Source organism: Haliotis rubra, unplaced genomic scaffold, assembly GCF_003918875.1.
Source record: "Haliotis rubra isolate DU_JTF1 unplaced genomic scaffold, ASM391887v1 Scf24, whole genome shotgun sequence".
NCBI classification, from domain to species: Eukaryota; Metazoa; Mollusca; class Gastropoda; order Lepetellida; family Haliotidae; genus Haliotis; species Haliotis rubra.
Genome location: NW_025766447.1, coordinates 546,400 through 670,488, shown reverse-complemented (window position 1 = coordinate 670,488; position 124,089 = coordinate 546,400). Strand labels below are relative to the sequence as shown.

At 42.6% G+C, this 124,089-nt stretch overlaps 1 protein-coding gene and 1 non-coding gene across 2 annotated transcripts; both read left to right on the top strand.

The window, feature by feature from the left end:
* Positions 1-18,392: 18,392 nt before the first annotated feature.
* On the top strand, positions 18,393-113,077 carry LOC124278580 (unconventional myosin-Ib-like). The gene is given in 29 exon segments (XM_046714326.1): positions 18,393-18,566; positions 52,296-52,455; positions 55,408-55,523; positions 83,030-83,124; positions 84,598-84,627; positions 84,630-84,704; positions 85,389-85,435; positions 86,166-86,229; positions 91,821-91,834; positions 92,079-92,163; positions 92,296-92,402; positions 93,174-93,321; positions 94,094-94,212; positions 94,822-94,908; positions 95,146-95,211; positions 95,512-95,616; positions 96,524-96,586; positions 103,581-103,736; positions 103,738-103,776; positions 104,299-104,413; positions 104,814-104,869; positions 105,071-105,136; positions 105,300-105,367; positions 106,220-106,436; positions 106,828-106,977; positions 107,831-107,899; positions 109,837-109,923; positions 111,201-111,287; positions 112,917-113,077. Coding segments are annotated over 28 exon segments (2,481 nt in total). The 5' UTR covers positions 18,393-18,566; positions 52,296-52,320; the 3' UTR covers positions 112,932-113,077.
* On the top strand, positions 23,725-23,861 carry LOC124278685. The gene has a single exon (XR_006899149.1). It is a non-coding gene; the product is annotated as a small nucleolar RNA snR85 (small nucleolar RNA).
* Positions 113,078-124,089: the final 11,012 nt, after the last annotated feature.

Here is a 124,089-nt window from a genome sequence, read left to right as displayed (position 1 = left end):
AGTGGCAGTGCACTCAAAACAGTGCTGCTTGTGGTCTGTAGGTGGCAGTGCACTCATCAAACAGTGTTGCTGCTTGTGGTCTGTAAGTGGCAGTGCACTCATCAAACAGTGCTGCTTGTGGTCTGTAGGTGGCAGTGCACTCATCAAACAGTGCTGCTTTCTGTGGTCTGTAGGTGGCAGTGCACTCATCAAACAGTGCTGCTTGTGGTCTGTAAGTGGCAGTGCACTCATCAAACAGTGCTGCTTGTGGTCTGTAAGTGGCAGTGCACTCATCAAACAGTGCTGCTTGTGGTCTGTAGGTGGCAGTGCACTCATCAAACAGTGCTGCTTGTGGTCTGTAGGTGGCAGTGCACTCATCAAACAGTGCTGCTGCTTGTGGTCTGTAAGTGGCAGTGCACTCATCAAACAGTGCTGCTTATGGTCTGTAGGTGGCAGTGCACTCATCAAACAGTGCTGCTTGTGGTCTGTAAGTGGCAGTGCACTCATCAAACAGTGCTGCTTGTGGTCTGTAAGGTGGCAGTGCACTCATCAAACAGTGCTGCTTGTGGTCTGTAGGTGGCAGTGCACTCATCAAACAGTGCTGCTTATGGTCTGTAGGTGGCAGTGCACTCATCAAACAGTGCTGCTTATGGTCTGTAAGTGGCAGTGCACTCATCAAACAGTGCTGCTTATGGTCTGTAGGTGGCAGTGCACTCATCAAACAGTGCTGCTTGTGGTCTGTAAACAGTGGCAGTGCACTCATCAAACAGTGCTGCTTGTGGTCTGTAGGTGGCAGTGCACTCATCAAACAGTGCTGCTTGTGGTCTGTAAGTGGCAGTGCACTCATCAAACAGTGCTGCTTGTGGTCTGTAAGTGGCAGTGCACTCATCAAACAGTGCTGCTTGTGGTCTGTAGGTGGCAGTGCACTCATCAAACAGTGCTGCTTCTGTGGTCTGTAGGTGGCAGTGCACTCATCAAACAGTGCTGCTTGTGGTCTGTAGGTGGCAGTGCACTCATCAAACAGTGCTGCTTGTGGTCTGTAAGTGGCAGTGCACTCATCAAACAGTGCTGCTTGTGGTCTGTTGGTGGCAGGTGGCAGTGCACTCATCAAACAGTGCTGCTTGTGGTCTGTAAGGTGGCAGTGCACTCATCAAACAGTGCTGCTTGTGGTCTGTAAGTGGCAGTGCACTCATCAAACAGTGCTGCTTGTGGTCTGTAGGTGGCAGTGCACTCATCAAACAGTGCTGCTTATGGTCTGTAAGTGGCAGTGCACTCATCAAACAGTGCTGCTTGTGGTCTGTAAGTGGCAGTGCACTCATCAAACAGTGCTGCTTGTGGTCTGTAGGTGGCAGTGCACTCATCAAACAGTGCTGCTTGTGGTCTGTAAGTGGCAGTGCACTCATCAAACAGTGCTGCTTGTGGTCTGTAGGCGGCAGCACTCATCATCAAACAGTGCTGGCTTGTGCTGTCTGTAGGTGGCAGTGCACTCATCAAACAGTGCTGCTTGTGGTCTGTAGGTGGCAGTGCACTCATCAAACAGTGCTGCTTATGGTCTGTAGGTGGCAGTGCACTCATCAAACAGTGCTGCTTATGGTCTGTAAGTGGCAGTGCACTCATCAAACAGTGCTGCTTGTGTGCTCTTGTAAGTCTGTAGGGCAGTGCACTCATCAAACAGTGCTGCTTGTGGTCTGTAGGTGGCAGTGCACTCATCAAACAGTGCTGCTTGTGGTCTGTAAGTGGCAGTGCACTCATCAAACAGTGCTGCTTGTGGTCTGTAAGTGGCAGTGCACTCATCAAACAGTGCTGCTTGTGGTCTGTAAGTGGCAGTGCACTCATCAAACAGTGCTGCTTGTGGTCTGTAGGTGGCAGTGTCAAACAGTGCTGGCTTGTGCTGTACAGTGCACTCATCAAACAGTGCTGCTTGTGGTCTGTAAGTGCACTCATCAAACAGTGCAGCTTTGTGGTCTGTACAGTGCACTCATCAAACAGTGCTGCTTGTGGTCTGTAAGTGGCAGTGCACTCATCAAACAGTGCTGCTTGTGGTCTGTAGGTGGCAGTGCACTCATCAAACAGTGCTGCTTGTGGTCTGTAAGTGGCAGTGCACTCATCAAACAGTGCTGCTTGTGGTCTGTAAGTGGCAGTGCACTCATCAAACAGTGCTGCTTGTGGTCTGTAAGTGGCAGTGCACTCATCAAACAGTGCTGCTTGTGGTCTGTAAGTGGCAGTGCACTCATCAAACAGTGCTGCTTATGGTCTGGTGGCGGAGTGCACTCATCAAACAGTGTGGCAGTCTCATCAAACAGTGCTGCTTGTGGTCAGTGCAGTGCACTCCATCAAACAGTGCTGCTTATGGTCTGTAAGTGGCAGTGCACTCATCAAACAGTGCTGCTTGTGGTCTGTAAGTGGCAGTGCACTCATCAAACAGTGCTGCTTATGGTCTGTAAGTGGCAGTGCACTCATCAAACAGTGCTGCTTAGTGGTCTGTAGGTGGCAGTGCACTCATCAAACAGTGCTGCTTGTGGTCGCTAAGGTGTATCTGCCATAATATAATGCCAACTTTATTCTGAGTAGGGCGATAGAATCCGATCCTATTTATTCCATAATTTATGAGTGTTATGGGAGTTTTGTGTTTTGGTGTTTACAGACACAGTAGTTGTTTATTGCTTTAATTCAGGCATGTCAGTATACTGTTATATCCGTGTCACTTATTAATCGGAGCATAGTTGATTATATTTATACATCAGTGCACTAACTCTTCCAGAAATGAATCGTTGTATCTTTATTCATGTTTCCTTTTTGAAGAATCTACTTTCATGTTTGGCAGGTCAACATCTAGTCATATCCTAGTCCGCCAGCTGTTCTGGACAGATGTCATCACATCAATGCTTTGGCAATGGAACCTGTTTACATTAAACTTACCATGCTCAAAATCAAAAGGCAGTCAAAAGATGCTAACGACAGGTGTCAGTATATATAGAGACAGGTGTCATGATATACAAGTTGTCAGTTATAATGAATTATGTCTCACTGTGTATGTATGTTTGCCTCGGTGTGCATGACATGTCATGTCTCACCACCATGCCTGCCTCATGACTCATGAGACTGAGCTTCAAACCACTGTCCTACAAACATACTTCTAAACTCAATGCATATTCATTGCCTGTTTTCTGTGTTCTGATTGGATAACAATCAACATGACAGTGCCCTTTGGAGTCGCCAGATTGTTGAAAGCTGCTATGAATATGTGAGTCACTGAAACTATTGGCTGCATCAAGTATAGATGATGGATATCTGGTATTAGTATCTGCATTTATTGACACATGTGATGTGTGTGACGTCATAATAATTAGTAACTATACCAGTGTGGACATTCATTATTACATTTGTACATGTATGTGATATAGCAGTTATCCTGGCTGTTCAAATCTTGTTCATCCACAATCATCACTGCCACCTGTAATTTGCTTAACACATCACTTTCAAGTGGATGTGTTCCAGATTCATTCAAGAAGGCCATAATCCCACCTGTTCCAAAGAAAACAAACATTCATCCATCAGACCTCAAAAACTTTCGGCCAGTTTCTAATTTGATGTTCATCTCTAACGTCTTGGAGAAAGTTGTTTCCTTTCAATTACAGTCTCACATCACCGATCACAATTTGTCAGAAGTGTACCAGTCTGCCTATCAGAAAGGTCATTCAACTTAAACAGCATTAGTTCACAACGATATACTAAGAGCTATGGATAAACAAGAAGTGGCCTTAAGATGGCTGGAATCCTGTTTGAAGGGCAGGTCAATGTGTGTATGTGTTGACGGTTCTGCATCAAGATAAATATCAATCCAACATGGCGTCCCACAAGGATCTGTTTTGGGCCCAGTATTGTTTTCAGTATATATTCAGCCTCTAGGAGATATAATCAGGAGTCACTCACTGCTGTTTCATGGTTATGCTGATGATCAGCAGTTGTATGTAACCATAAAACCGACAGATGTGTCAAGTGCCGTCACAACGATGGAACACTGCATCACTGATGTCCAAAAACTGATGTGTGCAAATTGCTTGAAATTGAATGGTGACAAGACAGACCTCATCGTTTTTGGTACTCAGAAACAGTTATCAAAACTCCCTCCTGTGAGCATTAAAGTGGATTCAGTCCTTGTCCATCCATCATCACGGGTCAAGTACCCAGGAGTAATCATGGACTGCTTGATGCCCAGTAAAGCTCAGGCACTCAAAACCGCTCAAACGGCAAATTACCATCTCAGCAAAATAGGCAGAATCCGCAAGTACATTGATACGGACACTTGCAAAACTCTCGTGAATTCCTTTGTCACATCAAGATTATATTATGGTAACTCCCTCTTGTCTGGATCAACTGTCATCTCGCACCTTCAACGAATCCAAAACAAAGCAGCGCGAATAACCACCCATACTCGCCCAACTGAACACATCTCACCCATCATACGCAACTCCACTGGCTTCCTGTTAAGCATCGTATCACATTCAAACGCCTTCTTCTCACGTACTCCACACTTAATGTGGACTCCTCACCACAGTATCTCAAAGACCTTCTTAATCTGTACCAGCCCGCAAGAACTCTCAGATCTTCAACCAAGCAGCAACTCTCCATCCCATCAACGTCTACTCAACTCGCTGAAAATGCCTTCTCTGTATATGCTTCTCGACTCTGGAACTCGATCCCAATAGACATCAAATCTGTGGACTCTGTTCAATCCTTCAAGAAGTCTCTAAAACATTTTTGTTTAGCCATTACTCTTTTCCACTGCTTTCCTCAAAAGCGTCGTTGAGCAGGCCTAGCCTGGAAATTAGGTTCTATACAAGTGAATTATTCTAATGATAATAATAATAATATCACCTGTACTGGAGATGATTGGTGGACTGTGATCAGCTAGTCTCGACATGTAATGAGATACAATAACAGTGTGGTCTCTTTAAGGGTATGTCTATTCTCAACATGTAGTAAGATCTAATACCAGTGTGGTCTCTTTAATGGTATGTCTCATCTCAACAGGTAGTGAGATGTAATACGAGTGTATAATTAAGTTATGCTTAATCTCAACATGTTATGAGAGAAAATACCAATGTGGTATAATTAATAGTATGCCTAATAAGGCATGTTATGAGACATAATACCAGTGTGGTCTCCTCAACTGTGTATCTAATCTCAAGATGTTACAAGATATAAAACAAGTTTGGTCTCTCCAACGGTATGCCTAATTACAACATGTTATGAGATATGATAGTATTGTGGTCTCCTCAACAATGTATCTAGTCTACCAAAGAGATTCAATAAACACTGTTCAATTGTTTTTTTCCCTGGGATGATCGATCTTTCTCGCCGCACATGGATTTCCTCTTCTTGGTCCTTCTGCGCTCATCCATTTTCCTCCCTATTTCATCCAGCAGTTCTTCCACACATCAGGGGTGTTAATTTATTATTGATGAAACCCTTTCTGGTACGTGCTCTATCTCACGTATCAGCCTGCGTTGGTGTTGATCCCAGACTCATGAGTCCTATTCCAGTGACTACCGGATCATGGTTAGGTACACCACAACTTGGATCATGGTTAGGTACACCACAACTTGGATCATGGTTAGGTACACCACAACTTGGATCATGGTTAGGTACACCACAACTTGGATCATGGTTAGGTACGCCACAACTTGGATCATGGTTAGGTACACCACAACTTGGATCGTGGTTAGGTACACCACAACTTGGATCATGGTTAGGTACACCACAACTTGGATCATGGTTAGGTACACCACAACTTGGATCATGGTTAGGTACACCACAACTTGGATCATGGTTAGGTACGCCACAACTTGGATCATGGTTAGGTACACCACAACTTGGATCATGGTTAGGTACACCACAACTTGGATCATGGTTAGGTACGCCACAACTTGGATCATGGTTAGGTACGCCACAACTTGGATCATGGTTAGGTACGCCACAACTTGGATCATGGTTAGGTACACCACAACTTGGATCATGGTTAGGTACTCCACAACTTGGATCATGGTTAGGTACACCACAACTTGGATCATGGTTAGGTACACCACAACTTGGATCATGGCTAGGTACACCACAACTTGGATCATGGTTAGGTACACCACAACTTGGATCATGGTTAGGTACACCACAACTTGGATCATGGTTAGGTACACCACAACTTGGATCATGGTTAGGTACACCACAACTTGGATCATGGTTAGGTACACCACAACTTGGATCATGGTTAGGTACACCACAACTTGGATCATGGTTAGGTACACCACAACTTTAATCGCTGGTGTACACCCTGTCCTGCTACGGAGCTGATGTCCTCAGTGTCTTTCCGGTCAGCTGGTATATATTTACATCCACACTGGTGGGGATTTGGGGGTATGTGCTGCAGCAGACTGCCCCCGGTGTGTCCATGCAGAGTGTATGGTGTGTCTACTGGCATTGTCTTGATTGTGCACATACCTGGATGGAAATGTCATATTTTTCTCCCTAATCTTTGCCGCACTCTCAGATCATTTTGACCATTGTCCATCGTTAGAGTCGGTTTGTTACTGATAAGACATAGAGACATGCCATAATAGTTCCAGTGCCCAAACCAGGTAAAGATCCCTCGCATCTTGCATCATATAGATCAGTTGCTCTCGCTTCTAATTTATGTAACATCATGGAGGACATAGTACCTAATCGCCTGAACTATTGAAACGAAATGAACTTCTTAGATCATCATGTTCGTCTGGAAACAGAAGCGCAGAAAGCTATACGCAACCATGCATAGGCGGATCCAGAAATTTTCAAAGAGGGGGGTTCAGGGGGTCCGAACCCCCTGAACCCCATCTTGGCTCTGCCATTGCAAAACATTAACTTCAATGTGGTCTTTAGTCATTTTCAAAGATGTGTGTGGTTGGAAGCCCCTGAAACACACACACACACACACACACACACACACACACTGGATCCGCCACTGCCATGGGTACATGGCAGAAGAAGTTGTCATCCATAAAGTAGTAACTCACCAACTTCTAAAATGCCAGTCAAACAGAACTCGGTTTAATTCAAATTAATTGTGAATACGAAATTGGACCAAAACATAATAAAAGTAATAGCTCAAGACTTTTTGTCTTATTTCACACTTTTATACACTGATGCATCAAAACAACCATCTAATGATCTTACTGCTGGGGCTTTACGGATAGCCGATTTCTCGATTGCTAAGGTGTTCAGATTCCCTTATTACCTTTCGGTTTTTGCAGCTGAACGTTTGTCCATTTTGCAAGCATTGAGATGGTAGATGAACATGACCATGAAGCAGTTATCTTTACAGATTCCATCCCAGCAATTAAAGCTAAAGAAGCTGGTGCAAATGATCCTGAGATGACATTGTTCATGAGATATTAAAGTTGGATACATTTCTAAACACTAAGTACATTGCATGCGACATTGTTTGGGTCCCAGCACATGCTGGAATACATGGGAATGAGATCGCAGATAATTTGGCCAAATCCGGATTACAATATCCTGAAGTTGATAAATTAAAATTTCAACCAAGCCCTAAAGATTTTTAAAATGTTTATCGACATCTGTTACAAGGAGTTGGCAACAGTTGTGGGATACAGGTACTACCGGCCGACATATGTACAAACTTAGACCATCTTTAAAATCTGGTCATAAAATATTATTTGTCGTTGAAAAAAGGCGTGATGAGGTCATTCTGACACGTCTCCGACTTGAACACGGTGAGCTATATACTTACAGGAGTATTATAGATAAGACGGTCTCTTCTAAATGTGGCCATTGCAATTTGGAGACGCCTGATAATATTGAACACTATCTAATTACATGCCCTGGGCATAACAACATAAGACAAAATCTCAGAAGTGCTGTACTTGAAGTTGATGATATATATTCTGTAGTAACAGTTTTGGGCCCCAGTATCATGTACGGGTCCGCGCAACGGGCAGTTTTAGATTTTATCTCACCTGGAAAATATTATATAATTTAGACAGGCTCTCGAATGGCTTGGACAGATATAGTTATGTGGTTTTAAAGCATTTTAACGCTCTGTCATCTTGACCTACTCCTCTTTTATTGAATTAGTATTTTATGTTTCAGAAATGGAAGTGATTACTGAAGGTTCTAAACGAAGCAGAGGTTATTCGTATACTTGTATTCGAATGAATATTAATGATGATGTCGTCTCTTTTATGTTATCTAAACGATACCTTTTGGCGATATGATAACTTATGATTTATATTAAGTCAAGTCAATGTGTTGGGCTCAAATAGGACTCGTATTAGCCCACGTCGCCCTAAAACTATAAAACCATCCAACCAACCAAACACAGCCAATAATCTAGAATTATATCAAGACATGCTTCTCTGGAGTGTACACATACATACATGGATGCAGTCTGTAAAAAATATATCTATTTAGAAACTATCTTAATCAACCTGACCTTTGGGACATGTAGAAAGACAGACGGGCGTGATGGTTTTGTCGGGAAGCTCCCACACGTCAGTGGACGTTCAAAGACGTACAACATTAGGTGTGGCGCTGAGCTTATATAACTGTGTGTATGTAAACGTAAGATGTAACGTAAAGGCTGCAGTGATGTAACATAGCTGTTAAACATGCCATAGGCCAACAATACGGAGACCAATCGGAGGCATTGATTTACACTAACACATTGTTACATGACCTTTGACGGTCTTTAACATCTAGTAGTACAAGTACCATTCATCTGCTCGAGGCACAATGACAGTGTCATCTTCTTGTAGTCGTCCTTCCGTCCGCCTGTACACTCTGAACCTCAGTGAACAGTATCATGTACACCCCAGCAACCGGCCTTCTCATCACTTTGGGGATATTGTTCAGAGATATTAAATCACGCGCGTGGTCATGTCAATGAAGAAAGGACAGTTTTAGAACACCCGTTATATATATATTTATTGGGTACACTGAGAAAGTGCCGCTGTACCCCTCTCACGGGGAACTGGAGGGGAATGTCATGCATAATGGTTAAACAAAATGTTAACCTCGATAGAAAGCTGACTCAACAGTTTTTTAAAAAAGGGGTTAAACTACAAAGATATTAATTCTTAAGTCAGAGTAGCTGGGCATGTGTCTGAATCTGGATGTGGTTCATTTACAGTATGCGAAGTTTTTGTCTCTCTGACTGGCCGGGGAACACCTCCGTCCCCATTCTTAGATAAAGCAGGTCGCGTTGTGACTCTGTCATCCAAACAGAAACAGTACTGACAAATTGAAAACTGAGAAAGTATGAAAGTATGTGATATTCAGTATATCAACTAAAAGAATTATATCATCGAGTTTGTACCGCGTTAGATAACACAGAAACTGGTGGAGCATGTATATATTACACTATCTCAGTAAAGATTCTAGTACTTTTGTTAGGTTGAGTTCCATCCGCGACTCGAACCCTCACTCACAGAGTCAAGCACCTAATCTCCACCACGCAAAGTTTGAGATCTAACCCACATGCATTGTATTGTGGTCGCGAACAGCAGTGTAGACTTGTGTATAAACTACAGAGGTATAATATAAAGGGTCAGTTATCACAATAGTTTATTAGCTACATACATAACTATAGATATACCTATACCAAGGGACATACAATGACAACAGTGTATTGGAGTGAGTGAGTGAGCTTAGTTTTACGCCGCTTTTAGCAATATTCCAGCAATATCACAGCGGGGAACACCAGAAATGGGCTTCACACATTGCACCCATGTGGGGAATCCAACCCGGGTCTTCGGCGTTACAAGCGAACGCTTTAACCATTACGCTACCCCTACCGCCCCAACAGTGTATAGGAACGCTGCAAAAGAAATACATCAACTAGCTTAAGTGAATGGCCGAAACTTGGGCTGATAACTTCCAATTAAAAAAGAATCAATATTTTGTATTGTCTCCCAAAGCCTACACTAAAACTTGGCAACCATATGTCAGCAGAAAAAAAATCAGCTCGGTAAAGCCATGAGCACTTGGGTGTTATATCTTAAGCCAGTGGCAATTGACTTCTCATATAGATAGCATGATAAAATCAACTTTCTCAAGCATCTACTTCACATAAATATTATCGACATAATAAATATATATCCACACACAAAAAATAATGACACAACATTCATTCTCCCCCTACGCGTGGTAACTTGTTGATGAAACTGGACGAAGTTGAATCGCGTTGGAAGGAAATTAATGTTGTGTCATTATGTAGTGGGTTTCTTTACATATTATAAGCTATTGTAAAGACGGTGGTCACGCTCGACAGGTTTGACTAAATAGTGCATAGGCGTTATTCTATATATTGTTTATGTTTGTATTTAAACTAAACGCAACAGCAGATCATGCATTATTGTACATACGATGTGACTGGATGTAAGTTAATAACACAATTAAGATCAGGTAATATGTTGTTGTTAAGATGTGGCACTGCATGGATAAAGCGTTGCTTCAGGTTTTAAAATAACCGCATTGTTATAACGAATCGCTATCGATCAGTACAGTGGATTTAACAATCAAATGATGTTTACATTTGTTTGACAGCATGTTTACACGGATGGGTTGCAGCAATCCTATTGTGTGATCCTAGACGTGGTCTGGGTTCTCCTGCACTCGGATAAACGACGTTGAAGTCGGACGGTAGCTGGAATCTGGTGACTGGTGACTGAGTTAGTGAGTACGTTTTCACACCACTTTTAGCAATATGCCAGTATTATCACAGCAGGGGACACCAAAAATGGTCTTTACGCAATGCAGTCATGTGGGGAGTCGAACCCAGGCATTAGACATCACGAGGCAACACACAGTGTAATATAGACAGTGGGTAAATGCATAACCAAGGAGCTTGGATTTGAAGTATTCTTGCATATTAATCAAATGGAGCCCGGGAGCAGAAATATTGAAAGAGTCTCTCGTAAAATATCCACATGTTGGGCGCGCGATCCAGGGATTCTTGCGGGATTCCTATATACTGTCTCTGTCTGTCGTGTGTTTTCGCACGCAACGATATTCCAGCTTCAATATGTTGCTTAATTTATTTGTCTTTTCTGCTAAGGCTGTGATGACGTATGTCAGTACTTGATGTTGAAGGTGTGATGTGGTACTTGATGTTGAAGGTGTGATGTGGTCACGTGTGTCAGTATTTCGTGTAGAGGGTGTGTTGTAGTCACGTGTGTCAGTACTTGGTGTTGAAGGTGTGATGTGGTACTTGATGTTGAAGGTGTGATGTGGTCACGTGTGTCAGTACTTCGTGTAGAGGGTGTGATGTAGTCACGTGTGTCAGTACTTGGTGTTGAAGGTGTGATGTAGTCACGTGTGTCCCTACTTGATGTTGAAGGTGTGATGTAGTCACGTGTGTCACTACTTGGTGTTGAAGGTGTGATGTAGTCACGTGTCTCAGTACTTGGTGTTGAAGGTGTGATGTAGTCACGTGTGTCCCTACTTGATGTTGAAGGTGTGATGTAGTCACGTGTGTCAGCACTTGGTGTTGAAGGTGTGATGTAGTCACGTGTGTCAGTACTTGTTGTTGAAGGTGTGATGTAGTCACGTGTGTCAGTACTTGGTGTTGAAGGTGTGATGTAGTCACGTGTGTCAGTACTTGGTGTAGAAGGTGTGATGTAGTCACGTGTGTCAGTACTTGGTGTAGAAGGTGTGATGTAGTCACGTGTGTCAGTACTTGGTGTAGAAGGTGTGATGTAGTCACGTGTGTCAGTACTTGGTGTAGAGGGTGTGATGTAGTCACGTGTCAGTACTTGGTGTTGAAGGTGTGATGTAGTCACGTGTGTCAGTACTTGGTGTAGAAGGTGTGATGTAGTCACGTGTCAGTACTTGGTGTAGAGGGTGTGATGTAGTCACGTGTCTCAGTACTTGGTGTAGAGGGTGTGATGTAGTCACGTGTGTCAGTACTTGTTGTAGAGGGTGTGATGTAGTCACGTGTGTCAGTACTTGGTGTTGAAGGTGTGATGTAGTCACGTGTCTCAGTACTTGTTGTAGAGGGTGTGATGTAGTCATGTCAGTCACGAAGGTGTGATGTAGTCACGTGTCTCAGTACTTGGTGTTGAAGGTGTGATGTAGTCACGTGTGTCAGTACTTGGTGTAGAAGCTGTGATGTAGTCACGTGTGTCAGTACTTGGTGTAGAGGGCGTGATGTAGTCACGTATGTCAGTACTTGGTGTAAAGGGTGTGATGTAGTCACGTGTGTCAGTACTTGGTGTAGAGGGCGTGATGTAGTCACGTATGTCAGTACTTGGTGTAAAGGGTGTGATGTAGTCATGTAAGTCAGTACCTGGTGTAGAAGGTGTGATGAAGTCACGTCTCTCAGTACTTGGTGTAGAGGCAGTGATGTAGTCACGTGTCTCAGTACTTGGTGTAGAGGGTGTGGTGGAGTCACGTCTCTCAGTACTTGTTGTAGTGGGTGTGATGTAGTATCTGGGTCAAAGTCAAACTGAAAGATGTTTATTGTACAAAAGGCACTCGGCCCATATTCACTGGAGTTATACATATACAGTATACATATGTTGCAATGTGTAGCAATGAGTGATCTGAACAGCGAATCATGTTACAGGCAGTAAAGTACGTACAAGTAGTGAAATACGATGGGTCTACAAAACGTTATCTCAGATTGTTATGTTTAATAAGAGCATAATTAATATAGTACGACAGCTTAATTATTACATGCTGGTCACTTGATAAAAGAAGTAGTTTAAAAGCTGATGAAGGTGGCTTACATAGATAATATTCAGCTATATATTTCGTACACAAATGTTTATTAAAAGGACATACAAGTAAAAAATGAATTTCATTTTCCACACCTAAATTACACAGCGGGCACATTCTTTTGCATCGTTGAATATAAAAACGTCTTCCTTTGTTTACCATTATGCTGATCAAGCCTAACCTAAAACGTATAAATGGATATCTTAATTTCTTTGATGTTAAAAACGATAGATATTTCTCCGGCTGGAGTAATGATTTGTATATTCAATAATTGTCATACCGTGAACTATTATCTATTACTGAATGCCATTCTTGATTAAACATATAAAGACTTCTTTCTCAAAACTGAGTTAAAAACAAACTTGCATCACCAACTGACTGGCTTAACCATACAAAACCATAACCATGTGAAAACAGAAGTTTTCTCGGGGTTACTATAGAAGGAGTTACTTATTCAGTCTAAACTCGGTATATTGGGCGCCTGTATCAAACGTATGGATGTTAAAGGTCACATGCAACGTAAAACACAACTTTGCAGATTCTGATACCTTTCGGTATGGACTTACAGATACAAATCTTCAAAAATGCATATTCAACTTATAAAGCTGAAAAATAACGCGATGAAAAAAAACCCCTCGGAGTTCAAACGATTCATTAAATTCACCCCAGCGCTTGGGGGTGAAAGTGGTTTCAACAGCTGTGCTGCGCTCATAGCACATGCGCAGTGAAATAGGTTCGCGCAGCTTGGAAGCGGGATGTCCGGATTATAAGGTCGTGAGCAGGAGTAGTCTAATCAAAACAAATAGTAAATAATCTACTCATTACATAAAAGAACCTTGTTAGGATCTAGATCTACTCAGCTATGTGTCAACCAGTGAGGCGTTCAACATTTCAAGACGGAAAACCTTCGCTGGCGGTGAATACTCGGTGAAGGCTTTGATGTTAGCTATTTTTCTAATGTTTTGTTGACATTTCACAGGCGCAAGCTTTTTATATGTTATGACAGTAGATTACCGATTCAACTGTTTATATAAGTTCAATTTGAACTTAACACCTATCAGGCTATACACCATAAACAAAACGCATTGATTTATGGCCCGAGTTTGGTCTCTGTCACATTATGTAATTACACAGACAGGCAGGTGTGATACTTGTACACATGACATGTTATGATGTCTGGTGATTGCAAAATGTAATACACAAAAAATGAGCATGTATTTACAAAACCCAACATCTCTATATACAAACACACAATGAGCCGTGAGGGAATCTGCACATGAACCAGCCGTTACACTTGAGTGCACACCCACCCGCTCTGACTGGGTTCGGTATCCCGGGTGCTTCGTTTCGATGGAAGTAAACCCAAGTACAAAATATTGCACTTTTGATTTGCGATTGTACGCTTATAATTTTGTTTATATGTTTTTTCATAATCAGCAGTGTATATTATGTGTCATGAATAAGTGATAATTGTGTTTTAATTGTTTGATTTTTCGGTTGCATGTGACCTCCAAAGATGTGCTGACAGCAACGAAATATCTACTGTTAAGTTGCCATGGTGACGGATACGAATGCGTGTCATCCAGATTGATCCACGTAACAAAATCAGCAGAGTATGTGTTGGCCTGTCAGCGGACATGGACAATAGCCGCCTTTGTTTATGAAGCGGCAATATTAGCCATAGTAGCCAAGTCAGCGTGTGACAGTCGAACATTAGGCCACCTTCGCCCGCCGCACCCGACATACAAACCAGCCATTTCATATATGGATACATTTGTGGACGTAAAGCTCTGCTACAATCAGAATTGATATCTCGGTATACTCAATCTTTCAGAAATCCTTACTGAATCCTTAGCTTTCACAGGAAAATCAATAATCAGAGAGCGAAATGCTGTAAATATGGATTTTCGAAACAAGCCTTGACGTACAGAGCCTGGAGAGGATACAACACCAAGCGGCCTAGAAAGGTCTCCCTCGGGTTGCACCTCTCTCTCAGTGTCAACTGCCAGGGAGTGGGCTGATTGGACCCCGTCTGAACGGGTTTGATGGTGCCGTCATGGCATATCGGCCTCGTGTCTGGGACACGTGGAAGTGACACAGTTATGGAGGTTATTCTGTCATAGCCCACGAACACGGGTATGGTGCTTGCAGTACAGTGATGGTAACAGCGGCGATGATTCGAACCCAGAAGTTACCCCCCTTTCTAAGTTTTCACGTTACCTTATCTCCCCTATGCTCTATTTATATATATATTAGTATATTCTGTTTTATCACAGCAATATCCCGGTGTTATCACAGTAATACCCCAGTTATATCACAGCAATATGCCCGCTTACATTCCAACAATATACTCTAGCTATATCCCAGCAATAACCCCGTGTTATCCCATCAATACCCCGGTGTTATCCCAGTAATACCCCAGTTATTTCACAGCAATATGGCTTACATTCCAGCAATATATTCTAGCTATATCCCAGCAATACCCCGGTGTTATCACAGCAATATGCCCGCTTACATTCAAGCAATATATTCTAGCTATATCCCAGCAATACTCCGGTGTTATCCCAACATAATATCCCAGCAATACCCCAGTTATATCACTGCAACATGCCCGCTTACATTCCAACAGTATATTCTAGTGATATCCCAGCAATACTCCAGCTATAGCCCAGCATCATAGGGGAAGAGAGTGGGGGGTCACACATATCATGAAGGTTAGGGGAATGATGTTTTACGTCACGCACAGGCAGCTGTCCCGGTCCCTTAGCGGGGTATCTACAGAGATTGAAATACAATATACAGAGACAGTCACAGTGTTGCCAGGCGACGTATACAACAGTAAGCCAGCCACTACATCACTGAGATGCAGCGACCGTAGTTAGTACACACACTGTTGCAGCTAGAGTACATTCCTGAGGAATAAAAGACGAGGCTATATAATGAAATGTATAACATTGGTTTTGCGGAAAGTGACGACACACTTCCGTCAGATCGATATTGTCGCCGGCGGCTGGGGAGAGGCTTCTGATGGTATGGCCCAGTTCGGGCTCACTTGTGACATCTGATATTGGAAAGTTCAGGCACCTAATGTTTGACTTGGTGTAAAGTTTGGTGTGCGCTGTTTGCGTTTCTTTGTTGAGTTTGATGACATAAACATTAATACCGGGATTTTAAACACGGTTTAGTACAGTTAGCTAAACCCCGTCCAGCATAGTAATATAAAACCCCTGTACAGTAAGGCAAACCCCATAGAGCCGTATTGTACAGTGTTGTGATGCCTGTACAGTACTTTTCAACTCCATCAATTCGGAGGGTTTGGACCCGTGAAGGTCCGGGTTAGATAATGACCTTCAGTAACCCATGCTTGTCGTAAGAGGCGACTAACGGGATCGGGTGGTCAGGCTCGCTGACTTGGTTGACACATGTCATCAGTTTCCAATTGCGCAGATCTATGCTCATGCTGTTGATCACTGGATTGTCTGGTACAGACTCGATTATTTACAGACCGCCGCCATATAGCTGGAATATTGCTGAGTGCGGCGTAAAACTAAACTCACTCACTCGGAGGGATTGACTGACTGATTGTTGCTTAACGCCGCACTTAGCAATGTTCCAGCTATACTGCGGCGGTCTGTAAATAATCAAGTTTGGACCAGACAATCAATCCGAATGGAACTATTCCCTGTAGAAACGTACGGATAAACATACTGCCGGTTGACCGCCTCCGAGGTTTAGTGGATAGAGCGTCTGCTCAGACAGCCGTAGGTCGGTGTTCGATCCCCGGCCGCGTCATACTAAATACCGCGGCAGGCATTAATAGTATGAAACACTGAGTTCTCGGCACAGTCAGTTAGACTTCCAGAAGTCTATTAGGTAATAATTAATAGTTTAAAGAAAATTTCTTATAAAATATAAAAAACAGTTAGAGTAGGCCTAATGACCGCCTATCTAGACTTGCATCTATAAAGGATGGAAAAAATATACATCCAATGTCTTAACATTTAGTACCGCCTTGGAGCAAGGCTAAGAGTCAGTACACTGAGTGGGGTATCCATGTGAAACAGACGCATTGTGCCTCAGTGGGCTTGCACTATAAACCCAGTATTTGTCCTTTACACACACACACACATATATACGCACACACGCAAGCATGCCGCTATATAAAGGCAATAATCTTTTTTACTCAACGTAGACGTTCTAACGGGAACCACGGGGAATTACTATCGGAATAACAGGATCCGTACTGACAGGGTTTCACTGTAGAGAGACAAGTAAGTGTACTTATTGTTGAAGCCTGTGATTTGTTCGATAAGTTTATACCCTTCTACGCACAACCTAGTGTTTGGTTCGTGTTGCATGTTTTATTGACGAGGTCGCTCACCCGCGGTCTATGCAGGGCTGAGATAGATCGTGCAATACACTGGGACGAGGTCAAGGGGTATATATTAATACTCGATATAACTCTTTTCGATACACCTCACCTACTTACACGAATAAAGATTGTATCAAGGATTTCAACTTTGAAGTCTTTATTAAACGATATCTACAGAATGTATATCCACATGGATTGACAGCGACATTCTGCGCAGAGGCAGGAGAGTGTCTCCGATTATCAGGAGCGCCGGGACAGTGTCGTTCGTTAACGCAGATTTAATCGGGCCAGAGTCACGCCAAGTTGAGTTGAAATTACTTCCCTGTTATTGGAAGCCATGTAACTGTATAAGGTGGCCGTATAACGTTGGTGGTCCTATAACGCTGCCGACATCACATGGTCTGGAAGTTGACGTGCAGTGCAGGTGACTTCAGGGACTATTTGGGAGGTACTTGGTGGATATAACCAGCTGTCTAGCAGGTAGGCTCAACGGATTTCGCCTGATAAAAAGATATGTTCAGAAACACGATTCTCAAACTACTCACAGATAAGGCTTTTTGGTCTCTATTTCGAACGGCGTGTTTAGTTTGTTTTCAGTGCAATGATTTAACAGAATCGTTGTAAAAAGAATTGTCCCTAACGGTTCCAATTCTGTCAGTCGAACACGTGCACCAGAGTACATGTGCGTGTGAATGACACTGGGTGTACACATTTTAAAGACTGCGTGGTTTGCAAGGTAATTACTCCCAGGTATATAGCTAACGTATTAGGTAACACGGAGCAGACGACCCCTGTCTACACCAGACCTTTAAAACCCCGTTGACGCTGCCCTGTCAGTAGACGAACTAACACACCTATAGACAAGCGTTGTCTGTTCAAGATAGCGCAATTAAAAGTCAGGATACCACATTTTGCAAAGAATACACGCAAATAAAGTTTCCATTTGTATATGATAATGTTGACATAACTAAATGGACCCTTACCAAGACGTTTTTTCTCTATCGTGAATCCTATCAACATTTCAATATCACATCTGTCATTCAGAAGTCTTCGCAGACGAAGATTCTGATATAACGTAGATGTTCGTAAACTGTGAGAAATTATAGCTATATATAATCACCATATGTAGGCTGTTCTTGCCTTAACCCAAAAGGAAGATGTTAGTTTTGGGGAAAAGGTTACAAGTTATACATGCTTAGGGTCAAGCCTTATAATGAGGTGATGAAACTTCCTGCACTGTGAGAAAAGACGCATGCGCGAGACCTATAGCATGCTGAACTCATGGTTTGAGTCAGAACAGATTCGCGGCGTCGAAAATGGATAAATTTGGAGGAATTTCTTTGTGAGAAGAAAATCATTGCGTGGAATTAAATGGGAAATAATTTGCTGGATCTTTAGCGAGTACAGAAATACGTCGCTGTTTGGATTACCCGACGTGAGAGAAAAGGTAGGAAGAATTCAGAGAGGGTGCACCGTATGTTTTGGCAATGTGAGATAGCCCATTATATTCCAGCCGTGCAAGCCGGCATGTCACATGAATTTGTGTAGAAGCCGAAGTGTTCTGGTTGAATAGTTTCTCTGCAGTTTCTGTGTATTTATTGTCATTTGCAATTAACTGTCTGTTTTTGGATGTCGGGGGTTACCCTTGCTGTCAGTTCTTTATTCCGCCGCGATTGCGTCGGCGGTGAATATTTTGGTAAATTTATAGTACACCGTCAGTGGTGCTCCCGTGGTTATATAAAGGTCCGTGTCGGCGTTATGACGAAAATCTCCTTTGTTCCAATTTTCGTGTTTCCATACGATCAATAAATACTGCTATCAAATTACGATTCATTACACACACACGTTTCTGTTTCTGGGCCTTTGTCTGTTGCGTCTCTTTGGCGTCATTGTTTCTCCACCTCGTCCAACATCGAGTAATACCCTACGGCGACACCGCAACAGCAGAGCTATCAATGTGATGAGCAATGGACAAGAAAATTTACATTTTTTCTAAACTGGAGATAGCATTAATATTTGATACAGTTTGAACGTAAACGCAACATTGAACTGGAGGGAACCATGAATCAGATATAGTTTCGACGTCATCGTCGACTAGCTGTCAACTCAAGACATCGAGTCAGCTGTTGAGATTTTTGTTTGGATGCGATCCAGTAATTCTGTAAGTGCTAGGAGTATACCTATTTTTAAAATGGATATTTATGAACCTGTTTATCATTTTAGATGAAAAATGATAATTGACAGATGTATGTCTAGTTTTCAAAAGCAGCGATGGGGACCTGCATCCACTACTCGGCTCTGTAATACACACAAGTTAAAACACATACCAGAGCCATAGTCAGTAGCACATGACAGCAGCTCTCCTTAAGTTTGTATATTTACACTTTGATGAAGGATGTTTCACAGTCACTCAGCAGTCACTGAAGCGTTTCGTTGTTCAGTGTTTGATAATATTGAGAAGAGCAGCCCGGGGCAAGCCATTACACACACGCACACACACGCATTAAGCTGGCATTGACAACTTAGTTGTCTCGCAGGATATGGCTGTTGAGGTGTGCTGCCAAGATTGTGAGCAGGGTTACAGCTGGAGAACCTTGTCATGTAAATAATAGTTGTCAACAGCAGTGGAAGGTCCTTTAATTGGGCAAGAGGCAAGGGATGGGAATGTTTAAGAATATATTTGTTGTTAGGTAGATAGATCTGACAGGATTATCTATGTCTGCAACAAATCTCTGTTGAACTTCCCAAGTTGTACCTGAATATCTCTCCAGTTGACCATCTTACAGTGGTAGCTAGTAAACACATTGAAGAGGAAGGCTCTATGGCCTACTGTTACATTATTGCAAGGAATGCAATGTAGAAAATACATTATTAACATACCTCTGAAGTTAAGGAAAACTCAACCCAATTTTGAATAAAGTTAATGCTTTTCTAGTTTGTCTGCCAGGTGCACTTTGTTTGCAGGAGTGGAAATAACCCATTGCCCGACGTCCGAGTCCAGTGTGTTTTTTGTGTCGGGCAAGCAAATTTGTATATCACACTGTACCGCTGTCCAGTTGACTTTCCAATGTTAATTATGTTGTTTATTTAAAAAATCAGCAAGAAAACGGTCGGTATAGTGGGAAAATTATCAGGGCAAGTGACTTTACATGTGCCACTGTACCGGAGTACACTATCAATTTTAAAGTTATTTCCACCCCTGGTTTGGAATCATGGATACATCCTGGAAGACGTTGGAGTCTTCTGTAATGCTGAGCACATTGGTTCAGAAATGAGATCTCTCGGTTCCTGTTTCTATGCAGGATATCATTTTAGTACTTTGGCAAGTGTAGGGTTTTACTTCCAGAAGAAAAACTGTTTATTGATCGTGGTCTGTGTGTACTGAATACGAGGAAGTTTGCTGCAGTAGTGAGCTGCTTCCTTCTCCAGCTGACATGACATCCTCTCCATCTCCAGTTGTACACAGTTGAACCACGAACCCTAACCCCACCCTACCATACCATGCCCCGGCGGAAACATCCCGGTCACACCTTCCGTCACCCCACCCTACCATGCCATGCCTCGACTGAAACACTCCAGTCACACCTTCCGACACCCCACCCTGCCATGCCATGCCCCGGCTGAAACACCCTGGTCCCACCTTCCATCACCCCACCCTGCCATGCCATGCCCGGCTGAAACACCCTGCCCCGGCTGAAACACCCCGGTCACACCTTCCATCACCCCACCCTGCCATGCCATGTGACGGCTGAAACACCCCGGTCCAATCTTCTATCACCCCACCCTACCATGCCATGCCCCGGCTGAAACACCCCAGTCCCACCTTCCATCACCCCACCCTGCCATGCCATGTCCTGTACGAAACACCCCAGTCCCACCTTCCATCACCCAAGCCTACCATGCCATGCCCCGGCTGAAACACCCTGGTCCCACCTTCCATCACCCCACCCTACCATGCCATGCCCCGGCTGAAACACCCCAGTCACACCTTCCATCACCCCACCCTGCAATAGCATGCCCCGGCTGAAACACCCCAGTCCCACCTTCCATCACCCCACCCTACCATGCCATGCCCCGGCTGAAACACCCCGGTCACACCTTCCATCACCCCACCCTGCCATGCCATGCGACGGCTGAAACACCCCGGTCCAATCTTCTATCACCCCACCCTACCATGCCATGCCCCGGCTGAAACACCCCAGTCCCACCTTCCATCACCCCACCCTGCCATGCCATGTCCTGTATGAAACACCCCAGTCCCACCTTCCATCACCCAAGCCTACCATGCCATGCCCCGGCTGAAACACCCTGGTCCCACCTTCCATCACCCCACCCTACCATGCCATGCCCCGGCTGAAACACCCCAGTCACACCTTCCATCACCCCACCCTGCAATAGCATGCCCCGGCTGAAACACCCCAGTCCCACCTTCCATCACCCCACCCTACCATGCCATGCCCCGGCTGAAACACCCCGGTCACACCTTCCATCACCCCACCCTGCAATAGCATGCCCCGGCTGAAACACCCCAGTCACACCTTCCATCACCCCATCCTGCCATGCCATGGGACGGCTGAAACACCCCGGTCCCACCTTCCATCACCCCACCCTACCATGCCATGCCCCGGCTGAAACACCCCAGTCACACCTTCCATCATCCCACCCTACCATGCCATGCCCCGGCTGAAACACCCCAGTCCAACCTTCCATCACCCCACCCTGCCATGCCATGCCCTGGCTGAAACACCCTAGTCCCACCTTCCATCACCCCATCCTCCCATCCCATGCCTGGCTGAAACACCCCAGTCACACCTTCCATCATCCCACCCCGCCATGAAACACCCCTACCCCACCCTACCATGCCATGTCCCGGCTGAAACACCCAAGTCACACCTTCCATCACCCTATCCCGCCATGAAACACCCCTACCACACCCTGCCATGTCCCAGTTGAAACACCCCTACCCAACTGTCTGACAAGTTTCCAGGGGTAGAATGACTTAGTGTCCTCTAGGTAGGTAGGTAGGTGAGGAGGAACTGTGTCCTGTCTGCCCTCCAGCTGAGACTGGAGTTTCTCCACTGATGCACTGTGGCCAGGTTACAGATATATCCATGCAGGTTGGGAGATATATCCACCTGGTTTGTGACAAGCATATTCTCCACCTCCTTCCAACCACACCAGAGATGCAAGACATTCTGTATTTATCCACCCTGATTCAGGACAAACTGTACTGGTATATATCCTTTCCATGACACAGGGCATACTATACATATCTCCATGCCCACAATCCCATCCCTATATATCCACCCAGATACAGGACGTTCTGTATATATCCACCCTGATACAGGACATGCTGTATATATCCACTCTGATACAGGACATGCTGTATATATCCACCCTGATACAAGACATACTGTATATATCCACCCTGATACAAGACATACTGTATATATCCACCCTGATACAGGACATGCTGTATATATCCACTCTGATACAGGACATGCTGTATATATCCACCCTGATACAGGACATGCTGTATATATCCACCCTGATACAGAACATACTGTATATATCCACCCTGATACAGGACATGCTGTATATATCCACCCTGATACAAGACATGCTGTATATCACCCTGATACAGGACATGCTGTATATATCCACCCTGATACAGGACATACTGTATATATCAACCCTGATACAGGACATATTTTGTTATATCCACCCTGATACAAGACATGCTGTATATATATCCACCCTGATACAGAACATACTGTGTATATCCACCCTGATACAGGACATACTGTATATATCCACCCTGATACAGGACATACTGTATATATCCACCCTGATACAAGACATGCTGTATATATATCCACCCTGATACAGAACATACTGTATATATCCACCCTGATACAGGACATACTGTATATATCCACCCTGATACAGGACATACTGTATATATCCACCCTGATACAGGACATACTGTATATATCAACCCTGATACAGGACATATTGTTATATCCACCCTGATACAGAACATACTGTATATATCAACCCTGATACAGAACATACTGTATATATCAACCCTGATACAGGACATATTGTTATATCCACCCTGATACAGAACATACTGTATATATCCACCCTGATACAGGACATACTGTATATATCCACCCTGATACAGGACATACTGTATATATCCACCCTGATACAGGACATACTGTATATATCAACCCTGATACAGAACATACTGTATATATCCACCCTGATACAGGACATGCTGTATATATCCACCCTGATACAGGACATGCTGTATATATCCACCCTGATACAGGACATACTGTATATATCAACCCTGATACAGAACATATTGTTATATCCACCCTGATACAGAACATACTGTATATATCCACCCTGATACAGGACATACTGTATATATCCACCCTGATACAGGACATATTGTTATATCCACCCTGATACAAGACATACTGTATATATCCACCCTGATACAGAACATACTGTATATATCCACCCTGATACAGGACATACTGTATATATCCACCCTGATACAGGACATACTGTATATATCCACCCTGATACAGGACATACTGTATATATCAACCCTGATACAGGACATATTTTTATATCCACCCTGATACAGAACATACTGTATATATCAACCCTGATACAGAACATACTGTATATATCAACCCTGATACAGGACATACTGTATATATCCACCCTGATACAGAACATACTGTATATATCCACCCTGATACAGGACATATTGTTATATCCACCCTGATACAGAACATACTGTATATATCAACCCTGATACAGAACATACTGTATATATCAACCCTGATACAGGACATACTGTATATATCAACCCTGATACAGAACATACTGTATATATCAACCCTGATACAGGACATATTGTTATATCCACCCTGATACAGGACATATTGTTATATCCACCCTGATACAGAACATACTGTATATATCCACCCTGATACAGGACATGCTGTATATATCCACCCTGGTACAGGACATACTGTATATATCCACCCTGATACAGGACATACTGTATATATCCACCCTGATACAGGACATGCTGTATATTCACCCTGATACAGGACATATTGTTATATCCACCCTGATACAGGACATGCTGTATATATCCACCCTGATACAGAACATACTGTATATATCCACCCTGATACAGGAAATACTGTATATATCAACCTTGATACAGGACATATTGTTATATCCACCCTGATACAAGACATGTTGTATATATATACACCCTGATAAAGGACATGCTGTATACATCCACCCTGATACAGGACATATTGTATATATCCACCCTGATACAGGACATATTGTTATATCCACCCTGATACAAGACATGCTGTATATATATACACCCTGATAAAGGACATGCTGTATATATCCACCCTGATACAAGACATGCTGTATTTATCCACCATGATACAGAAAATAAAGTATATATCCACCCTGATACAGGACATATTGTTATATATCCACCCTGATACAAGACATGCTGTATATATATACACCCTGATAAAGGACATGCTGTATATATCCACCCAGATACAGGACATACTGTATATATCAACCCTGATACAGGACATACTGTATATATCCACCCTGATACAGGTCATAATGTATATATCCACCCTGATACAGGACATACTGTACATATCCACCCTGATACAGGGCATACTGTATATATCCACCCTGATACAGGACATACTGTATATATCCACCCTGATACAGGACATACTGTATATATCCACCCTGATACAGGACATACTGTATATATCCACCCTGATACAAGACATACTGTACATATCCACCCTGATACAGGGCATACTGTATATATCCACCCTGATACAGAACATACTGTATATATCCACCCTGATACAGAACATACTGTATATATCTCCCAAGTTACAAGACATAGTGTGTATATAGCCCATCAGGTTACAGAACATGTCAAGAACCTATGCTATTCCCATCTGTCCATGTCATATTGTCAGGACTACCTTGGACTAACATCTTGTCCCTGAAATGAACACATTCTCGACTTGCATAGGCTGCATTGGGTATATCTGTTACAGGGTCTGTATAACCGACTAGGACTGCGATGCTGCTGCAGGATAAAAGCACACATCAATACAGACACAGGATACAGAAATATATTTTTATCAAACAGGATGCTATATAGATAATATACTTTGTTCTAAAACAGCAAAGTAAAACCACATGTGAATAAATAAGAGTTTTCTTCCTCAGGAAATATTCAGTAGAATCAGTATTGGTCCCATTTATATGTTTACCCATCCACTCGAACAAGGACAGACTGAATAGGACAATTTTGTTCCTCATATGTAAAGAGAAGTGTTAAAGAAGAGATATGATGTGTATGTGGTTGTTTTGAGATTACTGTGTTGTTTTTACGCCTTTATTAAATTAAGTTGAACAAAACGTATACCATCCTATGTTTATCTTCATACAGTGCCCATGTCTGGTACTTTCTGGAACACAGTATATTGTATGATATATAGATAGTCCTGCAGCTGTAGGATCTGTCAAAGTGGTAAACATTACGTATACTATATCTAGTTGGTGGATAATACTGTGTTGAGGTGTGAGGTGTGAGGACATATATCATGTAGTACCATCTCAGGTGTGTGGATATCCCTGTGTTGAGGTGTGAGGACATATATCATGTAGTACCATCTCAGGTGTGTGGATATCCCTGTGTTGAGGTGTGAGGACATATATCATGTAGTACCATCTTGAGGTGTGTGGATATCCCTGTGTTGAGGTGTGAGGACATATATCATGTAGTACCATCTCAGGTGTGTGGATATCCCTGTGTTGAGGTGTGAGGACATATATCATGTAGTACCATCTCAGGTGTGTGGATATCCCTGTGTTGAGGTGTGAGGACATATATCATGTAGTACCATCTCAGGTGTGTGGATATCCCTGTGTTGAGGTGTGAGGACATATCCATGTAGTACCATCTCAGGTGTGTGGATATCCCTGTGTTGAGGTGTGAGGACATATATCATGTAGTACCATCTCAGGTGTGTGGATATCCCTGTGTTGAGGTGTGAGGACATATATCATGTAGTACCATCTCAGGTGTGTGGATATCCCTGTGTTGAGGTGTGAGGACATATATCATGTAGTACCATCTCAGGTGTGTGGATATCCCTGTGTTGAGCTGTGAGGACATATATCATGTAGTACCAGGTGTGTGGATATCCCTGTGTTGAGGTGTGAGGACATATATCATGTAGTACCATCTCAGGTGTGTGGATATCCCTGTGTTGAGGTGTGAGGACATATATCATGTAGTACCATCTCAGGTGTGTGGAGATATCCCTGTGTTGAGCTGTGAGGACATATATCATGTAGTACCAGGTGTGTGGATATCCCTGTGTTGAGCTGTGAGGACACGGTAGTATACAGTTTCAGCTTATCACTGTTTCCTCTAGGCTTGCCAAAGGCAATAACTAACTTCTATAGCTCATTGCTTTTATCTGATAAAGGCTTTCATTCTGCAATGGTATATTGTATGGCTGGAGTTTTTGTTCAGTGTAGGATTATTACTGTGAATGGAATTGTTGTGATACACAATTGACATTACAACCACTGTGTCTGGGTTGGCCTGGATACTGTCAGATTTACTGAAATTGTTCTTGCCGGTTACCTAGCTTTTTGAATTGATGTCGTAATTTCAACGATGGTTACAGCATCTCTTGTTGGTGGATGTCATGCCCACTGACTTGATAAATTGGGTTTATTTACTCAGTTGAAGTGGTCAGAGAATTACACAATATCAATCATTTCTAAAATACTACTGTTTGATCCTTTGCCCTTGTAAACTAGTTATCACTCTAATGGCATGTGTAACATTGAGGTTAATGGTTCTGTGCATGCATCTGACACATAAAGTTCATGATGGGTCTGTAATGAATCTTTTGTAATATGTAGGCCATGCAGACACATGGGGGGAATGGAAGGGTAGCCTAGTGCTTAATACGTTCATGGATCCAGGATTTGGTGCCCCACATGGATACAATTAGACTAACGTTTAGTCCCTGAATACATAGAATTGTGATAGTAGCAAATAAACCCATTTAAATTGAAAAGGAGCCCCAGTGAGACCAGAGATTCAGGAACCTGAGAAAATCTAGACTTGCTTTATTTAGGGCTTTAGCACTGCAGAGAGGGTTTGGCAGTAGGGAAAATAATATGGTTCAGGGACTGTGAGACAGACTAGGATACAATGTGTTCAGCTCATTTCTGGTGTCCCCATCTATGATGTTTCTGAAATAATGGCATATCACCTCACTCACTCATAGTACGTGTATATCAAGGGTTATCCAGTGTAGGTTATATACCAGTCATACAGTCGTTATTATCCCCCGCAACGCGTTTTGCGGGGGGTATTAAAATGGACTCTGTCCGTCCGTCCGTGCACATTTGTCTTTTCCGGGAGCAGAACTCTAAAACTGTTCAATATTTCTTAACCAAACTTGGCACATAGATAGATCTGGTGGAGTACTGGTGCCTTCTGGTAGTGTTGGAATTCTGAATAAAATATTCTTGGCGTTTCCGTGGTAACAAGTTTTGACTTAGCCTGAAATTGGTGGTAGTACACTTTTCCGGAGCTGAACTCTAAAACCGTTCACTATTTCTTTACCAAACTTGGCACATAGATTGGTCTGGTGGTGTACTGGTGCCTTTTGGTAGTTTTGGAATTCTGAATAAAATATTTCTGGCATTTCCATGGCAACAAGTTCGACTTAGAATGAAATTAGTGGTAGTGCTCTTTTCCGGAGCTGAACTTTAAAAACCTTTCACTACTCTCCTTCCACTTTTCTATATACACACCTAAATATTTGACATAATCATAAATCGTAGACATAATCATGAAGAGTATTTTGCCATTGCGGGGGATATTGATGACTTTGTCTTCTTGTTAAGTATGAAATACTCTAAATAATGGCATATCACCTCACTCACTCATAGTATGTGTATATCAAGGGTTATCCAGTGTAGGTTATATACCAGTCATACAGTCGTTATTAAGTATGAAATACTCTAAATAATGGCATATCACCTCACTCACTCATAGTACGTGTATATCAAGGGTTATCCAGTGTAGGTTATATACCAGTCATACAGTCGTTATTAAGTATGAAATACTCTAAATAATGGCATATCACCTCACTCACTCATAGTATGTGTATATCAAGGGTTATCCAGTGTAGGTTATATACCAGTGATACAGTCGTTATTAAGTATGAAATACTCTAAATAATGGCATATCACCTCACTCACTCATAGTATGTGTATATCAAGGGTTATCCAGTGTAGGTTATATACCAGTGATACAGTCGTTATTAAGTATGAAATACTCTAAATAAGAACACATGATTTGCATGTGCTGTTGTGGATTATTAGGTTGTGTCAAGAAGTACAGACAAGCCAAACATCAGTTGTTCTGTTCTCATGAAGATAACAATAGATTTATGTAGGCCATGTGTGATATGAATGTATACAGTTTAAGACTCAGTCTGTATTTTTATTCCATTTTAGCAAAATAAAGTGAGATATGTTTATGGCATGCCTGCCCAGCATCGGTTGTGTGGTGTCCATCATAAACATCTTAGAAACCACATAACCAGTGAAGCTGAACATGCTTGTTTCTGCCTAGCACACCACCACAATCTGTATTTCGTACTGCGTAAATGTCTCCTCAGCAGATGCTCCTTGTCCACTCTGAAAATAACAGGCTTGTCTTCAAATATGAGGAAAAAAACAGTTTTAATAAGAGGTTCAGTTCTGATCTGCCACTGCAGCCATATTGAAACATGTATTTATAGCAATTTTTTCCCTTTTTTTGTTCAAAATGTATGAGATTTGTCATTTGTTTTGTTTCAAAACAGTATATTGGAGTTTGATCTTGTTTTGACTAGGAACTTAAATTATCTCAAAAGACATATTTGGCTCTGTAGATTGTTCCATGCAAAATGACAAGCAGGAAGGACTTAGTCTGTCACACAGACCATGAAACAATTATATCCAAGAAAGCCCATACAAGTCTAGAATATGTGGCCAGTCTAGATTTCCACAGTTTCAGAAAATGAAGAATGTCTCTGTGCTTTTCCTTATACTTTATGATTATTTTTTCTGAACAGTTTTTTTCAGTGAAATATATTCATTTCAGAGACTAGATGTTAGTCTAGAGGGAGCTGGACTTTGGCATGTGTGTTTTTCATTACGATGACATTATTTTTTCCCAAATCATTTGATTTTAAAGACAGTGTTTGTTGTTTAGACCACAGTATATATGTAGATATGTATGCCTTTGTAAATGTTGTTGTTGACTACACATCTAGATTTGGTGACAGCGCAGTAGAACTGTCTCTAACGTATACAGTGGATGTTTCTGTTACCTAGTGTTTGATCCATTTGGTGGACACCACTTGGGTGTCATGTGGCAATAGGAGTGCCTTCTTTGATAAGAAGACTGTTTGTTCGGCTAATACCATCTATGTTCAGCACGGAAGATGGCGAGTGCGTGTTTGGGAAGAGGGCAGAACTTCCTCTGATTCAGTAGGACTGAGGGAATGATCGGTATCCACAGATAACCGGCTTTTAGGTATCAACCTAGGTTCTTCATTTCTAAATTTGAACATGCCTGACATTTACAATATCATGTATAATCATGTACATTACACAGCAAACCATTGGCAACAACACCCTACATCTACAGCTACCTTGATTTTACTTCCTGTACCCTACAGAACTTCATACCCCTCACCCCAGCCTTGCATACACTCCTTACTCCAAGCATTACTTACGCTCCTTACCCAAGCCTCCCATACGCTCCTTACCCAAGCATTACTTATGCTCCTTACCCAAGCCTCACTTAGGCTCCTTACCCAAGCATTACTTACACTCCTTACCCCAAGCCTCACTTACGCTCCTTACCCAAGTCTCAATTACGCTCCTTACCCAAGGCTCACTTACGCTCTTTACCCAAGCCTCACTTACGCTCCTGACTCCAAGCCTCATTTAGGCTCCTTACTCCAAGCCTCACTTAGGCTCCTTACTCCAAGCCTCACTTACGCTCCTTTCCCAAGCCTCACTTAAGCTCCTTACCCAAGCCTCACATACACACCTTACCCAAGCATTACTTATGCTCCTTACCCAAGCCTCCCATACGCTCCCAAGCGTTACCCAAGCATTACTTACGCTCCTTACCCAAGCCTCACTTACGTTCCTTACCCAAGCATTACTTACACTCCTTACCCCAAGCCTCACTTACACTCCTTACCCAAGTCTTACTTAGGCTCCTTACTCCAATCCTCACTTACGTTCCTTACCCAAGTCTCACTTACGTTCCTTACCCAAGTCTCACTTACGTTCCTTACCCAAGTCTCAATTATGCTCCTTACCCAAGGCTCACTTACGCTCTTTACCAAAGCCTCACTTACGCTCCTGACTCCAAGCCTCATTTAGGCTCCTTACTCCAAGCCTCACTTAAGCTCCTTACCCAAGCCTCACTTAGGCTCCTTACCCAAGCATTACTTACACTCCTTACCCCAAGCCTCACTTACGCTCCTTACCCAAGTCTTACTTAGGCTCCTTACTCCAATCCTCACTTACGTTCCTTACCCAAGTCTCACTTACGTTCCTTACCCAAGTCTCACTTAAGTTCCTTACCCAAGTCTCAATTACGCTCCTTACCCAAGGCTCACTTACGCTCTTTACCAAAGCCTCACTTACGCTTCTGACTCCAAGCCTCATTTAGGCTCCTTACTCCAAGCCTCACTTAGGCTCCTTACTCCAAGCCTCACATACACACCTTACCCAAGCATTACTTATGCTCCTTACCCAAGCCTCACTTAGGCTCCTTACCCAAGCATTACTTACGCTCCTTACCCCAAGCCTCACTTACGCTCCTTACCCAAGTCTCAATTACGCTCCTTACCCAAGGCTCACTTACGCTCTTTACCCAAGCCTCACTTACGCTCCTGACTCCAAGCCTCATTTAGGCTCCTTACTCTAAGCCTCACTTAGGCTCCTTACTCCAAGCCTCACTTACGCTCCTTTCCCAAGCCTCACTTAAGCTCCTTACCCAAGCCTCACATACACACCTTACCCAAGCATTACTTATGCTCCTTACCCAAGCCTCCCATACGCTCCTTACCCAAGTATTACTTACGCTCCTTACCCAAGCCTCACTTAAGCTCCTTACCCAAGCATCGCTTAGGCTCCTTACCCAAGCATTACTTACACTCCTTACCCCAAACCTCACTTACGCTCCTTACCCAAGTCTCACTTAGGCTCCTTACTCCAAGCCTCACTTACGCTCCTTTCCCAAGCCTCACTTAAGCTCCTTACCCAAGCCTCACATACACACCTTACCCAAGCATTACTTATGCTCCTTACCCAAGCCTCACTTAGGCTCCTTACCCAAGCATTACTTACGCTCCTTACCCAAGCATTACTTACGCTCCTTACCCAAGCATTACTTACACTTCTTACCCAAGCCTCACTTAAGCTCCTTACCCAAGCCTCACTTAGGCTCCTTACCCAAGCATTACTTACACTCCTTACCCAAGCCTCACTTAGGCTCCTTACCCAAGCATTACTTACACTCCTTACCCAAGTCTCACTTAGGCTCCTTACTCCAAGCCTCACTTACGCTCCTTTCCCAAGCCTCACTTAAGCTCCTTACCCAAGCCTCACATACACACCTTACCCAAGCATTACTTATGCTCCTTACCCAAGCCTCACTTAGGCTCCTTACCCAAGCATTACTTACGCTCCTTACTCAAGCATTACTTACGCTCCTTACCCAAGCATTACTTACGCTCCTTACCTAAGCATTACTTACACTTCTTACCCAAGCCTCCCATACGCTCCTTACCCAAGCATTACTTACGCTCCTTACCCAAGCATTACTTACACTTCTTACCCAAGCCTCCCATACGCCTCCTTACCCAAGCATTACTTACACTTCTTACCTAAGCCTCCCATACGCTCCTTACCCAAGCATTACTTACGCTCCTTACCCAAGCATTACTTACGCTCCTTACCCAAGCATTACTTATGCTCCTTACTCCAAGCCTCCCATACGCTCCTTACCCCAAGCCTCACATACACCACTACTATGCTGTTTCCTCCGGCACCACCAAACCACTTACACTCTCTACCCCACACCACTTCAACCTTTACATAAATACGTTGTTTGTCACCTTATACCTGATATTGTGTTAATCCAATCTTGGAGTTTTACTCACCTGCTCACTGTTACAATATTTAAGGTGATGAATTCTCCTTGTCAGCTCTGTACGTGTATGTCATGGTACATGTTGAGTTGATGTATTTCTTGGCCATGTGATGAGTTCTGCCATAGCTGAGAGAAGTGGACAGACATGAAACCATCCATCTGATACTTGGTGGTGACAGTGGCAAGTAGGCTTCCTGCCAGGTGCTCTTGACCCTGATGAATAGATCTGTTTAACTTGTAGGGGACACTAGAACACATGATGTATTACCTTACTTAATAACACAATGGATGACATCATTACTCCACCATGACCAGTGACTCAATTTTGAAGGGGGTGGGGTGGGGTTTTTTTTCAGGGTTCAGGGGTTTCGACACCCATTGGCTCCGCTAACGCAAAAAAAATCTTCAATGTGGTCGAAGCCCCTGAACCCCCCCTCTAGATCCGCCAATGCTGATGACTGACAAGAGGTGGCATATAATCGGAGATAGTGATAATTTGCTGGGGTAACTTTCAGAAGTCAGTTTTCCACACCATGGATAATGAATTATGAAGCAGTTAAGCATTGGTCTATGTACTTGCATTTTAAGATATATTTTGTTGACATGTATTTTAAATAGATAACTTTATTCATAGAACTATTATGTAATGTATGCTATGTGCACATATGTACCACACATTAGGTATCATACGTTTGTGTATATTATGTTGGTTGTTGTTTGATGATCAGCCTATGTCTAGAAAAATGACAACCTGTAAATAATGGACCAGACAATCCAGTGACTGCATCATGAGCATCAATCTGTGCATTTGGGATGCAAGGACATTGAAACAGCCATGTGACTGACTACCAAGTTGCTAATGACCCATGCTCTCACCTGGAGTTCCAGTGGTTCTGTGTGAGTGAGTGAGTGGGTTTAGTGTTCCACAGCGCTCAGCAATATTCCAGCTCTATGGCGGCGGTCTGTAAATATTCGAGTCTGGACCAGACAATCTGTTATCAACAGTATGGGCATCGATCTACGCTATTGGGATACGATGACATGTGCCAACCAAGTCAGCGAGCCTGACCACCCAATCCATTAGTCGCCTCTTACAAGCATGGGTTACTGAAGATCGATTCTATGAACCAATAATGTACAAGAACATCGGCCAACATATCTTTACAAATAGTGTATGTAAAGACCAAATTTGGACTGATTTTTAAACAATCTATTCAGTAATAAGGTAAAAAGTTTATACTACTTAGTGCTTCAAAATGACTCTCCCACTTGATGACCCTGACTAACAGTTTGCCCATGTCGGTGGTCGTGATAGATAGAGTATTATGTGCTATGCTATAATAGTGTTATACCCTGTCATACATGCCACACTGTACAATTATCTTCTACTTTGTATTCATGTGATACAAAGATGAAGGCATGTTGCAGTCTGTGTAATACAGTGTTGTACTGTCTTGTACTGTGTTACGCAGTGTCAGCAACTTCACAGTTGGCTGAACATGCCCAGGCTGCCCCCACTCACTGCACGGAAGGCAGTCACTGATGCACGTCCAACCTGCCTCAACCTTTGTGTCTGGTGTACCTGCTGGGCACGTGCTGCACCCTCACATAGACAATTACACCTGTCGGCTATTACCTGTCTCGGCTGCCCTACCTGCCTCTTCAGTTGTACCACAAGTCAGTGTGTTTTGTCACCTGGGATGTAATTAGTCTGCATTGTCTCCTGCAATAAGTGCATTGTCACCTGTGGCATGTTTGGATTTATTAATCAGGTAATTTCTCTACCTTGCATACAGGTGTGTTCAGCATGATGAAGTCGTTTAAGAAGGAAGTGCTAAATACAGTTAGTATTAACATAAACCAAAGAAGTGTAAAAATATGAATTAAATAATCAAATTTTCCTTTCTTTTGCAAATATGTAAACAAGATCCATCAACTTAGTTTAATGCCTCTGTGCGTAAGTTCTGTGTTGAGGATAAAGATGTTGTTGGACAGATGACACCAGGATATTGTACTCTACTTCATGTTATGTAAATAGGAACAGGGCCTGTGTAGCCTAGGGAGGAAGGTATCTATCTCAACGGGATGGGGTGAGTGTAGCCCCCTCAGTGTACACCAGTCCTCTGTACAGGAACAGACAGGTAATGTGGAATACTTGGTGATATTCTGTGTAAGTGTCAGTAATGTGACCACGACCTTGCATGGCTCAGATGTTGACATGAAGTCTTATTTGAAAGTTATATCTCCGTCCCAGTTTCAGTATAGAACATGTCTGTTTTGGAGTTGCTCCGGTAATATAACTGTGTTTTTAAAAATGCTGTCCTACATCGTCATATGCATTGAGAGCTATACAGGTATCTGTCCTGTGTTATGTTGACTGATCTCCCCATCTGTCTAGCAGATGAGAGGACATTATGGAAGATGTAAGTTTTCACTCTAGTGAGTACAGAGCTGTAATGGTCAGTGGATAGAGAGCTGTACTGGTCAGTGGATAGAGAGATGAGTGGACAGAGCTGTACTGGTCAGTGGATAGAGAGTACTGTGGATACTGGTCAGTGGATAGAGAGATGTACTGGTCAGTGGATAGAGAGCTGTACTGGTCACTGAGTCAGTGGATAGAGAGATGTACTGGTCAGTGGATAGAGAGATGTACTGGTCAGTGGATAGAGAGATGTACTGGTCAGTGGATAGAGAGCTGTACTGGTCACTGGATAGTGGATAGAGAGATGTACTGGTCAGTGGATAGAGAGATGTACTGGTCAGTGGATAGAGAGCTGTACTGGTCAGTGGATAGAGAGCTGTACTGGTCAGTGGATAGAGAGCTGTACTGGTCAGTGGATGGATAGAGAGATGTACTGGTCAGTGGATAGAGATGTACTGGTCAGTGGATAGATAGAGAGCTGTACTGGTCAGTGGATAGATAGAGAGATGTACTGGTCAGTGGATAGAGAGTACTGGTGTACTACTGGTCTGTGGATAGAGAGCTGTACTGTACTGGTCTGTACTGTGGATAGAGAGATGTACTGGTCTGTGGACAGAGATCTGTACTGGTCTGTGGATAGAGAGATGTACTGGGTTACCTGGTGGGCTGTGTCAGACAAATCCTTGTTTGTGCTCATTAATGTTGAGAGATGTTGTGAAATAGCTTTTCAGTATTGAGCATTTGAGCATTTAGCATTTCTACAAAAAAGGTGCTGATTTGTCAGTTTAGACCATGTGACATCATAATCATGCATTATTAAGAAAATATTAATTAACAACTTCTGCAGTTTTGTGAAGATGTCATTAGAAGAATATGTTGAAGTTTGTTGAATAGCCCAAATTACCAAATAGAGCAGTTATATTTCACAGAGAATTGCTAGACACAGAGGCTGTATTTTGTTATTTTTTATTATAATCACATGACACACACAATACATAATTGTGTGTATCTGTGATGTTTGTGGTCATATATTGATAGCCAGATATACAGCGCGTGGCCATATTATTACGTACAATTGTAACGGCATTGATATCTTGTATAGCGATGTCCGTTTTGAAAATACTGCTACTCAAATACGACATCGGGTATCGTCATAATATTTTGTCACATGATAGACCGTGATGTCTATTATTAATCTATTTGTCGTCTGCTACATATTCTGGCTATTTCTGGCAACAATGAGGAAATCGGCTGATTTGTCGGAGCCACTTAAGAAATTAATTGTAAAACAGTTTCAAAGTGGCGAAAAATGTTCTAACATTGCAAGATTCTTTGGAATGCCTTGAAGCAGCGTATAGTCAGTGGTAAAGCGGTTTAGACGACGTGGATCAGTCGAGAGTGCTCTCAGAACAGGCCAGGCCGTATGAGAAAACTGACTCCTCAGGACAATCAACAACTTTTGAGGTTGGTCAGAGACAATAGGATTTCACCTTTGGGTGAAATAACTGAGAATTAGAACAACAATAGGGCTACACGTGTATCGGTGGGGACTTAAGGAGATGATTATATGAAAATAAATTTCATAGACGTGTTGTTAGAAAGAAAATCTGAATTCATGAATATAAGGTCAGAAACATTCAGTCAGCTGCCGACTTGTAACGCGGAGTGCGGGATGTCTGGGAAAATATTCCCCTCGATTTCATCAGAAATCTTTATTCATCGATTCCAAGGCGGATGTTGAAAATAATAAGGAACAAGGGACACATCACAAAATATGGAGGTAAGAATGTTTATATTTAACGAGTTATTTCACTTTGAACTCCCGCGTGAATTTGTCATCAATAATCAGTCCGCCATGTTTGTACGTAATAATATGGCCACCCATTGTACTTCACTGTGTTCCACTCTGTGATACAGTATAACACAAAGGAGCCCTGAGACTTGTGTCATTTTCAGAAACTGAAGCTGTTGTAATCAACTATTATTATAGACTGGTACGGGCTCTTTTGGATATATTTGTGTCAGGGTTACACTGCCATCTAGTCTCTGACATGAACATATTTTACAGAAAATATAGTTCCTAAATATTCATAAAATATATGCAAAGGAGTCCAGAGACTTCCTTCATTTCCTGAAACTGGAAATGTTTTATTTTGTTTTTTTGAGATTTGAAAATTGAAAACAAAATAAATAAATATATAAATAATTAAACAAATGATAGAGAAACAAAATAATTAACATAAATCACTAAAATAAATAAATAAAACAAAGAAAAGAAAAATAATAGTAATTAAGCAAAGACATATCACTCGCTCTCTCATTCATACCAATGCATCCTCTACCATAACATTGAACTAATCATAACATTGATCTAATCACTTACAAGTTTTACATACATTGCCCATTTGCTTTCAAATTCATAAACTTTGATTTATTCCAATACCTGGCTTTTTCTACAAGATAATAATACTTTATTTCTTTCTTGAAGTGTCACAACATAGGAATTATCTTTCGCAGCTTACATTTATAAACATAATATTTGGCTAGTAGTAATATCAAGACAAAAGTATCGTCTGTATGAAATTTGGGTGAACAATTAAGATAAAAAGTACATGTTGTGTACACTGTGGACATCTTGACATGCCACATATTCTAGACATGCTCAGTCTTCATTGAGTATATTTGGGTCAGGGTCTGTATGGAGGGGTATACCACCTGTGATAGCCTTGTCTCTTAGGAACAATAGAAGTCCGACACATCTGACATTTGTAACTGAAGCAGTTTCAGTGGGCAACAATAAACAATGAGAAAGAAAATCAACAATTGTAAATTTTTCCAATTATTGAAACCATATTTTGTCTGCTTTTGAGGACCTTGCGGTCTTAACAATCGCTGTTTTGAGTATGTATGTGTATGTAAGACTGTTCTGCTTAGTGTTCAAGATATTTGGGACACGACTTCAATGGGAACAGTACCATATGATTTATTGCAGTTTCACTCCATAGATAAGTACTGTCTCACATACAGACAATAAATAAAAAATGTCCCCAAATCCAGTGGAAGTCTGATATTTTGGAAGTCAAGATTTCAGACAGAAACTGATGAGATTCTCTTGACTACTTTTTCTTATGTGATTATCAGAGAAACTGACAAAATGATATGCAGTCTGAATTGTCCTTATGTAAGAAGGAGGAGCTTAAAACATGCCCTAATTCTAGACTTGATAAAAGAATTGTGGATTGGTTGGTGTGTTGTTTAATGCCGCTCTCAGCAATATTCCTGCTCTATGGTGGCAGTCTGTAAATAATCGAATCTGGACCAGACAATCCGGTGATCAACATCGTTAGAATCGTTTTACGCTATTGGGAAACCATGACATGTGGATCAAACAAGTCAGCGAGTCTGACCACCCGATCCCTCCCGTTAGTAGCCTATTACGACAAGCATGGATTACAGAAGACCAGTTCTAACCCAGCATACTGTTTAAGCGTATATGTTAGAAGCATTGCTCGAGGTTAATGTTGACTGCATGCTGACATCCAGTCAATGTGAATTGTTCTGTCTGGTCTGAGCCGTGGTGATAGCACATGGTCAGAAGCTGTGACTGGTGTGTTGGAAGGCTGCAGGGATCTTGGGCTGGATGCTGTGTGAGCTGGAGGGTGGGGTATCACAACCAGGAGCACCTGTCAAGTGATACAGTGTCCCCTGCTGATATGCCAGTCTCCGGCCTGGGAAGCTGGATCTCCCAGATGCCAGACACACCTCACATGGTAGGCTGTCTCACAGTCCCAGAACCACATGACTTTCCCTTCACTCCAATTCTCCCTGCAGTGCCAAAGCCAAAAATGAAGCAAGTTTATTCCTCAGATCATTGGGACTCCTTTTCAATTTAAATGGAATTTTTGTTTATATATCCACATTTGATATTTTCAATCTCCTTATGTTATGTAGCAAGAGTTCAGTGTCTCTGAAGTCTTGATGTTCTGTTGAAATGTTGTGTCTTTTGTATTGGCTCATTACTGCAATGTGGGGTGGTGAAGTAGCCTAGTAGCTAAGGCGTTCGCTCCTCACGCCGAAGACCCGGGTTCGATTCCCCACATGGGTACAGAGTGTGAAGCGCATTTCAGGTGTCCCCTGCCGTGATATTGGTAATTTGCTAGGTGTAACATATTTAATAGTACTGCTGGTAATTTGCAAGGTGTAACATATTTAATAGTACTACTGGTAATTTGCAAGGTGTGTACTAATACTGGTAATTTTCAAGGTGTCGATATTTAATAGTACTACTGGTAATTTACAAGGTGCCACATATTTAATAGTACTGCCAATTTGCAAGGTTACATATTTAATAGTACTACTGGTAATTTGCAAGGTGTAACATATTTAATAGTACTACTGGTAATTTGCAAGGTGTAACATATTTAATAGTACTACTGGTAATTTGCAAGGTGTCACATATTTAATAGTACTACTGGTAATTTGCAAGGTGTAACATATTTAATACTAATACTGGTAATTTGCAAGGTGCCACATATTTAATAGTACTACTGGTAATTTGCAAGGTGCCACATATTTAATAGTACTACTGGTAATTTGCAAGGTGCCACATATTTAATAGTACTACTGGTAATTTGCAAGGTGCCACATATTTAATAGTACTACTGGTAATTTGCAAGGTGCAACATATTTAATACTAATGCTTCCCTGGGGTGATGTCGGCCATGTCTTTGAAGGTTCATGTCTGAACCCCTGAAATCTGGGCTTGTTGTGGTGTAACATGTGATAGTGATGAGAGAGGCCACTCACTGCTCTTGACAGACAGACAGGGAAATGAGTTCTGCGATTAGCTCAGATTAGAGGGACCGCTCCCATAATGGGCTACTGTGTTTGTAAGAATGTTCGCTTAACTTGGACAAATTTGTTCAGTAAACCTCACCATGTTCAACATTTGTTCTGCAGCAAGAAGCTGACCTTTGAGTCAAACAAAACAAGATACTTCAGACATTCTGTTCATCTTTACTTTCCATATCGGAACAAGATTTGCAAGCTTTGAATTCTCATCTCAACCCAACTGATGGCATGCTTCGCCATAATCAACTTGGTAGTTACCATGGTTACACAGATGCGCATCACAACAGTTGGTTTAACAATGTTTTGTAAACGAAGGTTTGTTTACTCTTCAATCAGTTATTCCATCCTTGCTATATCTCATGTGCCCATAAACATTTCTGCATGGTAATGGTTAAGTGTAGACTAATGCTTAGTCTCTGAATATATATAATTTTGATATTAACAAACAAGCCCATTTATATTCAAAAGGAGCCCCAGGGAGTCCAGAGAACCTGAGGAAATCTAGACTTGCTTTATTTAGGGCTTTAGCACTGCAGAGAGAGCTTGGCAGTAGGGAAAATAATGTGGTTCAGGGACTGAGAGACAGACTAGGTTAAGTGGTGAGTGAATGCTCGGCAACCCAGTCATGTTTATAATGGAAATATATGTCCAGCTAGACTAACATCTAGTCTCTGAAATAAACCTATCTTACAGAAAACATCTAGTCTCTGAAATAAACCTATCTTACAGAAAACATCTAGTCTCTGAAATAAACTTATCTTACAGAAAAAATGGTTCATGAATAATAATCATAAAGTACAATGAAAAGGAGCCCAGATACTTTCTTTTGGGGACTTGGCACATATTCTAGACTTTGCACGGGCTTTCTTGGAATCTGGATATATTTGTTTCAGGGTCTGTATGAGAGACAGTGTTCTGAGGCTTGTGCAATAATGAACTAAAACCCTTTCATCATTGAGAACCCTCTACCATATATGATACTGAAAAGAAGTTAGAAACCCAATTCTTTCAGTTTGAGGGGCGTTGGGGTAGCTTAGTGGTTAAAGCATTGCTCGTCACACCGAAGACCGGTTTTGATTTCCCACCTGGGTACCATGTGTGAAGCCCATTTCTGGTGTCCACTGCTGTGATATTGCTGGAATATTGCTAAATGCAGCATAAAACTAAACTCACTCGCTCACTCTCTTTCAGTTTGCTTGTGTCCAGTGACACATTAACTATACTATAGTACTGTCGGAAATAGAAAAAAACTGTTTTTTCACATTTATATCCACAATTTAGGTAGTTAATATGTGAAAGTGTGAAATATCTGTCAAACTAAGTTCGGCCTAACTACAGTCTCAGTGGGAGGGAGATAGGAAATGTTAAAGAAGGGTTTTACTGAGGAGAGATTAGTGCAGAAATGAGCTTTTATGCGGGATTTTTCAAAGTCTGAAGCGACTTATTTGGAGCAGACCATGGCTTTATGCAAATTAGTGTGCGATGATATTGTATAACAAATGACCCTTTTTGAATATCCATTATGAAATTAGACTTAGTTTTATTATAAACTATAGCAGACGTAAAAAATAACAACTTTAATACTAAAACTATTAAGGAGATAGATACCATTGAGTCTCACTATCACTATAAAAAGAAACAGGTAGGAGGGGTCGTCTCAAAAGCAACACCGAGACGGGTGTTGCTGACAGAAGTTGGGGTCGGGCTTGGGGATAGAGTCATTAGCTACGATTAGATAATCAATAGAGACATAGTCAATACACATGAAAAAGCATAAAATATATCTGAGATGACCCCTTGTGTCTGTGGGCAGCACGTGCATTTCATGTCAAGTGAGTCGACGGTCCGTCGTCATACCTGGCTGAGCGACCTAATTGCCATCTATAGTCTGATCTATTGTTTTTAGCAGCTATTCATATTTTTTTGCCCGATTTTGCCCGATTTTACGAGTAAACATGCTTTTCTGGATATCGTATTACGCATCCCACTGAGGTCGAAGTGGGTTATTTCGACATATGCTATTTGCAATTGTGTCAATTTGAGGGATACAGAGTAACAGCCTAAAAACAGTTTTTTTCTATTTCCGACAGTACTTTAGTAGGAACGTGTCTGGTTGTCCAGGTCATGTGTTTAGTTTTAATATCAAGATCAACAAGATTTACCCTTCATCCTTGGTTGATCAGGTTGTCTGCATGTGTAGAGGATCCTCCACTCACATGAGGCCTGAACCTGCTTCACGTTAAACTGCACTATAGACTTACACTTAGTCTCTGAACATACATACTTTTGATGGTAACAAATAAACAAATTTAAATTGAAAAGGAGCCCCAGTGAGAAACCTGAGGAAATCTAGACTTGCTTTGTTTAGGGCTTTAGCATTGCATTGAGGGCTGGTTGGAAGGTTGGTTGGTTTGATGGGTGGAAGGTTGGTTGGTTTGATGGGTGGAAGGTTGGTTGGTTTGATTGTTTGGTTGTTGTTTACCGCTCTGCTTGTCAATATTCCAGCTATATGACAACAGTCTGTATATAATCAAGTCTGGACCAGACAATCCAGTGATCAACATCACAAGCATTGATCTACACAATTGGGATACAATGACATGTGCCAACCCAGGCAGCGAGCCTGACTACCCAATCCTTTAGTCTCCTCTTAAGACAAGCATGGGTTACTGAAGATCAATTCTAACCCGGATCTTCATGGGTCCTGTTTGGAAGGGAAAATAGTGTGGTTTAGGGACTGTGAGACAAACTACCTGCACCACAGCGTCATCTTATCCTGCACCACAGCGTCATCTCATCCTGCACCCTGTTGTTGGGTGGTGAAGCATGGCAGCTTGTGGTTGTGTCCAGTATGGGCACACTGAACCATAGTGAATGAACTGTTTTAGAGATTTATCTTTCAGGAAGGTTTTAGAGCTGTTGCATGTATTACAGATCCAGTCCATGAATGATGGACAAACTTTCCTGTTACCATATCTATGTACACAGAAGCTTCTATCATCCACCCAATATTTTGTTTTCCTCCCATTCATATGTCGTCTGCCTTGTATATGTCTTCATTCCTGTGTATGTCATCTGGGGTACGACATTCATGGGGCAGAGGACACTGACAGGAAAGGCAGCTTGCATGTTTGCCTGGTGTTAGACCCTGTCCATGTCACCTGTACACTAAATGTCTGCCCCATGAACGTCAGCTGCTCTGTCAGCTGACCCATGTATGTCCTTTGCTCTGTGTGTCATCTGCCCTGCCCTGCACCCCATCCACTGAACTGTCCTCTTCCCCATGAGTGTCATTGGCTCTGTCCTCAGCCCTGTCCATTGCAATCTCCTCTGCCCTCTGTATATCACCTGCCTCTTGTGATCCTTGACCCCATGAATGTCGTCATTCTGCCTCATCATTCTGCCTCGTGTATGTGGTCTGCCCCATAGACCACGTCTGCCCTCTGTTTGTCATCTGCTCTGTCCTCCACCTCATGTATGTCGTCTGCCCCATAGACAACGTCTGCCCCCTGTGTGTCATCTGCTCTGTCCTCTGCCTCGTGTATGTCGTCTGCCCTGTCTGTTGTCATTTGCAGCCTACAGCTCATGGAGAAGTAAACGGTGTGAAGTGACATTGCTGCTGTCTGTTTAAAGATTTGTGTTTGCCATCCAGTCTTATTTGAGGGAAGATAAATGGATCTATTGTGTGCACTTGGCCGTCTGATGGAGATGGCAGATCAACTGAGGATCATACAAAGTCAATCTCCCCCTATCAGGAGGCATGTCACCAGCTTCAGGGCACAGTTTACCCTGTTTTATCAAAGGCTGCAGAGTTTCTAAATGAAAAGGGATATCCTAGCAGTTGCGTTTGCCATACTGTAGTCTGATTTCATGTCCAACATGGACAGAGTTAAGTTACAATTAAACAGTCACTGGATGCGAACCATCCCTGGCGGAACAGGGCTTAGTGTCAGGTAGCAGGTGAACCTTCACTGATAAAAGCAGGTTTGACATGTACGGATAATCTTACGCCTGATGCTGATTTTTACCTTTTTTTCCCCCACATGTAATGCGGGGGGATATAGTCGACGCCTCGTCCGTCCGTTCATAATCATTTTGTTTCCAGAGCATAACTCCAAAACCATTCAAATTTTTTCAACCAAAATTGGTAGATATATCAAACAGAACCTAAGGTGGTGCCTTTTGCTATGTACAGATTTTTGTCATTTTTATTTTTCTTGGTTTCCATGGAAACGTTTTGGACTTAGTCCCAAAAGGGAGGGGTGGGCTTCGTTTCAGGAGCATAACTCAAGAACCGTTCAATATTTTTCAACAAAACTTGGTAGATATATCAAACAGAACCTAAAGTGGTGCCTTTTGCTATTTGCAGATTTTTGGCAGTTTTATTTTTCTCCATGGAAACGATTAGGACTTAGTCCCAAAAGGGAGGGGTGGGCTTCATTTCTGGTGCACAACATGAAAAGCGTTCAGTATCTTTCAACAGAACTTGGCAGAAATATTAGGCAAATTGTGCCTTTTGCTATTTGCAGATTTTTGGCATTTTTATTTTTCCTGGTTTCCATGGAAACGATTAGGACTCAGTCCCAAAAGGGAGGGGTGGGTTTCGTTTCCGGAGCACAACTGGAAAACTTCCTAATATCTTTCAGCAAAACTTGGCAGATATGTGAGGCAGATACCAAAGTGGTGCCTTTTGCTATCTGGCAGATTTTTGGCATATTTATTTTTCCCGGTTTCTATGGAAACGATTAGGACTTAGTCCCAAAAGGGAGGGGTGGGCTTCATTTCTGGTGCACAACATGAAAAGCGTTCAGTATCTTTCAACAGAACTTGGCAGATATATTAGGCAAATTGTGCCTTTTGCTATTTACAGATTTTTGGCATTTATATTTTTCCTGGTTTCCATGGAAACATTTTTGACTTAGTTTTAAAAAAAGTCAAGCTGGACTTTAAGTAACTGTCAGATGATTTGTTCTTTCAAATATCTGGGGGCCGGGGGATATGTCATCTTCTGATGACTCTTCTAAAAAAGATGTTGTCAGGGCAATAGGAATATTATTTTACATGCCTCAATGTGAGTGCTTTGTCAATACGACTATTGAGATTCCTGTGTGTAGCGAGGTTTCATGCTGCTTTTAACAATTTTCCAGTGATATCACTGCTATGGAAACTCATACCATGATATAACTGCAATAGTTTTACTCTCACTCACTCTCACTCACCCACCCACCCACCCACCCACCACTCACTCACTCCTCACTCACTCCTCCTCACTCACTCACTCACTCACTCACTCACTCCTCCTCACTCACTCCACTCACTCACTCACTCACTCACTCACTCACTCACTCACTCACTCACTCACTCACCTACTCACCAACCAACCAACCAACTTCACTCACTCAACCAACCAACCAACATGAGCCATAGGATTTTAACACTGATATAGACAGTCATCATATATGTGAGGAACAGTTGATGAGATGGCCCCCTCCCTCATTTATGCTGGTTGCAGGTCTTAAGAGAAGGTCAATGTGCCTCTCTTCAGCTACCTGTAACATGTTGAGAGAAGGTGATTATGACAGTTTGATTCTAGTTTCAGTAGAAAGAGCATAATGAAAATCATGTACCTTGCTTCATTTGTGGATGCAGAGAGCAGCTAATTCTTGTGTCCTTGGTGTTGGTGAAGATTTGTCAGCCTTCCTCCTCGCATCTCTAGAATAAGGGAAATGTGCAGAGTCAGCACATCATTGTTGTATATATTACCTGTAATGAGACCGCCTCCGTGGTGTAGTGGTTAGAGCGTCTGCCCAGAGAGCGGAAGGTCGCGGGTTCGATCCCCGGCCGCGTCATACCAAAAGACGTTCAAATATGGTATTTGTTGGTCCCTGCCTGGCGTTCGGCATTAATGGGTCGGACTGGTCGGCTCGGAGTCAGTATAATGTCTGAGCGGGGTATTCATGCTTCACTGCGGCATGGTATCTTTGTGGGCTAGCACTATAAAACCAGCTTAAGTCTGGGCTAGTACAAGCAGCCGCACCTACACATACACACGCATGCACGTCGTCATATGAGCGAAATATGCTCCAGCGCGACGTTAAACCCAATTTCACCTCACCCCATCTCACCTGTAATGATAATGCTGGCCATGTCATCCCATGTGTTTTGGGTTCAAACAGTCAGGTTGCATCTCCTTACAGTGTCACAATATCCAGAATCTTCATTCACCCTGAATATAATTATGATGTACTGTCGTACTGTCCATGGGTTTCTCTTGAGTTAAGTCTATCTCTCTCTTTGGCTGAGAACTCAATGATGCTACATTAAATGCTTTCTTACATTTTCTGTATTAATGTAATGCTTCTAGACTTCTCCTAGATGTTATTCTATGGGTTTGTCTAGTCATGCCAGGAGACCCTGGTTCAATATCCCTTGTAGATACAGTGTGTAGCCCAACCATAATGCGACTGGAATGTAGCTAAAAGTAGAATCAAACTTCACTCACTCTCTCCCTCATGTTAATCTTGTGTTGGCTGCTTAGAATAATGATTTCTCTGTATAAATTATTACATAAATAATTTTGATGGAAAATCCATTTATGTTGAAAAGGACCCTAGAGAGTTGGACCTGAAAGGCATGAGGAAATCCAGACTTATTCCATTTAGGGGTTTGCTTTGCAGACAGGGCTATAATAGTGTGGTTCAGGGGTTGTCAGACAGATTCTTGACACAAATAAATCCAGTTTGGCCCGATCGATTGTGAACTCAGATTGAGTGGATATTTTGTGATTATCACTTGATTATCACATTCACGAGCAGTTGAGTATTATGTATACACTTGTTGAGTGGTTGTATGCCTTTTGTGCAGTCACCAGGGATGTGATAACAGCCTTTGTCTGTTAGTACTGTGTTGGTTGTTAATACAGAGGTATGGTTATTCATACAGGCTGGAGGCTTCATCAGTTTCACTACTGAAACTCCCAAACAGCCATTTCAATGCCTCTGTGTGGTTGTGAAGCAACAACCACTTCTACCCTGTTTCCCCCCTACAACCACTACCACCAACATCCAATCAGTAGCCACAATGTCTGCCAATGTCCTTGCTCCAGTTGTGTCAGTGATCTGAGTCAATTGCCCTGCTAGCACCCCCAGGTGACCAAAACAGCTGGATCCAGGGTGAAACAGACATTGCTTGATGCAGGGACAACACATGTTCCTTGGGGCAGGTTAAATACATGTTCCTGGGGGGTGCAGGGAAAACACATTCCTTGGGGGCAGGGGCAACGCACATTCCTTGGGGGCAGGGGCAATGCACATTCCTGGGGGCAGAGGAAACACATTCCTGGGGGCAGGGGCTATGCACATTCCTGGGGGCAGGGGAAACACACATTCCTGGGGGCAGGGGCTATGCACATTCCTGGGGGGCAGGGGCAACACATTCCTTGGGGGGCAGGGGCAACACACATTCCTGGGGGCAGGGGCAACACACATTCCTGGGGGGCAGAGGGCTACATGACATTCCTGGGGGCAGAGGAAACACACATTCCTGGGGCAGGGGCAATGCACATTCCTGGGGGCAGGGGCAACGCACATTTCTGGGGGCAGGGCTACGCACATTCCTGGGGGCAGGGGCTACACATGTTCCTGGGAGCAGGAGCAATGCACATTCCTGGGGCAGAGGTGACACTTGAACAGCTGGGACATTACCAAGTCTAGACAAATCAGGGGTTGGACAATAGTTACTTTTACCCTTCTCCCATTGTAGGTGCCCTGTGTTTGGTTAGTATTACACGAATATTAAGGTGTTCTTGTGAACCCTAAGTGTTTAAGTTTTCACATTGGTAGGATGATTGCAACAACTGTCACAGTGGTTATAGAAGTTCTAAATTAAAGAATCTTTGCACCTGTGTATAGGAATGCCCAGTGTAGTGCCTTGTGAATACAGTGCTGAGATCTCAGTATGTGGTAACACTATCTGGTCCCAAGCACATAAGCTCTATTGATTTATGCACATCTTCTGTCATGAATATCTTTTTGACTTACTCATCTGTCATTGGGTATGTTGTCAACTTCTTATGTAAATATGTCATGTTGTCGGCCTTTCCACGATATCAAAGTCAGATATGGCAATGCACTTCATATTTACACATGGATCATTATTTTGAGACTGGATAAAGTGTTACTGTTTCTTCCTAGCTTGACCTAGGTTTTTGAAACGAACACAATGATCAGATCATGGCCAGATCCTGATTGGAGAAGGTGAACTGATAGGTCTCTCTAGGTCTGTTGTGCCAGTAGGACAGGGTGTCAGATTTGTAGTTATGGCCATAGAGGAAGTGATCACATAATATCAAAGTTGAAGTCTGTGAGTGCTACTGCTAGTGATGCACTGTGTATGTGCTTGTGTTGTGCAGGGGAGCTGCTTGTGTTGTGCAGGCTGCTTGTGTTGTGCACGTGAGCTGCAGGTGAGTTGCTTGTGCTGTCAGACTCATGCAGACCACAAGGCTGACGTAGACTGGTTTTACCATCACACCAAAACACATTGCTCTTGTGGCCTTTAAAGCAGCTGATGAGCCATATGTTGTTGGTTCCGTGATATACAGAGTCTAGATGGCTGTACAGTCAATTATTCTTCACTCCTAGTATACCCTTTCCTTAAGTGCTGGATCTACAGCACTGTAGTGATGGTCCTCTGAACACTGAAGATCTTTCTCAGGTTTTCCTTGTTCAGCTGGATGCCTATCTTGATCATTGTCAGTGTAAGTTCCTTGGTGTTACTTATAACCTACGATACTGATGAATGGTTTGTTGGTACAAGTAGTTCATGCTATGCTTTATATCATTTTCTGATTTCACCGTCAAGTGTTGTTGATCAGTGGATACAATGTAACATTCACTCTGCATGATACCAAGGAAACTTCACATGACTTCCCTGACATTGTTAGAGTGGTAGTTCATCAATACTATTGATTTGTATAAAGTTTCATAAAGTTAGGATATTCTACATCAATAAATCAGTTGCAAATTGACTCTTGTTTTCATAAATTTGTAGGTTAGATTAAATCAGTTTGTGTTAACTTTCCTTTTGGAGGGCAACATTTCATAAACAGTTTAAAAGGGTGAGTATAACTGACCTCTCCTGTATATCATGTGTCTTGTGTGGAAAACAGTACTTAGCTCTGCCCAGGTAGACATGTAACCGTCAATTCCTTGAGTCCTTGGATCAGTGGTCTGTCATACAGACCCTGAAACAAATGTATCCAATACAGCTCATACAAGTCAAGTCTGCCACAGTTTCAGAAATGAAGAAAGTCTCTTGACTCCGCCGCTGAATACGTACGTCCGTCCCGATTCTTGTTAACACGATATATTATGAACTGTTGTACCCAATGTCCTAGTCTGTCTCAAGTCCCTGAACCACATTATTTTCCCTACTGCCAAGCTAGATAAATTGTAGAATCTCTGGTCTCCCTAGGGCTCCTTTTCAATTTAAATGGGCTTGTTTGTTACTATCAAAATTATATATATTCAGAGACTAAGCATTAGTCTACCAATGTCCAGACACCAGTAGATTTTGTTCACCTTGACCTTATTTTCAAGATCACCATGACACTTTGACCACTTTTCAAACTCTTGTTAACGCGAAATCTCATGAACTGTTGTACCCAATGTCTTCAAATTTGGTGACAGCCTACATTGGGGGATTACCCAAACACCCGTCGATTTTGGTCACCTTGACCTTATTTTCAAGATGACCATGACACTTTGACCACTTTTCAAACTCTTGTTAACACATTATCTCATGAACTGTTGTACCCAATGTCTTCAATTATGTCGACAGCCTACATTGGGGGATTATGCAGACGCCAGTCATTTCAGGCATCTTGTATGTGACCCAAAAAAATTAGTAGTAAATGTGTTATAAATATTCGATTCTTTAGCGGCGGGGGACATTGCCATATCAGTGGCAAACACTTGTTGTATTTTGTTTTATTCTAAAACTTTTTTTTTGCTTCTGTAACATATGTTCATTTCAGAGACTAGGTGTTAATGTACTGGATCAGCAGTACTCATGGTTACCCGTGAAGATCCGGGGTAGAATAGGTCTTCAGCAACCCATGCTTGCCACAAAAGGCAACTATGCTTGTCGTAAGAGGCGACTAACGGGATCGGGTGGTCAGGCTCGCTGACTTGGTTGACACATGTCATCGGTTCCCATTTACGCAGATCGATGCTCATGCTGTTGATCACTGGATTGTCTGGTCCAGACTCGATTATTTACAGACCGCCGCCACATAGCTGGAATATTGCTGAGTGCGGCATAAAACTAAACTCACTCACTCAGTAGCCATGGTAACCCCATCAATGGCCATTCTGTCTCCTGGTTTCAACTTGTAATGCATATTTTCTTTGAAGATGCTGAATTGTTACATAATTCATCTTGAACCCTCAGTTGCCTACCTGACATTATGTAGGTCGGCAAAGACACTTGACTTGATTGATGTAACAGAAATTCTTTTTGAAATGGCTGTTTATCAACTTCAAGTGTGTGACAATCGTTGAGGCAACCAGTCCCCAGATTATTCAGAAATAAAGATGAGTTTCCATTATTTTGTATTTCTCTGAACAGTTCTTTGCACTGTTTACCATGCAGAATTATACGTGACCAGACAACAAGTGTAATGCATGCTGAAATGTTCTCATACGTAAGACCAGGGCTCCAGATAATGTTTCATGATCTGGAGTACGTACTCCTTGTTTTTTCAGACCGCCTCCGTGGTGTAGTGGTTAGAGCTTCCGCCCGGAGAGTGGAAGGTCGGAGGTTCGATCCCCGACCGCGTCGTACCAAAAGACGTTAAAATATGGTACTTGTTGGTGCTCGGCATTATTGGATACAACAAGGACTGGTCGGCTCGGAGTCAGTATAATGTGTCTGAGCGGGGTATTCATGCTTCACTGCGGCATGGTATCTCAGTGGGCTAGCACTATAAAACCAGCTTCAGTCTGGGCTAGTACAAGCAGCCCCACATACACATACACACGCATGTACATCGTCATATGAGCAAAATATTCTCAAGCACGACATAAAACCCAATTTCACCTCACCTCACCTTGATTTTTCAATATAGGAGTTCTGGAAAACAATAAGAGTACATTTAGAGTACTGAATGGAATTTAATGGAGTATCAGCTAGTAATCTTGTGTTTCGTTTCATATATGCACCACAACATTGCTACTCTTGTGTAAACAGGTCAATAAACAATAAAACAATACTTTTTCAGATAAATACGTCTGTAAATGATTCTAAGACCGTACACCATTGCTGTGGTGCATATCTGCTATGCTTTCTAAATTATTTCCTACCATATCTTACATATTTTTTATCCGTACATACGCCGATACGACACTTATCTGGAGCCCTGCTTAAGACGAAAATATAAAACATTATGCAAGCTGATGAAGGGAAGGTTTGCGTTCCATCCAGTCTTTAGGAATCTTGTTAAAGAGGAGATTCTGACTTAATGCTCAATCTGGCAGCAATTCCATCACAGAGTTCATTGGAAGCTCTTTCTTGGAGTCACTCTTTCTGATAAAAGTAAAATGTTTGAAGTGATGTCACACCCTAAACTCAAACAAAGCAACCGTTTAACCAAAGGAGGTCAAAGTCTGTGGTTAGCCATCTCTGTGTTTGGCTCTGAGGTCAATCTCAGTGTCTTACTGGGGCTGGTAATTGGTGATGTAGTGATTAATGGTAGCTTGAGGAGCACCTTATCACAGACCTAGGTAGAGGGGTTTTATATCAGCTGGAAGTACGTCAGACTTGTATCTTCTCCAGCAACTCAGCAGGACCATGTCCATGACATGTGTCTCACCTCTTCAAGACCTGTGAATTAGGTGCCAATCATTGTATGTAGGTACTCAGTTCTTATATGGTGAAGAATGGCTTGCTTGGGTGTTTGGTGTAAATCCAGCTAGGATCCATGCAGGTAGCAAAAGTAGTGGAAGTCCCCATGGTCCCTAGTATGGTGATCTACCTTCAGTTGTTGGCAGTCTATATGTTGTATGTTTTTGAGTTGTATTGCCTTAATAGTAAAACAGTTTTAGGTTTACATACTAGATTTATGTCTAAATCTGTGCTATTCTGGTAGTTTTTACTGTCCTACATTGAAAGGTTTTTATAATTTTACTTTTTGTGTTACAAATGTATAAACTTGCATTTGTCACAATATGGCTGAAATACTGCCGATGTGACTTAAAATCTTAACTCACTCACTTATGGTTTGGCACACCCAAGACCTGCAAGGGTACACACATACAAAGCCCATTCTTGATATCCCCAGCAATAATGTGTATGGCATATTGATAAATTCAGAGTAAACCCCTATTCACTCACTCATGGAACAGGTGACCTGACTTGGTCATTTAGTTGCCATGGTTACCATGGCTACCATGGTGATGTGACTATGGAGGATGCTACTCCAGGTCTGACTGTGTGGGGGCAGACAACTTGTTATCTTTGATCATGGACATTAAATTCTTTCTTTTTACTTTCAGTCCTGCCTGTGAACAGAAGTAGATCATGGCGTTACACCAGGGGGCACTGTCGGTGTTTGAGAACAACGTAGGTGTCAGCGATGCTGTCCTTCTTGACCCCATGACAGAGGACGCTTTTATAGCCAATCTTGAAGAACGGTTCAAACATGATCAGATATATGTAAGTACAGAACATACCATGTGAAAGTGAAATGTTCCTGGTAAATCAAAATGCTCCTGGTAAAGTAAAATGTTCCTGGTAAAGTGAAATGTTCCAGGTAAAGTAAAATACTCCTGGTAAAGTGAAATGTTCCAGGTAAAGTAAAATGCTCCTGGTAAAGTGAAATGCTCCTGGTAAAGTAAAATGTTCCAGGTAAAGTAAACTGCTCCTGGTAAAGTAAAATGTTCCAGGTAAAGTAAAATGTTCCTGGTAAAGTAAAATGCTCCTGGTAAAGTGAAATGCTCCTGGTAAATAAAGTGAAAGAATATCTTTAGGGAAAGAGCATCATATGGTTTGTCTGCTTCAGACGCAATATTCAGGTCAGGGATTTGAACACTGCATGCCCTTGAGGCATTCTCCTTTTGAAGTTATCATAAAATTAACAAATCTGTCCAAACTCAGAAGGAAAATATGAGAGTCCTAATTTTCCACTGTTACAGTGATTATTTTAGCCGAGGAGTTCCTATTTAGGTACTCATTGTGTATTTGACTTAGTCTATTTTCTTCAAGTTTGGAAGCATGTATCGGAATTGAGTAACACCTGCCTGAAGTACAGCAGTTCCTGGTGAACTATGTGTCTGAACTAGGAACATAAATGTAACCAATCAACACCTGTAACCCATCACCCCACAGGCCTCCCACTGTGCAAAGTAGGTTACAAATCCAGTACGCTGCCAATGTCATGCATATAACACTAAAGTCTTGCTGATTGCACAATTGTTTGCTTTAAAGTTTTATGTGCTGTTGAGATAGCGAGGTGGAGTGGATGTTTAGTCACCAGTTACAAAGTACAGTTTGGTAATGGTATCACTCGACTCAGTTTTGGGGTCCTGGTACATGTTGTCAGGTATCTATGTACCATAGTACCCAGGTGTGTCTGTCTTGGTACTTGCTGTCAGGTATCTATGTACCATAGTACCCAGGTGTGTCTGTCTTGGTACATGTTGTCAGGTATCTATGTACCATAGTACCCAGGTGTGTCTGTCTTGGTACATGTTGTCAGGTATCTATGTACCATAGTACCCAGGTGTGTCTGTCTTGGTACATGCTGTCAGGTATCTATGTACCATAGTACCCAGATGTGTCTGTCTTGGTACATGTTGTCAGGTATCTATGTACCATAGTACTCAGGTGTGTCTGTCTTGATACATGCTGTCAGGTATCTATGTACCATAGTACCCAGATGTGTCTGTCTTGGTACATGTTGTCAGGTATCTATGTACCATAGTACCCAGATGTGTCTGGCTTGGTACATGCTGTCAGGTATCTATGTACCATAGTACTCAGGTGTGTCTGTCTTGATACATGCTGTCAGGTATCTTTGTACCATAGTACCCAGATGTGTCCGTCTTGGTACATGTTATCAGGTATCTATGTACCATAGTACCCAGGTGTGTCTGTCTTGGTACATGTTGTCAGGTATCTATGTACCATAGTACCCAGGTGTATCTGTCATGGTACCTGTACCGAGGTGTATCTCTTGTGGAACATCTTGCATGATGTTCCCAGGTGAATATATCAGGTGTGTGATGTGTGTACCCAGGTACATGAGTACCACATGTCATGTACTCATCTGTCATGGTACAGCTCTTGAACCAACTCACCCTGAAGTTTCTGCTTGACATCATCACATTTCCTTATGTATGATGTATCTCTTGCCTGGAATCACCCTTCAACCCTCAGTAACCCTTCTGCCTCCTTATTAGGTATGTTCACATCTTCAGTGTCAGTGCGATTTGAATGCATCCATGAAACTGTATTTGTGTCAGACTATTTTTCCTGAGAGGTTAGTTCTTTGAAAAGTCAAACATTGATGAATGAATTGAATTTGATAATGAAATATATGTAAAAATATCAAGCATGCAATGTCTTGAATGCTGAACAAAAGTAAGTGTATACCCTCCTATCTCAACTTTCTCCATAATAAATACGTTCAACATAAACATGACCCAATCTGCGGCTACCCTGAGATATGTGGGGTTATCTTGTTTGTACAGGATTACTCTGCCTGGGAAGTAAGACCCCTCAGTCCGGGGAGGTAACTAGGTAACAGTGGGTGATACAAGGTAAGGGGTGATGCGAGGTGTTTTCACTGGTGTCTAGAACTGACTTCTCCCAGTGGCGGGCTCCTTGTATCTTCCTCCAGTACATCACACTGATAAGGATATGTAGACTTAATGAGGCCATAAAGCGTATTCACAGCAGACCATTAAACATTCGGCTTTTCAACAGAAAAGTAAAGTTTAGATGTCTTCTTGGTAAACCACAGATAACGATGAGGAATAACAATTTGTCTTTAGTTGTATTAAGTAGCTGTTCTGTGCTGACATCAGTGTTTGTGCAGCTCTGCACCAGCATGCCCACATATGAGATCACTGATGCGCAGATGTTGGCTGCAAACATGCATGTTACCTTAAGACATCATATCAAACATATCACATTACAAGGACATGCAAAACATGTGTCTGTTGATATTTAACATTTGTTTTATGGCTTCATAACAGGCTTTTTGTATATAAGACTAATGAACGTGAAATTAGAACCAAATTAAAGGGCATTTGAAACAACATTTGGTTTCTCTGCTTTAGAGTTAGATGAAATGAAACACAATTGCATTCTATCACATGCTGTTCATGATGAATGGTAAATAATTTTTACCAACACTGAAAAGAAAAATTTGGTCAGTTATCTTTCAGTAATTTGACATGTTAAAGCATGATTTGTTCCCATTTAGTAGTAGCAGTACTAATCTAGAAGTTGAATTATTGGTAATAAATTTTCAAAACTGACCCTGATTTCCTAGAAAGGATAGAAAAATCTGAAACTTTTCAGACTGGTTCATTAGTGAAGAAACCCAATCCCTGCAGACACTACAAGGATGTCATGTTTTGAAAGTTATTGTTTTGTTTTCAGACCTACATTGGGAATGTGGTTGTGTCTATGAACCCCTACACACGCCTCCAGCTGTACACGCCTAGCGTCATCGAGGAATACCGCAGCAGGAACATATACGAGCTGCCGCCACACATGTAAGTCTGGAAACTCGACTACAGTACAGTGATATCATCAGTGTGTAGCAGGGATTTTAGTCTGTCTCACTGTCCCTGAACCACATTTTTTTCTCTACAGCCAAGCCCCTCTAAAGTGCTAAAGCCCTAAATAAAGCAAGTCTAGATTTCTGGTCTCCCTAGGGCTCCTTTTCAATTTAAATGGGCTTGTTTGTTACTATCAAAATTATATATATTCAGGGACTAAGCATTAGTCTACAGGGATTTGATCAGTAACCAGTATGTGACGCAGTGATATCCTTATGTAGCAGGGATTTCAGTTACCTATATGTGATATGGTGATATCAATATGTAATAGGGATTTCATCAGTAACCAGTATGTGACACAGTGATATCAGTATGTTATCAGGGATTTGTCATAGATATCATCAATAAATAACACTGTGACATCATCATGATTTATCTGAGATATGCTCTCTATTTTACACAATATGAATCATTTGCTTGTTAGACTTTAATGTCATCAATATATTATACAGTAAGATAAAAATATTGCACTGTAGGTCATTTGTTGATTACCGTGGTATCAGCTGTGTATTGCCCAGATATCACCCATATATAACACAGTTAAACCATCAATTTATCACACAGTTAAACCATCAATATATCACACAGTGCTTTCATCAGCACTGCTACAAGTTGGTCAGTGGTATCACCCATATATAACACAGTTAAACCATCAATATATCTCACAGTGCTTTCATCAGCACTGCTACAAGTTGGTCAGTGGTATCACCCATATATAACACAGTTAAACCATCAATATATCTCACAGTGCTTTCATCAGCTGCTACAAGTTGGTCAGTGGTATCACCCATATATAACACAGTTAAACCATCAATATATCTCACAGTGCTTTCATCAGCACTGCTACAAGTTGGTCAGTGGTATCACCCATATATAACACAGTTAAACCATCAATATATCTCACAGTGCTTTCATCAGCGCTGCTACAAGTTGGTCAGTGGTATCACCCATATATAACACAGTTAAACCATCAATATATCTCACAGTGCTTTCATCAGCACTGCTACAAGTTGGTCAGTGGTATCACCCATATATAACACAGTTAAACCATCAATATATCTCACAGTGCTTTCATCAGCAGCTGCTACAAGTTGGTCAGTGGTATCACCCATATATAACACAGTTAAACCATCAATATATCTCACAGTGCTTTCATCAGCGCTGCTACAAGTTGGTCAGTGGTATCACCCATATATAACACAGTTAAACCATCAATATATCTCACAGTGCTTTCATCAGCGCTGCTACAAGTTGGTCAGTGGTATCACCCATATATAACACAGTTAAACCATCAATATATCACACAGTTAAACCATCAATATATCACACAGTGCTTTCATCAGCACTGCTACAAGTTGGTCAGTGGTATCACACATATGTATTGTACCTCTTGTCTTGAGCTGTATATCTCAGGGAAACATATGATGGGTTTAGTGGTGTGATTGACTTGACAGCTCAGCTGGAGGGGGGACTTCTGGAGGGTCCCTGGACCGCCACTACTGTTTAAAGAGCAGCTGTAAATCCAGTAGAGTGGCACTGGGGCTTATCACAGCTGATTGCCAGCGCTGATAGCACATAAGCATGTGTTTGTGGACCTCTCCACATCACACCGAAATATATGACATGTGGCATATTGACGTCATATTAGGACAGGGATCAGCAGTGTGTAGGGGTATGGGATGTTTGAATGGACCTTGTATATCTACTAATGGGAAGTATGTGTGTTGAGACTGTTTTGGATTTAAGGAATGTGATTTCCAGAGTACCAATGTCTTTGATGGGATTATTATGGCTGAACATTTGAAGGCAGTGGCATGCAGTACAATAACTGTGGATTTATGACTGGACTTTACGTTCCTGAGAATATGACTGTTGGAGGCCTGTCCGCAACTGTTTCCCAGTCTGAGCAAACTGATCTTAGCCCTTAATGTTGCTTAGCCCCAACTAACTGATCCTAGCCCTACTGTTGCTTATCCCCGACAAACGGAGTCTAGCCCTTAATGTTGCTTAGCCCCAACTAACTGATCCTAGCTCCTCATGTTGCTTAGCCCCAACTAACTGATCCTAGCCCCTAATGTTGCTTAGCCCCAACTAACTGATCCTAGCTCCTCATGTTGCTTAGCCCCAACTAACTGATCCTAGCCCCTAATGTTGCTTAGCCCCAACTAACTGATCCTAGCCCCTAATGTTGCTTAGCCCCAACTAACTGATCCTAGCCCTACTGTTGCTTATCCCCGACAAACGGAGCCTAGCCCTTAATGTTGCTTAGCCCCAACTAACTGATCCTAGCTCCTCATGTTGCTTAGCCCCAACTAACTGATCCTAGCCCCTAATGTTGCTTAGCCCCAACAAACAGAGCCTAGCCCCTAATGTTGCTTAGCCCCAACAAACAGAGCCTAGCCCCTAATGTTGGTTAGCCCCAACAAACAGAGCCTAGCCCCTAATGTTGCTTAGCCCCAACAAACAGAGCCTAGCCCCTGCTGTCCGGTAGCTCCAGCTGAGGTAGTTATCACCCAGCAAGTTGACAAACAGACAGACATCCTCTGTACAACCAGGAAGTGGGGTGTCCGGTTCCCCCTTCCCTCACACTGAGTACAGAAGCATCACCACCTGGCACTGCTTCACCATCTGCTGGCATGTGGAAACTGTTGGAGATCCGTTGTAGCTCAACTGTTGTTTGACAACAGAGAAATACCCTCCACCAGCTCCAGACTACACACACTTTGTTGATATTGAAGAGGTTGTGTGGTGGAGCTAGCAATGGTTCCTTGGTCAGGAGGGTTCAAGAAATATTGACCGCTGTAGTTTTGATCTATTAAAGTTTTATTAATTGTGAAAGCTGAGCCACCATGTACTCTGATGTTTGCTGGGAATACTGGAGTAGCAATACTGTATTTATATGGCTGTCGTCTCACATCACTCACCATTCGAACCCTTCCACAATTCTCTGTAGGACAGATAGGCACCCAAGTAGGCCATTGCCTAAAAATCTCACTGAGTAACACATTTGGAAAGTGCAGAATGAAGGAAGTTTGGTTTTCGGTTTCCAAATTGGTTCTGACTTGTAGTTGTAAGATTGCTATCTTGTCAGATAGATAATGTAACCAGCTGCTATCTAGGGAAGGAGGGGTGAGAGGGAAGGGCAGTGAAGAGGGGCAGTTGCAAGGAGGTGGGGTGGGGGTTGGGAGGGGAGAGGAAGGGCAGTAGGAGGGGGCATTTGCAAGGAGGTGGGGTGGGGGCTGGGAGGGGAGAGGGAAGGGCAGTGAGGAGGGGCATTTGCAAGGAGGTGGGGCAGGGGTAGGGCGGATGGGTTTACTGATGGTGTAACCTTTGACACAGGAAGGGGGAGTCTTTAGGAGAGAGATATTCAGTGAAAAATTAAGGGTTGTTACACAATCAGTGCAGTTAAACTCTGTTACTTTCGCCAGTGTGCAGATGACTTGGTCTTCATACCTACATTTCACAAATAGTTGTGTGCCCAACGTCCCAGTTGTGGGTGCTGTAAATATTATCATCACTCAGATCAGCATGATCCTGATCACTGCTGGTTCGCACACTCAGTGCTGTGAGGGGGACTGGCTGGGATCCCTAGTAATCTATTTACTCTGCCTGATCATGAGCTGTAAGTGCAGGGTGTCTCCCCAGCCCAGGAGTCCAGGAGGGGCTCCACAGGCAGCTGCAGTTGCTGAAAGTTTAACAAACCATCCACCTGTCTGAGGGTAAGGGGATGAACCCCCATCAGTTGGTTTATCATTAAAGAGTTGATGAAGTCTTCACAGCTGTATGGGTCCTGTGTCCCAGCTGGAACAAAAGACATCCCCCACTCAGACTATTCCCCAACTCAGACTATATTCCCCACTCAGACTATTCCCCCACTCAGACTATTCCCCACTCAGACTATTCCCCACTCAGACTATTCCCCACTCAGACTATTCCCCCACTCAGACTATTCCCCCACTCAGACTATTCCCCCACTCAGACTATTCCCCACTCAGACTATTCCCCACTCAGACTATTCCCCCACTCAGACTATTCCCCCACTCAGACTATTCCCCACTCAGACTATTCCCCACTCAGACTATTCCCCCACTCAGACTATTCCCCACTCAGACTATTCCCCCACTCAGACTATTCCCCACTCAGACTATTCCCCACTCAGACTATTCCCCCACTCAGACTATTCCCCCACTCAGACTATTCCCCCACTCAGACTATTCCCCCACTCAGACTATTCCCCACTCAGACTATTCCCCAGACTCCCCCTACTATTCCCCACTCAGACTATTCCCCCACTCAGACAATTCCCCCACTCAGACTATTCCCCACTCAGACTATTCCTCCACTCAGACTATTCCCCACTTGGACAATTCCCCGTTCAGGCATTTCTTACATAAAAGAGATAATCTGTAATTTATATCCCTGTTGTACTTGCAATTTGACAAACTATTCTCAACATTCATCTCCACTTGTCATATTTCTCTAGATAACAACCATCCACTGTGTGAACCTTGCTATAGTGTTTTAACAATTTCTGGTGCCCACCACCACCCACCCCTGCCATAATATTGTTGGAAAACTTCTAAAAGCAGGGGGAAACTAAGCCCACTTCTGAGAAAATAAAAAAAAAGAGATGATGAAGGTGTTCCTTGTTTGAGTAGGAAAATGTTTGTACCCTCACCGCCTGACTCCACTATGTTTGAATGAACTGTTGTCAGTGTTATTGTGTGAATCTCTCCAGCTTGCTTAAAAGAATGTGAAACTTGATTCATTAGTTTAAAAAGAGAACTTGGCCCTTGTTTTGGTAGGGAAGTTGCAAGAAAGTGTAACATCATGCTGTTAAGTTCCTGAATGTATCATCCCTGGTGTTGGCCAAAATAACTGAGGGATCACCTTCTCCGTGTGTCTCAGTTGACAGCCACAGTGAGACCTGCAGACACTGAATGTAGGGGGAAAGTGCTTGTTGCACAGTATCTTGCACAACTGATGGAAGTTTGATGCTCAAACTTGTAAATTTGTGTGCATTTCTGCATCTCTATGCCATAAAATCTTGTTTGCATCAAACTGCAAAAATATTGTGTTATGATAAACTCTCATCTGAACCACAGGCTTGGGTCTATAGACTCTGGTCTTGGACACACACCTATAAAGGCCTGTTGGACACAGACATTGTAAGACTTGGTTTTATTTGGCAGAGACCTATAAAGACCTGGGTCTGTTGGACACAGATATTGTAAGACTTGGTTCTATTTGGCAGAGACCTTTAAAGACCTGGGTGTCTGGACACAGATCTAGTAAGACTTTGATGCTGATCTTGTCTATTAGAAAACATACCAGGTATGACTTGGATCTTTAATTTAGACAACGTACAGACCAAGTAAGACTCTGGTCTATTAGGCAACATAGCAAGTACCGGTAAGATTTGGTCGATGCACTGTGAACAGGCAGCTGTTCTAATGACTAATGTCGATATCAGTTGCCAGTTGTGGAGTATTAGTCTTATTGACTGCAGTGTTGGTCCTCGGTGTCGTGTTCAATAGTCCTGGAAGTCCCAAATGACAGGGAAATTAACTTTAATCTGTCCGAGTCGTGGATCAATCTCTCCCCATGGAGTGTCAGCAAGTTCCAGTACTGTTCCCAAAAGATTGTATAAATTTGCCAATGCATATGCAGCTCCCAGTGGAATCTACAATTATGCTGGAATTTGTGAGGGTTGATTTAGTGGCCGTGTTAATGAATTGTCGCAGTAAAAAACAGAGCTTGACAGGCTTTGTTTGATACAAAACTACCATTATTCACGAATGATTTACAGCGTGTATAAGATGGAATTCATTGCTAGTGTGAGTAGGTCCGAGGAAACTAGGATAAAATATTGGACCTTATCTTCCATGGAGTAATATCTGACCTAAGTTTGTTATGCATAGTCATTCTTCCTAATTCCATGGTGAAGCAATGTGTCAGTCAAGGCTGAATCTGAGGGTAACATACTAGTGTGCTTTAGTGTGCATCTGGCACAACCAGTGCTCTGACAGTGTGTCACATTGCATCTGTATTTGTGCCTGTGATCTGAGCTGATGAAACTATACTACTCATTATATTGATAGAAACCATTCTGGTTTCATGGCATGAGGAAAATAATATCTTAACCGGCATCTCGAACTGAAGTGTAAAATCAATACATAAAGTTTAACAGAATGCTGCTTGATTGGCCCATGGGTTGTGCAGGAATTAGGGTGTGTTCTTAACCTTTAAGACAGAGATCATCCGTCCTGAAACAGACATACTGGATGGAACTGGTATTATGCTCAGTAAGGGATAAAGAGTGATGTATTCTTGTTGTAAAGAGTGATGTAACCTTGTTGTACAACAAGAGATATATCCTTGTATAAAGAGTGATATATCCTTTTTTATAGAAGTGCAATATCTCTGTTGTAAAAGAGTTATATCGCCTTGAATAAATAGTGTACTATCCTTGGTGTATACACATTGATATATATTATTTTTCCTTATCCTGACTCATGCTCTTTTTGCTTGTCTTCTTCTTGCGAACATAGTGGAACACTTGTATCTCCCTAATTGAAGCTCCCTTCAATTTAAAATCACTAATTAGTATTCACCACGAGTTACCTCCTTTCCACAAGCTCGGGAACGAGGGCGCCACCTCTACCCATGTGCCTCACTCTCTCCTTCTTCACCCAGTGAGCTGGACGTGAGAGCGCCTGTGTCTCCCGACACACTATATCCTTTGATTTATATTTAGTTAGTTACCTCGTATAGACATCTATAGAGGTTTAGCTAGTATCCTTCAACGATTATATATTGATATTTAGTCGCTTTTTCTACAGTTTATTCACGGGACTGCGTTTGTTTCAGTGGATTACGCTTGATGAAAATTCTGTACTATTGCAGATTACGCTTTTATGCTGCTGCTGATCCGCCTTTAATATGATGTACGGCCCATGTTTATTATATTCACACTGCAGTTGCGGTACTGCAATTTATCCAATTCTACCTTTTATTAATATTTACTTTGCGCTTTGGCACGCACAGCAGATAGGTCGCGTATGCAGAGTCTAGTATGACTGATACACGAACCCTCGCCAGTCTACTGCTGTTGGCCGACTCCTCCCGTGGTGTTCCGCTAGAGTGGTGGAGAGGTGTGGACGAGTCCGCCATCTCCAAGAAGCATCCTGCTTCCCCAGACATCCCATCGTCGCAGCAGAAGACTAGAGGGTTTTTCTACTACATCTCAACAACCGGTGACCGCTCCCATCGTTTTGGGCCTGTATGATGATCAGCCGGTCATCATACCGGGTTGTACATCAAAGATTGACCGATGTCGCACAGATCAGCATGCAGCCTGATGTACCAACGCAGATATGCGATGATCGCCCTGAGGGTCCCATCATTACCAACACTCAACGCAGACGCCGCACACCCAGGGCAGCGCCGACCTCTGAGGGAAAATCAACGAAGTCTACTAGGACTTTCTCAACCGAGATTGTTCCAACCGATGACCTGGACTCTACGATGATCAGCTGATCATCATCCCCGACGTGACGCCACAAGAAACGACCGGTGACAGCTACAACGACATCAGCAGAGATCACCATGCAGCCTGATGCCTCTACACTGATGTCGGACGATTTTCCGTGGACCCTCCATTAACACCGCAGATAAAGCACCGACGACCTCGCCGCAGACCATCCCAGAAGACATGATGCGACAAATTATGAACATCATGGAGGACCAATATCTGCGGTAGCAGGGTCCGAAGCCGGCGAAGGCTCCAACGTGAGCACCCGAGAGGCACCCCCGTCCAACGTAGCAGCCAGGACGATGTCACCTTCGCTGAAGGAAGTCACGGACCACCTTGACGGCGACCTAGATGTACAGGCCTTCGCTCGGCGAAAGGACCTAGATGTACAGCCTTCGCGAAGGCGGAAAGAACCTAGATGTACAGCCTTCGCGAAGGACTTCGCGAAGGCAGGATAGATCATCACCTTATGCGGTTTCATCCCTAGATGTGGAAGCCTTCGCTAAAGGTCATATCGTCGCTCCCCGGACCGGACGCAGAGGAAGCTTCGCGAAGGCATGCCGGAGGACACCTGAATCCAGATCATCATCATCTAGAAGGACATCGAGGGACTATACAAGAGCTTCAAAAACTATCAACGCTCCCCTCACAAGTCTCCGAGAAGATCAACCCATAGACAAGTTGATCATCGATATCAAGTATAAGAACTACAATCGTATATTGGTTCTGTTGAATCCATGACGAGACGATGTTCGCTGGCCTAAATAGATCTAGAACGATCAATTAGACACTTATCACCAGACTTCGTAATACCCACTTCTGAATATGATAAGATGATCCATGCGCCCTACTTTAGGCAAGCGCCGCCCGATCCCACATCCTGTTAAACACAGAGGCTGTTCACGAAGCAAGCCATATATATATTTATATATATATATATATATACTAATCGGGCTTTGATTCTCGACACCTTCGCCTTCGTCGCTGGCTGGGCTAAGTGGCTCCAAGTCTACTTCACCCAGAAGATCTAGAAGGGATACTTCGAGAACTTCGCTAAGTCTCCGCGCTCACCGAGGAAGTCTCCTCCAAGGTTTCCATATACTAGCCACTCGTCATATATAGCTACTGCCAGTCCGTTCAAGACGCCGCATAAGTTGATTATCAACTGTATGCCAGATGCCGCCTATAAGCCTACGCCAAGATAATTGCTTAGGCTATTTACAACACAGAACGCCGCTGTATTATTAGTCAACGACATTTCATAGATCTTCACAGAAATCAACTATTCCGTGATAAATTGCTAATATACAATCCCGGACGACGATACGATTATCTACATGCGACCATTACGCATATCTGCAGACAATTCAATATCAAAATTGAACAGCAGCCTTGTTACAGCGAGTATAACTCTTTAATCACAAAAGTTTCTGAGAAGAAATATGTACAACAAGTTCAACGTTAATTCTACAATTATGACGATACATTCATGTATACAGTCTACAAGCTCACAACTTGCAAGTTGTTTATACCCTTATATATAAGGAAGTCGGAATTATATTCAAAACTGAAATTATTTTCACGACAACCAGGAAAATAACCTACCCAGCATAAAATTACAGAGCTGAGATATTTCGCTACCGAGGTTTCGCTACGTTACCATTAACCCTCAAACACGTGGTCACTCGGATAACTTCGAAGCTACGGTGAAGACCGACGCTTATGCTAATATCAACGACGACAAGAATTTATTCAAGGTGGGTTTTTCCCCGCTACACCGTGACATCACAGCTGGTATTTATACAGAATCAAAATGCTTTGTTCTGATTGGACCATGAGGGACAACGACCTACACAGAGGTCGATCTCTGTTCACAGTTCAAGACTTACGCCACAAGTGACAACTATATATCAGTGAACGAGCAAGCCTCATTACAGTCCAGTTAACCTGAACATTCATGATTAGACTGCCTTTCTTCAAGTTAGAGACCTCCCTGTCAAGTTAAGACGAGGGATCGGCAGTCAGGCGATTTTACATAAAGTTCAACGAGGACAGACACACCTGGTTGTGCACCTACATCGCCAAGGACTTCGCGAGCTTAATTACCTAGACGAAAGATACAACTGGATCTAAATCCACAGCGCTTCAGACTACAGCTGAATTTCATCAAGCAACTAACACAACTAGATGGTTAGTAAACCTACTAAACTTCTGTTTGGAGAATAAAACGGAAATTTCACGCCCAACCTGGGGATATGAATATAGTGTTCAACACCTCACAAGTGAGGTTTATGAACACGCCTGGATGACATACTTGGACCCCATGATACGATGATTCTATCAAGATGGCCAGCAAGAGCACTGTAAATTTATCTCCACCAAAACCAAACAGGAGGAAAAATGCAACAGATTATTTCCTCTATCATCAACTTACGCAGAGTGAAGTCTCATGTACTATATCTCCATTTGGATCAGAACTGTCATACTACGTGCATATGCGGATGGACCTATTCCGACCCTCCATGAGCTTAATACTCATGATATTATAGCTTAACTTCTAGAATTGTTCTACACAAATGTGATTGAAATAATGGAGGGTTTATTTCTGGAAATCCGATATGGTGGTTGCAAACCATTATCTGAGAGATATCACCACCGAGGACGTCTCAGGTATACACCAATTCGATCCCATGGTCCTCGCACAACAGCTGACAGTTCTCGAGAAGATAAGTCAATCTAACAGATTTTACTTATCTTATAACAATACTTAATAGCTTCATGCTATATATAATTTACTTAAGTTCCTTTTATCATCACAGTACTATGATTATTACATCATACAATATATAAGTTAACAACTCTACAGAGTTTGTTATTATATATATTTACCTTAAGTTATTCATATCTTAAGAGTAATACTATGGTTACATGATAAATGCATTAGCTAACAAACTCTACAGAGTTTTTGGCTATTTTATACATAGCTTAAGTTAATTAAGCTAACAAACTCTACGGAGTTTTACTATTATATAGGTAACTTAAGCTAATTATACCTTAAGCATAGTACTATACTCATATTATTAAAATATATTGGCTAACAAACTCTAAGGAGTTTTGCTATTATATAGGTAGCTTAAGCTTATTCATATCTTAAGCTTAGTACTATGTTTATATCATATAAGTAGATTAGCTAACAAACTCTAAAGAGTTTTTTGCTATTTGGCTTAAGTATCATCATATTTCTAAGCAATATGGTTATATTATAACATGTATTAGCTAACAAACTCTACAGAGTTTTAGCTATTATATATGTAACTTAAGCTTATTCATATCTTAAGCGCAGTACTATGTTTATATCATATAGGTATATTAGCTATCAAAACTCTAAAAGAGGGTTTTGCTATTATATATTTCGCTTAAGTTTCATCATATTTTAAGCTTTATGGTTACATTATAACAAACTCTACGGAGTTCTTGCTATTATATATGTAGCTTAAGTTTTCCTTCATAAGCTCAATACTAGGTTTATATCATAGCTAACAAACTCTAAAGGGTTGTTTTCGCTATTATACAATTAGCTTAAGTTTTCATCATATCTTAAGCAGTATGTTTACATTATAAAGGTATTAGCTAACAAAACTCGACGGAGTTTTGTTATTATATATATATAGCTTAAGTTTCATCATAACTTAAGCTCAGTACTATGTTTTTAACATAAAAAGTATATTAGTTAATAAACTCTAAGGAGTTTATTTTGCTATATACATTTAGCTTAAGTCTAATCTTATCTTAAGCTTAGTACTATGGTTACACTATAAACATATTAGCTAATAAACTCTACAGAGTTTTTTGGCTATTATATATGTAGCTTAAGTTAATAATATCTTAAGCACAATACTATACTCATATTGTAAAATATGTTAGCTAACAAACTCTACGGAGTTCTGCTATTATATATGTAGCTTAAGTTCATTATATCTTAAGCACACTACTATACTCATATTGTAAAATATATTAGCTAACAAACTCTACGGAGTTTTGCTATTATATATGTAGCTTAAGTTAATTATATCTTAAGCACACTACTATACTCATATTGTAAAATATATTAGCTAACAAAACCCTACAGAGTTTTGCTATATATATGTAGCTTAAGTTAATTATATCTTAAGCTCAGTACTATACTAATATTATAATATATATTAGCTAACAAACTCTACAGAGTTTGGCTATTATATATGTAGCTTAAGTTAATTATAGCTTAAGCACAGTACTATACTCATATTATAAAAATATATTAGCTAACAAACTCTACAGAGTTTGGCTATTATATGTGTAGCTTAAGTTAATTATAGCTTAAGCACAGTACTATACTCATATTATAAAAATATATTAGCTAACAAACTCTACAGAGTTTTTTGCTATTATATATATAGCTAAAGCTTATTCATATCTTAAGCTCAGCATTATATCTATATCATATAAGTATATTAACTAACAAACTCTAAAGAGTTTGCTATTATATAATTAGCTTAAGTTTAATCATATCTTAAGCTTAGTACTATGTTATATCTTAAAGTATTTTAGCTAACAAACTCTAAGGAGTTTATACTAGCATATTAACAAGCTTAAGTCTATTAGTCTTAAGCATTGTATTAATGTTATATATACTTTATCATAATAAGTACATGGTAATAACCTTTATATATGGCAGCTGATAAGTTAGCAGCAGGAATTCATCAGTTCAGTGCCTTTATGAAGTTCCCATAGGGTTATTACAATCATCACAGTTCAAATCACTAATTATTAAAAATCCAAAGTATTAGTATTCCCACCTCCGTTCACAGGATGCTACAAGCAAGAGAGCATGAGTCAGGATAAGGAAAATATGTAATTTTGGAGTAAAATTGATATTTTATACTTATCCTGACTCATGAGGTCAGCCCCTCCCATCCTCCCCAAATAACACTTTGGATTTCCTGTAAATTCAAATGTTGGGCTCAGTATATGAGGAGAGAGTGAGGCACATGGGTAGAGGGTGGCTCTCGCTCCCGCTTGTGGAAAGGGAGGTAACTCGTGGTGAATACTAATTAGTGATTTTAAATTGAAGGAGCTTCAATTAGGGAGATACAAGTGTTCCACTATGTTCAAGAAGAAGAAGAAGACAAGCAAAAGAGCATGAGTCAGGATAAGTATAAAATATCAATTTTACTCCAAAAATTACATATTTATATTTTATGTATATCCTTGGTCTAACAATGCTTGGTTACTTGAAGACTGAGAGTTTTTTGGACTTACACATGTTCCACATTGAAGCACATGTAAAACATTTGCTGTTGGCCCAGGCAAGTGACTCAGTTCACCCAGCAATGACTGTTAAGCTTCCTGCATCACACAGGCAGCTTGGGTTGTATACTCCCCAGGGAGAGGGGAATGAATATCAATTGCACATTGATCCATTGACATGAATAATAATGTTGGAGCATGGAGCGAAACAGTCTGTGTCTTTGGAAGCTAGTACAAAATATGTACAAAACATTTACTGAGTGATGTTTTTGAGGAGTGATATATCCTTGTTATGGCTAAACACTGATCAGCACTTTTGTGACCAATTACGATGATGCTATGTAAGAGTGATATATCCATGTTGTATACAGAGTGATATAACCTTGATCTATAGAGTGATATATCCATGTTGTATACAGAGTGATATAGCCTTGATCTATAGAGTGATATATCCATGTATAAAGACCTATATCCCTGTTGTATAAAGAGTCATATAGCTTTGTTCTTAGCCTTTGTCCAAGGCTGTACTGAATGCTGAGTCCATGGATGTATAGTGATTCTATCTTTCGAAAAGGCAAGTCTAGATAAGAGGACAGTACCTCAGTTTGTTATTTATCATTTTTTAGAAATTATCATCAAAACTCTTAATTATGACCTTAGAGACTTGTGCAAGTCTACCTTGTTTATAAAGAGTCATATAGTCTTGTTTTTATACAGTATTATATATTTCTATTGTATAGTGATACAGCCATGTATAAAGAGTGATATAGTCTTGTATAAAGAGCATTACAGACGTGTATACAGGGTGATATAGCCCTGTATACAGAGTGATATAGCCTCATATACAGAGTGATATAGCCTTGTATACAGAGTGATATAGCCTCGAGTGCAATACCCATGGTGCAGTGGCAGGCATGTCTCATGTCCTACACACGGTCTCAGGATAGTCATCTATCTCCTTTGATTGCCCATCATTGATTGGAGCATGTTCGATGTCCTTGGGGTCAAGTGGTTCATGGATTCTCATGTTTTAGGATCACATCCAATTTGTATTATTAGCACAGATAGCCTGCAGATATTCTATAGAATGGGGCCTGGCCAACTGGAAGGGTCAGTGGCAATATATGCGCTGTCCAGTACATGGTATCTGACTCATCAAACATTAAAAGTTGGGAGCTGCTAGTGTGTGTTGAATGACACTATACCATGATGTTTTATGACTGTTTTATGCCCGGTGCTTTGTGTGATGTGAATGGATACCTTGGGGAAGATATACCCAATCTACCAACGATACTTGGGTTCAGAGGGGTGTTCAGAAGATGTCTTGTAAAGTCTGAACAACTGAGATAGCTTCAAGGTGCTCTTTGTTTTTAGGTAGGATGCTAACTAGCTACTCATCAGCTTAAGAATAATCAGATGTTAGAGTGAGGCCTCTGACTGGTTCTCCAGTACATTGCCTTTGTCTTCTGGGATGGAGGCTAGGTAATGTGGAAGTTGTATAGTGTAGGCTAGGTAATGTGGAAGTTCTATAGTGTATTCTAGGTAATGTGGAGGTTGTATAGTGTAGGCTAGGTAATGTGGAAGTTCTATAGTGTATTCTAGGTAATGTGGAGGTTGTAAAGTGCTAGGTAATGTGCAGGCTAGGCTAGGTAATGTGGAAGTTGTATAGTGTAGGCTAGGTAATGTGGAGGTTGTAAAGTGCAGGCTAGGTAATGTGGAAGTTGTATAGTGTAGGCTAGGTAATGTGGAAGTTGTATAGTGTAGGCTAGGTAATGTGGAAGTTCTGTAGTGTATGCTAGGTAATGTGGAAGTTGTAAAGTGTAGGCTAGGTAATGTGGAAGTTGTATAGTGTAGGCTAGGTAATGTGGAAGTTGTATAGTGTAGGCTAGGTAATGTGGAAGTTGTATAGTGCAGGCTAGGTAATGTGGAAGTTGTATAGTGTAGGCTAGGTAATGTGGAAGTTGTATAGTGTATGCTAGGTAATGTGGAAGTTGTATAGTGTAGGCTAGGTAACATGGAAGTTGTATAGTGTATGCTAGGTAATGTGGAGGTTGTATAGTGTAGGCTAGGTAACGTGGAAGTTGTATAGTGTAGGCTAGGTAATGTGGAAGTTGTAAAGTGTAGGCTAGGTAATGTGGAGGTTGTATAGTGTAGGCTAGGTAATGTGGATTGGAAGTTGTATAGTGTGGAGGCTAGGTAACGTGGAAGTTGTATAGTGTAGGCTAGGTAATGTGGAAGTTGTATAGTGTAGGCTAGGTAATGTGGAGGTTGTATAGTGTAGGCTAGGTAATGTGGAGGTTGTATAGTGTAGGCTAGGTAATGTGGAGGTTGTATAGTGTAGGTTAGGTAACATGGAGGTTGTATAGTGTAGGCTAGGTAATGTGGAGGTTGTAAAGTGTAGGCTAGGTAATGTGGAGGTTGTATAGTGTAGGCTAGGTAATGTGGAGGTTGTATAGTGTAGGCTAGGTAATGTGGAGGTTGTATAGTGTAGGCTACTTCTGACAACACTGGTCAGAGCAGCTCTGTCATACAAACCCTGAAACGTGTATATTCAATACTCCCCATTAAGTCCATAATATTTGGCAGATTGAGGTTACTGCACTTATCCTTGTAGTGCAGTTTTCGATTTGTTTCTGAAAATGATGAGAGTCCGTTATTAAGATAACTTGATATATATGTACGTTTTTGTAAGGCATTTCATTGCAGAGGCTAGATGTCAATCTACATGCAGCTAGCTCTACATCATTAGTTTATAAGATGTTGTTTGTTTTGATATTTTTACTTGTTTGAATTCTAGCAGGTTTAACTAAGCTGCCTGTGTAACGGGGTTGTCAATCTTACAGCCTATAGACAAACAGTTGTATACGTTTACCTAGTATCAGTACTTCAGTTATAATAGGTATAACAAATGTTGACATTTGGATTTGGGAGACAGGTTCCTCATCGCCCTGCTTTTTTTGTACTCGGTGACTTGAACCCATCTGACCTTGGTAAAAATGCTGATGTAAGAATGGAAAGATGAATATGATTTAGTTTTTGAGTCCTTCTTCTTGTACCACCATGTTGACATGAAGGCAGGTGGTATTACATGTCCAGTGATGGTATATTGTAGTTGTAGCCTACTTGAGTGGAGTCACAAGTCGCACTTTACCCCAGAACTACTAGACTAACAACTAGTCTTTGAAATGAACTTATTTTACAGAAAAACAGTTCGTAGGAAAATAAATATAATATAATGAAAAGGAGCCCTGAGAGTTTCTTCATTTTAAGAAACGAAGATTTGGAAATCTAGACTTGCCACATTTTCTTGACTTGCATGGGCTTTCTTGGATATGAACTACTTATGAGTGAATACATGATTAATAAAATATTTATTGATTTCTCAGCAAAATCATGTTTATTTCATCTCGTGACCTAGAACGCTGCCATTTTCACTTGTGGCAGTGAGTCATGTGAATGCTGACCTCTCTTCGTCTCCACAACGTATATATGTATGGCGACATGGACAGTGTGTCTTGTATTGCAGCAGTGACTGTGTCTGATTATTGATGATATGTTGTAGAATGATGTAATACATTCATTGGAATGATGAGACTTCTGGTAGTAATGTTGTGCATGGACACTGTGTCTGACTTTATCAATCAGGAAAGCAGACCACTGCTTGGTGCAGCCAGATTTGATTTCACCAGAACTGCTGCACTTAAACACCCACCAGGTCAGGGTGATGTATGCAAGTCCAGAGACTGCTGAAGCACTGCTACTGCTCAGCTTCACCCAAATCTGGATTTATGTAGAAACTTTTAGTCTGATATGAACTGTGGATGAGTTTTAACTCACAGTGTGGCCAGCTTTGTATACAGTGTGAGTCGGCTTTCAAGTTTGAGGACACATTGTGAAATAAATCAAAACACGAGACGTGGTCAGGGTTGGTGGTGGGTCTATCGAATACCTGTTGACTAACTTACAGTTTTTGAAATCTATACCATACACTTCTATCCGCTAAATATTTGTATTCCTGATGCTGAACTAGAGCCGGCTAGTCCTTCTTTTTTATTATCTTTCTTGGTTTTTGGTTTACTAAAATTCATATATCACCATCATTGTACAGGAGTAGGTATTTGGAGGCAGAATAGGTTCATAAGACCCCATGCCTAGTCTGTTGCACAGTCACGAACCAAATAGATTCCTTCTGCCGAGCAGTTTCTGCAGTGCAGCAGCACTAAATAAAGCAATGTGTAGATTTCCTCAGGTTCTGAATCTCACTTGTCACTGTTTTTTTTTTTTACAATTCAAATGGAATTATTTGTTTCTAGCAAAATTATGTATATTCAAGAACTAAATGTTAGTCTACCCCATGCAAGTCTCATAGGCTAGACTAGATGAGGCTTGTTACAGTGTGAGACATGGCTTGTCTGACCCATCTCACTCACTCACTCACTCACTCACTCACTCGACTTTAAACATGCATCAAATATACATGTTTAACCATGTATATTGTTACCTAATGACAACTTGGTAGAGTTTATCAACTTTCAACATAACTTTCTGCAAGTGCGCCAGCTAGTCTTTGTCAGTGTCATCTGCAGTGTTTGATTGGTTAGAATAGGTTAAGTCTGTAGCCAGTGTTGACAGATGTGCCGTTGCCTACAGTCTGCAGTATCCTGATGACTGTTTTAATCACCTCCATCTCCACCAGTTTCCTCCACAGGGCTGTGTGTTATCCCTAATTGCTGCTTGAGTCTCCCTGGGGTAGCATGTGCACTATCAGCCATGAGTATTCTGGAGGCTGCCAGTAATCAGTGATAAGAACCATAGCATGGGATAGTTTGATATCATTGTCCTGCTTCAAAGAATTCTGATCTGCCTGCTTCTATTTCTGTCTCAAGGCCCAGAATAGATTCAGGAGGTGCCATAACCACAGACACGTGTGGGACTTGCTCCCTTCACACTGACACCCCTTGCCTCTGGTTCCTCTCCACAACACCCTCATAACCTCATATATGGCTCAACTTACCCCTGCTCCCCACCACTCCCTAAAAATAACCCGAAAAGTGTTATCTTTCTTGCGCGGAGGAAAATGTTAGACACATATTCACCCTCTTCATGGACCGACTCAGATACAACACCCTTAGCTAGGAGCTTCTCGAGCTCTACGTCAATGATAGCACATTCCTGAGCGTTAAACTGAATAGGGTTTGGAACACGACTTTGACAGGGTATAGTGTCAAATTCAATAAGGCAACCTTGCACAGTTTGTAGGACAAAGGGGTCAGATGTAAGTTTCTCCCACTCATTAACATGAAATCGAAGTCTACCAGCAAGAGTAGCATCACTGTGACAGCTTACCTCTGAGTCTCCTGTAGATGCGCTCAGTATCTCCTGTCCATCTCGAACTTCCTCCTCTTTAAGTTCGGCTGACCTCTCCCTAAAAAACCTTTGCCACGACCGTAGCCAGGACCAGTATATCTGCGAGAGGCGGGCTGTCCCCTGCTTCCGTGGGTTACAGGCGGGCGGTCTGACCTGTGGCCATGGTAACCACCAGAAGCGAGTTGGTTGCTGACCTTGTTAGTGATGGTCAAGGTTTTCACTGTCTCAGCCAGGTCGTCTCCAAATAGCAGGGTTGACATTGGTGCTTGTGGCGAACACAGCTGCTGGTATTGTGTGTTCAGAGACGGACGGAGGAGCTCACGTCGTCTGAGGTTCAGTTCAGTGTTCACATGTGCCAGAAAGGAAATGCAGTCTGTCGTCTTTTTGGCAAGACTGCTCACATCAAGCTTCGCCAAAGAGATTTCTCCTTGTTTAACTTTAAGGAGAGTATTTGCCACTTGCAACGCTGGTACTGTGGCCTTTATAATGCCAGTCTGCAACTTCTGCAGTTTAATGTCATTGGATCGGGACTGTCCCCCGAAGCTTAGTCCATATTTCAGCATTCACCCGAGTGGGCTGAAGCTTCTCACAGTTCTTAGGCCTTACATATTCCTGGCTCTTGTCCTTGAACTTCTCCTCAGGCATTGTTTTGAACATCATTTTGTTCATTGCCCCTGCCAACTTGGCGTGAATAGGAGCACCAACACTGTCGTCTGATGTGAAATCGTCAATCAGAGACTCGAAGAAATCCTCCTCAGCTTCACAGTCTTTCTCCTGAATTTCACAATTCACAAAATCATGATCCTCCTGACACTCTGACGGTTTATCTAGGAGGTGGTGAATACACACTCTGTGTATTGGGGCGGAGTCACTGAACAACTTCGTCCATGTCGGCCTCACTCTCTCGAGCCGGGTCTCTCAGCACTGGTGCTGGGAGTTGCATAATCCGACCTATGCTTTCGCCACCTTTCCTTTTCACGCCTGTCTGTGACCAGCCTTGCTATCGTTGCCAATGTAACTTCGCAACTCTGTCTCCAAACATGGAGAAGGATGATGCCATTCCTTCAATTAATTGTTGAGTTTTTAAATTTTGCGCCATAACGGCGGACAGCATCTTGACATGCTCTGTCTCTGCCATGTCCCCTGTAGGGATGGTCAACTTCGGCCTCAGGGTGTGGCTAGTGTCAAACATACCCGTTATCCTGCCAGGCATGTTCTGGTCACCCGATCTGTCCGTCGACCTCACTCACAGGCTCACAGTGTGATGGGGATGGACCAGCTGATTGCAGCATGTTGGTCGCCATTTTTCAAAATGGCTGCTCTCGTCCTGACTTCGCAGGCAAGAAACGTTTCCGGCGGGTATGTCTTCGCTGATGGCCGGCAGTCTAGATGATACCCACTCAAGTGACAATTGTGTCAAATTGAAGTGGCCTCAATTGATAATTGTACCAATTGAGCAAAACACCAGTAATCAAGCGCCGAATTGTCAGAGCTTAATTAGCGTGTATAACTCCTTAGGGTCTCGATTCGTAATGACTCCTGGGCTCGCCTCGTTCTCTCACGTGATCACGATCTACGACGTGATTGGTTGAAATATAACCTCATATATGGCTCAACTTACCCCTGCTCCCCACCACTCCCCATACAGCCCTACTCTGGCTACATGTGGGGCTCCAGCCTTGTCCCAGAAGAGCTCCCTAACTACAACCATAATGGAGTGCAGAACAACGCTTAATTTCAGGCTGGAGCTCCGGCGATCTACACTTGACTCATCAGTCCAGACTTGAGACGAATTTCTTTAATTTATGGTTTACAGTCTGGGAGACCAGTGCGGCTCCAAAGCCAACTACTCTCACCCATGTTTGAAAAGCTTGCCTTACTCCTCCACCATTCAACCCTTCCCCCCTCCCCCAGCCTACCCACTCAACCTGTCCCTGGCTCCCTGCCTCATTCATGGTCTCTTTTGCACATCTCTCCTTGGATACATATGGGGCTCATGAGCTTTTTCACTGCAGAGACTGGTCCCTCCTTTACCTCACCCCCTTTTTTTTTTAACCAAACAAGCTCCTTACTCCTGCATGCAACACCCTGACCTACGCCTGGCCTGCCAAGGACACAAGGGGTACTGATGCAGCTTAAATGTTTCACTTCCCTGTGGCAACGGAGTGATGTGACAACCTGATTTTTATCACAGAAAGTGTGTAGTGATCAGTATATCCTTGTCAATCCTGGCAGCATACATGGTGCATGTTTGTTGAGGGAACAAGGATATGGTAGTCCCGACGCCATGTTGCCAAATATTGAATGGGTTGGGATGAGGAGAACATGGACTCAGATCCCTTCATTTGTAGATGTGAGCTGGGTAGATTACAGAGTCAACATGTGCAGAGCAGGAGCTGGTGTGGGGGCAGGGGACATAATCCTGGGTCAGGGTAGGCAGTCGGGGAAGGAACAGCTTGGTAGGGTGGTGTGCAAACATAACTCAGGGAGGATAGGGTGTTGAGTCAAAGCTGATAATGTTTGATTAGTAACAAGAACTATTCAGTAAGATGGTATTGTGGACACCTTGAATGAAAGGATATCTTATTTCAGTTGATAAATGTTCAAGTTACAATTATTCATGCAGATATTCCAGCTCAGTATCTTCATTGATTAGTGTCATATTTCTAGCAAAGAAGCTTGGGTGAAATAGACAACAGGACACACACTCATCCAGTGCAAGCAGGTGCCCTGAGAGCATTTCCTGGCTAGTAGGGACAAAGGCATATGTGCAGAATGTGTGAAAGGGTAGTGATCCTGTCCAGGCCTTGTTGTGTTGGAGGTGGGCTGAGGGGTCAGGCTAAATATTGATGTTAATCTGTGTACACCTAGATTAGGGAAGACTATACAAACTAGGTGGCTGATGGGATGGATGAAGGCAGGTCAGGGTGATGGATGAAGGCAGGTCAGGGTGATGGTGGGAGGGCAGGTCAGGGTGATGGTGGCAGGGCAGGTCAGAGTGATGGTGGAGGGCAGGTCAGGGTGATGGATGAAGGCAGGTCAGGGTGATGGTGGGAGGGCAGGTCAGGGTGATGGTGGCAGGGCAGGTCAGAGTGATGGTGGAGGGCAGGTCAGGGTGATGGATGAAGGCAGGTCAGGGTGATGGTGGGAGGGCAGGTCAGGGGTGATGGTGGAGGGCAGGTCAGGATGATGATGGTGGAGGGCAGGTCAGGGTGATGGATGAAGGCGGGTCAGGGTGATGGTGGGAGGGCAGGATGATGGTGGTGGAGGGCAGGTCAGGGTGATTGTGGAGGGCAGGTCAGGGGTGATGAATGAAGGCAGGTCAGGATGATGGTGGGAGGAGGCAGGTCAGGGTGGTGGTGGGAGGAGGCAGATCAGGGTGATGGTGGAGGGCAGGTCAGGGGTGATGGATGAAAGGCAGGTCAGGGTGGATGGTGGGAGGGCAGATCAGGAGTGATGGTGGAGAGCAGGTCAGGGAGTGATGGTGGGAGGGCAGGTCAGGAGGGATGAGGTGGGAGGCAGGTCAGGGTGATGGATGAAAGGTAGGACAGGGTGATGGTGGGAGGGGCAGGTCAGGGGTGATGGTGGGAGGAGCAGGTCAGGGTGATGGATGAAGGCAGGTCAGGGTGATGGATGAAGGCAGAAGTCAGGATGATGGTTGGAGGGTAGCAGGTCAGGGCAGTGGTGGGAGTGGCAGGTCAGGGGTTGGTGGGAGGGCAGGTCAGGGGCGATGGTGGGAGAAGCAGGTCAGGGTGATGGTGGGAGGGCAGATCAGGATGATGGTGGAGGAGGGCAGGTCAGGGTGATGGATGAAGGCAGGTCAGGGTGATGGTGGGAGGCAGGATGATGGTGGGAGGGCAGGATGATGGTGGAAGATGGAGCAGGTCAGGAGTGATGGTGGCAGGGCAGGTCAGGGATGATGGTGGAGGGGCAGGTCAGGGTGATGGATGAAGGCAGGTCAGGATGATGAGGTGGGAGGGCAGGGCAGGGTGATGGTGGAAGGCAGGTCAGGGGTGATGGAGGGCAGGTCAGGGTGATGGTGGGAGGGCAGATCAGGGTGATGGTGGGAGGGCAGGTCAGGGTGTGATGGTGGAGAAAGGCAGGTCAGGGGTGATGGTGGGAGGGCAGATCCAGGATGATGGTGGAGAGGGGCAGGTCAGGGTGATGGATGAGAAGGCAGGACAGGGTGATGGTGGGAGGGCAGGTCAGGGTGATGGTAGGAGTGCAGGTCAGAGGCGATGTGGGAGGGTGATGGTGGGAGAAGGGCAGGGCAGGTCAGAGGCGATTGTGGGAGAGACGGCAGGTCAGAGGCTGATGGTGGGAGGGGCAGGTCAGAGAGGCGATGGTGGGAGGAGCAGGTCACAGGCGATGGTGGGAAGGGAGGGCAGGTCAGGGTGATGGTGGGAGGGGCAGGTCAGGGTGATGGTAGGAGGGCAGGTCAGGGTGATGGTGGGAGGGGCAGGTCAGGGTGATGGTGGGAGGGGCAGTGATGGAGGCTGGAGGTAGTGAGTCTGGATGGGAGATGGTTAGACTACGCTAGTGGCTGAATGTATATGATTTTGATAGTAACAAATTATTCCATGGAACTGAAAAGGATCCCTAGTGAGATGGGATCCTGAGGAAATCTAGACTTGCTTCATTTAGGGCTTGGGAAATGGAGGGAGGGCTAGGCAGTGGGAGTAATAACGTGGTTCAGGGACTGTGAGACAGACTAGGAGATGATGAGTGGGGTGGTGAGTGGGTGTGGTGTGGCTGGATATGGATGGGTGGGCAAAGCAAGCAACAGAAGTGATTTACATTTCATTAAGTGTTCAGTATTGTGGGATCAGACTACCAAGCACTGAATCTGTTGTGCTGTCAGGTTAACCAGGCAGAGAACCGGCAGTATCATAGTGGAAAAGTGGGATAGATAGAGTTTCTGTTGATGCAGGGTGTTCTTGCTGTAGCAAGCTGTGACCTGAGGTATGCCACCTTATCTAGAGGAATCCAGGTCGAGCCATTAATAGCCATTAATAGCTTTGTGGGTATATTTAGCAGATAATTGTGTATGGGTTAGAGGGAATGAAGACAGTAGATAACCCAAGGTACAACAGGAGTGCCTTCCTACCCTGATGTGGAACTAAGTATCTGCCACATCTGCTCAATGTGGAACAAAGTATCGGCCCCTGCTGTGGAACTAAGGATCTGTCCCTCTGTCCTTGATGTGGAACTAAGTATCTGGCCCTCTGTCCTTGATGTGGAACAAAGTATTTGCCCTTCTGTCCCTGATGTAGAACAAAGTATCTGCCCCTCTGTCCTTGATGTGGAACTAAGTATCTGCCCCTCTGTCCCTGATGTGGAACTAAGTATCTGCCCCTCTGTCCCTGATGTGGAACTAAGTATCTGCCCCTCTGTCCTTGATGTGGAACTAAGTATCTGCCCCCTCTGCCATTGATGTGGAACTAAGTATCTGCCCCTCTGTCATTGATGTGGAACTAAGTATCTGCCCCTCTGTCCCTGATGTAGAACTAAGTATCTGCCCCTCTGTCATGATGTGGAACAAAGTATCTGCCCCTCTGTCTTGATGTGGAACTAAGTATCTACCCTGCCTGCCATGATGTGGAACAAAGTATCTGCCCCTCCGCCATGATGTGGAACAAAGTATCTGCCCCTCTGCCATGATGTGGAACAAAGTATCTGCCCCACTGCCATGATGTAGAACAAAGTATCTGCCCCTCTAACAGGATGTGGAACTAAGTATCTGCCCCTCTGCCATGATGTGGAACAAACTATCTGCCCCTCTGCCATGATGTAGAACAAAGTATCTGCCCCTCCATGCCATGATGTGGAACAGCATCTGCCATGATGTGGAACAAAGTATCTGCCCCCTCTGCCATGATGTGGAACAAAGTATCTGCCCTCTCTGCCATGATGTGGAACAAAGTATCTGCCCCTCTGCCATGATGTAGGAACAAAGCATCTGCCCCTCTGTCTTGATGTGGAACAAAGTATCTGCCCTGCCTGCCATGATGTAGAACAAAGTATCTACCCCACTGCCATGATGTAGAACAAAGTATCTGCCCCTCTAACAGGATGTGGAACAAAGTATCTGCCCTTCTGCCATGATGTGGAACAAACTATCTGCCCCTCTGCCATGATGTGGAACAAACTATCTGCCCCTCTGCCATGATGTGGAACAAAGTATCTGCCCCTCTGCCATGATGTGGAACAAAGTATCTGCCCCTCCGCCATGATGTGGAACAAAGTATCTGCCCCTCCGCCATGATGTGGAACAAAGTATCTGCCCCTCTGCCATGATGTAGAAGTATCTCCTCTGCCTGCCCCAATGTGTTTTTAGTTGCATCTATCATTTTGTATCAGTTATTTGTTTGACACTTCACTTATTCACATAACCTTTAGAATATTTAGTCAGCTGTTGGAGAAAATATGACACATAGTAGATATCATCTATTCCTGATTTGTTTGCCAACTGAACATTATATTTTGCATTGGATGTACACACCAATGCCATGTGTGTATGCTAACACCTATACAAGGAAATATTCCATTGATCTGTGCACACACCTATACCATGTATATAAGGAAATATTACCTGTCGATATGTGCACACACCTATATTATGTATGAGGAAATATTACCTGTCAGTATGTGCACACACCTATACCATGTATAGGAGGAAATATTACAATGTGTACAAAGATATGTAACCCATTTATGTGTGCACACCCCTGTATCCCATATATGCTATTCACATATCCCACACACCTATATCATCTAAAGTCCACTGTGTACATACCCCTATACCATGTATACAAGGATATATAACCCATCCATGTGTGCACTCGTCTGTACCATGTATACAAGGATATATAACCCATCCATGTGTGCACTCATCTGTACCATGTATACAAGGATATATAACCCATCCATGTGTGCACTCACCTGTACCATGTATACAAGGATATATAACCCATCCATGTGTGCACTCATCTGTACCATGTATACAAGGATATATAACCCGTCCATGTGTGCGCTCATCTGTACCATGTATACAAGGATATATAACCCATCCATGTGTGAACTCACCTGTACCATGTGTACAAGGATATATAACCCATCCATGTGTGCACTCACCTGTACCATGTATACAAGGATATATAACCCATCCATGTGTGCACTCACCTGTACCATGTATACAAGGATATATAACCCATCCATGTGTGCACTCATCTGTACCATGTATATAAGGATATATAACCCATCCATGTGTGCACTCACCTGTACCATGTATACAAGGATATATAACCCATCCATGTGTGCACTCACCTGTACCATGTATACAAGGATATATAACCCATCCATGTGTGCACTCACCTGTACCATGTATACAAGGATATATAACCCATCCATGTGTGCACTCACCTGTACCATGTATACAAGGATATATAACCCATCCATGTGTGCACTCACCTGTACCATGTATACAAGGATATATAACCCATCCATGTGTGCACTCACCTGTACCATGTATATAAGGATATATAACCCATCCATGTGTGCACTCACCTGTACCATGTATACAAGGATATATAACCCATCCATGTGTGCACTCACCTGTACCATGTATATAAGGATATATAACCCATCCATGTGTGCACTCACCTGTACCATGTATACAAGGATATATAACCCATCCATGTGTGCACTCACCTGTACCATGTATATAAGGATATATAACCCATCCATGTGTGCACTCATCTGTACCATATATACAAGGATATATAACCCATCCATGTGTGCACTCATCTGTACCATATATATAGGATATATAACCCATCCATGTGTGCACTCATCACCATATATCCATATGTGCACTCATCTGTACCATGTATACAAGGATATATAACCCATCCATGTGTGCACTCATCTGTACCATGTATACAAGGATATATAACCCATCCATGTGTGCACTCATCTGTACCATGTATACAAGGATATATAACCCATCCATGTGTGCACTCACCTGTACCATGTATACAAGGATATATAACCCATCCATGTGTGCACTCATCTGTACCATGTATACAAGGATATATAACCCGTCCATGTGTGCACTCATCTGTACCATGTATACAAGGATATATAACCCGTCCATGTGTGCACTCACCTGTACCATGTATACAAGGATATATAACCCATCCATGTGTGCACTCACCTGTACCATGTATACAAGGATATATAATCCATCCATGTGTGCACTCATCTGTACCATGTATATAAGGATATATAATCCAGCCATGTGTGCACTCATCTGTACCATGTATACAAGGATATATAACCCATCCATGTGTGCACTCATCTGTACCATGTACACAAGGGTATACTGGTGCATACAGCATTGAAATTTATTGGGAGAATGTGATTTTCTCAGATGAAAGTTCTGTGTAGCTGTTTCCTAATACACTGAAATTCTGGACCAAACAAACTGAAAAACCTGTATATTAGCGCCCAAAGTACAGTCCGAAATTTAACGTGTGGGGTGGCATATCTGTGTTAGGGGCAACGCCCCTCTGTGTATTTGAAGGGAATATGATCAGTGAGCGGTACACAGATATTCTCGAGGGACATTTACTTCCATCTGCTCACATGTTCTATGGAAATATTTGGATTTTCCAGCATGACAACGACCCAAAACATCGTTCAAAGCATTCACAGGCCTGGTTTCGGACCCAAAATATGACATTATTAGATTGGCCAAATAATAGCCCTGACCTAAATCCAATAGAAAATGTTTGGGGACTTATGAAGGAAAGTGTCAATAAGAAAAATCTGACAAATATTGCTGAAATGAAAGAAGAGGTGGTCCGATATTGGGACAGCGTGGACCACGACTTTCTAACTTCTTTGATCAGTAGTATGCCCCTCCGCATTGAAGTCTGCATTGCTGCCCATGGTGAATTGACAAAATACTAACTGTTCACCTGTCTTTGAATCTGGAGTAGGTTCTGCTAATATTCACATTTAATACGTGAGTAATGAGTGAATTTTTTTTTTAAAATTACTGTCTTAAATTCTCAATAATTTCTGGTTGTACTATATATATACCCCTGTACCATGTATATAAGGATATGTCACTGGTTCCTGGTTCCTGGTTCCACTACCATGAATAAATGGGTTTGTAGATCCTTCTTTGTGTGTATACTGTGATGATTCTTTGTGGAATTCTTCCAAGGGACATGTTTTGTGTCCCCAGATATGCTATTGCTGATGATGCCTACCGGTCGATGCGGGACAGAAACCTGGATCAATGTATCATCATCTCCGGGGAGAGCGGCTCCGGCAAAACTGGTGGGTAGACATAGTTGAGTGGATAGATATTGTACAGGGATGGATGGGTAGACATCATGGAGGGATGAGTGGGTAGATATTATACAAGGATGGATGGGTAGACATCATGGAGGAATGAATGGATGGGTAGACATCATGTGGGTAGATATACAAGGATGGATGGGTACATATTATACAAGAATGGATGGGTGAACATGGAGACATCATGGAGGAATGAGTGGGTAGATATTATACAAGGATGGATGGGTAGACATCGAGTGGGTAGATGAATGGGTACATATTATACAAGAATGGATGGGTGGAGATATTATCATGGAGGAACATGGAGGAATGAGTGGGTAGATATTATACAAGGATGGATGGGTAGACATCATGGAGGAATGAGAGTGGGTAGATGGGATAGATATTATACAAGGATGGATGGGTAGACATGGAGGAATAATGAGTGGGTAGATATTATACAAGGATGGATGGGTAGACATCATGGAGGAATGAGTGGTAGATATTATACAAGGATGGATGGGTAGACATCATGGAGGAATGAGTGGGTAGATATTATACAAGAATGGATGGGTAGACATGGAGGAATGAGTGGGTAGATATTATACAAGGATGGATGGGTAGGCATCATGGAGGAATGAGTGGGTATGGATGGATAGACATGGAGGAATGAATGGGTAGAATATTATACATGGAATGGAGTGGGTAGATATTATACAAGGATGGATGGGTAGACATCATGGAGGAATGAGTGGAGTAGATATTATACAAGGAATGGATGGGGATGGGTAGACATGGAGGAATGAGTGGGTAGATATTATACAAGGATGGATGGGTAGACATCATGGAGGAATGAATGGGTAGATATTATACAAGGATGGATGGGTAGACATGGAGGAATGAATGTGGGTAGATATTATACAAGAATGGATGGGTAGACATCATGGAGGAATGAGTGGGTAGATATTATACAAGGATGGATGGGTAGACATCATGGAGGAATGAGTGGGTAGATATTATACAAGGATGGATGGGTAGACATGGAGGAATGAGTGGGTAGATATTATACAAGGATGGATGGGTAGACATCATGGAGGGAATGAATGGGTAGATATTATACAAGGATGGATGGGTAGACATGGAGGAGAATGAGTGGGTAGATATTATACAAGGATGGATGGGTAGACATCATGGAGGAATGGGTAGATAGTGGGTAGATAATGTAGAAAAGGACAAGTGGATAGGCATTGTAGGGGACAACTGTTGGTAGATCGATGGAGGGAATCATGGAGTGAGGGGAGGGAAGATTGTGTTCAGTTGGTAGAGTTCTACTGATACCACCATTTGAATGACGGATGATGACCCAAACTAGCACAGGGCTGGGCATAGTATAGTGAAACCAGCACAGTTATAGTAAAGTGTGTGTAATATAGTTGTGTAATATATTCATGTAAATATCATGCAGTGTTGCAGAGGCCAGCAAGGTGATCATGCAGTATGTTACTTGGAGGTGTCGAGGAAGGGACAGGACATCGACCGGAGTCAAGAACAGCTGCTGCAGTCAAACCCAGTCCTTGAAGGTAAGCACTGGAGGCTTGAACAAAGATAGGCATGCCCAGTCCTTGAAGGTAAGCACTGGAGGCTTGAACAAGATAGACATGCCCAGTCCTTGAAGGTAAGCACTGGAGGCTTAAACAAACGATAGGCATGCGCAGTCCTTGAAGGTAAGCATTGGAGCCTTGAACAAAGATAGGCATGCCCAGTCCTTGAATGTAGGCACTGGAGGCTTGAACAAAGATAGGCATGCCCAGTCCTTGAAGGTAAGCACTGGAGGCTTGAACAAAGATAGGCATGCCCAGTCCTTGAAGGTAAGCACTGGAGGCTTGAACAAAGATAGGCATGCCCAGTCCTTGAAGGTAAGCACTGGAGGCTTGAACAAAGATAGGCATGCCCAGTCTTAGGCAGAGGGAAGTTTATCTCATCCTTGAAATCCTTTAAGTTATCAGGGTTAAGGTTTGTCCAGTTCTTGAAAGTCATAGCTGATATTTTCACTTTTGAATATGTTGATCATGACAACCCCATCAATGAGATAAACAGAATACTTGTTATCCAAAGTTAATTATCCTCAACAAAATATGTTATGATATGCATTTTAATTACCCAATGAATGCCTTGTTGAGACAAGTAGATGTATCTTCAGCTATATAAATAATATCTGTGAACAAAAATTGTTCTAAAGTACATTTTCAACATTTGACTTTCAGCATTTGGTAGCATGAAGACTACCAGGAATGACAACTCCTCCAGATTTGTAAGTACTCAGGAAGGGTTATAGTAAGATATTGTTCCAGTTCCACATGTAGCAGTACCATATCACCGAGGGAGGTAATTCACTGTGAGAGCCAACACTGCCCTGATGCAATAACATTGCTACCAAGTGAGCATGGATGTGGATCTAATAGAGCACAGAGTTACTTGTTTCTTAATAACAGGCAGCTATGCAAGTGATCTCCACGGAAGACTGACTGTCGTTCAAGTTAATAATAATAATTCATTCATATAGCGCCTAGTATCCATCTGACTAGTTGCTCACTGGATGCTGTAATCAGAATCTGATTATTATTACCCCGGATAACCCAAGCTGCCTGTTAGGCGCTAGAAGGTTATAGTCAAATGACTAGAGTTATCATTACCATGTGTTTTACTTCTGATCCTCAGTAATCTGTAATTATGTTGTGACATTATGAACACCATAGACTCACTCACCCTGTGAAACAATACACCCCCCACCTTCAGGGATTCCCCCATGCTTGTGGTTGTACATGTGAACTGGGTGGTGGTAGTTTGGTGTAGCCGTGTCTGCCATCATGTCTTGATGGTGGAATCATTGTGGCCACTTTCAGACTCCATTATCTACAAACTCTGGTGAAATAGCTGGAATGTTGTTGACTGCAGAGCAGTGTGTACGTCATTGCTCATGTTACCTGTCAGGTGTGTAGACTGCCACACCCCCATGATGGAAGTTTCTTTGTGTTGACCAGGGCAAGTACATGGACATAGAGTTCGACTTTAAGGGCGACCCCATCGGTGGAGTCATAACAAACTGTAAGTACACATGCATGTACATGCATATTTGACTTGTTTATTAATGAATTACTTGTTTTGTTGCAATATCCAATTTTTCCTTATCCTGACTCATGCTCTTTTTGCTTGTCTTCTTCTTCTTGCGAACATAGTGGAACACTTGTATCTCCCTAATTGAAGCTCCCTTCAATTTAAAATCACTAATTAGTATTCACCACGAGTTACCTCCTTTTCACAAGCGCGGGAACGAGGGCGCCACCTCTACCCATGTGCCTCACTCTCTCCTTCTTCGCCCAGTGAGCTGGACGTGAGAGCGCCTGTGTCTCCCGACACACTATATCCTTTGAAAATATATTTAGTTAGTTACCTGTGTATAGAGCATCTATAGAGGTTTAGCTAGTATCCTTCAAGCGATTATATATTGATATTTTAATTACGTTTTCTACAGTTTATTCACGGGGCGCCCGTGTTTGTTTCAGTGGATTACGTTGATGAAAATTCTGTACTATTGCAGATCACGTTTTTATGCTGCTGCTGATCGCCTTTAATATGATTAATGCGGTAGCCATGTTTATTATATTCACATTGCAGTTCGCGGTACTAATTTATCCAATTCTACCTTTTATTAATATTTACTTCGTTCGCTGGCACGCTTTTAGCGAATGGTCACATATGCAGACTCTAGTATGACTGATACGGAACCCCTCGCCAGTCTACTGCTGTTGGCCGACTCCCCTCCCGTGTGGTGTTCGCTAGAGTGGTGGAGAGGTGTGGGGCGTGATCCGCCATCTCCAAGAAGCATCCTGCTTCCCCAGACATCCCATCGTCGCATGCAGAAGACTAGAGGGTTTTCTACCACATCTCAACAAGCGAGACCGTTCCCCATCGCGGAGTTTGGGCCTGTTTGATGATCAGCCGGTCATCATACCAGATGTACATCAAAGATTGACCCGATGTCGGCTCGAATCAGCATGCAGCCTGATGTACCAAAGCAGATATCGATGATCCGTCCCATGAGGGTCCCATCATTACAACAACAGGCTCAGCGACATTTCATAGATCTTCACAGAAATCAACTATTCGTATAAATTGCTAATATATACAATCCCGGACTGACGATACGATTATCTACATGCGTGACCATTACGCATATCTGCAGACAATTCAATATCGAAATTGAACAGCAGCCTTGTTACAGCGAGTATAACTATTAATGCGTCAAAGTTTCTGAGAAGAAATATGTACAACAAGTTCAGCGTTAATTCTACAATTATGACGATACATTCATGTATACAGTCTACAAGCTCACAACTTGCAAGTTGTTTATACCCTTATATATAAGGAAAGTCGAATTATATTCAAAACTGAAATTACTTTCCGACGACAACCAGGAAAATAACCTACCCAGCATAAAATTACAGGCGAGATATTTGGCGGAGGTTTTCAGCGATTACCATTAACCCTCGAAACCGTGGTCACTTCGGATAACCGGGGAAGCTACGGTGAAGACCGGCGTTTATGCTAATATCAGCGGCGACAAGAATTTATTCAAGGTGGGTTTTTCCCGCTACACCGGTGACATCACAAGCGGGTATTATATGCAGAATCAAAATGCCTTGTTCTGATTGGACCGCGAGGGACAACGACCTACACAGAGGTGGATCTCAATTCACAGTTCAAGACTTACGTCTGAAGTGACAACTATATATCAGTGAAGGCGAGCAAGCCTCATTACAGTCCAGTTAACCTGAACATTCATGATTAGACTGCCTTTCTTCATAGTTAGAGACCTCCCCTGTCAAGTTAAGGCGAGGGATGGGCAGTCAGAAGCCGTTTTACATAAAGTTCAGCGAGGACAGACACACCTGGTTGTGCACCTACATCGTCAAGGACTTAGCAGCGGCGAATTACCTAGGCGAAGATACAAGTGGATCTAAATCCACAGCGTTTCAGACTACAGCTGAATTTCATCAGCGACTTAACACAACTAGATGGTTAGTAAACCTACTAAACTTCTGTTTGGAGAATAAAAAACGAAATTTCGCCCAACCTGGGGATATGAATATAGTGCTCCAACACCTCACAAGTGAGGTTTATGAACACGCCTGGATGACATACTTGGACCCCATGATAACGATGATTCTATCAAGTTGGCCAGCAAGAGCACTGTAAATTTATCTCCACCAAACCAAACAGGAGGAAAAATGCAACAGATTATTTCCTCTATCATCAACTTTACGAGAGTGAAGTCTCATGTACTATATCTCCATTTGGATCAGAACTGTCATACTCGTGCATATGCGGATGGACCTATTCCGACCCTCCATGAGCTTAATACTCATGATATTATAAGCTTAACTTCTACAATTGTTCTACACAAATGTGATTGAAATAATGGAGGTTATTTCTGGAAATCCGATATGGTGGTTGCAAACCATTATCTGAGAGATATCACCACCGAGGGCGTCTCAGGTATACACCAATTCGATCCCATGGTCCTCGCACAACAGCTGACAGTTCCTCGGAGAAGATAAGTCAATCTAACAGATTTTTACTTATCTTATAACAATACTAAATAGCTTCATGCTATGTATAATTTACTTAAGTTCCTTTTATCATCACAGTACTATGATTATTACATCATACAATATATAAGTTAACAACTCTACAGAGTTTGTTATTATATATATTTACCTTAAGTTATTCATATCTTAAGAGTAATACTATGGTTACATGATAAATGCATTAGCTAACAAACTCTACAGAGTTTTGGCTATTTTATACATAGCTTAAGTTAATTAAGCTAACAAACTCTAATGGGAGTTTTACTATTATATAGGTAACTTAAGCTAATTATACCTTAAGCATGGTACTATACTCATATTATTAAAATATATTGGCTAACAAACTCTAAGGAGTTTTGCTATTATATAGGTAGCTTAAGCTTATTCATATCTTAAGCTTAGTACTATGTTTATATCATATAAGTAGATTAGCTAACAAACTCTAAAGAGTTTTTTGCTATAAGTATCATCATATTTCTAAGCAATATGGTTATATTATAACATGTATTAGCTAACAAACTCTACAGAGTTTTAGCTATTATATATGTAACTTAAGCTTATTCATATCTTAAGCGCAGTACTATGTTTATATCATATAGGTATATTAGCTATCAAAACTCTAAAAGAGGGTTTTGCTATTATATATTTAGGCTTAAGTTTCATCATATTTTAAGCTTTATGGTTACATTATAACATGTATTAGCTAACAAACTCTACGGAGTTCTTGCTATTATATATGTAGCTTAAGTTTTCCTTCATAAGCTCAATACTAGGTTTATATCATAGCTAACAAACTCTAAAGGGTTGTTTTCGCTATTATACAATTAGCTTAAGTTTCATCATATCTTAAGCAGTATGTTTACATTATAAAGGTATTAGCCAACAAAACTTCGTGGAGTTTTGTTATTATATATATATAGCTTAAGTTTCATCATAACTTAAGCTCAGTACTATGTTTTTAACATAAAAGTATATTAGTTAATAAACTCTAAGGAGTTTATTTTGCTATATACTTTTAGCTTAAGTCTAATCTTATCTTAAGCTTAGTACTATGGTTACACTATAAACATATTAGCTAATAAACTCTACAGAGTTTTTGGCTATTATATATGTAGCTTAAGTTAATAATATCTTAAGCACAATACTATACTCATATTGTAAAATATATTAGCTAACAAACTCTACAGTTTTGCTATTATATATGTAGCTTAAGTTCATTATATCTTAAGCACACTACTATACTCATATTGTAAAATATATTAGCTAACAAACTCTCACGGAGTTTTGCTATTATATATGTGGCTTAAGTTAATTATATCTTAAGCACACTACTATACTCATATTGTAAAAATATATTAGCTAACAAAACCCTACAGAGTTTTGCTATATATATGTAGCTTAAGTTAATTATATCTTAAGCTCAGTACTATACTAATATTATAAATATATATTAGCTAACAAACTCTACAGAGTTTTGGCTATTATATATGTAGCTTAAGTTAATTATAGCTTAAGCACAGTACTATACTCATATTATAAAAATATATTAGCTAACAAACTCTACAGAGTTTGGCTATTATATATGTAGCTTAAGTTAATTATAGCTTAAGCTCAGTACTATACTCATATTATAAAATATATTAGCTAACAAACTCTACAGGTTTTGCTATTATATATGTAGCTAAAGCTTATTCATATCTTAAGCTCAGCATTATATCTATATCATATAAGTATATTAACTAACAAACTCTAAAGAGTTTGCTATTATATAATTAGCTTAAGTTTAATCATATCTTAAGCTTAGTACTATGTTATATCTTAAAAAGTATTTTAGCTAACAAACTCTAAAAGGAGTTTATACTAACTATATTAACAAGCTTAAGTCTATTAGTCTTAAGCATTGTATTAATGTTATATATACTTTATCATAATAAGTACATGATAATAACCTTTTATATGGCAGCTGATAAGTTAGCAGCAGGAATTCATCAGTTCAGTGCCTTTATGAAGTTCCCATAGGGTTATTACAATCATCACAGTTCAAATCACTAATTATTAAAAATCCAAAGTATTAGATATTCCCACCTCCGTTCATTAGGATGCTACAAGCAAAAGAGCATGAGTCAGGATAAGGAAAAATATGTAATTTTGGAGTAAAATTGATATTTTATACTTATCCTGACTCATGAGGTCAGCCCTCCCATCCTCCCAAATAACACTTTGGATTTCCTGTAAATTCAAATGTTGGGCTCAGTATATGAGGAGAGAGTGAGGCACATGGGTAGGAATTGGCCTCTTCCTTCAGCTTGTGAAAGGGAGGTAACTTCGTGGTGAATACTAATTAGTGATTTTAAAATTGAAGGGAGCTTCAATTAGGGAGATACAAGTGTTTTCCTTATTTTCCTGACAATTTCCTGCTGCAATCTTAAAGTGGATATGAAACTTAGGAAATGAGAATAAACATGATGTGACTAGATCAGCAATACATTAATTGTGTTCCATGGGGTTCCAGGTAAAATTAAAACATGCTTGTTGACATGTTACATGGTGTGTCCTTGCACCTGGCAGATGTACATGACTACTTAAAACATCTGTAACTGGTTTGTGTGTGGTCATTATTTGACTACCCGTGAAGGTCCGGGTTAGAATATTGATATTCAGTAACCCATGCTTGTCGTAAGAGGCGACTATCGGGATCGGGTGGTCAGGCTCGCTGACTTGGTTGACACATGTCATCGGTTCCCAATTGTGCAGATCGATGCTCATGCTGTTGATCACTGGATTGTCTGCTCCAGACTCGATTATTTACGGACCGCCGCCATATAGCTGGAATATTGCCAAGTGTGGCGTAAAACTAAACTCACTCACTCACTCATTATTTGACTGTTTACAGACCACTATTATGTAGATAGTGGGTATAGCTGTAATATTGGTGAGTGCAGCTTTAAACAACTAAATAGTAACAGTAGATGAAGTATTGGTGCTACTACTGGTCCAGCTAATGCACTGTAGGTCTGTTCTTTGTTTCATGACCTCTGGACACAACAGACCTGCTTGAAAAGGTAAGTTTAAAGCCACCAGAAAGACACAACAGTGGGTTTCTCTGCAGGTGCTTGTTAGATGTCTCACTGATGCACATTTGGTGCTATAGGTTTCACAAGGTCTTTCTCAGTGTGTGATTAATGCACTGCTTGTACTACTGGTTTCACTTCTAGTGCTGGCTTGATGGCCTTGTTGGAACTGTTTGATATGTCTCCTTCCCTTATGATTTGCACAGTGTGTAACTGATTCTAATGATGTTTTCAGTCGAGAGTGGCCGCCCAGGGACCTGGAGAGCGTAGTTTCCACATCTTCTACCAACTGCTGAGTGGAGCAGAACCAGCATTGCTTGGTAAACACATTCTCTTACATCACAGTGATAGCAACCTGGAGGCTTTCAGGCTGTTTTCCTTAGCTGTGTAAATTGTTTTATAAGTATGGTTGATGTTCATCTACATATGACCATGCATGTTGTCCTTTTCAGAGAGCTTGAAGTTGACAAGTGACCACAACAGCTATCAGTTTCTCAACAAAAGTGGATGTATTAACGTCCCTGCAATAAATGACAGTGAGAACTTCCATTCAATCAGGGTAGGTATCTCTCTTTACTCTTCAGGCTACTAAAGAGTAGTACCTCATGCTGTGTCTTAGGCTAGTCCCTCAGTAGCCCATGGTTGTGTTCACTGTCTATTTCCTGGAACCTAAAACTTGTGTCAGAAGTGTTGCTCACAGTACCTCTTGCTCTTGACGAGGTCTATCCTTGATACCTCTAGCTTGTGTCGAGGTCTATCCTCGGAACCTCGTGCTTGTGTCGAGGTCTATCCTCGTGCTTGTGTCGAGGTGTATCCTCAGAACCTCGTGCTTGTGTCGAGGTCTATCCTCGAAACCTCGTGCTTGTGTCAGAGGTCTCTCTCACAGTACCTTATGCTTTTGTTGAAGTCTATTCTTGGAGCCTCATGCTTTATTTAAGCTTATCCCCAGAGCCTCATGTTTTTATTGAGGTGTATCCCCAGAAACTCATGCTTTTGTCCAGGCCTACCCACAGTTACATGCTTGTGTCCAGAGTCCTCTTGCAAGCCATGATTGGCCTGTATTGTGCTGATTGTAGTGTTGAGCCCAGTGAGTTACCTCAAACAGTCTGCATAGTCAAGCTCATGGATACTTAATTGTAGTGAAAGAATGACCAGGAATGCCTCCAGTTTAACAAAAGTCACATAAACTTTTATACATGTCAGGATCATTACCACACTATATGTTCCTCTTGTTCTTGACAACAAAGTAGACTTTTCAAGGTTTACTTTGCTAGTATTACTACTGCTGCTTATTTTGTTGAGTTGTCACTTTGACTGTTAATGTTCACAGAATGGTATGGAGGTCATTGGCTTCCACCAGAAGGAAGTGATGGGTGTCTTGCAGTTGGTGGCAACGATCCTGAAACTGGGAAACATCACCTTCCACCACAAGGGCAACGATGATGGCACAGACGGATGTGACATCGGCAGCACCCAAGGTTTGTGAATGTTGGCTGGATGGGACTCTGCGTCCTGGACACAGTGACAGTGGAGGGCTGGACGTGACACATGTTCACAGCTGGACCTGACACTATGTCCTGGACGGACTTTAGACTGGTCAGAGTTGTAAACTAATCAGCCACCTATGTTACATTTTACCACTTTCTAAATGGCATAGTTTCTTCATAGCTTTCCACCATGGCAGCCATGACGTGTCAAGTTAGGACTGCCAGTGTGTCTAGAACTGATCCCTATTGTTAGCACTGAATGATAGGCCGTGTTTGTCAGCCCGCACCTGTGATTCAGCTGAGTTTAAGTGTGTTCATTACATGTTAAGCTGTCATGATTTGATATTCCTAACGTCTTTTCAAAGCAACATTAAAATCCCATCTCATGTTTAAGTCTGATTAATTTTTGGTTTTGGTGATTCGAATCATTTCTGAAACATGACATGTATATACAGGGGTGGAAATAACCCATTGCCCGACACTCCAGTTCAGTGATTTTTTCTGTCGGGCAAGCAAATTTGTATATCACGCTGTACCGGTGTCCAGTTGACTTTCCAATGTTAAAATTATGTTGTTTATTTAAAAAATCAACAAGAAAATCAGCCAGTTTAGTGGAAAAATTATCAGGGCAAGTGATTTTACACGTGCCACTGTACCGGAGTACACTAGCGATTCTAAAGTTATTTCCACCCCTGATATATGTCTGTCCCAGTGATAACACATATCCCATAGTAAAATGAATGTAATTCCTGTCCATTAACAGAGGTGTCTGAAGTGTGTGAACTGCTGGAGTGCTCTGCCCAGACCTTATCAGCAGCCTTGACTCAGCGTACAGTTGAAGTTCGTGGAGACAAAGTCAAAACTGACCTGAACTCAGGGGAGGTAATTATCATGCCAATTATATGACAACCACTAGTAAACAGGCTCTTCTGTTGCTGAAGGATCATCTTCAATTCATAGTGGGTCCTAACTTCATTGTCAAGAAACAGTTTATTTCTTCATTAATATGAACTGTTCAGTGTACCTAATTTTAACATATTTTTTTCTTTTTCAAAATTCTTTGATAATCCAGTTTTATGTAAAATACAGTGTTGATTGTAATGAGACATGTTTTTTTATTCAATTGTGAGTCCAGGTATTTCCAAACTTTCAAGCCTTTTGTCAGTCTGTATGTCTTTATTAAATTCAATTATTCATGCCAAACTGTCACAAGTTGGGTATTGTGACCCATGGTATATCATGGACAAAGTGACGTGAAATGTATCATATAATGAGATAATGGCACAGTGACAACTGTCTCTGGTTTTACTGTGTAGCATCTGACCAGGTTAGCATGGATGGTTGCTGATGTTGCCGTCCTGCGGTCTGTTTAATGTATTGCAGACTCGTGCTATTGCATAGGGGAAGACAAACTAAACTATCATGTTAGGTGGTAATCATATGATAATCAGAAGAGCCCTGCACTGTGCTAATGTCGTGCTTGTGTTGCAGGCGTTCTATGCCCGAGATGCCCTATGCAAGGCTCTGTACAGTAGGATGTTTTCCTGGCTCGTGCAGAGGATCAACGACAGTATCAAGGTGAGGTACCCACCAAGCAGTATGGCGTTTCATTGAGGTTTTAAGGATTTATATCTGTGTTGAATATACTATTGAAGGCCAAGGGAGGACATCCTATAGTAGCCCATACCAAACAGTGGAATTGAGGAAGTTGTCTTTGTCTTAATGTTGACCAATGCAAAGAAAAGTAATAGTGATGGTGCTCCTTCAACTGGCACTGCTTCTACTCTGTTTTACTGACTGATTGAATGTGTACAGGTGAAGAAGAAAGTGAAAACCAAGGTGATGGGAGTGCTGGATATTTACGGGTTCGAGGTGTTCCAGGTGAGATGATACTGTTAGATGAGATAGGTGGAAGGTTATGCTTGTAAGGTGTTCCACAGCAGACAATAGAATCTGTTAGAGAGCTGCTTGTGTGATGATATCTTCAGATTTCATGTTTTAGGCAAGAACAATTTTTTTTGCTGATGAAATAGTCAGTTATTTGAAAGTATTAAGAGATTGTTAACAAGTTCTTCTCGAATGTATTATTTATTTAGCATCCTACTATTGTGATAGCATCAAATATTCCTTACCAAGGCTTAGAGTCTTTCAACACATAAGGTTATGTCTGTCTGTTTGCAGCACAACAGCTTTGAGCAGTTTATCATCAACTACTGCAATGAGAAACTACAGCAGATCTTCATAGAGCTGACCCTCAAGGAGGAACAGGACGAGTACATCAAGGAGGTAGGGTTATCTCCCCCGTGTATGTGAAGCCTTCTGGTTTCAGCGCAAGGGGGTAGGAGATTGGAGTGGGTGGGGGACTAATATGACAATAGACGGGGAGGTGGGTTGGAATTTGGATGACATTCAACAGTATTTAGTTGTATCACAGATGTGGCCATGGGGGTAGGAGGGTGGTCAAGGCATTCACTTGCCATGCCGTAGCCCAGAGTCATTCCTCACATAGGTACACTGTATGGAGATCCATGAAGGTCTGGGTTAGAATTGGTCTCCAGTAACCCTTGCTTGTCGTAAGAGGTGACTAACGGGATCAGGTAGTCAGGCACGCTGATTTGGTTGACACAAACAACAATCAATCAGTGAAATCAAAAACTCTGTATGGAGCCTGGTTCTGGTGTACACCACTGTGGAGCCTGGTTCTGGTGTACACCACTGTGGAGCCTGGTTCTGGTGTACACCACTGTTATGTTGCTGGAAAATCACTGAAAGCTCCACAAAACCACTATGTGATAGTATGTCAGCCTGATGAGGTTATCCTAATGTGACCTGGGTTGTGGACATGTAACTCTGTTAAACCCATGAGCTAATGGCATGAGCAAGTGACGGTAAACACCGCTGTGAACAGTTGTCACGTTATATCAGGGTGTGTCAGCTCAAGTCAGGTGGAAAGTCTCAGTGTTTTATCACTTTTGTGAAACCCGACTATAGTACTGGACAGTCCAAGAATCAATCAGACTGAATCTGGGATCTGAAACCACAAACAAGAAATCTGGCTGTCTAAGGGACACAACTCTGTAGACCTCATTTCTGTGCCTTTCACGACATTCCATGTCTGACTCTGGGTCTGGGTCTGTGACTGAATCTGTGTCTGTGTGACCATCTTTAACTGTCCCATTCTTGTCTGTTGCAGGGTATTGAATGGATCCAAGTGGACTACTTCAACAACTCTGTCATCTGTGACCTTATTGAGAAGGTGGGTACATCAGTAAGGTATCCGACCCATCCATACTCATATTCCATACTCCACTCACCATCCCTGCAGACATTTCAACTGTTGGCAACATCATTTACCTGAAATGTATTTTATTGCGAAAATCAAATTTATCAGTGGAAGTGTCCTACTTTCAGGGTTTTCTCCTAACTCAGTGTCAACTGCAGCCAGTCCATGCCTCTTTTACCTGACAACCAAAATTCCATCCACTTTCCATCTCCCTTGCAACCAGAGCTCCAGATAAGGGCCGTATCGGTGTATGTACGGATAAAAAATATACACGATATGGTAGGAAATAATTTAGAAAATGTAGCAGATACGCACCACAGCAATGGTGTATGGTCTTAGAATAATTTACAGATGTATTATTTTTCCTTATCCTGACTCATGCTCTTTTGCTTGTCTTCTTCTTCTTGCGAACATAGTGGAACACTTGTATCTCCTTATTTGAAGCTCCCTTCAAAATAAAATCACTAATTGGTACTCACCACGAGTTGCTCCCCTTTGTTTCCCCTGGCGGGAAAGGTGTCGCCACCCTCTGGCCATGTGCTCCACTCTCTCCTTCTTCGCCCAGTGAGCAGGATGTGAGAGCGCCTCGTGTCTCCTTACACACCATATCCTTTGATAATCTCTTAGTTTTTACCTCTCATAGGTTTCTATAGAGGCATAGCTAGTATCCTTTACTATTTGTATTGATTAATTATCGTATTTCTACTGTTTATTCACGTGTATTGTGTATCGTGATTGTTCAGCTAGCTTTACGTTGATGAAAATCTACGCGATTTGTAGATTACGTTTTTCTGCCTCCGATCCACATGTAATATGCCCTAGTTGTTCTAATGCGTTTAATTCCGCGTTGCAGTTACTGCATTAATTTATCTCTATTCTGCATTTAATAAATATCATCTTTGCGTCTTAAGGCGTGCTGCAGATAGATCACGCAAACAAGGGCAAAACATGGCAGAGAGTCCAGATATTCCATCCAGTCAGCTGCTAGCGATCGACCCTCTCCGCCTGGTGTTCTGCTAGAGACCCCTTCGGTAGAGGAACGTGGGGCGCCAGTCCGTTACCTCGAAGAAACGACCGCCTCCCCAGACATCCCGTCATTGCAGACCAAGTCTAAGAGGGCCTCATCGTCGTCTCAACACAGATTGAGGACACCCAGGGCAGCGCAGACTTCCAAAGGAAATCTACGAAGACAGCAAGAACTTTCTCAGCCGAGATCGTTCCAGCAGCAGAATTGGGCCTCTCGATGATCAGCCGATAATCATCCCGAATTTCACGGCAGAAGAAGCGACCGGTGTCAGCGACTGTAGACTTCTGCAGAGATCACCATGCAGCCTGATGCCTCTACACCGACGTCAGACGTCATTGATGTGAACCCCATCGCAGAAAAAGACGTCACCGGCGACTTCGATCACAGATCATCCCAGAAGACATGATGCGGCAGATTATGAACATCATGGAGGACCACTACAAACTGCGCCAAGCGGGTCCGAGAGCCTTCGCGAAGGCTCCAACGTGACAGCACCCCAGAGGCACCCCCATCAACGTGAGCAGCCAAGACGATGTCACCTTCGGCGAAGGAAGTCCCGCGACCACCTTGACGAAGGACCTAGATGTACAGCCTTCGGCGAAGGCTTCGGCTACGGGAGAGGTCATCACCATCTTTGATTTCATCTCTAGATATGGACTCAGACCATCAGACATCACGGAGGCCTTCGAAGGTCATATCATCGATCCCCGGACCCGGACGCAAATGAAGCTTCACGAAGGCATTCGCGAAGGACATATGATTCCAGATCCTCATCATCTAGAAGAACATCGAGGGACTGCCGAAGAGCTTCGAAGCTATCAACATTCACCTCACAAGTCTCCGAGAAGATCATCCCATAGACGATCTCCACTTCGCTTCATCACCAGGTCGATCACCCGTCAGATCTCCACATAGAGCGGCGCCACAAGTCAACTAGATCGCCATACAAACCTCATCAGATATACAGACAGCTACCGCGCGGTCCCGAAGAGCATCTACATTTTGTTAATGATGATGGTTTTGAGGATGATGGAGGAATCATATTTTCTGATGCAGAGATACGGTATTGGATGGTCAATAACCTAGATCTCACATCACCATCTAAAAGTGGCAATACAGCGCAGACGTATTTGATGAAGGAAGATGATCCAGATGCAATCACTCTACCCCGATTGACCCGATTGCGGCAGTGCCACAGAATCTAGATGCAGCTTTCCAGAAAGCTACGAAAGTTCAAACACCACATCTGCCCAACTTTCAAGCCAAGAAGTTCTCCACGCGCCAACATGGACTCCTTCTACAAGGTCCAGGACATCGATGAGAACTATAAGATCATCAGCTTATGTAAAGAACAAGATTTACAAGATGGATGATCGCAGTTGGCTCATATAGAAACCATGGCGAGGCGTATGTTCTTTGGGTTAAATAGATCTAGGGCGATCAATGAGACTCTTATTACTAGATTCCGGGATTCCACGACGGAAGATGATAGAATGATTTATTCTGCCTTACTTATGCAAAAGAAAGATCAGCAGTTTTAACGGATCATCTTACATCTGTTTCAGCAGCACTGACCTTAGCTTCAAATCGTCAAGGCCTCCTAAGCCTCCTGTAATTGGGGAAGAGAACTTTACAGCCCACTTTATACAGCCCGTGGTCGACAACATCCATCTTTGACGGAGAAATCGACAAAGTAAGCCAAGGAAGTCTCTAAGGATTCCAGGGAAGTCCTTATGATTAGATCGATGGACACACTAGCCAGCGTCATTCGTCCAGACTTCACAAAAATACTCAGGCAGATCTAAGTTCACGGGCCTACAAAGAGCGCAAGAGACAGGAAGATAGCCAGCTCTAGAGGTAAAGATTCTTTTCAATTAAGCCCATATGGCAACTATAGAGGAGGATCAGGAAGAGGCAGGACACCCAGAGGTTCCCGCAATTATAGACGGCTGAAACACAGGTTCGAACGACTGGAGTCTTCCACCCCAGCCGTTCCAGTACAGCCAGCTCAAGTGGGTGGGCGCTCCAACTACACTGGAAAAACTGGGGAATATTGCAGAAGACCTCTACGTCTCCAACATTCTTCAACCGCATTTTGCATTATCCCTCTACAGGCCAAGCCTCCGCTGACAATCAAACCCCCAGGTTCGATTTACAAGCGCAACAACTACCAAAGATAAGAGGGCTGTTTCATCACTCCCTATCCAAACAGGCCATAGAAGTAATAGATCAAGCAAACGTCCGAACCAGGTTTCTACTCCCCAGTTTTCCTAGTTCCCAAGAAAAACTCCACGGAGAAATACAGACTCATCTACAACATGAGCTTTTTCAACAAGAACTATCTACGCAAAACCAATCGGGTTTCATGCATGATACATTTACCTCAGTTCGCCAGATGATTCGGTCCTATGGACTACATGGGCAGCATAGATCTACAGGATGCCTACCTGCACATCCCCATTCATCCCGATTCCAGGAAATACCTCGATTTACTCTAGAAGGGCTACATTACCAGTGGAAAGTACTCCCATTCGAATATCATCAGCCCCTGGCTATTCACGAGGATAACAAAACCGATTATCAAATTTCTACATCATTCAAGGGCCACGCAGTGCGTTTTACCTCGACGACGGGATACAAGTAGATCAAGATCCACTGCGTCTCAAACTACAGTTAAATTACATCATAAAGCTACTAACACAACTAGGTTGGTTAAGTAAACTTACATAAGTCGGACCTAGTACCATCGCAAGACCTGCAGTTCCTAGGTATTCGATTCATCACAAATCGCTAACCCGTATTATGGTACCAGAAGACCCGTTGGCTCAAGATACAGCAGACCATTCCACCAGCTCTACTCTCTCCGTTACCACTGCGACAATGGCAGAGCCTACTAGGTCTTCTCACATCAGCCCAAGACATGACTGTCACAGGCAGATTACAGTTACGTCCCCTACAGGTCCTCATCAACGCATACATCTCAGCGATGTACAACCATTCAGTCTACATCAAACATCTCAGACCATCTACTATGGTGGACCAAGAAATCGAATGTCTCTGCGAAGGGATTTGTTTAGCAGAGCAGGAATACAAAACCCATCTGTATGTAGATCAGCGTCCTCCAAGGTTGGGGAGCTCATCTCACCAACCACACGATATCAGGGTTATGGAATCAGCAAGAATGCAAACTCCATATAAACAGTCTAGAAATGAAAAGCTGTAATCAGCGCCATTCTACATTGGAGCACATTTCTACAAAATGCAGCCCTAATGATCCATACAGACAATTTGACAGTGGCGTTCTACATAAACAAGCAAGGCTCAACGAGATCGATGAACCTTTTGAACCTAAGCTTTCAACTGTTCGATTTAATACAAGATCTAAATCTACATGTCAGAGCAGTGCACATTCCCCGAGCCAGAAATATACTAGCAGACGGCTCTCTCGGCCTCATCTACCATCACCCACAGAGTGGATGATCAACAGGGAAATTTTTGCACAGATAATCAAGCAATTAGGAGCGCCGCTAATAGACCTATTCGCCACGCGATTCATCAATCAGCTACCCGACATTACGTGTCACCAGTCCCAGACCCCAAGCTTGGCAGCAACGGACTCTAAGTCTATCATGGGAAGGCCTCAATGCGACGCGCGTTTCGCGCGCCAGGAATAATACCTCAAGTATTACAGAAAATCAGACAAACACAGAGCCTACAACTCACTTTGGTCGCGCCCTACTGGCCCGGCCAGAACGTGGTTTCCCATACTAATTCAAGAAATCGGTCAACCAACACTGGAGCTACCCAAGCGTGCAAACCTGTTAATTCATCCTCACACCAAACAAGTGCACGGAAACCCAGCAATGTTCCAACTACACGTTATGGACTGTATACAAATGTGTTTTAAACAAGAGAGGATATTCTGCCAGGGCGGCAAAAGCAGTCACGCTTGCCTTCACGTTACTCAACTCGTGAATCTTGTACGACGACAAGTGGCACAGTTTCGAAAAATTATGCAACAAAGAAAGGGTTTACAGCAAGAGAGGCTTCACAACCTCAAGTGGCAGACTATTTGTGTTACCTAATGCCAAAACAAACATTTAAAAGGTTCAACGATATCAACATATCTTGCCGCTTAGTTCTGTAATCACCATGAGAACGGGTGTCAAATTGACAAGATCTCCAGAGTTACTGGCCTTACTACGAAGCTTTCCGATTGGAGGACCAAAGGAAGTTCCACGCCCCAGCTTGGGATCTGAATGTAGTGTTACAACACCTCGAAAGTGAGGTCTATGAACCTTTGGAATCGACAAACTTTGAATTTCTCTCACAGAAAACACTGTTTCTGCTATCGCTAGCCACAGCAGCAAGAATGTCTGAAATTCATGCTCTGGATTACGAGGATACAGTTTGATGACAATCATAACACAGCACTCCTCGATTAAGATGGGATTTCATCGCGAAAATCAACTGCCAGGTCAACCAGACAGATTATTCCACATCCCGGCGCTTATCTCTATTCTCGGATCACAAGATACACAAGACCTATCACTGTGTCCGTAAGAGCCAAAGTTTATTTAATGACGATCCAAAACAAAGGAGAAGATTTCTCAAACGCTTATTCATCCTTATCGCCAATGTTAGATCAAGCAGAAGTGTCACGGACCACAATATCTATTTGGATAAGGACTGTCATTCTCCCGTGCCTACAAGGCAGCAGGCTTGGACCCACCAACAGCATCAAATCCACATGAGATCAGGGCACTGGCCTCTACCTCTCACCCTACGGGTAACTGTTCCTTGAACACGATTATGGAAGGATGCTATTGGAAATCTAACATGGTATTTACTAATCACTACCTGAGAGACATCACTACAGAAGATGTCTCTGGCATTCACCATTTCGGACCACTGGTCCTCGCCAGCAACTGACAGTCCCTCGTGAGGCGTTAAAATATTATCCTCACAAGATTAATATGTATTTTATACATACTCATCTAGCTTATAACTCACGGAGTTTTAGGGCTATGTATATATGTTCAGCTTAAGTATTCAACCTTAAGCATATACTTTGGTATAGTCAAGTTCAGTGCCTCTATCAGAGTCACCTATATATATATATATAAATTTATATGTATTGTTCAATATATTCATAATGTAATTCCCCTTTAATGGCTTTATATAACCTATGGTTTTCTTTATACAGGAAACATCCTAAATCTAAGCCTTCATGAAGTTCCCCGTGAGGGATATTACAGTATATCTATACAAAATCACTAATTATAAATCCAAAGTATTCTGTTACCCACCTCCGTTCACAGAGGATGCTACAAGCAAAGAGCATGAGTCAGGATAAGGAAAAATATGTAATTTTTAGAGTAAAATTGATATTTTATACTTATCCTGACTCATGAGGTTAGCCCTCCCATCCTCCCCACATAACACTTTGGATTTCCTGTAAATTCAAGTGTTGGGCTCAAACTAAATCAGGAGAGAGTGGAGCACATGGCCAGAGGGTGGCGACACCTTTCCGCCAGGGGAAACAAAGGGGAGCAACTTCGTGGTGAGTACCAATTAGTGATTTTATTTTTGAAGGAGCTTCAAATAAGGAGATTCTAAAAATTACATTATTTGAAAAAGTATTGTTTTATTGTTTATTGACCTGTTTACATAAGAGTAGCAATGTTGTGGTGCATATATGAAACGAAACACACGATAACTGATACTCCATTAATTTCCATTCAGTACTCTAAATGTACTCTTAAGGTTTTCCAGTACTCCTATAATGAACAAATAAAGAGTACATACTCCTGATGTTGAAAAAATATCTGGAGCCCTGTGCAACTGTGCTATCCATTTTTCAACACCTCTTCAGCAACTGCCGTCACTCTGTCACTGTCCTCTTCCGTGCCTAAACATGTCCACCTGTGTGCATTACAGAACAACATCGGCATCCTCGCCCTCCTGGATGAGGAATGTCTGCGACCAGGAACTGTGTCTGACAAGACTTTCCTGCAGAAGCTAGACTCTCGCTGCTCAGAACACCCCCACTATGAGAGTCGCAACTGCAAGAAGACCCAGTCAGACAAGTCTCTGCCCCATGACGCCCTTCAGACTGAAGCACTACGCTGGGAATGTAGGTTATCCCTTAATCATCTTAATCATCAGATTACTAGAATCAGGAATTATTTACCCTGAGGGGTGTTGCACCTTCCATGTTCAGATGTGTCAGTCTTTACCACAGCACACATCAACAATGGTTAGGCCCCAGCACCCCATTTTATTGTCCTAAGAGGCAACTCACTGGATCTGTTGGTAAGCAGCCTGGAGCATTGCTGATCACGTGTCACTAATAGGAGTCACTGGGTTTTGTCTGGTGCTGAGTTGAATTCCCCTTCATCATATCATCTTCTAGATGCCACTTAAAGAAAACATAGTTGAATACTTACACAGACCAATGTGTGATGAAGCTATGACTACTGGCAACTGTGGCCCCACCATGATGGTCATTACCACCATGCTTTAACACTTATAAAACAGCCAGTGCAACTAGTGAGATTTGTCACCTTTTCATCCTGATCTTGCATTTGTATAATTGAGGAGAAAAACATTTGAATATAACATTAGCATAAAGCAGTACTAACTCTCATCTGTGTAGGTTCTGTACAAAGTTGAAGGCTTCATCGACAAGAACAATGACCTGCTGTTCCGGGACCTGTCCCAGTCCATGTACTCCTGCTCCAACATGCTCCTGAAGACTCTCTTCCCTGAAGGTCAGTTCCCTGATGTCGCCACAGACAGGATCACTCGAGTACTGTCAGAGGTTGCTGAAACATTCTATCATCAACTGTTAGCAGAAACCCAGTGAGAGCCTTGCAGCCAGGAGATAACTCTCTTGAGACACTAGATGTGGAAAGGATATCCTGTTCTGATGTACTAAATATATATTAAGGACATTAAGGACCCTGACTGAATCAGATGGTCCTTACCTTCTTTCATGTAGTAAATATTTAACAATGCAGAATACTTTGCTATTGAGTCAATTATTTGCAATTACACAACTGAAACTATTTTGATATGATAAATGCCAGTTTGAATGTTTAGGAAAAGGGTACTTGCTAGTAAATGACAGTGACCAGAGAACCGGTCTGTTGCATGTGTTGCCTGTTCCAGGAAACCCTGCCCAGAAGTCCCTAAAGCGACCAGCCACTGCAGGATCACAGTTCAAGGTAGATAACTCTGCAATGTATTGTCAGCAAACTCATCTTCTTGAATAGCTAGATACATTTCTAAAGCAGTAATGTATCCAATTCATAAGGCTGACTGGTTTCTCCACCAGCCTGTCACACATGACTTCCTCCAGAGATAGACCTTCCTGGAGTGTTGTGTACAAGAGCCCTCCCTACATGTCAGTGCTGAATCTGTTGTAGATATCTGTGACGGAGCTGATGAAGAACCTGCTGTCCAAAAACCCTAACTACATCCGCTGTGTGAAGGTACGACTCATTCTGCCACACCACATTACCTCAGTGTTCCTGACATTTGTAACATGTGTCCTGCGCATCCATGAACGATTAGCATAGTGTGATGGTTTAAGGTCATTAAAAACCTGTACATTTTATAGATTTTTTGTAAGATATTTCCTTGTATGATTTCCAGCCGAATGATGACAAGAAGGCCGGGGCTTTTGATCTCTCCATCGTGAGGCACCAGGTTCGATATCTCGGGTAGGTCCACACAGTCAATACTGCCTTGCCTACACATGAAAACCCAGGTTAGAACTGGTCTCCAGTAGCCCATGCTTGTGATAAGAGGCGACTAACAGGATCGGGTGGTCAGGCTCGCTGACTTGGGTGACACTTGTCATCATCGTATCCCGATTGCATAGAATGTTGCTGATACTGGTGATTGTCTGGTCTTGATTATTTACAGACCACTGCCATATAGCTGGAATATTGCTGAGTGCGGTGGAAAACTAAATTCACTCACTCACTCACTCACTCACTCACTCACTCACTCACTCACTCACTCACTCACTCACTCACTCACTCTCCTCATTCACACTCTCCTCCTCCTCACTCACTCCTCCTCCTGCTCACTCTCCGCTCACTCACTCACACACTCACTCTGGGTGAGCTGGGCATATTTTTCTTGGAAGTGGGCACACCATCTTTTTTCATGTATGCCTCTGTAAGTGCAGAAATGTTGAAAAGTCAATTGTTATAAATACGCCAGCAATAAACGAATGGTTATTTAATCAGTAAAACAACCCTATATGATACACAGTCAGTGGCAGCATTCGTCTCACTGCAACACCAATCCCACCCATTCCGCTGCCAGTCAGGAAACGGTAGTCTGATAGTGAGCATTGCCTGTATAGGACAATACCTGATGGGCTAGCTGATCACACGGCAATCACAGTCGCTTGTAGTTTGTTTATGGCAATATTTGTACTGGGTATTCAATGTAAAACAGTATATTAATACAAACTAAAAAATCTGCCAGCATTTCACTTCAGTAAATTTTATAGCTAAACCTCCACAGATATGACTGCAGCCATGTTGATCTGTGTTGTGCAGGTTGATGGAGAATGTGAGAGTAAGACGTGCAGGGTACGCCTTTCGCCAAAACTACGATGCATTCCTGTACCGCTACAAGATGCTGGCCCCCGAGACATGGCCGCACTGGGAGGGGCTGAACAGCAAGGGGGTGGAGACCATCCTGCAGGCACAGAGGATCCAGTCCGAGGAATACGCCATCGGCAAGACCAAGATATTCATCAGGAACCCAAAAACTGTGAGTGACTGATTGCTTCATTGTGTGTAATTATCAAGCAGTGGTTGAAACTAAGAACACAAGTGATCAGCTTGTAAAGCTATTTGAGTTCTGAAAATTGATGGTAATAATTTTGACTGTCAATTAAGTTTAACAAGATGGCACTTGGTCTTCTGACTTGAGTTTACAAAAACTAAGAACAGATTTCCGATCTGAAAATGATAAAACTGTAATGTCCTGACACTTATAGAATTAACTCCTATATGTTTGGTAATGTTGAAGTATTGGTTTTTGGGTCATGATACATTAGTGTCCACTGCCTCCTTAGTGAAGCAGGAGATGAACTCTGTTGTAGAATAAAATTCATTAACGAAGACAAGTAAGGTTGTTGACAGTGCATGATTGTGTTCAGCTGTTCGACATGGAGGAGCAGCGCCGGAAGCGGATGCACTACCTGGCGACTCTGATACAGAAGCTATGGAAGGGCTGGCGGCAGAAGATGCTGTACAGACGAATGAAGCGCAGTCAGATCGTCCTGTCTGCCAACTGGAGGGCATTCTGGGTATGTATACAGCTATATCTACCCACAGGATACACCCCCATGCTGTTATCCTTTCTCCATATCCCCTGACCTGTAGGATGTGAACTCGTTATTTGTGTGCCCTGTTTGTTATGTGACCCGGTTGTTTGTGTGACCTGTTTGGTTGTGTGACCTGGTTGGCTGTGTGACCTGGGTGTCTGTGTGACCTGGGTGTCTGTGTGACCTAGGTGTTTGTGTGTGCTGGACCTGGGTGTCTGTGTGTGTGACTGGCTGGTGTGTCTGTGTGACCTGGGTGTCTGTGTGACCTGGGTGTCTGTGTGACCTGGGTGGGTGTCTGTGTGACCTGGTTGGCTGTGTGACCTGGGTGGCTGTGTGACCTGGGTGGCTGTGTGACCTGGGTGGCTGTGTGACCTGGGTGGTTGTGTGCCCAGGTTGGTTGTGTGACCTGTGACCTGGGCTGTGTGGTTGTGTGACCTGGTTGGTTGTGTGACCTGGGTGTCTGTGTGACCTGGTTAGCTGTGTGACCTGGGTGTCTGTGTGACCTGGGTGTCTGTGTGACCTGGGTGTCTGTGTGACCTGGTTGGTTGTGTGACCTGGGTGTCTGTGTGACCTGGGTGTCTGTGTGACCTGGTTGGTGACCTGGTTGGTTGTGTGACCTGGTTGGTTGTGTGACCTGGGTGGCTGTGTGACCTGGGTGGCTGTGTGACCTGGGTGGCTGGGGGACCTGGTTAATTTAGTCACTAGTTCGTGATTGTCCAGAGTGGTGTATTTGTTGTAAACCATCATGAGGCTTCAATATTTCTGATTTGGCAAAATGTTGTAAAATATGCTTGGAAATGTGTAGGATTACCTGAGTTCTGTATTCTGTATTCAGGCCAAGAAGTGCTACAGGAGGAAGAAGAGAGGTGCATTGATCATCCAGTGCTACTCCCGGGGATGGAAGGTGAGTCTGGAACTGTTCCCTGAATATCTGAATATCACAGACTGACATTATGAACATTACATTGATATACATTTATATAACGCTAATATCCAGTCTTGAGAAGACTGCTCAAGAGCGCTGCTGAACTCTGTATGCAATGCTGAACAAATGAGTTTTTAATCTGGATTTGAAAGTACTGAATGTCTCTACTGATCGAAGGGAGAGGGGTAATTTGTTTCACAAAGCTGGGCCGGCAACCTGAAAAGATCTTTCACCAAATGTCTTGGTCCGGCTGACTACAGTCTGGCACATGTGTTGTTGTGATGACCTCAGATGGCGTGTTGGTTGATATTCTTGCACAAGGTCTGAGAGATAAACTGGTGCCGTGTTGTGCAAGGCTTTGAACATCAGTACCAATATTTTGTAATGGATACGCTGTCGGATGGGTAACCAGTGCAATGTGATCAGGTACATGCTGACTGAAAAAATGAATAAGTACATGTTACTGACAATGTGTAACATGGTACATGATAACAGACAATATTTACAATATCAAACACTGTACATGCTTGCAGACAATATCAAACACTGTACATGCTGACAGACAATATCAAACACTGTACATGCTTGCAGACAATATCAAACACTGTACATGCTTGCAGACAATATCAAACACTACATGCTGACAGACAATATCAAACACTGTGCATGCTGACAGACAATATCAAACACTGTACATGCTTGCAGACAATGTGAAACACTGTACATGCTTGCAGACAATGTGAAACACTGTACCTGCTTGCAGACAATGTGAAACACTGTACCTGCTTGCAGACAATATCAAACACTGTACATGCTTGCAGACAATGTTATACACTGTACATGCTGGCAGACAATATCAAACACTGTACATGTTTGCAGACAATGTGAAACACTGTATCTGCTTACAGACAATGTTAAACACTGTATCTGCTTACAGACAATGTGAAACACTGTATCTGCTTGCAGACAATGTGAAACACTGTACATGCTTGCAGACAATGTGAAACACTGTATCTGCTTACAGACAATGTGAAACACTGTATCTGCTTGCAGACAATGTGAAACACTGTATCTGCTTACAGACAATGTGAAACACTGTATCTGCTGGCAGACAATGTGAAACACTGTACATGCTGGCAGACAATATCAAACACTGTACATGTTTGCAGACAATGTGAAACACTGTATCTGCTTGCAGACAATGTGAAACACTGTACATGCTGGCAGACAATATCAAACACTGTACATGTTTGCAGACAATGTGAAACACTGTATCTGCTTGCAGACAATGTGAAACACTGTATCTGCTTACAGACAATGTGAAACACTGTATCTGCTTGCAGACAATGTTAAACACTGTACATGCTGACAGACAATATCAAACACTGTACATGCTGGCAGACAATATCAAACACTGTACATGTTTGCAGACAATGTTAAACACTGTACATGCTGACAGACAATGTTAAACACTGTACCTGCTTGCAGACAATATCAAACACTGTACATGTTTGCAGACAATGTTATACACTGTACATGCTGACAGACAATATCAAACACTGTACATGTTTGCAGACAATGTGAAACACTGTATCTGCTTGCAGACAATGTGAAACACTGTATCTGCTTACAGACAATGTTAAACACTGTACATGCTGGCAGACAATATGGAACATGGTACCTTCTGGCACTCGGTATGTAACATGTTACTAGCATCAGACTGACAGGTCTTCGACTCTATTTTTCTTGAATGAAAGCAAGCTTATTGTGTTTCCTCCCTTATGAGCTAGGGGTTGCTGGGTAATTGTTCTCTCTTCACTGGATGAGGAAAGGGGCTTAATGTTTTCTCCTCCTGTCAAGGGGTGAACTTGATGAAGTCCCTTGTAACTCTTTTGTCTCCATATTCTTGCTTCCAGGCCCGAAGATTATTGCGGAAGCTCAAACATGAGCGCCGACGCTTGTTAGCGTCAATCGTCATCCAAAAGACTTACAAAGGCTGGCAGGTGTGATTCACTGTTGTCAAGCATGCGTTTTGTTCCTACTTAACAACCTCATCTTCATCAGTTGTAACCTGTCATCGCCTCATGTCAAACTTTGTGTTTTGTCTGGAGCACTGGTTTATATCTAACAACCATAATAGGTTAATTGTAAGAGTGAGCCCATAATATTGACCAGAATATTTCTCAAACAGATGTTATGTGTTGCGACATCAGACATTTTTATATGAAGCACTATACGTCTGGAAAGGTAGTAATTGATAGTACATGGTAGATGTGATATCCATCTCTATACAGTAGTGCTGGGACATTGATAGTACATGGTAGATGTGATATCAGTCTGTGTACACTAGCACTGGGACATTGATAGTACATGGTAGATGTGATATCCGTCTGTATACACTACCACTGGGACATTGATAGTACATGGTAGATGTGATATCCATCTCTATACACTAGCGCTGGGACATTGATAGTACATGGTAGATGTGATATCAGTCTGTATACACTAGAGCTGGGACATTGATAGTACATGGTAGATGTGAGATCCATCTGTATACACTAGCACTGGGACATTGATAGCACATGGTAGATGTGATATCCATCTGTATACACTAGCGCTGGGACATTGATAGTACATGGTAGATGTGATATCCATCTGTATACACTAGCGCTGGGACATTGATAGTACATGGTAGATGTGATATCCATCTGTATACACTAGCACTGGGACATTGATAGTACATGGTAGATGTGATATCCATCTGTATACACTAGCGCTGGGACATTGATAGTACATGGTAGATGTGATATCCATCTCTATACACTACCACTGGGACATTGATAGTACATGGTAGATGTGATATCCATCTGTGTACACTAGCGCTGGGACATTGATAGTACATGGCAGATGTGATATCCAACTGTATACACTAGCTCTGGGACATTGATAGTACATGGTAGATGTGATATCCGGCTGTATACACTAGCACTGGGACATTGATAGTACATGGTAGATGTGATATCCGGCTGTATACACTACCACTGGGACATTAATAGTACATGGTAGATGTGATATCCATCTGTATACACTACTGGGACATTAATAGTACATGGTATTCACTGTATACACACGCTGGTAGTAGCGCTGGTAGTATTCACTGTCTCAAGAACATGTGATGATGTTTTACTGTCTCACAATTAACCTATTATGGTGTAGACATAGTGAAATGTTACAGTTTTATTTGCACGTAGAATCATCCTTTGTGCTCTTTATTTTACAGGCCCGACGGTTATTGGCGAAACTCAAACATGAACGAAAATGTTTGTTGTCATCAATTGTGATCCAAAAGACATTTAGAGGATGGCAGGTGTGAAACACGGCATGCAATTGGCTAGTTGACTAGTTCATTGTAGAGGGAATGCACTGTTGATCATGATAACATAGCGCTAGTTGACTAGTTCATTGTAGAGGGAATGCTACATGTTCATATTAACACAGCACTGGCTAGTTTACTAGTTTAATGTAGTGGGAATGCACCCTGTTCATGGTACCACAGCACTAACTAGGTGATTAGTTCATTGTTCAGTAAATACAACTTAGTGAATGTCATGTCAGCACTAACTAACTGACTTGTTCATTGTGGAGGTAATGTAACATGGTAACGCTGCATGCATTCCAGCAGATAGTGCTTATAACGTTTACTCTGCTATCTAACTCACATCAGATCCTTCAGTTATTTAACTAATTAAATTGTAATTGATATGGTACATTGCTCTGTAGTATGTAACACCCACTTCCAGTGAGTCAGGGGCTTTATGAGACTAGTGTAGTCATCGTCATTACACCAACATTTACCATGTCCAGGTGATAACAGACTTATCTGTGACATGCTAATTGTTTGTCTGTTCTCTAAGCTGAATGTGTACAGGAGATATTTGTAGAGTATTCTAACTGATCTTCCTCATGTATCACTCTACAGTGGGCGTATAGAATGTTGGTGTTCAGAGGTTGTTTGCTGGCAAATGCATGTTGTTTTCTGTCTGGAGATATAAACTTGTATCATAGGTTACACTGGTTTCATAAATGCAAACATCTCTGATAATGACTGATGTCTTGTCCTGTATATTCTGGGGAGGTGGGTGTTAATGCACTGTCCATTGTCAATATTCTTGTCATAATAAGTTTTTATCTGATTTCAATATGAAGTAAAGTTATTTCAGATGACTATTTTATAGGGATCTGTTATTTGTGTATTATGAATCATACTGAACAAGGGACTTAATGGGTCTCTTGAGTATCACATGGCACAATGCATACCACCTATGTTGTGTTTAGAAGCTACTGCAGCTCACCTATGATGTGAATCGTCTTGTAATGTGAATCGTTTAATGTGAATCGTCATGTAATGTGAATCATTGTGCATGCAGATGTTTGGCAAGGGGCATGTCCTGTGTTCTGTGTTTGAATTATGTTTGTTTTGGCGGCTTCTCTATTTAACATCAAGGATATCCTGGTCGCAGTTATGTTTAATGTCAAAGATTTCGATGTTGCAGCTTCCCTGTTTAGTGTCAGAGATTTCCAAGTTGCTGAAGTTCATCAGAACATATAAAACAGTTTTTCAGATACTGTCTCTGTGTATTTTCAATATCTGATCACTTGACTCAACATACTGTTTCTGAAATAGTTTACTTCTGAAAGCATACTTGCATATATTTATATATCTTTCCTTTGTCTCTCTTCAGATTGGTAAGTGGTTTGTTATGTGTTACTGATTGTTATGCCATGTGATGCCATGTGATGTCATGTAATATGTTCCATTGATGTACTGATGCTTTGCACTGATGTATGTATGTGTTGTGACATCTAATGTGTCCTGATTCGTCCATATGTGAGCATTTTATGCGCTGCTACAGAATGATGGCGAATATTAAACAGTCTGTGTATTCCCATCTATTGTTACCATGGAGATGAGTGTTATACCATATGTTATCTGCAGGCTCGAAACTGCTAGCTAAACTGAAGCATGAGAAGCGGGTCCTATGGGCAGTCACGGTGATACACAAGTTCTTCCTTGGCTGGAAGATCAGAAAGGAATACAGTGCAAAGTTCAGGAGAATTGCTGGACCAAAGATCACAAGATTCTTCAAAATAGCATTGGTATGATGCCAAATTTGGATATTGTATATGAGCAGAGTATAAATTCCAGATTCTATACCCATATAGAATATATTGTATATTCATGTCTCAGTGTGCAGGTAGTATCGTATTGACAACGGCCACAAACTGGGACCCCAAAGTGAGAGAAATTCATGCTTATGCCGTGCTTGTCTATGACCCTACAAGGTCTTTAGTTGGTTGGTTGGTTGTTTAACACCGCACTCAGCAATATTCCAGCTGTATGGCGGATGTCTCTAAATAATCGTGTCTGGACAATGCAATCCAGTGACCAACATCATGGGCATCATTCTATGCAACGGGGATACAATGACATGTCAACCAAGTCAGTGAGCCTGACCACCCGATCCCGTTTGTCGCCTCTTACGACAAGCATGGGTTACTTAAGATCAATTTGAACCCAGAATTTAACGGGCAAGATGGCCTTTGACTTGACTGAGCTTGGCCTTGTGTATCCAGGATGTGTGGAACAGTGTCTATGCTTTCAGCCTCCGCTCCCTCTGGCCATGACTTCATTATTTACAGGCGTAGGTGAAAAGCTTGAATATTGTTAAGTAAGGAACTTTCATTTCACTCATCCACTCCCAGATACTGTTGACCAAGGTATGTTGCCTCACTGATAAATATTATTATTTTTCCTTATCCTGACTCATGCTCTTTTGCTTGTCTTCTTCTTCTTGCGAACACAGTGGAACACTTGTATCTCCCAATTGAAGCTCCCTTCAATGTAAAATCACTAATTAGTACTCACCAAGAGTTGCCTCCCTCCTAGCCATTTGCGCGGGAACGGGGGCACCACCTCTTCCCACATGTATCACTCTCTCCTTCTTCGCCCAGTGAGCAGGATGTGAGAGCGCCTGTGTCTCCCTACACATTATATCCTTTGTTTATTCTTAGTTATTTACCTCTCATAGACTTCTATAGAGGTGTAGCTAGTATCCTTCAACATAATGCATTGATATTTATTCGTGTTTCTACTGTTTTATTCACGGGACTCCGTGTTTGTTCAGTAGATTGCGTTGATGAAAATCTGCACTATTTGTAAATTACGTTTTTCTGCTGCTGACCCGCATTTGATATGCCCTAGTTGTACTACGCCATGCTCTACTGTTTCACGTTGCAATTATTGTACTAATTTATCCAATTCTGCCTTTGATAAATATTTATTTTGCGTCTTGAGACGCGCAGCAGATAGGTCACGTAAACAGATTTTAGCCATGGCTAATACACCACAGCCCTTACCCTGTCAACTACTGTCGGATGACCCCCTCCCGTCTGGTGTTCCGCTAGAGTTACCCTCGGAGGAGAGGCGTGGGACGCAGTCCGCTATCTCCAAGAAGTGACCTGCATCCCCGGACATCCCGTTGTCGCAGCCAAAGACTAGGAGGGCTTCCACGTCGTCACAACGCAGACTCCGCACCCCCAGGGCTACATCCACGTCTAAGGGGAAATCAACGAAGTCCAGCAGTACTTTCTCAGCCGAGATTGTTCCAGTTGCAGAGTTGGGCCTGTATGATGATGATCAACCGATCATCATACCAGACTTACGGCGGAAGAAGCGGCCAGTGTCGGCAACTATAACATCAGCGCAGATCAGCACGCAGTCTGAGGCACCTACACTGATGTCAGAGAATCTACCTGAGGGTCCCGTCGCTACAATCGTAGATAAGGCAGCAACTACTTCAGGGCAGACCGTCCCAGACGACCTGATGAACCACATTATGAAGTTGATGGAAGATCGCTACGGTCTACAGAGGCCTATAGAGCCAAGGGCGACCCAGCCCACCCCCATACCTCCGTGTAGGGCGACCCAGCCCGCTTGCACGTCTCCGCGTAGGGCGACCCAGCCCGCTTACGCGCCTCCACGAAGGGCGACCCAGCCCGCCTCCAAGCCTCCGCGAAGGGCGACCCAGCCCGCCTCCATGAAGGACCCTGATCCTCAGCATTCACGGAAGGCTTCACGGAGGACGACTATATCACCTACCTCGGACCTTGATGAGAGAGGACGTTCGCGAAGCAGGATCCTCTCATCCCATGACTCCGACTCAGACTCTCAACCTTCACGAAGGTTAAGTGGCTCCAAGTCATCCTCATCTAGAAGATCATCAAGGGATTCACAGAGAGCTTCGCGAAGCTACCAGCATTCGCCAAGGACGTCTCCGCGAAGGTCACCTTATAGACGCCACTCGTCAGTCCGTTCACCACGTCATTCTGCTCGCCGATCTCCATATCGATCACTTCATCGATCACCTTGTCGATCCACGTACAGATCATCAAGGACTCCACCTCAGTCACTATCGGAGGAGCATCAACACATTATCTGTGACCCGATGTCTGAAGATGAAGATGGTATCGTATTTTCCGACGCAGAAATCAGATATTGGATGGTGAATAGTCTGGAACTATCCTCCCCGTCTAAGAACGAGAACTCAGCCCACACATATCTTATAAAGGAAGATGATGCTGACACAATCACCTTACCTCCGATTGACCCGATAGCAGCGGTGCCAGCTAATCTGGATACAGCCTTTAGTAAAGCCACGAAATCACAGACACCACATGTGCCGCATTTCAACGCTAACAAGTTTGCAGGTCACAACATGGACCCTTTTTACAAGGCACAAGATATCGATGATAACTATAAGATGATCAGCGATGCCAAGTCCAAGACTTACAGAATAGATAACCGCAAGCTTTTTCAGATGGAAACCATGGCAAGGAGGATGTTCTTTGGTGAGAACAGGTCAAGAACAGTTAACGAAACTCTCCTCACGAAGTTCAGAGACTCTACATCTGAGGACGACAGGATGATTTACTCGGCCCTCCTCATGCAGAAGAAGGACCAGCAGTTCCTAACGGATCACTTGACAGTACTATCCGCAGCTATAACTATGGCTCGTCGTCAAGGTCTCCTCGCCTCCTGTAATTGGGGTGATAACTTCACCGCATCACTCAACACAGCCCCGTGGTCATCACCGTCAATCTTCGATGGAAACATAGACAAAGTCTCTAAAGAAGTCTCTAAAGACTCAAGAGAGGTACTCATGATAAAGTCTATGGATACGCTAGCAAGCGTCATCAGACAAACTTCGCAGAGGTACTCAGGCAAATCGAAGTTCTCTGGTCTACAGAAAGCACGGGACAGGAAGATGGCAAGTGTAAGAGGAGCAAAAGAGTCTTTTCGCTGCCCTTACGGCAATTACAGGGGAGGATCTGGAAGAGGCCGGTCATCCAGAGGCTTCCGCAACTATAAACGATGAAGGACAGGTTCGGAACGACTGGAGTCTTCCACCCCCAGCCGTTCCAGTACAACCATCACAAGTGGGTGGACGCCTTCAACTGCACTGGGAAAACTGGGGATTCCTAGAGGATCCATATGTCTCCAACATCCTACAGCACGGATATCGAATACAACTACAGGCCACGCCCCCGCTGACAGTCGTCCCTCCGAGGTTCGACTTCCAGGCTCTACAACTACCAAAGTTAAGAGAAGCGGTATCAACGCTCCTAACCAAGCAGGCCATAGAAGTACTAGACCAAGTAAACATCAAACCAGGCTTCTACTCCCCAGTTTTCCTAGTGCCCAAGAAAAATTCCAAGGAAAAGTTTCGTCTCATCTACAATATGAGCACCATCAACAGAGACTATCTACGCAAACCGCCAGCGTTTCGCATGATACACTTACCACAACTACGGCACTTAATTCGTCCCAGAGACTACATGGCCAGCATAGATCTGCAAGACGCATATCTACACATCCAATACATCCCGACTCCAGGAAATACCTTCGGTTTACACTAGACGGGCTGCATTACCAATGGAAAGTACTACCTTCCGGAATCTCATCGGCCCCCTGGTTATTCACAAGAGTGACGAAACCTATCGTCTCTTACCTACATCGTCAAGAACTACGCAGTGCGTTCTATCTCGACGACGGGATACAAGTGGATCCAGATCCACAACGTCTCAGACTACAGTTAAACTTCATCATTAAGCTACTAACACAGCTAGGATGGTTAGTAAATCTACTCAAGTCGGACCTAGAACCTACACAAGATCTGCAATTTCTAGGCATTTGATTTCTCACGGCGCAGAATCGTATCGTCGTACCGGAGGACCGATGGATCAAGATCCAACAGACAATCCCTCAAGCCTTACTCTCTCCGGTACCACTACAACAATGGCAGAGCCTGTTGGGTCTACTCACGTCAGCTCAAGACATGACAGTCAGAGGCAGACTACAGTTACGTTCGTTACAGGTCCTCATCAACTCTCATCTCGACGACCCTCAACCATTCAGTCTACCGAATCACGTCAAACCTCACCTACTATGGTGGACCAAGAGATCGAATGTTTGCGATGGAATCTCTTTAATAGAGCCGGAATTGAAAACACATCTCTATGTAGACGCGTCGCTCCAAGGTTGGGGAGCACACCTCGCCAACAGGACGGCATCAGGGTTATGGAGCCGAACAAGAGAGCAAACTACACATAAACTTGCTAGAAATGCAAGCAGTAGTAAACGCCATACATCATTGGAGCAACTTACTAAAGAATGCCCAATTGATGATTCACACAGACAATTCAACAGTGGCGTTTTATGTGAACAAACAAGGCTCAACCAGGTCCCCGAACCTATTGACTCTATGTTTTCAATTGTTCGATCTAATCGACAATCTCAACATACATGTCAGAGCATGTCACATTCCAGGAGCAAAGAATGTAATAGCAGACGCTCTCTCTCGGCCACACCTACCATCGCCGACAGAATGGATGCTCCATACAGAGATATTCGCACAAATTATCAAGAAAATAGGAGCTCCACTAATAGACCTATTTGCCACTCGCTTCAACAATCAGCTGACAACATTCGTATCACCAGTCCCAGACCCACTAGCATGGGCAACGGACGCACTAAGCATATCGTGGGAAGGACTCAACGCGTACGCATTCCCGCCACCAGCGTTAATCCCACAGGTGTTACAGAAAATCAAGCAAACTCGGAGCCTCCAAATGATTTTGGTCGCGCCCTACTGGCCAGCAAGAACGTGGTTTCCAACTCTTATTCAAGAAATCGGACAACCAATACTACAACTTCCAAAGCGCTCGAATCTACTAATACATCCTCACACCAAACAAGCGCACGGAAAGCCAGAAGCATTCCAACTTCACGTATGGACTGTATTAAGGCGTGTCTTAACAAGAGAGGTTATTCAGCCAGAGCGGCGAAAGCAGTCACGCTTGCATTACGCAACTCCACTCGCAACTTGTACGATGACAAGTGGCACAGTTTTGAAAATTATGCTGCAAAGAAAGGATTTACAGCTAGATATGTTACACATCCACAAGTGGCTGACTACTTATGTTACCTACGACAGACTAAACGTCTAAAAGGCTCAACATTATCAACAGATCTCGCAGCTTTAAGCTCCGTCCATAACTATGAGAACGGGTGTCAAGTTGACGAAGACCCCAGAGTTACTCGCCTTACTACATGCATTCCGATTGGAGGATCAGAAACAGAGATTTCGCGCTCCAGCATGGGATCTAAATATAGTGCTCCAACACCTCACAAGTGAGGCATATGAACCACTGGAATCAACATCATTCGAATTTCTGACTCAGAAAACTTTGTTCCTGTTATCCCTAGCAACAGCAGCCAGGATGTCAGAGATTCACGCACTAGATTACGAGAGAACACGCTTTGATGACAATCATAACATCGTGCATATGGGACTACGCTGGGATTTCATCGCCAAGAACCAGTTGCCAGGTCAACCAGACAGATTATTCCACGTCCCAGCTCTCTCATCAATTCTCGGACCTCATGATACACTGGATCTATCATTATGCCCAGTCAGAGCACTGAAAATATATCTACGGCGATCCAAACCGAGGCGACAAAAACTCAAACGATTATTCATCCCTCTATCGACAGCTACACAGACCGAAGTCTCACGTACAAGTATCTCGATATGGATCAGAACTGTCATACTACGCGCCTACAAGGCTGCAGGACTCGACCCTCCAAGAGCATCTAATCCACATGAAATTAGAGCGCGCTAGCTTCAACACTTGCTCTACACGGCAATTGCTCTTTGAATACCATCATGGAGGGCTGCTTCTGGAGATCCGATATGGTGTTTGCCAACCACTATCTGAGAGATATCACCACCAAGGATGTCTCAGGTATTCACCATTTCGGTCCAATCGTCCTCACACAGCAGTTGACAGTCCCTCGGAGAAGATAAATCAATCTTACGAGATTTTTACTGCTTATTTCACAACAGTACTATATAGCTAATAACTCACGAAGTTTATGCTATTATATATTTTAGCTTAAGTCCAATCATAATCTTAAGCTCAGTACTATGTCTGTTATATCATAACAGTATCATTAGCTAACAACTCTATGAAGTTTTTGCTATTATATTGTCAAGCTTAAGTCTATCTTAGTCTTAAGCCTAGTATTCATGTTGTAAATACTTTAGTTAACTTCTTCATTAGGAGTAGTTAATTTATGTTTATCATAATATCTATATATTGTAGTAACCCATATATGGCAGCTGATAAGCTTAACAGCAGGAATTATCAATTCAATGCCTTTATGAAGTTCCAATAAGGGTTATTACAGTTATTACAGTTATCAAATCACTAATTATCTAAATCCAAAGTATTCTGTATTCCCACCTCCATATCCGTAGGATTCTACAAGCAAAAGAGCATGAGTCAGGATAAGGAAAAATATGTAATTTTCTGAATAAAATTGATATTCTATACTTATCCTGACTCATGAGGTAAGCCCTCCCATCCTCCCCACATAACACTTTGGATTTCCCTGAAAATTCAAGTGTTGGGCTCGCGCTATATAAGGAGAGAGTGATACATGTGGGAAGAGGTGGCACCCCCGTTCCCGCGCAAATGGCTAGGAGGGAGGCAACTCTTGGTGAGTACTAATTAGTGATTTTACATTGAAGGGAACTTCAATTGGGAGATACAAGTGTTCCACTGTGTTCGCAAGAAGAAGAAGACAAGCAAAAGAGCATGAGTCAGGATAAGTATAAAATATCAATTTTATTCAGAAAATTACATAAATTTTCAGAAAAAGCAGTATTTGCTGAAGCTGCGTGACAACCTCCCCTCCAAGTCTCCCATCAGCCCTGACTGGCCAAAAGCACCCACACGATTCAAACAGGCATCTGAAGAACTGAAGAAGATCTTCCACAAATGGAGGGTGAGTGGAAGGAGCTGCAGTTGGGTATGGGGTGGGGAATCTGTGTGAGGGGCGGGGAATGTGTGAGGGATGGGGGAATTGTTTGGAGGGGTGGGGGGGGGTGTGTGAGGGAAGCAGGAAATGTTTGAGGGTGGGGGTGTGTGGGGGTGGGGGAAAATGTGGAGGGTGGGGGAGGGGTGGGGAATTGTGTGAGGGGTGGGGAATGTGTGGGTAGGTGGGGAATTGTGTGAGGGTGAAGCAGGGATTGTGTGAGGGGTGGGGAATTGTGTGGGTGATGGGTGAGGGGTGGGGAATGTGTGAGGGGTGGGGAATTGTGTGGATGGGTGGGGAATTGTGTGAGGGGTGGGGGAATTGTGTGGATGTGGTGTGGGATGGGTGGGGAATTGGGTTAATGGGTGGGGGAATTGTGTGAGGGGTGGGGGAAGTGATTGTCTGAGGGCTGGACCATAATGGCACAATACACAGTATCCATCAATGTAACTATTTCCAGTGTGCCAAGTATCGCTCACAGTTCGATGAAGTTGCGCGATATCGAATGAAGGAAAAGGTGACGGCCAGCAACATTTTCAAGGACAAGAAGGAAATATACCCCAGCAGGTGAGGAGCACTGACCATGCTGCAAGTAACGATAACGTCAGCTGATTTGCAACATGTAGTCCGAAGCCAAATGCTAGAAAAGTCCCTAACTTTTAGGATCTCTCAGCAGCAGTAAAAGTGCTATCCAGTAATTAGTATGACACATACCACCCCCCAGAAATTTTTATTGTTATGGAACTAGCAACAGAATGTATCGGGTTACCAAAACCAAGGCTTAACCCACTGTTAAAACAGTGTCCACGTGTTCATGGACCAACTGCATGAGTATGAACCACACGATCTAATGGATGGTGACAAGCACTGGTGTTCAACATGGTCACGATATGCAGTGTGGGTGATACGGACAGGTGTATCATATTACCTGATTTGGACTGGTAGAAGTCTATGCACTCGACTGTGTTAAGTTACGTTCTGGACTGAGTGACGGCTATACAATGGAATCTGTCTGTTACGGACTAGCCTGGGACCCACTCATTTGTCCGGATTGTAAAGTGGTCCGGATAGGACAACTTTTGTCCATTACCACAGACACTGCCACGATGAGTTACCGTAGATAAGCCGTATTTTGAGGACCCCAAAAAACAGTCTGTAGGAGGTGGTCGGCTTATCTATGTGTTACAACCACCTCCGTGGTGTAGTGGTTAGAGCGTCCGCCTGGAGAGCGGAAGGTCGCGGGTTCGATTCCCGACCGCGTCAAACCAAAAGACGTTGAAATGTGGTACTTGTTGGTCCCTGCCTGGCGCTTGGTATTAATGGGTACAACAAGGACTGGTCGGCTCGGAGTCAGTATAATGTGTCTGAGTGGGGTATTCATGCTTCACTGCGGCATGGTATCTCAGTGGGCTAGCACTATAAAACCAGCTTAAGTCTGGGCTAGTAGAAGCAGCTGCACATACACATACACACGCATGCAGGTCATCATATGAGCAAAATATTCTCAAGCACGATGTAAAACCCAATTTCACCTCACCTCACATCTCTGGGTTACGTTAAACATTTTTTCAGGGGTAAGAAAATGACATTGTATCGCTTCGCGTGAACAAACAACAGAAGACGACTTTGTCAGTAAAGACGTCAAATTTGCAATTAAACACCACTAGACAAGATTATTTACCTTTTCAATTCTAATTTGTTTTTGCCTGGCATTGTCTTATATGCAGGGATTAAGATTACCGTGTGTATTTGTCTTGTACACAGAGCCGGAAATAGCAATCAGCTGTGCACACGTTCCCTCCCGACTACCGGTGATTTAGTTAACACATACGCAGTAATATAGGGAGATGAATTCTGATGCAGTGATCGGAACAATATAGTATTTGAAACTATTATTTATAAAGAGAAATATATTCTAGCATAGCATCATTTCAATTGCAGGTTTTGCTCTATAAATGTAAAATATTTATGATCATAACTAAGGTTATGCGACAGAACTTCGGTGTATTGCTGGATACCTTTTATGTATGGAACAACTTCACCTGGATTCTCATAGCAAGTTGATTGTTGGGACTGTTATTTCTGTCCGTAATCCATAATTCAGAGAGTCCGGATTATAAAGCAAGCTTATATGATAAATTAAGAACGATTTTGCCGGGACTCAGAGTGTAGTCCAGATTATGGAGAAAAACGGATTACACTGAGTTTGGATTTGACAGATTCCACTGTACTTAGGAGTAAGTAATTGTTATACTAGTGACTGTGTGATACTTTTTGTCTTGTTGATATAGCATGTTTTGGCAAAAGACTGTCCATGATTATTTGAAGCATCCCCTCCTTTCAGTGTGGGGCAACCATTCAGAGGTGACTACATAGGTCTCCAACAGAACCCAAAGTGGCAGAAGCTGTACGGTCAGAGTGGAGATCAGCAGATTGTCTTTGCTGAAATGGTCATGAAGATCAACCGAGCCAATGGAAAGGTGAGACATTCACCGAGGATGTCCAAAATACTGATATTCCAAAATGAATCCATTTTCTTGAATAAGAGTGGTCTGAGTTTCTTTGAGTAGTTTGTGTTTTACATACTCTACTCAGCAGATCCTGAAGATACCGAAATATACCGTCTCAGAAGTATTAAGCATGGATATATAAACTTGTGTAGGTCCTGACTAGGACCCTGGTACCAATAGGACAACCCAGATATGTTGTTTGTCACGTGATATATTTGTTAATAACAATATAACTCCATGGTAACTGTACAGGTCACCAGTGTTTACGTTACTTTCTGACTCTGCTTGTTGTCCTTCGACTTTAATATTTGAGTAAACGATATAGTTTCACTTAATGTCAATGAATGATTGTAAAGAATAGATTTTGCCAGTGCAACAAAGCAAAAATGTCTAATTTTGACAGTTTGTAGCCAACTCTTTCTAAGTGTACCTGGGTAAGGTCAGGCAAGAGGGGGTCGGGTAGTATCTCGTCCCAGCCATGATGAATATGTGTCACACCAATGGTGGTAGTATGATCTACATCCCTATGACATTACGTTCAGCTAGTTCTCCCCTGGATCACAAGATAAACAGTATTTTATGTGTGTGTCACTGATGGTGTTTGCTGTGCAGATGGTGCAGATGCTGTTTGTGATGAGCTCACAAGCCATCCTGATCATCGAACACAAGACCATCGCCCTCAAGTACAGAATACCTCTGATAAACAGTATTTTATCATCTTCCATATACAGTGTGTGTCACTGATGGTGTTCTGCTGTGCAGATGGTGCAGATGCTGTTCAGTCCGTACTCAGACAAGCTTGTGATGAGCTCACAAGCCATCCAGACAAGCTGATCATCTCTCAGTCCGTAACAAGCTTGTCACTTCCATATACAGACCATGGCCCTCAAGTACAGAATACCTCTGGGCCAGATACATCGATCTCTCTCACCAAGACAAGCTTGTCATCTTCCATATACAGAAGTCTGGAGTAAGTAGAAGGGATGTCCCCTGAGAAGTCTATCTCTCAAGCTTGTCATCTTCCATATACAGAAGTCTGGAGTAAGTAGAAGGGATGGAAGCCGTGATTCTCTTAGTCTGGACTACAAGCTTGTCATCTTCCATATACACAAGTCTAGAGTAAGTAGAAGGGATGGAGAAGCGTATCTCTCTCAGTCCGTACCAGACAAGCTTGTCATCTTCCATATACAGAAGTCTATGGAGAAGCTTATCTCTCTCAG